Source organism: Cetorhinus maximus, chromosome 16 (genome assembly GCF_964194155.1).
Source record: "Cetorhinus maximus chromosome 16, sCetMax3.hap1.1, whole genome shotgun sequence".
Lineage (NCBI taxonomy): Eukaryota > Metazoa > Chordata > Chondrichthyes > Lamniformes > Cetorhinidae > Cetorhinus > Cetorhinus maximus.
The window spans coordinates 76,917,755-77,023,197 of record NC_135894.1 but is presented as its reverse complement, the minus strand read 5'-3'; the positions used below and the strand labels follow the sequence as shown (position 1 = coordinate 77,023,197).

Here is a 105,443-nt window from a genome sequence, read left to right as displayed (position 1 = left end):
CCTAACAGGGTCAGGGAGAGAAATCATGGGCCCTGCTGCTTCTCCTGTTTCCTGGCCACTTATTCTGCTTCCCCCCCGAACCCCCCCCATAGTCAGTGAGGTCAAATTCCTGAAACCCCCCAATAGTCACAGTGAGGTCGAACTATTTTATATAGGTTTAGCAAAACCTTTTGGTTTTTGTACTCTATTTATAAAGCCCATCAGAAGCTCAGGTTCCAGTATGATATACTTTACAACTGCAGCTTTGTCAGACAATTACACACAACTTGGTCATTCATATTACGCAATCAGCGCCTAGCCCTATGCAATATGAAGACAGCAACATCCAAAATACGTGTACCTCAAACACCACAAATATCAATCCCATGTACAAAGGAGAATATCTTGAACTAACAGTAACATAATCCATTGGTGCATGGTTTCTGGTTTCACTTCAAGTTTAAAAATGGCAAAACCTTCCAATAATTTAGCACCAACCAAGTCACCTGCAATAATGTGCTATTTCTATCTACACGAGTGGGCTTTGTTAGCGGAAAAATTAAACTTTGCATCAAGTGATAAACATTTCCTCACATTAAATTGAAACTAACCACACTTACAAATGCCTGGGATGGAGCAAAGTACTACAGGTATTTGAAATCTGAAATATAAACAGAAAATCCTGGAAATATTCAGCAGGCCAGGCAGTATCTGTGGGGAGAGAAACATAGCCAACACTTTGGGTCCATGATCTTCACTAGTTCTGATGAAGGGTTGTTTCTCTTAGCATAGATGCTGCCAGTCATGCTGAGCATTTCCAACACTTCCCGTTTCTATTGGAGCAAAAATGACCCCTTTTGCCAGCTCCCCAAAAAGCAATCAGACTTCTTGAGCCTTTCAATCCCCAGCAGCAGCTGAGATCTGCTTTGGCACAACACTATTAACATGAATTTCAAAAAAACTTTTAAGGTATGAAAAAAACAATGCAATAAATTGATGATTTTAAAAATGAGTAATTAATAATAATGATATCAAAAATGTACCAAGCAGCAGAGCTAACAACTGAAGCATTTTGCTTTTTCACTTAAGGAGTTGAGGGACAGACTAGGCCAAAGTCCTGGTCACCACAGGAGGGGGATTGGGGCCAAGTTAAGGAACTGGTTTTAACTAACACTGACCTGGCATTCAGAGTGGCGCACACTCTGAGCTAGTCTTGGCGGAGTTTATACGAAAGTGGTGGTCAGAAGCAGGCTGCCTTTCGGACTATGTTTTCCTATTCTTCCAGCCTAGTGTGTGGAATGGTTTTTAGGAGGGAGGTGGGGTCTGTGGTGTGTGTCTGGCTCACTCCCAGTCTCAGGGTCCACACATACACTCACTCGCTTTACACCATCGAGAGGCAGGAACTTGGGTCAGGAAGGACCCAGCCCAGAGCTGCACACCATCAAGAGGCAATTTATTTCTGATTTTGGTTTTATGATGTTTCGAAAAAGTGTGCATATGGACAATTCAAATGAAAAAGTAAATTAGAAAGGAGTTAGTACAGTGATTATTAACATGACTTATGGCTACCCTATCAGCAATAAAGTGATAGCAGGAGAGAAGTAAAAGAGTAATGGTGAAAAGGTAATGGTCACTAGTTATGTGTAAGTTGTTGTGCATGGAAAAAAAACTAGAATAATGCTAACACTTTTGTAATAAATCAGAGGAGATTGTACAGGAGGGAAATAGGAAACTTTAAAAACTCAGAAGAATTACCCACATCTTTACTCTGCCAAGCTCAGGGGAAGATATTTCAATTGTCCATGGGGAAGAGCAAGCACTGAAAACAGCATGTAGAGTCCATTAAGGGGCCAGCACCTGCACGGGAGAGCAAAAGCATAGCAAAGGGTGGACACAGACTACATCACCCAGAATGCACCCTAGCTGTCAAACCAAGTGGCCACATGGACTCGGGCTCTCACTCCAGGAAAATCAGATCTTGAGCGTTGGAACTGTGCCCAAGAGTGGAGCGCCCACCACACGTTTGCTTGCAAGCATGGAGGCGTGAGGGCAGGGCTGGGTGGTGCTGCCTGAGTCCAGGCCCGAGAGATTAGCACCATGTGCGCAACCTCTCCCAAGCTTTGTTTTCTAACAGCACTGTATGTGTACCTACACCACATGGGAGTGCAATGGTTCAAGGCAGCAGCTTCACACCGCTCTTTCAAGGGCAATTGGGGATGGGCAACAATTGCTGGCCTAGCTAACAACCCTCACTTCATCTACCCCATGAAAGAATTAAAAAAGTAGATAGGTGAAAAATTGTCATAATGACTGCATCTCAATATTTTTTGCTGACTGAATTTTTTTTAAAAAAGGGAAAAAGGTTATGCATTATACGATTAATAAATAACGAAGACAAAGAAAGAAAAAACACAATCCTAACCAACAAGGGAGAAAATTGACCAACACACTGTAATGTTCAATTGTTGTGTTTAATTATCTGAATTTGTTTACTATTAATGCTCAATGTGTTTGATTGTTAAGTCTGGGTGTGGACTCAAGGAAGTAAACAAACTGTAGAAATTGCTGTAAGCAAAGAGCTGTAAGCATGGAGCAGACATTTTAAAATATAACTTTTGTAAATAAAAAGTCCTATATGCACAGAATGATGTGTCATCTCTGCATAGCTCAAAAATACAACGAAGTGGCAATGAGCATGATGGAGAAAAGTTTAAACCAAATCCTGCATGGTTTCTTTCATTGCAGGGATATCCACCCATACTGTGATAGCAATGGATTTTGAGGTTTAAGAACTACTTTCTCACTAGGGGATGCGATTTAAAAATAAGGGGTCTCCCATTTAAGACAGAGATGAGAATATTTTTTATCTCTCTCGGGGGTTGTGAATCTTTGGAACTCTTCCCCAGAGAGCAGGAATATTTTTAAGGCAGAGGTAGTTAGATTCTTGACTAACAAGGGAGTCAAAGGTTAACGGGAATAGATGGAATGTGGAGTTGAGGCCACATTCAGATCAGCCATGATCGTATTGAATGGCAGACCAGGCTTGAGGGGCTGAATCGCCTACTCCTGCTCCATGTTCTTATGGTCGTGTATACAAGGATAGACAGTCTGGATGTAGCAGCAACTCTCAAGGTGGCAATACTAGTACATAGACATAGCAGGTCAGTGATTATACAAGCAGCTCACAGAAGACACATCTACGTTTGATATGGTGGTAAGTGCTCTTGAAAATTACATCCAGCCACTGAAAAATGTGATGATCAAACAATATACATTCTGCCAAGGAAATGGTGAGTCCATTAAACAATACATGACAGTGTTGCAGCAATTGGCTTCTACATGTAAATTTGGCACACTAACCAACGAACTAATTTGTGACCAATTAATTGAAGAGACTTCAATTCCACGAATTAAGGAACATCTTATGGAAGATGATGATTTAACTTTGGAAAAAGTCTTGATCTTGGCAGTCCAAATCAAATCTGCCATGTTTGATTTGAAGACATTGCGCAGAAACGCACCCTCAGACTTAGGCTTGCAGACACAGCCTGCCTAAACAGCTCAAGTGCAAGGGTTATGGACAAAAAGACCTCAGCTGTCTCATCATCACATGCCCCATCACAGTCAGATACCTTCAAAACGGTGCCTAAATTGCAGAAGTGCTCATTGATTCACAATGCCATTTTCAGCTCAAGGGGAAAAAGCGTAGCTCATGTTTAAAGTGGAGCCACTTCGCCAAGGTGTGTAGGTCAAAGCAGAGGACTTCATCGGCTCACACATGGAACAGCCTCTTCCACAGTGAGGTACAGCATGTATGTACCATTACAAACAGTGAAGCACCCAGTCATTTTGAGATTTCTCAGTTGAGATACAAACATGCGAATTAGTAGGAGTAGGTGGCCACTCTGCCCCTCAAGCCTGCCCTGCCATTCAATAGGATTGTGGCTGAACCGATTATGGCCTCAACTTCTTATTCCACCTACCCCCAATAATCTTTGGCTCCGTTGTTAGTTGAAGAATTTATCTACCTCTACCTTATAATTATTCAATGACCCTGCCTCCACTGCTTTCTGAGGAAGAAAGTTCCAAAGATTCACAACCCTCAGGAAGGAAAAAAATTATTTTCATCTTTGTCTTAAATGGGAGACCCCATATTTTTAAAATGTGTCCTCTAGTTCTAGTCTCTTCCACAAGGAGAAAAATAATTTCACATCCACCCTATAAAGTTCCCTCAGGATATGTTCCAATAAGATCACCTCTCAATCTTCTAAACTTCAATGGAAACAGAGCCAGCCTGTCCAACCTTTCCTTATTAGATAGCCACTCCTATCCCAGGTGTCAGCCGAGTGAACGACGTGAGCATCTCTCTGTCACTTCTTGATGTTGGCGTGAAAGTATCTATCTTGTCCAAGAAACTTTACCATCAGTATTTTTTTGCAACTTTGCCTCACTGCTGCTAACAGATGCTCTTCACGCTTAGTGACTCAATTATTCCACTTTTGGGGACGATCACAGTTCCAGTGTGCTATAAAAACATCACCCAAGACAGGTTAATATTCTATGTAGCTAAAGTCTTTTCAATCAGCTTGGATTCAAGGCATGGAGACCCCATCAGAGCACGCATTGTGATCAATGACGCAGACTGTACACGCCAGTATCTTTCCTTATTTACCAGATTTGGGAGATAAAGGGACACTGCCATGCTCCTCGCATTACCCATCAATTCCACCAGTTTTTCAAAATTTGAGATGGTTGCCATTTGCAATCCCACGAATGTATCTCAGGAGCTGGCAGACAGGAGCTAGAAGCAGACAGTATCATTGAGCAAATCGACTCATTGCCATGGATATCGAACCCAGTCATTGTGTGATGAGATAATGGCAAACTTAGATTATGCATTGACCTTGAGCATTCAACAAAGCAATCATTCCAGCTAAGTATCCCATTTCCTATGATCCAAGAACTATCAGCATCATTTCATAACTCCAGAATTTTCATGAAGCTCAACAGGTGGTGAGGCTACCTTTAGATACTCCTAGCAGAGCAAAGCCATCATCTTACAGCTCTTATTGCTCATGAAGGTTACTCAAGCACTGCAGATTACCTATGGGCTAAGTTCAGCACCTAGCAGAAGATAGTTTCATCAGTCTTGTCAGATGTTGAGGGGACGTTCAACCTATTTGGTGACATAGTCATCCATGGGAGGGACAAAGCAAAACATGATCAGCGGTTATTAACGTTGCTCACTCGACTGGCACAACACAATTTGGTGCTCAACAAGGACAAATGCACATTTGCAGCACCTCAGATCGACTTTCTAGGGTACAAAGTGACAGCAGTGGAGTAAAGCCTACATATGACAATGTCACAGCCATTCATTCGCTTTCAACCCTGTCTAACATGAAAGGGTTGAAATCATTCCTTGGTGTTACCAATTTTTATCACAAACTTATTTCTTATGTACATAGAGATCATAGAAACAACTGCGCCAAGATGTGCAATGAGAATGGACAATTGCACATAAAACAGCATTTGGTATGTTAAAGGCGATGATAGAATCTCCGCTAGTCCTTGCGCATTTCAAACCACAAGCGGAAATGTATGTCACAACAGATGCATCAAGAAGTGCGATTGGAGCTGTACCCTCAGACTACATTGAAGGAAGCAAATGACCAATCACTTATACACCACGTCCATTGTTGGAAACTGAGCACAAACACTCTACTGGAGAGTGGGGAACACTAAGCTGCATCTACACTTGTGAACATTGGCACATGTATCTCTATAGTAGAAAGTTCACTCTGCACGAAGCACCAAGTGCTGAACAGTGTCAGCCACATCAGGATCTTGTCATCGACCTCTACCCATCACAGATGGTCAAATCGTCTTCAACAGTATAACTTTGAGGTTGGGTATCTCACGGGTTCATGCAATTAAGTAGCTGATATGTTTAACTATACTACCACAGAGAGCATTAGCAATAGCAAAGCACCTTGCAACATTGAAGATTATTTCTGTACTTAGAGAAAACGGGCAAGTTGAACTCTAAGAAATGATTCAAATACATATTTTAAATTAAACCAGCCTGGACAACAAATGTAAAGCTAAAAACCTTATAAGGGGGAAAATATATTGTGTTGAATTGTTGTGTGTTAGTTTGAGTCTTTACTATTGATACTCACTGTGCTTGATTAGTTAAGCCTGGGTGTGGACTCAGAAAAGGAAACAAACAGTAGAAGTTCCTGAAAGCAAAGAGCTGTAAGCAAGGAGCAGACATTTAAAAAAACACTAGTAAATAAAGTTCCTATACACAGGAACTGGCGTGTCAATTCTGCATAGCTCCGAGATATAAAAATGTATAACACATAAAACAGTCATAACATGGATGCCAATTTTACCTTCCCTACAGGCAACAAATTTAACGTTTTAATAAAGTATCATTCTATCATAATTCTCAGGATGAGGAAAGAACTTGAACCTCCAGTAGTGTCAAACTCCAGAATTTATCAGTTGATAAGAAACCATTGAAAGAAGCAGATCAATCTGAGGTCACACAGCTTTAAGGACATTTGACTCACCCATTGAATGGATCTGCCAGAGTTTTAACTGGAGAAGTAGGTAACATAATGACAACTTCAGTGGAGCAGTTTCTCACATCACATCGTAACACCTACAAAGAAAGATTGGTGAACTTTTAATCACTAACATATACAGCGGAGCAAAAAGTAATAAGTAATCAGACGTCAATCACGACATGATGTAAAACAAATACTGCATTTTCATTGAGAGAGGTGCAGCGGGGAATCGTTAATGCCAGCAAGCGTCATGGTAGCAGGAATTGGGGAGGGGCATAAAGGCAACAAGAAAAGGAAACAGGTGCATCACTTCAACTTGGACACAGTTTGAAGGGCAGACACAGAATTGCTTTGTGCAGAATTAATAGGTGGTAACAGAGATAACTATTACTGGAAGTATGCTATAGACCTCCAGGCCAGGCTGAAAGCCTGGATCAGGAACTATGGGATGAATTAAGGTAGTCAATAACTAAGGGACAAAATACAGTAGACGCAGATTTCAATTTAACAGAAATTGACTTGGATAATAATGTTTTTGCTGGTAAAATAGAGAAGGGCTTTCCAGAATTAATAAAAAGACTTTTATGATTTACATATAAACATACGAATTAGGAGCAGGAGTAGGCCACTCGGCCCCTTGAGCCTGCTCTGCCATTCATTCAATAAGATCATGGCTGACCTGATAGTAACCACCATTCCACATACCTGCCTACACCTGATAACCTTTCACCCCCTTGTTAATCAAGAATCTATCTAGCTCTGCCTTAAAAATATTCAAAGACTCTACTTCCACTGCCTTTTGAGGAAGAGAGTTCCAAAGGCGACTTAAAAAAAAGTAAGGGGTTGCTCATTTAAGACAGAAATGAGGAGATATTTTTTTCTAAGGGTTGAGTCGCCTTTGGAACTCTCTTCCTCAAAAGGTAGTGGAAGTAGAGTCTTTGTATATTTTTAAGGCAGAGCTAGATAGATTCTTGATTAACAAGGGGGTGAAAGGTTATCAGGTGTAGGCAGGTATGTTGAGTAGTGGTTACAATCAGATCAGCCATGATCTTATTGAATGAATGGCAGAGCAGGCTCAAGGGGCCGAATGGCCTACTCCTGCTCCTAATTCATATGTTTATATGTAAATCATAAAACAGTCTTTATTTTAATTCTGGAAAGCCCTTTTCTCTTTTACCAGTAAAAGCATTATTATCCAAGTCAATTTCTGTTAATTTGAAATCTGCATCTACTGTATTTGGTCCCTTAGTTATTGACTACCTTAATTCATCCCATAGTTCCTGATCCAGGCTTTACTATTGGTCTAGTAAACCTTCTCTGAACTCTTTCTAACACATTTACATCCTTCCTGAAATAAGGAGACCAACATTACACACAATACTCCAGATGTGGTCTCACCAATGCCCTGTACAAATGAAACATAACCTCCCTACTTTTGTAATCAATTCCCTTCACAATAAATGATAACATTCTATTAGCTTTCACAATTATTTGCTGTGCCTGCATACTAGCTTAGTTTGTAAAAGAGCTAACAAGGGGAAAAACCACCTGGATTATAAATCAAAAACACATGACTAAATATAAGTTGCAAAAAAAATTGAATTGAACTTTGGAAATATTTATATTACTCAGTAAGCATCAAAATCAAGAGCATGCCAAAAATATTTACCTGTTGGCCTATGACAAAGTAAAGTTTGCTATATAGCCAGTCAACAGAGAGATCACTGATAAATCTGTCACTCCGATAAACCAGACGAGAATGGTTAGAGCTGCCAACTGATAGTGCCCAGATGTGTGGCCCCGCAGAAATGTAGAGCTCTTTTTTACGTATGTCACCAGATATTCCTAATCCATTAGAAGATGGGAATAGGGAGGACATAAATAAGGAAGTGTTTGGTTACTTGTCTGAATTATTAGGACTAGGAGTAGACTAAGTCAGGCCCTTGAGCCTGTTCTACCATTCAATCAAAATCATGGCTGATCTATACCTCAATCCGTTTGCCCATCTTTGATCCACATCCCGTGACATTCTTAGCTAATTAATCTATCAATCTTAGTCTTGGAGGTTTCAATGATCCAGAATTCTCAGGCCTTTGGAGTCAGGCATTTTTGCTACCCTTTGTGTGGAAAAAAGACGTCTCTCCATTACTCTAATTTTAAGATCCGGACACATTGTTCTGGAATCCCAAACTAAAGGAAATAGTTTCCCTGTATCTACCCTGTCAAATTATGTCATTATTTTGAACACCTTGATTAGGTCAGCTCCCTTCCAAACTCAAGGGAATTATTTTTCAGCTGGTTTGACAGGCCACATACACCAGCACAAAGTTCCTGCACCAGGAGGTGGCACCACCGACATGCATGCAATGAATTAAAAAATCTAAGGTTACACGTGGAAATGATTACCATGATTCATGCTCAGCCACGATATATTTTATTTCCAAGTTATGAAATAAAATTAATTCAACTATCACTAGCTCTGTAGGTTCTACAGCACAAGAAAATCTGTAGAATTCTTAGTGGCTTGTGATAGGAATATCAGTGATATTACAATTTCCCTATTTAAAAATATTGGTTAATTTGTCTGTTTCTTAAGGCGAGAGCTGTTTATACTAGAAAGTAAATTATTTCCCCACATTGGACATGCACCAACAGCATTAATCACTCCAGAGTAAAACTCCTTTTTAACTGCCCCAACAACATGCCTTCACCTAAATAAAAACAAAAAACTGCGGATGCTGGAAATCCAAAACAAAAAGAGAATTACCTGGAAAAACTCAGCAGGTCTGGCAGCATCGGCGGAGAAGAATAAAGTTGACGTTTTGAGTCCTCATGACCCTTCAACAGATCTGTTGAAGGGTCATGAGGACTCAAAACGTCAACTTTATTCTTCTCCGCCGATGCTGCCAGACCTGCTGAGTTTTTCCAGGTAATTCTCTTTTTGTTTTGCCTTCACCTAAAGTTTACCTATTGACACCAATGTACAAAAAGGAATAAAATGTTCTAACCTTGACATCCCTTGTTTATTTGTACACAAAAATAATACCAAATAGAGACTTAAAATACAATTGTACAGCTTTTATTGCATTAATATTACATACAGCTTTCACAAAATTAGAGAGACAGGAGGCCATCCAACCCATCATATCTGTGCCGGCTCTTTCAAACCAATCTAATTAGTCTGACTCCCCAACTCTTTCCCCATAGTCCGGCATGTTTTTCGTTTTCAAATACGCATCCAATTTTATTGCTGAATCTGCTTCAAGCACCTTTTCAGATAGTGCACTCCAGTTCATAACAGCTTGCTGTGTGGAAATAAAAAATTCTCATCTCCCCTTCGGTGCTTTGCCAATTATCTCAAATTCATTTTTGTTTTATTTAATGCAGAAAAAAATATATATAATAGTATTCAGTGAAAATTTCATTGTAGCTACACATCTCAAATTATCTGATTGAACCTACTGATTTGTAGATTACTCAGCCAGGAAGCTGGACAGCTTGTTTGTATCCACATGAAAAGAAGGAATTAACTGTACCAGTGATGCTGTGAGTAATCCAATCTGTTCTGGAACAGAACATCTCCTCCAAATCTCCAGGTTTACTTTCATATAGGGCATTTTGTCTCGACAGCCAGAGTGCTAGACTCCCAGATAGCTCTGCAAAAGTGAAATAATTTGCTTTCAGTTAATTTTTAGGAAAGCAGCATTTTATTATGATCTTTATACATATCACTTAGATTAACAAAATTTTCACTACTTCAATTTCCATATACACTACATTTCTTTACACAGTCTTTTTTCTCTAAGGTTTATAAGTTCTGAGTCACAAATTTCTTTTGCAACTGCCATCAGTAATGACTCATGGTCAACCAACAACAGACATGATTCAAATGCAATGAATTAAGCACTGATTTTCTTCCCCCGCTGAAATGTATATGCTCATTAATGATTCACAGCCAGACTGACAACTGGCCAAACACATCCAAATGAAGTCACGACTCTCCAGAAATTAGGCTGTCAATTTGTGAAACTACCAAGACATTTCAAAATTGGCTCCTATTTAGGAAATCCAAATAAGGGTTCTTCACACAGGTGTAAATAATGAAAATCAGGGTCATTTTTCCAGTCAATGTCATCACTGGGTAAGTGACGGAGCAGTGCAGTACCAGATTCCCTGCGGACGCTGGAAATCTGAAACAAAAGCAGAAAATGCTGGAAAAACTCAGCAGGTCGAGCAGCATCAGTGGAGAGAGAAACAGAGTTAACATTTCAAGTCCATATGACCCTTCTTCAGAGCATATTCCCTGGTGGTTGGCTGAAGTGAACAGGTTATTGCACGAGGAGTTTTGTACTCCAAAACACTTACAGAGAAGGACAGTATCAATGGCTGGCAAGAGATGGTAACAATGGACATACTATGTGCACAAAAACCTGGGACAAATGCAAAATGGAAAGCACATCTTAAAGAATGCTGCCAAGGTTAACAAACATTTATCAGGTACAAGGACCATGGATGCATGTTCATAAGCATGCATGTTACACAACTACTGTTAGCCCATTTCAAGATATCAGTCAAGTTTACAGCTCTTTCATTGCCATTACATGGAAAATACAGGCAGAAACAGGTCATCTGGACGAACTAGTCTGTGCTGGTATTTATATTCCAACAGGTCTTCATCCATTCCATCCACCTCATCTTAGCTTTTCCGCATGATTACTGTTCCTTTTTTTTTGTGTACTCATCTAGTTTCCTTTTGAAAGCATCCAAGTTATTTGCCACTACCACTTGTTGTGGTAGTAAGTTCTACATTCTAGCCACTCTGAGTATAGAAATTCTCTTTGTTTCCTTTTGACACTTGATTGCCTAGTCTACAAGTTTTATAATGTCTTCTTGTATTATGTTGCATTGTTCCTCAGTGTTGGCTATCGCTGCACCCTCCCCCAGTTTGGCATTATCTGTAAATTTTGATATTGGATTATTTGCTCCCAAGTCCAAATCATTCTATGTAAATTATGAACAAGTGTCTCAGCACTGATCCTCATGGAACAATGCTTCCTACTTTCTCTCAGTCTGAGTAATTATCCTTTACCCTTACTCTCCACTTGATATGTTTATCCAAGTTGCTATCCATTCAGCTATTTGTCATCTGATTCCATATGCCCTAACCTTTGAGAGCCTGTGTGTTACTTTATCAAAGAGCGCAAATTAGGGCTGTAAACTGTAATTCACAGCACACTTGAAATTTCAAAAAGACTTCAAAGAACAAAAAAACCTACATCTATATATTGCCTTTTACAACCTCAAGACACCCCAATTGCGTTACAGCCAATGAAGTACTTTTGAAATGAAGTCACTTTTGTAATGTAAAGAAAAGAGATGGCTGTTTTGCACACCACGAGGTCCCACAAACATTAATGAGATTAATGGTCAGACAATCTGTTTTAGCAATGCCGGTTAATAGATAAATGTTGACCAGGAGGAATTACCCTGTTCTTTTCTTTAAAATAATGACACAAGATCTGTAAATCAACCAAACACAGCAGATGGCCTCAATTAACATCTCATCTGAAAGATAGGACTTGCAGCAGTGCAGCATTATCTCAGTACTGCACTGAAGTGTCCACCTAGATAACTGGGATGGGGTGAATGGTCTGTTTCTGCACTGTTAACACTTTGTAACTGTGTGCTCAAGTCTCTGGAATTGAGTTTAAATGCATGACCTCCAGACTCGGAGGCAAGAGTGCCAACACTGAGCCAAGACTGACATCACAGCCGTAATGTAACGCAACCTAACAGCATATTATGTGGCTACTTAATGACACTTGGGTTAAGCTGCAGCTTAGGTACATTGATTGCTGTGCATGGGATCCTTCAATAAACATGTTAAAAAGTTTTGCTACCTTGCCACTGGGTACAAGATAGCACCCAATACAAAGGCGAAGATGCACACCAGAGGAGAGCATAGGGACTACAAGCACTGGATGCCTTTCAAGGAAGCCACCTTGAACAATGTGAGAGAGTAAAAGATAAAATGTCATGACTCCACCATCAGCTCTAGTATTCTGCCTCCCTTCGCACTCACACACAGACATGTACATGGCCACACAAACTGCAGTAACTATCTTGTAATATACACTGCTGTCTCCAACACAGTTTGCAACATTGATCCCTCACCCAATGCTTGCAAGCAACATCACGGGTACATGTGTCCAAGAGGAAACAATTAGCTTAACAATGTAGTGCAAGTGAAGAGGGAAAATGGCAGTGACAGAGCAACAGAAGGGGTAGAAGCTCGCTGGTTAACAAAGGCCCCTTGCATTTTAGAAAATGAAGCAAAGCAGTTTAGTTATATTGATCAACTGTGTATATGCATGGAATGGTCAGCGGGAATGGAGGCAGAAAAGCTGGTGAATCTGCCTGCCATTGACAGTACTGTTCTTATGTACATAAGGACACAAGAATTAGGAAGAAAAGTCAGCCATTTGGTACTTTGAGCCTCCTCTGCCATTTGATAAGATCATGAATGATCTAATTGTAGCCTCAACTCCACTCTCCTGTCTGCCCCTCCCATAACCCTTGACTCTATCTAGCTCAGCCTTGAACATATTCAATGACCCTGCCTCCACTGCTCTCTGAGGAAGAGAATTTCACAGACTAATGACCCTTTCAGAGAAAACAATTTCTCCATATCTCAGTCTTAAATGGCAGATCCCCAATTTTTAAACTGTGACCCCTGGGGAAATATCCTCTCAGCATCCAACTAGTCAAGTCCCCTCAGGATCTTATATATTTCAATAAGATCACCTCTCATTCTTCTAAACTCCAATGGATATAGGCCCAACCTGCTCAACCGTTCCTCATAACGTAACCCCTTCATCCCATGAACCAGTCGAGTGAACATTCTCTGAACTGACTAGGGACTCAGGTTGCCATGCAGTTTAAAAAGAACATTACTTGACACCCAACACAAATATACCATGACCTAACATCCAAATCTAACACATTGTATAGATATCTCCAGTAGGAATATTTACCCTATTAAGCCTTTCAACAAGAAACCCCATGCCCACTCCCACGTTATTGCTGTGAAAAAGATAATAATACATCAATACCCTTCAAGTGTGGTAGGCTGAGTATGGACTGGCTTTGGAAAAGAGATCTCATTGACTGGACCATGATGGAAAAGAATTACTTGGTTGAAGAATGAAATTATACAAGTAACAGATACATACCTCTAACAAACATGTAAATGTATAATGTATAATCCGCAAAGGGGCACCATTAATTGAAGTTAACTTATAATGGACTATTTACCTGGTTGAGGCAGTGTGCTAACATTCATAATAGCTACAGGTCCAATTCCTTCAGTATTCCTTGCAGCTATGGAAAACCTATATATTTGTCACACAAAAAAAAAACTGTAGTCAGCCCATATAGACTATTGACACAGCGGTAGAGAAAATTATTTAGATATAAAGTTATCTTTGCAATGTATATTTCCCTGTAAAATGTGCAGTTTATATAATTCAAATTACAATTTCATAAAAAACAATAAAAGTGAATTTCTGAAAAACAGGCTCCTAAAGATTTTCACCTACGTGCAACATTGGCTATCTAATTTTCGAAAAGGATTAAGAGTGATATTGGAGGGTATTTTGATATCTTCGTAGTTAACCACCCAGAAGTAATATCATCAAAGGCAGGACTTGTTCTGAACCTAAATATATCACTATACTCAACTAGAACATCCCATACCATATATTTGTTAAGGACATAGACAGACGCACAAGTATATAGTACCTGTATGTTGTGCCTGGTTTAGTAGGATAAATAGAATAACGTAGTTGTCCCTTATTTGCATCCCTGAGAAAATGTTCAGTACCACTCTGGAGCTCAATATGGTAACCAATTAATGGCCCATTAAGAAACATGGGTGGTTTCCACTCAGCAACCACTGAGGTAGGACTGGGACTTTCAGTCCTAATGATTAGAGGTGCAGATGATGGGACTAAAAAAAAACACACACAATATAAAGTTTAAAAAACATTTTCTTTCCAATATGACTCATTAGTTGGACAATTTGAAATGAATCTGTTCAAACCTGTATTACTTCCTAAAGTCCATAACTGCTTCTCAAGTTGCAAAAAGGATGGAATCACATTTCCCAAGGCTAAAAATGACAAAGTGAATCTTTAATAATGAATAACTGCTGAAAACTGCAAACCAACTTAAGAGCCAGGGCTTTATCCTCCCATTTCTGCCACCCTATAATTTTTAATAAGCATTATTCCCAACCACTTCCTCTTAGGTGCTTACCCCTGTAGAGCCACAAGGAAGTTTCTTTTCCCCAATGTGGTCAAGCCACTAATTTAAAATGTGAGAAGACAATTTCAACAATGGACCTGATACACAAATTCTAGAGCTCAATAAAGCAGCATTATCAAGCCACACTCTATCCCAAGATGCCCATCTCAATTTGTTAGCACATGGTTAATATCATTGTATTAACGTGTATGATGTTGATTTGATGCTGGGAATGCCCGGTTAGAATTCAGCTAGAATGGGCCGAGACACCATCATATTAGAAATAGGAGCTGAAGTAGGCAATTTGGCCCTTCCAGCCGGAACTGCCATTTGACAAGATAATGGCTGACTTTCTACCTCAACATTACTGCACTACCCCATATCCCTTAATGTCCTTAGTATTTAAAATCTATTGACCTCTAGCTTGAATATAGTCAACAACCGAGCAGCCACAGCTCTCCGGGGTAGAGAAATCCAAAGATTTACAACCCATTTAGTGACAAAATTTCTCCTCATCTCGGTCTTCAATGATCAACCTTTTATTCTGAGACTGTGACACTCTATTCTAGATTAGCCAGCCAGGGAAAACATTTTCTCAGCGTCCTTTATCAGCCCCTTAAGAATGTTATACATTTCAATTAGATCACCTCTCATTTCGCTGAACTTTAATGTCTACTCAATCTTTCCACAGAGGACAATCCTCTCGTCACTAGAACCAATCTGGTGAACCTTTGTAGTAGCCCTCTGGGGCAAGTATGTCTTTCCTTAAATAAGAGACCAAAACTGGACATAATATTCCAGGTATGGCCTCACCAATACCCTGTATAATTGTAATAAGACTTCTTTACTCTCATACTCCAACCCCTTTGTAATAAAATCTAGCACACCATTTGCCTTCCTAATTCCTTGCCGTGCATGTATATTATCTTTCTGTAATTCATGTGCATGGATCCCAAGGCAACTAAGGCAATCATTTCCCAGTCTCATCTTACAATTAAAATAAATTCTGCTTTTTATTTTTCCTACCAAAGTGCATAACTTCACACTTTGCCACTTTGTATTGCATTTGCCATGATCTTGCCCTTGTTCTAGATGAAAATCCAAGTGAGCCAAATTAGAGCCAAGGCAGATGCAGTGGGCCATAACTTCTGTGGAGTGGCAATCACAGTCAGATTGCCACTCCGCTCCTAGTTATTTACCCCGAAATGCAGCCACAGATTTCTCGCCCAAACACCTGACTCAAGCCAAGTGGGGAAGGTTCTTTGCAGCAGGTTCCCAAGGCCTTGTGTCAAGGGCAGCTGAGTCAGAGGTAAGGCAGCACTTGCTGCTGTAAAGCAGGTAAGTTTAAAGGTTCAGCCACCTGGAGAAGCCAGGGAGAAGGTAAGAGTATAAGGTAAGTTTGTAGGATCATGGGGGCAGGAAGGGTAGTCGGGTGAGGGTCAGTACTCTAGTTACCCAGGAGTTAGAAGTTTATTCTTTTAACTTTTTCTGGGTAACTCTTGCTGTAAGACAGGTCAGAACCATCTTTATTTTTCAATTTAAATCTTTGGCGCATCTTTGTGTACTCTCCATGTACAACACCCTGGAGCTCGGGAGTTATGGGCCATCCAGCCTATAGGTGGTCATGGCTTCTCATCAGTCCAAGCACAAGTCTATATATGGATATCTTTAAAAGTAGTATTGACTTGGATTGCTCATCCAAGTGTTTAAGAAACAAAAACGTAACCCTTCTAATGTGTGTCCACGGCCAAAAAAAGATCAAATACACAACTGAAGGTATTTGGTTAAGAACACCTTTCTTGATATTCTATAAGAACACATTTTAAAAACATTGCATCTTAGAAACAATGCAAAGGTACATCTTATTTATATCTATATATTATTCTTCTTTATAATAACATACCGCCATATGGTTTGGTTCTGTATGAGCGACTTTCAGATGAGTATTTATATAAGCTGTCTGTTATTATCCATATCACTCTAAAGACATATTCAGTATATGGGTGCAATTTTGTGACGTTGTACGTTGTATCTTCAACAACCTGTGTAGACAGTGTGTCATATACACAACAAATCAATAGTTTTACAAAGTTTCCAAGAACATTGTTAGCACCAGAAAGGCTATATTTTTATTGCCAATTCACTCCTATTTTACTTTTGAACATATTTTCCCTTTAAAGCAAAGAAGCAAAAACAAAATGAGATAAAATGAGCAGTCATAAAGACTTTAAGAAAATAAGTCCTGAAACTTAAATGAACAAACTGCATTTAAATATATTCCCAAACTTTCAGCTGTATTAAATATTTAGCAGCATTCACTTTCAGATACATATCCACAGTTTAACTGAATAGGTCAATATTGTGCACATTAGTCAATGCAAAATATTTGTTGCAGAGGGAAAAAGAGGATGGACAACTGGAATTCCATGCCCTGCAATGTTTGCGAGACATATTGCAAAATGAAATGAAAGATTCAGTTGTAAGCCTGAAAACTTGGTTATCAAAATTCAAATGGACATTCAAATTTCAACTATTCGCTCAACATCAATTTTCTACAACCCACAATGTTAAGCTGCTGCTGCTTCTGGGGATTGTGGAAACCGCAACGATTTTCAAACTTATATTCTGGTTTGCACTGCAAACTCTTAACACGCTGAGAAGTACTGGATTTGTTATGGCCTATCACAGAATACATACTTCAGTGTAAATCCATTGCCCAGGTAGTTCTCTGTACCTCCATTGAATAATGTATCTTACTGCCAATGTGTTTGCTAGTTCCCATTTTAAGAGAATGGATGCACTTTGTATTGCACTTGCCACAGGAGGATGAGGATCATTCAGTGATTCTAATGATATACAAAAACAAAGACAGTAATAATATTTGAAATGAGGAAAAAAATGAACTTATGGATCAATTATCTGTAAATCTGAAAAACACTGAATATTGATATACAAAAGCAGGGTTGACGCTGGCCACAGCATTTTACTGGAAAACAATCTTTTTACAACAGTTACTTTACCAATGGATTTGAAGCAAGCCAAATCAGAAAGACTCTCTCTTCCCTCTCTAAATAGGGGGAGAATTTTTTCTTAAACCAATATTCTGTGTGATTTCAGATAAACAAGACATCAGCTCAGGCACTTTTAAAAAGGAAAAAAAAAATAGCTAATGGCCAGAGTGTGAAAAATTCGCTAGGAGTTTATTTTCAACTGGCTGATTTTAACTATTAACATAGTAATTTCCCCGATCAGGTGTAGTGGAGGCCCTCTGTCACAAGAATTCAGCCAGCAGACCCCAAAGCTGTTTGTCATCAAAATGCACAAGGAGGCAATTTTCAACCATGTTTCATGCATTGAGGCCCATGCCAAGATGAATTAATTAAGCCTTTCAAATTTATCATAGTACATTTAAAGAAATCATTACTCCATATCATGTCTTTTTCCACCAGAGGTTTACTAAAGCTGCTAAACAAACTTTTAAATGGATGTTGCAGTGACAGCACTTAGTTATTTTGAAGATTTAATGCTTAAATTTGAATTCTGCTATTACTTCTACAGATTTGTTTTGCTGCAGTACTTACTTCTGATTTTTGATCGTAATTATTTTTATTGCATGGGCTGGGCTTAGCCTAGTTTTTGAACCTCCTTTAATTTATTTGTTGCCTTATATTTTTTCCTATCTCTGGGTTGTTTGATTTGCAAAATAAGTTGTTATAAATTACAATTCAGAATGATGAGAACCTCACTAGATACACTTGTTATCAGTTTGTTTTTGCAGGAGGGTCTGAAAAGGAATGAGAGGCAGGTCTGCTTACACCCAAAATGGACAGCCATAGAGATACCTAACCAAGGTGCAAAATAACTAAAAATGCAAAATTGAAAAATATCTTCTCTTGGCACCAGCTTCCCTCACATTGGTAAAGAATAAAAATTTAACCCAAGTCCATTCACCCTTCCAAAAAGAAAAAAAAGCCACAGTAGATGATGGGTTAAAATATACCCATAAATGTGAATCTAGAAAACCCACACCTATTCAAAAAACTTATGCATACACTTCAGACAAATTTAGTATGAGTTTTAGAAAGAGATTCAGAGGTCAAACTTGAAAATTTCATCTTTACCTGTTATGTGGAAACCATAAGATTCCTCAGCCTTCTTACAGCCAAATTGACAGATCTGTACCTGTAAAAATGAGAAAAATGCTAGGAACACAGTAATGCAAACAATAAAGCTCAGCAAATTAAGTAAAAATTGATTAAAGAGAGTACTTGCATTTACACAGTCCCTTACATGATCTCAGGACAACTAAAAGTAGTTTATCGCAATTGAAGCACTTTTGAAGTGCAGTCAAGTGCAGTTGTACAAAATGCAGCAAATTTTCATGCAATAAGTTCTGCAAACAGTAATGAGATAAATAACCAGATGGAATGTGCTCTTTGCTTAAACAGCAGGCTTAGGGGGGCTAAATCGGATAGTATCCAAAATGCATTATTAACCCACACCCATTGATTGCAATTAAGGCAGAATGCCAACTTAAGGGAGAAGCCAGCTCTTAAATGAGTTGTGCCCAACCAGCACTAGCCTCGCTGTTCATTGGCTGGACACCTATATCCCCTTTTCTACCTCCCAATCCTACTTCCTCTGTATCCACCCTCTAAAAAACTGTCCCACAATTCACTTACAACTGCATTTTCAAAATCCTATCCATCTAGCCTTTGGCTCTCCATTCACAGCATTTCTGCAGCTACAATTTGCTCAACCACACCCTCACATCCACCTTTGATGCCTAGGCCCCAATAAAAGGGTGTAAGGATAAGCCCAGCAACTACAGACCAGTCAGTTTAACATTGGTGGTGGGGAAATTTTTAAAAACAAAAATTTGGGACAAAATTAATTGTCTCATGGACAAATGCAGGTTAACTACAGAAAGTCAGCATGCATTTCGAAAGGGAAAATTATGTTTAACTAATTTGGAGTTTTTTTGAAGAGGTAACAGAGAGGCTTGACGAAGGCAATGCTGTTGATGTGGTGTACATGGACTTCCAAAAGGCGTTTGATACAGTGCTGAACAGACTTGTGAGCAAAGTTATAGCCCGTGGAATAAAAGGGACAGTAGCAACATGGATACGGAATTGGCTGAACGACAGGAAACAGAGCAGTGGATAATAGGCATTTTTCAAGTTGGAGGAAGATTTGTAGTGGAGATCCCCAGGGATTAGCATTGGGGCCCTTGCTTTCCTTGATATATATTACTGACCTAGAATTTGGGTGTACAGGGCACAATTTCAATGTTTGCGGATGATACAAAACTTGTAAGCATTGTGAATTGTGAGGAGATAGCTTAGAACTTCAAATGGGACATAAACAAGTTGGTAGAATGGCCGGATAAGTTCAATGCACAGAAATGTGAAGTGATTCATTTTGGTAGGAAGAACGTAGAGAGACAATATAAAATAATGGGCACAACTCTAAAGGGGGTGCAGCAGCAGAGGGACCTGGGTGTATACGTGCATTAATCATTGAAGGTGGCAGAGCATGTCGAGAAAGCAGTTAATAAAGTATTCAGTATCCTGGGCCTTATTAATAGGAGCATAGAGTACAACAGCAAGGAGGTTATGTTGAATTTGTATAAGTCACTAGTTTGGCCTCAGTTAGAGTATTTCGTCCAGTTCTCGGTGCCGCACTTTGGGAAGGATGTGAAGGCATTAGAGAGAGGGCAGAAAAGATTCATGGGAATTGTTCCAAAGATGAGGAACTTCAATTATGAAGATAGACTGGAGAAGTTAGGACTGTTCTCCTTATAGAAAAGAAGGTCACGGGGAGATTTGATAGAGGTATTCAAAATCATGAGGGATCTGGATAGAGGAAACTGTGCCTGCTCATGAGTGGATCGAGAACGAGAGGGCATAGATTTAAAGTAATTCGTAAAAGAAGCAAAAGTGATACGAGGAGAAGCTTTTTTATGCATCAAGTGGTTAAGATTTGGAATGCACTGCCTGAGAGTGTGGTGAAGGCAGGTTCAATCGAGGCATTCAAAAGGGAATTAGATTGTTATCTGGAAAGGAAGAATGTGAGGCATTACGGGGAGAAGGTGGGGGAATAGCATTTAGCGAGTTGTTCGTTCGAAGAGCCGATGCAAACACAATGGGCCAAATGGCCTCCTCCTGTGCTGTACAATTCTGTGATTCTGTGAACATGATTACTTGCTTTCACCTTGACCATTACAACGGTGAAACCCTTATCTCCTATCCCTTGTGTTCAAGGGGCACAGACTTGAATGGATCTGGTGGGCAACTGCTTTAGTCACTCACTGCCAGGTCTGGCTGCACCAGATAGAGCATCATCAGGTCCTGATACCGGCTACTAAAACTGATAATTCCAGGATCATCCTGGAATGCAAAGATAACAACCAGTTTCTTTTCTCTACTACAAGCTGCCTTCTTAAACTCATCTCCCGTCTCCTCCACCTTTCAAGTGTGAGGAGCTCGTGGACTTTTTCGTCACTGAGATTGAAATCATCCAATCAGCAGCCACCACTGCTTTCCTCCCTTCTGTTTGTTCACCAGGCCAACCCTCCTCTCAACTGCTCCCCTGCCCAAACCCTGAACTTGCATCTTTCTGTATTTTCTCCCCATCTCCCCTCATGCCCTCTCAGAGTTCAAAATGTCCATCAGACCCACCTCCTCTCCCTCAACTCTGGCGTCACTAAACTGTTGAATACCAACATCCCTTCCTGGTCCCCACATTGGCTGATATTGTTAACATTTTTCTCTTCAGGTGTTGTCCCTCTCTGTTTTAAATCTGCCATCACCACCCCTCTCCTCAAAAAGCCAACCTTTAATCCTACTGTCCTTGCAAGCTACCTTCAATCTCCAACCTCCCTTTCCTTTTCAAAGTCCTTGGAAGTGTCGTCACTTCCAAAAACTGCCCAGAACTCCATGTCTGAATCCCTCCAATGTGGTTTTCAACCCTGTCACAATACCAAAACAGCTCCTGTCAAAGTCACCAATGACATCATATGTGCCTGTGACAGAGATGAATTATCCCTCCTTGTCCTTCTCAACCTGAAAACAGCTTTTGAAACAGTTCACCACATCATCCTACTTCAACTTTTCTCCACTGACGTCCAGCGGGGTGGTACTGTTCTCACCTGGCTCTGTTATTACTTATCTAATCATAGCCACAGAATAAGTTGCAATGGCATCTCTTCTCACTCGTGCACTTGATGTCCCCTAATGATCGAATCTTGGCCCCCTCCTATTTCCCATCTACATCTGCCCCTCAGTGACATCCTAAGAAAGCACATCATTAGTTTTTGCATGTACGCTGATGACACACAGCTCCAACTCAGCACCACCTCTCTCTCTACTCCTCCACTGCTGCTAAATTATCAGACTGCTTAGCTGGTGTCTAGTACCAGACAAGCAGAAATTTCCTCTGATTAAATATTCAGAAAACTGAAGCCATTGTTTTTGGACCCACTCCAAACACCCCTCTCCCTGCCAGCAGTTCGAGACAAAACCAGACCGTTCACAAAATTGGCGTCATATTTGACGGCAAGATCAACTTCTGAACACATATTCGCGTCATCACTAAGACCGCCTCTTTCCACCTTTGGCAGGTCTGCCCTCCCATTGGGAAAGGACGCAACGAGAGATGGTGATGGAGGAATCTGAAACTGGCGGACGGTATAATTTTGTGACTACGATTATATCAGGATGTTGTTTCACTACTCTAGCAGCTCAACCACCACCTTCTCAAGGGAAATTAGGGATGGGCAATAAATGCCAACCTAGCCAATGACGCCCATATCCCATGAATGAATAAATTAAAAAATGACAGCTCCCACACTTGTGACACCAGTTTCACATATCAGTGAGTGGACTTTTCAGGGTTGACTGGGCTTGGTGTACCCTTGTCATGTCTGTCTAATTCAATATCCAAGTAATGAAATTTGGAGCACTACTGCAGGTTTTCTTTCTGAAAACAGGAATAAACGTTGGAATTTAAAGAGATACCAACTTTCCATTCTGCCGGTACAGTGAAAGTATTTTCACCCGAGTCAGAAGATTGTGGATTTAAGCGACACCAGAAATTTGAGCACATAAATTAGGCTGACACTTCTCTGCAATACCAAGGCTTTTTCAGCAGTGTTGCCCTTTTGATCAGTCAAAAGTGTTTTATTGGCTGTGAAGCTCACCAAGATGTACGGAGGACATGAAAGGTACTTAAGAATGCAAATATCCTGGAGTTTTTCCTTGTCTTGCTCGATAAAAGAATGAAATAAATGAAGGAAAATTGTGTTACACCTCACATTTCTTTCATTCACTTACTGGAACATTAGCGAACACAACAATTAAAATTATTGAGGTCACTGTCATGGATGAATACAGACTTCACCACTTATCCAAGGCCAATGGTATAGTGAGTCACAATGGGTAAATAGCACAGAAAGAACTGCTGTGTGGGATCAATGCAAAGTAGAATTGCTAAGCAGCCACATACTGAATCAGTCAAAAGCTATTCTGCAAAATGAATGCAACCAAACCTTCTAGTATTTGATGTGTTCAGGAACTTTGGTATAAGCCCAATTTATTCACCACATTTTCAAATCCTTTCAACTTTTCTTCAATGTACATAATCTAATTTACAACATTTCCCACATGTAAATGATCATCTAACCTCAAACCAAATCTCCATTTAAGTTATGCTAATTTCAATCGACCTTAAACAGAATAATGATAAGCAAAGTAAAGTTATCCAACTTTGCAAAGAAAAGCTATTACAAGAACATAGCCACCATTGTTAAAGATAATGGCCAGCATTTTGCAGTCAGTGGCAAAGGAATCGCATTTGCCATTCATCTCGTTGACTGCTGTCCACAAAACCTTTGGTGCCTTTAAAGTGGAGACTTGCTCTACTCCAATACCTGATCCAGCATAGTGCCCTCTACAGGGGATCTGTGGTGTGCAAGAGTAAGGGAGCTAATCAGGTTGAAGAGTTCTCACTGACACAGGCAGACTAAACCAGAGATTATAAAGCCGGAAATACAAATTAGATTTGAATCATGCACATAAAGTGGAATAAAGATTGGGAAAGATGGTTAGGATTAAGAAAGGGAGATAAGGGAAATAGAAAAAAAATTGGGAAAAAAAGTTGTTAAATCCCCAACACTAATTAACTTCTGAAGGAATAAGACTCCACATTTAACAGCAAGCACTGTTGTCTTCAATGTTGTTAATTAAAACCTTCACAAAAGGTTGTGAAACACATGGTAGTCATTGTTAAATGGTTTTGCAACTTTACTTTTATTGCTCCTTGTCTAAGTTTCCTGCCATGGACATTAGCAAAAGGAGCTGTATGAACTATACAGACTAGTAGTCCCAGCTTTGATTATTGGCCTTTTGCTGATTTTGACCAGGCAACAACTGGGGCACTACAGGCAGGAAGAGAGGTAAAGGGAAAAAAAAAATCAACCAGGTTCCCATCCCTGATCATTAAGTTATTCCCTGCTAGAAAATTTGCAGATGTGAATGTTAGATTAAGGTTCCACTGGGGTCAGTTATGATGGCTCTGGACAGAGTATCTTGGGTGAGATACTGGAAGGGTGCATGTGTAGAAAATTGGACAGAAATGCAACATTCAAACAAGCATCACAATTATCCATCAGGAAGTACTGCAGTCCAAAATTACTTCTCATGAAGGATTTACATACTAAGGTTTTTGAAATTTATAATGGCAATCGATGAATTGGGGAGGCGATGGCAAAAGTGGTATTTTCACTGGACTAGTATTCCAGAGACCCAGGGTAATGCTCTAGGGACCCAGGTTCGAATCCCACCGCGGCAGATGGTGAAATTTGAATTCAATAAAAAATTCTGGAATTAAAAGTCTGATGATGACCATGAAACCATTATCGATTGTTGCAAAAACCCATCTGGTTCACTAATGTCCTTTAGGGAAGGAATCTGCCGTCCCTACCTGGTCTGGCCTACATGTGACTCCAGACCCACAGCAATGTGGTTGACTTTTAAATGTCCTCTGAACAAGAGCAATTAGGAATAGGCAATAAATGCGCGGGCCTATCCAGAGATGCCCACATCCCATGAACGAATAAAAAAAAAATTCTTATTGATTATGGAAGCAGTGTAGGAAATTTTAAGCTGCAAAAATAAGAGCCATATAAAGGTTGGGTTTAATTTCTACACTTTGGATATCCACAAATATGAACTGCCGAGAGAGAGAACAAAATGCAAATCTAGAGCTTGACATAAATAAACCATTTTTTGCTCATTACTAATGCAGGTTACAGATTTTTGATGTTCCTTACCTCACATGTCTGATTGAATGTTGAATCCTGGAAAATAAGGAAAGGAATTTATACTTTTGCATCAATTAGCTACAGACAGCATGCAAGAATTTATGAATAAAAGAACAAAAGCATGGAACTGAATTTGTAATGCTGTGTGTTGTTTTATTTCTCCAAGCCCACTACAAACTTGAACAAAAACACCTGAACTTCTATTCTACCTTTCACACGAAACTGAAACTACTGAATACACTTGCCTTTTTAAAAAAAAAATTGTAATCACTATTCAGTTTTGATGAAAAAAGAAATATGCCCTTTGAGTGATAATGCTTCCAAATGACTGACTTGAGAAGATCCATGCATGTTGATCACATGTAAAACTTGACGTAAGCCAATTTTTAAAAAAGTATATATAAATACACTTTACAATGGAAGCAATTCAATAAACACATTCTAGATAGATGCATATTTTTTTGCCCAGTGTTAGCTAATACTCAGCAAAGACTTCAAGAAAACAAAACTGGTCTCCAAGGAGACTGGCAAGAACACAAAATAATTTGCCAGCTGAAGTAATAATGGTATATGTGTGCTCATCTTGTTACTTGAAATTGTTGAGAAACTTTACTGAAGACATTCTGTAAATGAAACAGTTACAAACCACAAAGAACCTCAAATGATACCTACCTAACTATAATGTTGCTGGCCTGTGAATGTTATGTTTCTCTAATATCAAATATGTAGACTAATTAAATTCAAATAATTTAAGCCAAATTCAATTAATTAATAAATCCTGTAATTAAAAATGTTAGCCTCTGTAATGATGATCATGAAACAACACAGCTGGTTCACTAATGTCCTTTAGGGAAGGAAGTCTGGCCTACCTGTAACTCCAGACCCACCACAATACGGTTGTCTCTTATCTGCTCTCTAGCAAGTCACTCAATTGAATCAAACCACTACAGAAAAGTCTAATAAGAATAAAATTGGAAAGACTATCTGCCATTGAACTAGGCACTGTATACGATAAAGGCACACCCTTCCTAACTGACCCTGCAAAGTCCTCCACACTAACATCTTTGGACTTGAGACCTCTCCCACAGGCTAGTCAAACCTGACATATTCATACTCACTGAATCATAGCTTCCAGCCAATGTCCCAGGCTCCTCCATCACCATCCCTAGCTATGTCCTGTGCCACTGGCAGGGTGGACCCAACAGACTGTGGTATACAGTAGGGAGTAGCCCTGGGAGCTCTCAACATCGACTCCGGACCCAATGAAGTCTCGTGGCATCAGGTCAAACATGGGCAAGGAGTTGCTGATGACCACTTACCACGCCCCTCAGCTAATGAATCAGTACTCCTCCATGTTGAACAGCACTTGGAAGAAGCATTAAGGGTAGCTAGGGTACAGAAGTGATGGACTTCAATGTCCATCATCAAACATAGCTCAGTGGTAACACTGCCGACTAAACTGGCCGAATCCTGAAGGACATGTCTGCCAGTAAAGACCTGTGGGAGGTTGTCAGAGAAGCAACGGAAAATACCTGACCTCACCCTCACTGATTTACTTGTCATGAATGCATCTGACCATGACAGTATTGGTAGGAATGACCACTGCACAGTCCCTGCGGAGACAAAATCCCCTTTTCACACTGAACACCATCATGTTTTATGGCACTACAATCGTGATAAATGGAATAAATTCATAACAGATCTAGCAGTTCAAATAAAACACTGAGTCATCAGCAGCAGCAGAATTCTGTAACGCCATGACCCAGCATATCCTTCGCTCTACATTACCATCAAGCAAGGGGACCAACCATAGTTCAATGAGGAGTGAAGGGGAGCATGCCAGAAGCAGCACCAGACAAACCTAAAAATAAGCTGCCAACCTGGTGAAATTGCAACACAGGACTACATGCACATTAAACAGAAGGAGCATGCTATAGACACTTAAGCTGCATCTCAACCAATAGATCAGATTAAAGTTTTTCAGTCCTGCCACATCCAGTCATGAATGGTGGTGGTCAATTAAGCAACTAACCAGAGGGGTAGGCACCACAAACATTCCCATCTTCAGTGATGACAGAGCCCAGTACACCAGTGCAAAACTCATGGCTAAACATTTGCAACTATCTTTCACCAGAAGTGTCAAGTATATGATCCATCTTAGCCTCCTCCTGAGATCCCCATCACAGATGTCAGTCTTCAGCCAAATTGATTCACGTGATGTGATATTAAGAAACAGCTGAAGGCACTGGATACATCAAAAAGCTATGGGCCCTGACAACGTCCCAACGGTAGTACTGAAGACTTGCACTCCAGAACTCTCCGCAATACTGGTATCTACCCAACTGTTGTGGTACGCCTTTAAGTCACAGAATTGTTACGGTGTAGGGGGCAGCCATCGGCCTATCTTGTCTGCACTGGCTGTCTGAGCATTTTAACTTAGTGCCAATCTCCTGCCTTTTCTCCATAATCCTGCACATTGTTTCTATTTAAATAATCACCCAATGCCCTCTTGAATGCCTCAATTAAACCTGCCTCCACCACACTTCCAGGCAGTGCATTCCAAACCCTAATTACTCACTGTACAGATGTGGCTATGATCTTTGTACATCACCAGATAGGAAATAATGTAAGGTACCACATGATATGTAACCTGTAGTGTATAGTCACCCAAGTAAGACATGTTAGCAAGAGTTCTCCAAGTTTGTACACTTGCTACTTAACCTTCATGAATAAAGAACCCACATTTGAATTTATCAATCCCATTTGAATGGTTGGTGAGTTTGGTGTTTAGCAGTGAGAAATGGAAACACAGCACAAACAATGTGTAAAATTGCTTAGGGATGTCCTGTGCATTAAAAGCACGACAAATGCAATCCAGTCAATTACTTCACCATCAGTTTATTCTGGCAAAGGTGTCATAGGAGAATAGAATGGCAGTCAGCATAAAAGCTAACCCAAAAATCTCTACCAGCATGTAAATAATAAGCGAGCAAAAAGAGGTGGCATGGGTCCTATTAGGGATAAAGGTGGTGATATATGCTTAGAGGTGCAGAACCAGGCTGGAATACTAAACGAACATCAGTGTTTACAAAGGAAGGGAATTCTAACAAAATACCAGTAGAAGTGGAGATGATAGGGGCAATGAACAGTGTGAAAATCAAGAGGGAGGTGATACTGGAAAGGCTGGCCATGCTTCAGGTAGTTAAGTACCAGGCTCCTAAAGGAAACGGGAGCGGCGATAGTAGTAGGATTTGCCATAATCTTCCAATCTTCCCTAGATACCAGGGAGGCGCCAGAGAAATAGAGTGGCAAACGTGACACCCTTATTCAAGAAAGGATGTGACAACTGTCCTAGCAACTACAGGTCAGTTCGTTTAACATCAAAAGTGGGTAAGGTTTCAGAAACAATAATCAGGGAAAAAAAGTATCAACAAGCACTTGAAGAGGTTTGAGTTAATTAAGTAATCCAGTACAGATTTGTAAAAGGCAGATTGTGTTTGACTAATCTAATTGAATTTTTGGATGAAGTAACATTAAAGGTTGATGAAGGGATTTGTCTGTACGGATTTTAAGAAAGCGTTCAGCAAAGTACCTCATAAAAGGCTAGTTAACAGAATTGAGGGTCATGGAATGTGTGTCAAATTGGATAAACATTGGTTTAAGGTCAGAAAACACTAAGTCGTAGTAAATAGTTATTTTTCATTCTGGAGGATAGAAATCAGAGTTGTTTCCCATCAGAATCAGTGATAGGAGCACTGCTTTTTTCTTGCTATATATTAATGACATGGATTTTGGATTACAGAGCAAAATTTCAAAATTTGCTGCTGATACAAAATTTGGAGGAGGGGTGGCAAACAGTGAGGATGACACGAATTTCCTGAAATAGGACAAAGATAAGCTTGCGAAAAGTGGCAGATAGAATTTAATAGAGAAGTGTGGGATGATGCATCTTGGTGGAAGGGATAAGGAGAGGCAATATAGACTTCATGGCACAATTCAAAAAGTGTTCAGAAACAGGAGGGACCAGTGGATTCACATGCATTGATCTTTGAAGGTGGCAGGGCACACACCGTAACTAGCAAAGCACGTGGGATCTTGGGCTTCATAAATAGAGGTATTGAGTACAAAAGCAGGGAAGTTATGCTGAACCTTTAGAAAGCTCTGGTTAGGCCTCAAGTAGGGTATTGCATCCAACTTTGGTCACCACACTTCAGGAAGGGTGCAAGGAACCTTGAGTGGATCCAGAAGGGATTTAGTAGAATAGGTTGGGGAGGACTTTAGTTAAAGCATTAGGTTGGAAGAGCTGGGGTGGTTCTCCTTAGAACAAAGGATATTGAGGGGAGATTAATAGAAGTGTACAAGATTATGACAGGTTTGGATAAAATAGACAAGTAAAAATTATTCCTATTAGCTGCTAGTACAAGGACTAAGGGGACACAGATTTAAGGTTTTGGGCAAGAGATGGAGGGTGCATGTGAGGAAGAACTTTTTACATGAGCGGTAATGACCTGAACTTGCTGCCAATGAAGGTGGTGAAAGTGCAAACAATCGATCATTCAAAAGGAAATTGGGAGAGCATTTGAAGGAAATAAACCTTCAGGGCTACAAGTAAGGGAGTGGGGCTTACTGGAATGCTCCACGGAGAGCTGGCATAGACTCGATGGGCTGAATGGCCTCCTTCTGTACTTTAAATGGCTTCAAATCTCTAAGTTGTGAGGAGGATTTTACAAAAAGGAGAGGAAGCTGGACAGCTGGTGGAGTTAAGGATGGAACTTTAGAGAATGGTGTCTAACAGCTGAAGGTACAGTCACCAATAATGAGCAACAGGGGAGATGCACAAAAGACCACAGTAATTGAAATAGGGTTTGGTGGGGGAAGCATAGGGATGGATAGTTTTGAGATGGAAGGTAGCAAGGCTGCTGCAGGATTTAAATACAATTTTAAATTGAGGGATAGAGCCAATAACAACAGTAACTTGTATTTATATGTTGCCTTTAATGTTGCAAAATATCCTAAGGCAGTTCACTGGAGCATTATCAGAAAACAAAATTGAAACAGCGCCAAAAAAAATCCATTAAGACAAGTAACCAAGAGCTCGGTCAAAGAGGTAGATTTTAAGGAGTGTCTTAAAAGGAGAGAAATGTGGCAGAGCAAAGTTTTACAGAGAAATTACAGAATTTAGGACTGAGGGAGCTGAAGGCATTGCTAATATAAGTCAGGGATGCATAAAAGGCCAGAATTGGAGGAACTCAGAGTTCTTGGAAGAATTTAAGGCTGGAGTAAGTTTCAAGGATAGGGAAAAGTAAGGTCATGGGCAGATTTGAAAACAAGAATGGGAATGCCAAATCTGAGGCATTGCTGGACTGGGGGTCAATGTAACTCAGCAGGCACAGGGTTAATGCATGAACAAGGCTTGGTGCCAACTTTGTTATAGCCAGAGTTTTGGATAAGCTCAAGGTTCTGGGAGGACAAAAGATGGAGTTCAGTCAGAAGAGCATTGAAATTACATAGGTCAGTGAGGACAGGGACTCTTATAACCATTGATCCTTTGACCTTCCAACACTGGGGTTTTTCCAACCACCCAAAGAGTCAATAAAGGAGAACAAATTTTAAAGAAGCTGCTCTACCAAAATACCTAGAGTATGTAGTGTTTCAGGGAGCTGGCACCATATTCATTGGAGAAAGAAACAAGATCTGCAAACAGTCAATGGTAGACCTTTCTTGAAAAGCAGTGCACATGCCAGTCATCAAGAGTCAATTGATTTGGCAAGATGATTCTTTGACTTGTATTTATATAGTACCTTTCATGACCTCAGGACATCCTAAAGTGCTTTACAGCCAATGAAATACTTTCATTATATAGTCACTATTGGAAGGTATGAATGATAAGGAGGAACAATTTACTGGCCCTGAGACTTTGCAGCAACAGCATCTCATTGTACTGCACTGTTTAGGCTTAAAAAATGGGAAGGATGCCAAGCACAGCTGTTCAAGCACCAGCTATCTGGAGAGTAATAAAATATGTATTTAGCAAAGCTAAATTTAAACAAAAATATAAAATTGAACAAAACTATGAAGTACTATATGCAAGACAGCAAAGCATTACGCTGAAGCAACACAATATGTTATTTAATGAATGATCAATACCTTCTTACCTAATTTCACAATTAATGCAAAAAAAATACCTTGAACACGTCTCCATGTCATGCTTCTTACTTTAAAAGAGCCAAAGGATTTCCTTCCTCCCATTTCTTTAACTTTAGTGACACTCTACTAGCAATCTTTATGTGAGAAAGTCATAAAACTCACTTTAAGCCTATAAATCATACAAGTAAAAAGAAAGCCCTCTGATATGCCCATTATGATGTAACATTACTGGTATCCAACTTACTGGCAGCAGTATGTCTAGTAGGTTCCAGCTGCCTTGCCACTTGGATGTGTTTAGACTGAAGGTTAAACACATTTTGAATATGAGCCAAAAGGCTGTACAACTACAAGTTAAAGTATTATTTCACAGTAAATTAGTACAGATTATGTCACTTGTTTATAATGTATTGCCATGTGTGAATATTTACTGTAGATATGCACACTGTAGTGCAGTACATACATATCAGCCCCTTCAATACAAGTTTGAATGTGATCTGTAAATTTGAATGCCTAGATTTGAAAGACAATACTTGCAATACCTTCCAGCTAAATTATTAGCATTTCAGATTGGTACCAAACCACTTACGCACACAAGACAATCTATGTAGCATATTTTATGGCAACACAATGGAACTACACTATATAGTGCTGGGACAATGACCTGTCCCTACAATTTCCACCTTTGTTTCATTTATTGAAGAGGAACTAGAGATGCCAGGTGCGTCCTCGCAAAAGCAGAATGAAGAAAAAAATCAAATTATCCAGATAGTTTCAACATGTTGCTGAGTAAGTACTGAGAAAGTTGTACTAACTGAGCTCTGAACAGTCTTAATCATATCTGTTTAACCAGAGAATGGATGTATTGTTAGAAAATTCTGGGAGGGGAACACATGAGACACAAAATATCAAGTAAGGAGAACAAAAAAATACATTGCTAGGGGTCAGGGAAGGTAAGCCATAGTTATAACATGTGTATAAAAAGATTGATTTACACGTTTTTTATATTTTGAAAGTGACTTCATTCATAGTGATATCAGTGATAAATTCTAAAACATGCCCAGTTCTTAATAAAAGGTTTGTAAAATTAGGGCAGAATTCTGTTTGTATGCACAAAGACCTGTTCATTTGCAAATTTTGCGACTCAGCAAATCAGCTCTATAGTTTGCTTATAAGCAGAAAATTTACTTACACATAGACTGAAACAACTGCGAAATACTGTGTAGTTCCAAAGGTTGCATGCTTCAGTACACTGTGTCAAGACAAAAACAACTTTATTACATTCCTGACAAATGTGCTTAACGTTCCAAAAATATAACAAATCTCAGTTGAAATAAAACAAACTTCCAAAATATCTTTAATGCAATTTTTAAAAACATTTTTATGTTTTTCCCAATCATCCCTTCCCAATCATCGGTTTACCCATAGCAGGACAATGCTTGTAGCTGGGAGTGTTGACAATTACTCCATTCCCCCGGCTCCATGAATGCCGCTGTTCAAGATTTGAGTGAGTGCTGTTAGACACATTCTGGTTAATTTCCCTCAGTCTCTGAAGGCAAGTATCCAGCCTCTACAGTCAACAAAACTGGAGGTATCAGGGAACTACAGGTATGAACGCATAACCAATCCTATCATCAGTATTATTCCAATCATACTACAGTTACAACTATTAAGAAAGGATAGAATTAATAGCCACATACAAAAATGTGGATTGATTCAGAAGAGTCAACATGAATTTGTTAAAGGAAATCGTGTCTAACTAACTCGGAGTTTTTTTGAAGCGGTAACAGAGATGGTTGATGAGGGCAAGTCCGTTGATGTGGTGTATATGGACTTCCAAAACGTGTTCAATACAGTGCCACACAACAGACTTGAGAAAAGTTATAGGTCATGGAATAAAAGGGGCAGTAGCAACATGGATACAAAACTGGCTGAGGAATAGGAAACAGAGATTAATGATTAATGGGTATTTTTCAGGTGTTCCCCAAGGGTTGGTATTGGGACCCTTGCTTTTCCTGATATACATAAGTGATCTAGATCTCGGTGTGCACATAATATTCATTTATTTGGATTCCCTGGTGTACCAATTTACATCTTTCATGTATGAGTTAAATTAATTAGTTTCACAGAATCGTTATAGCATAGAAGGAGGCCATTCGGCCCATCATGTCTGCACCGGCTCTCTGAGCATTTTAACTCAGTGCCAATCTTCTGCCTTTTCCCCGTAATCCTGCACATTGTTGCTATTTAAATAATCATCCAATGCCCTCTTGAATGCCTCAATTGAACCTGCCTCCACCATACTTCCAGGCAATGCATTTCAACCCCTAAAAGATTTTTCTCACCTCGCATTTGCTTCTTTTGCAAAGCAATTTAAAACTGTGCCTTCTGGTTCTTGATCCATTTCCGAGCGGGAACAGTTTCTCCCTGTCTACTCTGTCCAGGCCCCTCATGATTTTGAAAACTTCTATCAAGTCTCCTCTCAGCCTTCTCCACTCCAAGGAAAATGGTCCCAACTTCTCCAATCTTTCCTCATAACAGAAGTATCTAATCCCTGGAACCATTCTTGTAAACCTCTTCTGCAATTTCAAAGTTTGCTGACAACACAAAGCTTGGGAGAATTGTAAACTGCAAGGAGGACAGTGTAGAACTTCAAAAGGACATTGACACATTGGTCCGGTGGGCAGATAGGTGGCAGATGAAGTTCAATGCGGAGAAGTGGGAGGTGATACAGTTGGTACAAAGAACATGGAGAGACAGTATAAAATAAAGGGTACTATTCTAAAAGGTGTGCAGGAGCAGAGAGACCTGGGTGTACATGTACATAAGTCATTAAAGGTGGCAGGACAGGTAGAGAGAGCTGTTTCTAAAGCATACAGTATTCTAGACTTTATTAATAGGGGCATAGAGTACAAGAGCAGGGAGGTTATGATGAACGTATATAAGACACTGGTTAGGCCTCAGCTGGAGTGTTGTGCACAGTTCTTGGCACCACACTATAGGAAGTATGTGAACACATTGGAGAGAGTGCAGAAGAGGATTATGAGAATGGTTCCAGGGATGAGACACTTCTGTTATGAGGAAAGATTGGAGAAGTTGGGACCATTTTCCTTGGAGAGAAGGCTGAGAGGAGACTTGATAGAAGTTTTCAAAATTATGAGGGGCCTGGACAGAGTAGACAGGGAGAAACTGTTCCTGCTCGGAAATGGATCAAGAACCAGAAGGCAGAGTTTTAAACTGCTTTGCAAAAGAAGCAAATGCGAGGTGAGAAAAAACTTTTTCACACAGCGAGTAGTTAGGGTTCGAAATGCACTGCCTGGAAGAATGGTGTAGTTAGCTCAACTGAGGCATTCAAGAGGGCATTGGATGATTATTTAAATAGCAACAATGTTCAGGATTACGGGGAAAAGGCAGAAGATTGGCACTGAGTTAAAATGCTCAGAGGGCCAGTGCAGACGTGATGGGCTGAATGGCCTCCTTCTACACCATAACAATTCTGTAATTCTGTGAAGCTAGTTAATTTAACTCATACATGAAAGATGTAAATAGGTCCACCAGGAAATCCAAATAAATGAATAGTGCGTGCAGTTTGGACAGAGCTGATAAGTAACAGGCTAAAAACTTTCAAAGCAATTTTACTTGGAGAATGATTGACAGCATAATAAGAATTAATTCATAATTAGCATTATTACTATAATGTACAAGCACCTCCGGTGCCCCTCAACCCCCCCAAAGTTCCAGTAGCTTTCCTGGACTCCAGGATGCATGTTCCCCAGGTTTCTTCCCTCAATATATACAAATCCTTGGACCTCCTTCCAGTACTCCTTGGTCCCTCTGTTCAATGCTCTCAAATCCTGAGATTTTCCTCCCAGTGGTTCCAGGAATTCTCAACAGCGAGGAGACTCTCTTAGTGCTACAGGCCCCAGGACCTCCTTTGCATTGCAGCTAAATCTCAAGATTGCCCACAGTGCTGGTAAAGCAATGTCCCACATACCACTACTTGGGCTAACAGCTTCTTGTAAATCTTAACTGCGAACAACACGACAGAACAATAAATATATACAACAGATATGCAATTACTTACTAAGAAACAACTTACCCTCTTCATCACTTTTCCTTACTGTATAATGCAATACCTCAGACATAGGTTTAAATATAATCCCTATTTTAGGCAGGTTGATTTCAACTGGAAACACCTGAAGCTGTCAACTGGCTGCTTTCAGAAACATCCATAATTAAAACTTCCATTTAATGATCGCTTTATCCTGTTCTTGGAGTAGATGCAATAGGCAATTCCCATCTTTGATATTAGAGCCCTTAATATGTTTCTCTAATCCAAAAATTATTACCAATATTACAAGATATTTGCATCATTCCACAAGCATACATCCTGCCAAATAACAGACTTTAGCTGTTATCCTGCTATATTCAGGATCAGCAGCGTGGGAACTGGTTCCTTTTGGCCTTCCAGAGGGCAACAGGGCTCTGCAAAGCCATGTATCCCAAATTCTGAGGTAAAGAATTCAAAGTTTGATTTGGATTTACATTATTACCAGTGAACAATAGAGATTGGCAGGCAATTAATAGTTCCCAAATTTGCAAATCTTATACATACAGTACAATAATGTAATAACTAGGAATGAAGTACAATACCTTTAACATTAATTGAATTTGACCTCTCAGTTATGATATTAGCCCATATTAGATAGTAGAGTAGTATCCAGGATCTCAGGGTAATGGTCTGGTGACCTGGGTTCAAATCCTACCACGGCAGATGGATTCAATAAAATATCTGGAATTAAAAGTCTAGTGATGACCATGAAACCATGCCAATCATCGTAAAAACCCATCTGGTTCATTAATGTCCTTTAGGAAGGGAAATCTGCCATCCTTACCTGGTCTGGAGACTCCAAACCCACAGCAATGTGGTTGACTCTTAATTGCCCTCTGAAATGGCCCAGCAAGCCACTCAAGTTCTATCAAACCACTAAAAACAAGTCAATAAGGAATGAAACCAGGCAGATTATGCGGCATCAACCTAGGCACCAGAAATGACAATGGCAAACCTCAGACCGATCGACCCTGTAAAGTCCTCCTTATTAACATCTGGGGGCTTGTGCCAAAATTGGGAAAGCTGTTTCACAAACTAGTCAAGCAACAGCCTGACATAGTCATACTCACGGAATCATACCTTAGAGATAATGTCCCAGACACCAATATCACCATCCCTGGGTATGTCCGGCAGGACAGACCCAGCAGAGGTGGTGGCACAGTGGTATACAGTCAGGAGGGAATTGCCCTGGGAGTCCTCAACATTGACTCTGGACCCCATGAAGTCTCATGGCATTAGGTCAAACATGGGCAAGGAAACCTCCTATTGATTACCATGTACCGCCCTCCCTCAGCTGACGAATCAGTGTTCCTGCACGTTGAACACCACTTGGAGGAAGCACTGAGGGTGGCAAGGGTGCAGATTGCACTCTGGGTGGGGGACTTCAATGTCCATCACCAAGTCTGGCTTGCAGCACCACTACTGGCCGAGCCCTAAAGGACGTTCCTGCTAAACTAGGTCTGCGGCAGGTGGTAAAGGAACCAACAAGAGGGAAAAACATACTTGACCTCCTCCTCACCAACCTGCCTGCCGCAGATACATCTGTCATGACAGTATCAGTACGAGTGACCACCGTACAATCGTTGTGGAGATGAAGTCCCGCCTTCACATTGAGCATACCCTTCATTGTGTTGTGTGGCACTACCACCGTATTAAATGGGCTAGACTTCAAACAGATTTAGCAACTCAAGACTGTGGATCCATGAGGCGCTCTGGGCCATCAGCAGCAGCAGAATTTGACTCAAACATAATCTGGAACCTCATGGCCCAGCATATCCCCCAATCTACCATTACCACCAAGCCAGGGATCAACCCTGGTTCAAAGAAGAGTGCAGGAGGGTATGCCAGGAGCAGCATCAGGCATATCTAAAAAGGTGTCAACCTAGTGAAGCAACAACACAGGACTATTTGCATGCCAAACAGCATAAGCAGCAAATGTCAGATAGAGCTAAGTGATTCCACAACCAACGGATCAGATCTAAGCTCTGCAGTCCTGCCACATTTGGTCGTGAATAGTGGTGGACAACAGCTCACTGAAGGAGGCGGCTCCATAAATATCCCCACCCTCAATGATGGTGGAGCCCAGCGCATCAGTGCAAAACATAAGGCTGAAGCATTCGCAACAATCTTCGGCCAGGAGTGCCGAGAGGATGATCCATCTCGGCCTCTTCCAGAGGTTCCCAGCATTACAGAAGCCAGTCTGCAGCCAATTCGATTCACTCCACGCGATATCAAGAAACTGCTGAAGGTACTGGATAATGCAAAGACTATGAGCCCTGACAATTCTCTGGCAATTGTACTGAAGACTTGTGCTCCAGAAATTGCCGTGCCCCTGAACAATCTGTTCCAGTACAGCTACAACACTGGCATCTACCCAGCAATGTGGAAAATTGCCAGGTACATCCTGTGCACAGAAAGCAGGACAAATACAACCACCACCCCATCAGTCTACTCTCAATCATCAGTAAAGTGATGGAAGGGGTCATCAACAGTGCCATCAAGCGGCACTTGCTTAGCAATAACCTGCTCACTGATGCCCAGATTGTGTTCAGCCAGGGTCACTCAGCTCCTGAGCTCATTCCAGGCTTGGACTAAAGCATGAGCTAAAGAGCTGAATTCCAGAGGTGAGGTGAGAATGACTGCCTTTGACACAAGGCAGCATTTGACCAAGTGAGGCTTCAAGAAGTTCTACCAAAACTGATTGTGGTTGTTGGATGTCAATCATCTCAGTTCCAGGACATCACTGCAGGAGTTCCTCAGTGTAGTGTCCTAGGCCCAGCCATCTTCAGCTGCTTCATCAATGACCTTCCTTCCATCATAAGGTCAGAAGTGGCGATGTTCGCTGATGATTGCACAATGCTCAGCACCATTCGCACCTCCTCAGAAACTGAAGCAGTCCATATCCAAATGCAGAAAGACCTGAATAACATCCAGACTGGGCTGACAAATGGGAAGTAACATTTGTGCCACACAACTGCCAGGTAATGGCCATCTCCAAAAAGAGAGAATTTAACCATTGCCCCTTAATGTTCAATGGCATTCTGGGGGTTACTGTTGACCAGGAACTGAACTGGACTAGCCATATAAATACTATGGCTACAAGAGCAGGTCAGAGGCTATGAGTCTTGTGGAGAGTAACTCGCCTCCTGATTCCCCAAAGCCTGTCCACAATCTGCAAGGCACAAGTCAGGAGTGTGATGGAATACCCTGCACTTGGCTGGATGACTGCAGCTCCAACAACACTCAAGAAGCTTGGCAGCATCCAGGACAAAGCAGCCCACTTGATTGGCATTCCATCCATAAAAAACATTCACTCCCTCCACCACTGATGCACAGTGGCAGCAGTGTTTACCATCTACAAGATGCACTGCAGGAACTCAAAGCTCCTTAGATAGCACCTTCCAACCCCACAACTGCTACCATCTAGAAGGACAAGGGCAGCAGACACATGGGAACACCACCAGCTGGAAGTTCCCCTCCAAGCCACTCACCATCCTGACTAGGAAATACATCGCTGATCCTTCACTGTCGCTGGGTCAAAATCCTGGAACTCCCTCCCTAACAGCACTATGGGTATACCTACACCACATGGACTGCAGCGGTTCAAGAAGGCAGCTCATGACCACCTTCTCAAGGGCAATTAGGAATGGAAAATTAAAGCTGGCCAGTGACACCCACATCCCATGAATGAATATTTTAAAAAGTCGGTTGGTATTAGCAGGCTGTGTTCTGAAGCAATGATATAATATGTAAGGTTTTGTTATGTGGATATTCTGGGGGATAATTGGAGCATGGTTAATAGCTGCTCCATTATATAAAGAAATAATGCAAGAACAATTTAAATATTACTGTGCATTACAAGTTTTAAGTGACAGCTATCTTATTTATTGACTCGGTACCACATTTTTCAATTTAAGATAAATGGGGTGAGAAGCCTGATTTTACTAATGAACTTGAGCACTACATGAAACACCAGGCATTTTCCCTTCTTGCACCCACCTTATGTAAACCAAAGTTTCTTTATCTGCTTGATGTGGGTTAGGGGCAGGAGAGTGTGACTATGAGTGAGGCAGCTATGGGGATCAAGAAGGTAGCAATGAAAGAGCCTCAGCCCTTGGAATTGTCCAACAGGTTTGAGATTCTCCCAACTTGTGTGGACAGGAGCAGGGACTACAGGGAGGATGAGCATGGTGCAGGAGACCATTCAATTGAGGGGAGTAAAAAGGAATCTAGTTCTAACACAGGGCAGTACAGTCAAGGTCATAGATACTGTTCTCTGCAGCGAAGAGAGCTACTGTTCTCTGCAGTCAAGAGAGTGAGTCCCGAAGGCTATGTTCCTGCTCAGTGCCAGGGTTAAGGACATTTTCTCAGGGCTGGAGAGGAACTTGGATTGTGAGGGAAGAATCCAGTTGTTATGGTCCATGAGGGTACTAATGATAATAGGTGGGACTAAAAAAGGGATCCTGCTGAGGGAATATGGAGAGCTAGGGACTAAAAAGCAGAACCATAAAAGTAATAATCTCTGGATTGCTACCTGAGTCATAAGCAAATTGGCATAGAGTAAAGAAGATTAGATTGTTGAATGTGTGCCTTTTCATGAATCTCCTCCCCTGTTCTAATCAACGTAAACTCCATAAAATCCAGGCCTCTGCAACCCAAGTTCTCTCCTGCATCACATCCACCCTTACTCAACTGCATTGGCTCTATGATTCAGTGAATCAAGGTTGAAATTATCATTGTGGTTTTTAAATTCTTCCACAGACTCACTCCATCCTATCTGGGCAATATTCTTCAGCCAAACATTCTAGCCAATAGCTTAATCCTTCTGACTCAATGCTCCTAGTGTTCTAGTGCACTGCTAGATTAGGGCTGCATTGACGTGAGTGCCACCGTCTGAATTAGGTCTTCGGCTGAGGCCTCATTTGCCCACTTAGATGGACATAAAAGCTGCCCTGGCACTCTTTAAAGAATGAGCATCATTAAAACCAGATTGTCTGGCCTTTTGGCTGTTTCTGAGATCTTACTGCACCTAAGTCAGCTGTTGTGTTTCTTACTTTGCAACAGTGACTACACATCAAAAGGACTTAAAATTTGCTGTCAAGTGCTTTGGACCTCCTGAGGTTGTGAAGAGTATGATATAAATTATCCAGGGTAAGGGATTACAGTTACATGGGTAGACGGAGGAAACTGTTTTTTCCCTTTACAGCAAAGGCAGCTTAAGAGCAGGTTTAACAGGTGTTCAAATCATAAACCATTTTAAGAGTAAACAAAGAAAAACTGTTTCCAATGGCTGGAAGGTCGATCATCAGAGGGCACAGATTTAAGGTGGTTGGCAAAAAAACCAGAGAGCAACATGAGGAAAAGCTTTTTTCTTTAAATCTAATGAATGGTTAAGATTTGGAATGCACCATCTGGTGTATACAAATTCAATAGTAGTGTTCAAAAGGGAATTGGATAAACATTTAAAGAAGAAAAAATTACCAGGATATGGGGAAAGAGCACAGTTGTAGGAGTAATTTAATTACTCTTCGAAAGAACTAATGCAGACTCAATGAGCCAGATGGTCTCCTTCTGTGCTATTCTATGATACTGTTTGATGTTCACCCCATCATTTCGACATCATTTCGGCTAATGTATCCCTGGCCTATGGAATGCTCTTCCAAGACTCTTCTATCTTGCTACCTCTCTCCCGACCATAAATGTCTCCGAAAAACATATTCTCTCTCCAATTGTCCCTCTGTCTTCCTCCATTCCCCGCCCCAGTATCCACCTCTCTACAATGAAAAGAGCACATGAGATGTTCTTTGCACTTTAGGATATTACAACTTGTATTCATGAAGACTGAATAACATATATTAGTGTGTACTCGTGATTATACTGTGTTTTAGTTCTAATTGATACAATATTATTTCACACTTGGGTTAAAAAAAAACAGCATTCCATCCTGCAATAACATATTGGTCTCTCAACATGTGCTTAAGATTCCCTCAGGAAATTTGGTTAAAAATGGAATTTAACAAGTTAATCATTTATACTGCAGTGGTTACAAAGTGAACTGTATGACACGTTACCAACTGCAATTGCAGTTGCTTCAAAGAGACAGAAGCAGCCTGTTAGCAGGTTTCAGACATTCCAAGTATGCGCATCACTCCACTAGAAACAGGTCCAGTGTTCCATTCCTAACCTCATTCTATGACCATTTGTTGTACTGTCAGCCTCACATAAAGAATACCACTATTCTAGCTCCTACCTGATCTAACAAGATAGAAATGCTGAATGTTATCCAGACAATATAAAAACAATTGAGCAATATTTGGGATTTATAATCTCCAAGCTCCAGTATAATGAGGGCTTAATTTTTCCAATTAACAGTTACTCATAGTCACTCCACCCTTCACTGAAATCATTGAATGATTCCAGAAGTTCAGAAAACTATCCTGCTGCCCAAACAAAGGAGTAACATGAAAACCTCACAATTACCAGTGCTTTCGTGGTAATGCAGGTTGACTTTAGGAACAAAAAGAAAAACTGGGAAAGTCAAAAATTATGATCTAATTGAATAGCAGAACAAGCTCAAGAGACTGTATGGCCTACAAACGTTTCTATATTTCCGTATGCACATTTTTCACCAGGAGTCAGTGGACAGTGATGAACTGATTTTTTATCCCCTCTTTAGTGCATCAGGTCACTCATAGACAGGAGTCAAACGCAATCTTCTGTATGCATGACATGGAACTTCACCAATCAGAATTTTACCTATTGTACTAATCTAGGAGTCTGGCACAAGCTATTTTTAAAAGATATAAAAATGCACTAGATGATTATTTAAAATCAATAAATTATTTGGATTAAAAATGCAGCTCAATCCCAGGCTTGGTGTTAATCTGTCCCAAGTTTGCAGTAATTTCATACTGCTCCAAAGCCATTACAGTGGTCTTTAGAATTAGAGTTTAGTCTTTAGAAACAGTAAACTGGCAAAAAAAAAACGTCTTTATAGCTATATCCAAAACACAGGAAACAAAAGTGTAAGAAAAAGTTTGTCCATCTGAAGGTCAAATCTCATGCAGTAAAGTTTTGACTATAATAAGATTTTTCTCTTAGTGACTGGATTCAGTCTGGAGTATTTGGAATTTTATAATTGTTTTATTTTCATCAACTACTCAGAAGCTTTTAGTTGCAATTATAATTCTTGCATACATATTTCATCTTTAGTAAACACTATTCCTTCCGTGAGCAGTGAAAATAATCAGGGCAGGCTCCTCTTCAACCTACTGGATCCAGTAAAGCAGAAAGATGGTTCATAATTGCCCTTCCTGGGCCTCGATCTTATTAACTGCTCAGAGTGACAAGACCTTGTGTGACCCTTCCAAATTCAAACTACCTTTTACTAACTCACAAACTCAAACTCTGCAAGCAATATTCACACTCAGTCTGCCATAAAACTTAAATCAGCCACCCTCTATTGTAGGCACCTTGCATCTTCAAGATTTGTTGAGACTCAGAACTCCACGTATGGGCCCAGTGTTTGTGGTCAGCGATGAATGAACAGCGTTCACCACCCATTCTACTTAAAGCTGCCCAGAAATTTTTAGTGGGCTATTGTGCACCAACTTATCTGAAACCTGATACAGCACATCACCCTCTACAGGTGATACAGAGCCAGTGTGAACAGACTAGGGAATAGTGTGTCTCTTCAATCAGGTTGAAGGATCCTTACTGAGTTACACAGAGCCAGGAAGTAAGTTAGAATGTTTTAATTAATGTAAAATTATGTACAAAAAGGTGAGTGAGTAAGTGAGAGAGAAACAGAGAGAGGATTGAAGTAAAAGAAGCAAAGTTAAAAAAAAAAATCATTTTTTGTGGATCCCCAAAAGTAACTAAAATCTGAAAGAATGAGACTTCACTTTTGTAAAGGTGAATTTTCATGCCAAAGAGGTGGTTTGGTTGTGATTAAGACTTAGCATAGCATTAAAAACTTGCTGCACCTGAATATCAAGCCCCATCTTTTCCTGGCCTATTTAGTAGGTAAATACCACATCCTCACACCCTTCACTTAACTAAATACTAAGTTTCTCAATGAAGTACCGCTGTAGCAAACGTTATGGAACAGCAGGTCAAGTCAGATAGCAACTTCCTGACATCCATGTGCAGGCACTGGAAGTTTCTGTCCGATTTACTCCTTAATAACTGTGGCACTGATCATCGTTATTTTGACTACAAAATCTGGGGCCAAAGTCTACCTCCACAGCATAGTGGTGTTTTGTGTGAACACACTAGTCAACAGCATATTAATACAAAATGATATGCCAAACAAAGCTATTTTTGAGTTGTTAATTACAAAAATAAGCATCACTTTTAGAAGTATTCTTACATCGTAGCTAAGAAATGAATGTGTGCTCAAAATGGAAGGAAGGGTTAGTATGGGCAGCAAATATTGGGAAAGGTAACAGTCGGGGTCAGGAGGGCAGCACTGGCAATCGATCGGGACTTCAGCACATTATTTCAAACTAGCATTTTGGTCCAAAACTGAGGACGTGTTAAAATGTTAGAAAAACAGCTTTTCAGACATTAAAGCTAAGCTCCACCTGTCTGTCCAGGTTGAAGTGTTTGCCCTATTGCACTTTTTCAAAGAGAGGGACTCTCCAAGACTCCAAAATATTTACCAGTATTGAACCACAGTTATCTTGAAGGCCTGATATAGTATATAAAAAAGAAAATGGTTTATCTTTTCTTCCACATAACAGATTGAATGAGGTAAAGCCTTCAGAAATCTTAATACAGCCATTATTAATTTCTGTGAGCAGTAAACAACTAAGATCATATCACACTTTTTTCTATTCATTTATGGGATGTAGGCGTCGCTGGCTAGGCCAGCATTTATTGCCCATTCCTAATTGCCATTGAGAAGGTGGTGGTGAGCTGCCTTCTTGAACCACTGCAGTCCACAGTGCTGTTAGGGAGGGAGTTCCAGAATTTTGACCCAGCGACAGTGAAGGAACAGTGATATATTTCCAAGTCAGGATGGTGAATGGCTGGGAGGGGAACTTTCAGTTGGTGAGCTTCCCATGTGTCTGCTGCCCTTGTCCTTCTAGATGGTAGCAGTCGTGGGTTTGAAAGGTGCTGTCTAAGGAGCCTTGGTGAGTTCCTGCAGTGCATCTTGTAGATGGTTCACTCTGTTGCCACTGTGTGTCAGAGTTGGAGGGAGTGAATGTTTGTGGATGGGTGCCAATCAAGCAGGCTGCTTTGTCCTGGCTAGTGTCAAGCTTCTTGACTGTCGTTGGAGCTGCACTCATCCAGGCAAGTGGGGAGTATTCTATCACACTCCTGACCTGTGCCTTATAGATGGTGGACAGACTTTGGGGAGACAGGAGGTGAGTTACCCACCACAGGATTCCTAGCCTCTGACCTGCTCTTTTAGTCACAGTATTTATATGGCTAGTCCAGTTCAGTTTCTGGTCAATGATAACCCCCAGCATGTTGATAGTGTGATATTCAGCAATGGTAATGCCATTGAACATCAAGGGGCAATGGTTAGATTCTCTCTCTTGTTAGAGATGATCATCGCCAGGCACTTGTGTGGCACAAATGTTGCTTGCCACATGTCAGCCCAAGCCTGGTTATTGTCCAGGTCTTGCTGCGTTTGGACAAGTCATTTAGCTTCTATCATTTTAGGCATGAAAACACACCAACTAGAAAATATACCTCATTGTTTGAAAAGTTTAATTATGGCCTAATTATTCAAAATTCTCCCAATTTCATTTCTCTTCTTTTGCAAAAAAAAGAACCTAATTAACAGAAAACCTTTCATGGGACCATAAATGCCTGTTATTGTAGAGCAAGAAATTCCATGATAAACATCAAAACAATTTATTTTAGTGTATATATGCTGTTTCTCAGTTATTTAAATGATAATTAGCTTCAAATTTAATTGGCATTTGCATTCCTGAAAGATGAAACATTGAATGTTTTTCACAAATGAATCCTAAATCAATTACTTTATGCAGCAGGCTAGGCGCGGTATTTGTGTGACAATCTTAAAAGTACAGAAAAATCATTAACTATAAACAACAGAATTCTAATCAGTCAGATTTGTGCAAGGCAACTAACAAGAGAAAACAAGTTCCCTTTTCTGAACATGATTGTCAACAAAACTTGATATTTGCTTGAGCCACTGACGAGGTATAAAATGTTCAAAATAATCTATTTTTGCAATGTTGATTCTGGCTATTTTTCACTAATTTAAATAAAGGCAACTACAAAGGAATGAAGACAGAGTTGACTAAAACAGACTGGGAAAATAGGTTAAAAGCTAAAACAGTAGATAAGCAGTGGCAGACATTTAAGGGGATATCAAAGACTCTACAAGAAAGATAAATCATCCGTGGCTAACTAAGGAAGTCACTTAGACTTTTCCTGAGGCAGACAATACACATACTTTTTCCATGGCTAGTCTTTTTTCCTCTGAAACAGGTAGCCAGCTATAGCTTGAGGGGCTCCAATCCACATCAAGCATGGCTGACCAGGAGACTCTCCTGCTCTTACTGCCTGCCATTGGCATATTGGAGGAATTACAGGTTGATAACCAACCTGTTTGGCCACATTATGAATGCACCATCCATCCCACCAAGTCCTACAGTGGGACTCAAACCTGGAGCATCTAGCTCAGTGGTAGGGAGACTACCACTGTGCCGCAAGACCTCCAGAAGGAAGCTAAGGATGATATTAAATGAAATAAAAGCTGTAAAATGCTGTGAAGATTACTGGGAGGCCAGAAGTTTGGGAAGATTTTATAAACCAGCAAAGGATGCCAAAACAAAATTATCAAGAGGAAGAAATTAGAGTGTAAACTAGAAAGAAATATAAAACAAGCTTTGACAAGAATATAAAGAGAGTAGCTGAAGTAAATGTTGGTCCCTTCAAGGATGAGACTGGAGATTAATTATGGAAAACAAGTAAACAGCAGAGACTTTGAACAAGTGATTTTGTATCTGCCGTCACAGTAGAAGGCACTAAAACATAGAAACATAGAAAATAGGAGGAGTAGGCCATTCGGCCCTTCGAGCCTGCTCCACCATTCATTATCATGGCTGATCATCCAACTCAATAGCCTGCTCCCGCTTTCTCCCCTTATTCTTTGATCCCTTTCACCCCAAGAGCTAGATCTAACTCCTTCTTGAAAACATGCAATGTTTTGGCCTCAACAACTTTCTGTGGTAGCGAATTCCACAAACTCGCCACTCTCTGGGTGAAGATATTTCTCCTCATCTCAGTCCTAAATGGTCTACCCTGTATCCTCAGACTGTGACCCCTGGTTCTGGACTCCCCCACCATCGGGAACATCCTTCCCACTTCTACCCTATCTAGGCCTGTTAGAATTTTATACGATTCTATGAGATCCCCCTTCATTCTTCTGAACTCCAGCGAATATAATCCTAACCGACTCAATCTCTCCCCATATGTCAGCCTCGCCATCCCAGGAATCAGTCTGGTAAACCTTCGCTGCACTCCCTCTATAGCAAGAACATCCATCCCCAGATAAGGAGACCAAAATTGCACACAATATTCCAGGTGTGGTCTCACCAAAGCCCTGTATAATTGCAGCAAGACATCCCTGCTCCTGTACTCGAATCCTCTTGCTATGAAGGCCAAAATACCATCTGCCTTCTTTACCACCTGCTGCACCTGCATGCTTACCTTCAGCGACTGGTGTACAAGGACACCCAGGTCTCGTTGCACATTCCCCTCTCTCAATTTATAGCCATTCAGATAATAATCTGCCTTCCTGTTTTTGCTACCAAAGTGGATAACCTCACATTTATCCACATTATACTGCATCTGCCATGCATTTGCACACTCACTCAGCTTGTCCAAATCACACTGGAAGCAACTCTACATCCTCCTCACAGCTCACCCTCCCGCCCAGCTTTGTGTCATCTGCAAATTTGGAGATATTACATTTAGTTCCCTCATCTAAATCATTAATAAATATTGTGAATAGCTGGGGTCCCAGCACCGATCCCTGCGGTACCCCACTAGTCACTGCCTGCCATTCGGAAAAAGACTCGTTTATTCCTACTCTTTGTTCCTGTCTGCCAACCAGTTTTCTAACCATCTCAATACACTACCCCCAATCCCATGCCCTTTAATTTTACACGCCAATCTCTTGTGGGATTTTGTCAAAAGCCTTCTGAAAGTCCAAATAAACCACATCCACTGGCTCCCTCTCATCAACTCTACTGGTTACATTCTCAAAAAATTCCAGTAGATTTGTCAAGCATGATTTCCCTTTCATAAAACCATGCTGTCTCTGTCTGATTCTGCCACTGTTTTCCAAGTGCTCAGCTATTAAATCTTTTATAATGGACTCTAGAATTTTCCTCATTACGACATCAGGCTAACTGATCTATAATTCCCTGTTTTCTCTCTACCTCCCTTTCTAAATAGTGGGGTTACATTAGCTACCCTCCAATCTGTAGGAACTGTTCCAGAGTCTATAGAATCTCGGAAGATGACCACCAATGCATCCACTATTTCTAGGGCCACTTCCTTGAGTACACTGGGATGTGGATTATCAGGCCCTGGGGATTTATCGGCCTTCAATCCCATCAATTTCTCCAACATCATTTCCCTAATAATGCTGATTTCTTTCAGTTCCTCCCTCTCACTAAACCCTGTGATCCCCAACATTTCTGGTATGTTATGTGTGTCCTCCTTTGTGAAGGCAGAACCAAAGTACATATTTAGTTGGTCAGCCATTTCTTTGTTCCTCATTATAAATTCCGCTGTTTCTGACTGTAAGGGACCTACACTTGTCTTCACCAATCTTTTTCTCTTCACATACCTATAGAAACTTTTACAGTCAGTTTTTATGTTCCCTGCAAGCTTACCCTCATGCTTTATTTTCCCCTTCTTAATCAATCCCTTGGTCCTCCTTTGCTGAATTCTAAAGTACTCCCAATCCTCAGGTCTGTTGTTTTTACTGGCCAATTTGTATGCCTCTTCCTTAGATCTAATATTATCTCTAATTTCCCTGGTAAGCCATGGTTTGGCCACCTTTCCTATTTTACTTTTGCGCCAGCAGGAATAAACAATTGCTGCAGTTCACCCATGCGCTCTTTGAATGTTTGCCATTGCCTATGCACCATCATCTCTTTAAGTAACGTTTCCCAATCCATCATAGCCACTCGCGCCTCATACCATCGTAGTTCCCTTTATTAAGATTCAGGACCCTAATCTCATTTGATGAAGAATTCTATCATATTATGGTCGCTCATCCCCAAGGGGCCTCGCACAACTAGACTGCCAATTATTCCTTTCTCATTATACAATATCCAGTCTAGGATGGCCTGTTCTCTAGTTGGTTCCTCAACGTATTGGTCCAGAAAACCATCCCGTATGCACTCCAGGAATTCCTCCTCTATGGTATTGTTACTAATTTGATTTGCCCAATCTATATGCAAATTAAAGTCACTAAAAGCATCACAAGAGGAATAGTAGAAAATCAAAGGGCAAAAGGAAGGGATGAACATGAAACATTAGAGAAAAGGTACTAGAAAAACTAAATGGGACTAAAGGCTGACAGATTTTCTTGACCTGATGGTCTACATCCCATGGTCTTAAAAGAAGTGGCTGCAGAGTTAGTGGATGCATTGGTTGTAATCTTCCAAAATTCCCTAGATCCTGGAAGGGTCAAGCAGATAGGAAAACTGCAAATGTAACATCTCTTTTCAAGAAAGGAGGGAGACAAAAAGCAGGAATAGAGAGGCCAGTTAGCCTAAAATCTGTCATTGGGACCTATTATTAAGGAAGGCATAGCAGGACATTTAGAAAATCATGATAAAATCAAGCAGAGTCAGCATGTTTTAATGAAAGGGAAATTTTGTTTGATAAATTTATTAGAACTGGGGATGTAACATGCAGGATAGATAAAGGGAAACCAGTAGATAGTGTGTGTTTGGATTTCCAAAAGGTATTCAATAAGCTATCACATATAATGTTACTGCACAAGATAAGAGGTCTCAGTGTTGGGGATAATATATTAGCATGGACAGAGGATTGGCTAACTAAGAGAAAACAGGAGTCAGGATAAATTGGGTCATTTTCAGGTTGGCAAACTAACTAGTGGGATGTCACAGGGATCAGTGCTGGGGTCTCAGCTATTTACAAGCTTTTTTAATGACTTGGATGAAGGGACATGGTACTGTCACCAAATTTGCTGGTGATACAAAGATATGTAGGAAAGCAAATTGTGAGGATACAAAGAGTCTGCAAAAGGATATAGCAAAAGGTTAAGTGGGTGGGCAAAAATTTGGCAGATGGAGTATACTATGGGAAAATTTGAGGTTATCCATTTTAATAGGAGGAATAGAAAATCAGGATTTTTTTTAAATGAAGGAAGACTACAGAATTCTGTAGTACAGTAAGACCTGGGTGTCCTCATACGTGAATTACAAAAAGTTAGCATGCAGGTAAGCCAGTAAGTAGGAAGGCAAGGGAGGTGGAATAAAAAAGTAAGGAAGTCTTGCCACAACTCTACAGCATGTTATTGAGACCACACTTGGACAACTGTGTACAATTTGGGTCTCCTTAATCAAGGAGGGATTACTTGCATTGGACACAGCTCACAGAAGGTTCATTAGATTGAATCCTAGGATGCAAGGATTGTTTTATGAGGAAAGGCTAAGCAGGTTGGACCTATACTCATTGGAGTTTAGAAGAATGAGAGGTGATCTTATTGAAACATACAAGATTCTGAGGGGGCTTTGCAGAGTAGATGCTGAGAGGATGTTTCTGCTCATGGGGAATCTAGAACCAGGAGGCCCAGTTCCAGAATAAGGGGTCTCCCATTTAAGATGGAGAAGAGAAAGAATTTCTTTTCTCAGAGGGTCAGTAATCTTGGGAATTCTCTACCCCAGGGAGCAGTGGAGGCTGGGTCATTTAATTTATGAAGGCTGGGTTAGCCAGATTTTTGATCTATAAGAGAGTAAAGGGTTATGGGGGAAGGCAGGAAAAAGTGGAGCTCAGGCGACAATCAGATCAGCCATGATCTTGAATGGCAGAGCAGTCTCAAAGGTTCAAAAGGCCTATTCCACCTGCCATTTTGTATGTTAAGTTAAACTACATTGCACAGGTGAAAGGTACAAGAGCTACCAAATCCAGGGATCCTTGAATGACAAGGGAGATAGAGAATATGATGAAACAAAAAAAAAAGTGTATGTTACATGTCAGGCGAATTCTTCAAGTGAGAACCAGGTCAAATACAAAAAGGCTAAGCAGGGAGGTGAAGAGGAAAGTAAGACTGCCAAAGAGAGAATGAGAGAATACAATGGCATTCAACACAAAAGGGAACCTAAAAAATCTTCTTCCAGCATGCAAATGGTAAGAGGTGGACAAATTAGGGACAAAGAGGGCGATGTATATTTAGAAGCACAGGGCAAGACTAAAATACTTAATAAGTACTTTGCATCGGTGTTTACTAGGCAAGAGGATGCTGACATAATATCCGTAGAAGAGAAGATGGTAATAGTAATGAATGGGGTGAAAATCAATAGGCAGGAAGTACTGGAAAGGCTGACTATGCTTAGAGTTAATTAGTCACCTAGTGCAGATAGCTTGCATTGGAGGTTGCTAGAGGAAGTACGAGTGGAGATAGAAAGAATAAAGGAAGGGCTTTCCATTATCTTCCAATTTTCCCAAGATACAGGGGAGGAGTCAGAGGACTGAAGAGTGGCAAATATAACACCCTTCCAGAAAGGGTGTAGGACATTCCTAGTAACTACAGATGAGTCAGTTTGACATCAGTGGTGGGTAAGGTTTTAGAAACAATATATTGGGTGGGAGGGAGAAAATCAACAGGCACTTGGAGAGGTTTGAGTTAATTATGGTCAACCAGCACTGATTTGCAAAAGGCAGATCATGCTTGACTAATCTAATTAACTTTTTTGAAGAACTAGTAGAAAAGACCGATAAATAGAATGCTGTGCAAGTTATTTATACGGATGGATTTTAAGAAAGCATTTGACAAAGTATCACATAAAAGGCTAGTTAACAAAAATTGAGGCTCACAGGAATATGGAGGGTATGTGAACTTAAATATAAAAACTGGCTCAAGGACAGAAAACAGCAAGTCATGATAAATGGTTATTTTTCAGACTGGAGGATGGTAGACAGTGGCTTTGCATAATGGTCAGTGCTAGAACCACTGTCTTTTAAATATAAATGACTTGGCTATTGGAATACACAAAATTTCAAAATTTGCTGAAGATGCCAAACTTGGAGATCTGGCAAACAGTGAGGATGACTGCAGCCATCTGCAACAGGACATTACTTTAATTATGATTCCCATGGATATTGTAACAATTAAATTGACCAAACAACACCCCCTCTCCTCCCACCACCCCCAGGAAGAAGTTACCCGTAAAGATTTCACTTTTTGTAACTTTAACGTGAACACAAATCTGAATCAACGCAGATTAAACATGAATTATCAGACAAATGGTACTTCATGCGGAAAAAAAAAATTCACTTTAAATAGTTAATACAAAGATACATCTCATGAAATTACAGTCACGTCACTCCTCACACAAATGTGACACCTTGTGCAATCTCTCAGACTTTCTAACTTGGCCTCTGGGATGTAGGATCTCTCATTCAATGGATTTGATCCTCAAGTCACCTGCAACAGTAGTTCCACTCTATCCCAATTCCTCAGAGATGGTCATCATCCAAATGGCACACTCCTGTAGAACCTCCTTAGGTAGGTTCAGCATAGATTCCTCAGAGACTCCTTTACCCGATGCCTTTAAGAAACCCCTGTTCTCCCTGTCTCTCTCTCGCACGCGCACACACACTTCACTTGCAACACACTTATTATCCAAAATTTACAATTGATTCCTCTACAAGTGATACAAAATCTTAAGTCCTTTTCAAACTTTTTAAAAAAATTACAGGTTCCCCAAACATTTTAAAGTAATTACAAATTTCCCTTACTGTTACTGCTTCTGAGTCAAAGGTTATCACAACATAGGTAGTCTAGCAGAATGGGCAGATGGAATTCATACAGATACAAATGAAGTGATGCATTTTGGTAGAAGGGATAGGGAGACGCAACATAGACTTAAATAATATATTTCTAAAAAGTTCACAGAAGGACCTGGGAGTTCATGTGCATAGATCTTCAAAGCAGCAGGACACATCGCTAATTATTCTGTCAAAGCAAATGGAATCTTGGGCTTCATAAATAGAAGCATTGAATACAAAGGCAGGGAAGTTATGCTGAAACAAAAACAGAAAATGCTGGAAAAACTCAGGTCTGACAGCATCTGTGGAGAGAGAAACAGAGTTGACATTTCAAGTCCATTTGACCCTTCTTCAGAGCTCAACCTTTATAAAGCTATGGTTAGGTCCAAACTAGAGCCCAGTTCTGGTTACAGCATTTTAGGAAGGATGCGAGGGTCCCTGAGAGGGTACATAAGATATTTGACAGAATGGTTCCAGGGATAGAGGATTTTAGTTACAAGGTTAGGTTAGAGAAACTGGGGATTGTTCTCTTTGCAGCAAAGAAGGTTGAGGGGAGATTTGATAGAGCCATGTAAGATTATGACAGGTTTGGATAAGGTAGACAAAGAAAATCTCTTCCCATTAGCTGATTGTATAAGAGTAGGGGACACAGATTTTTGCGCAAAAGATGCAAGGGGTGGTGAGAAGAACTTTTTTGAAATCAGTGAGTGGTAATGACCTGGAACTCGCTACTTATGAGAATGGTGACAGCAGAGCTGAACAATAATTTCAAAAGGAAACTGGATGGGCACTTGAAGGAAATAATCTTGCAGGGCTACAGGATAGAGAGTGGGTGAATGGGACTGACTGAATTGCTCTACAGAGAGCCAGCAAGGACTCAAGCTGCCAAATGGCCTCTTTCTATATTGTATGACTAACAAAATTAGCACTGAAGTTCTAGAAAATGGTAATAAACACAGAAAAATATGCTTTTTGGGAGGACTTCTGAGGCAAATGTCTGGAACAGCAGCTACCCTCATCTACAAAAACTCAAAAAAGGAGCTGGAGAAAAAAATTGGGTCAATCACAAGCCCAGTGTTGTATCCCCAATCCTGAGGAAACAGTACCAAGATCACCCCAACTGCCTTTACTTATTTCCATCTGTATTCTTCCCCCCTCTTAAAGACATTAATTCCTTAGGTGGACTACAGGCCCACAAGCACTGGTCACCTTCCAGTACTCAACTGACCACTCTTTTTGAGAGTCTTAACAGTGAGCGTCAGCAGGTTATCCAACCACAGAGGGTACTTCAGGCCAAACCTAATCAATCTTTTCAAAGAACCCCACACCAGACACTTCAAGCAAGAGTTACTGAACAGCAATCAGGAGCAATAACCCAGCTAAATTTTTCCCTTTCTCATCTAGGGATACGATGACCAAACAACGCTACTGCCACCCCACCTGAGATCAGTGATCTCAACTCAAACAGGAGGCATAACCTAGGGTCTTCTTGAATTGCATGGTCAAGCTACACACTGGACAAACTTGATAAGCCATTTGGGGGCTTAGCTGACCACTTGTGATAAAATAAGTCCCATGAAGGCTGTATGGCTATATGTTCTAACAGGCTACATAAATACCACGCTATCCAGATATTTATGGTTTCCTAGAAAGGATCCAATTTCAAAGATTGGTTCTCATTTGAAGTTCATGCATCAACTAAACTATCAAGTTTTCATGGAACACTTTCAAATACTTCTTGAAGTCTCTATTGCTGGCCTTGCCAGCAACACAGAAATCCTGAAGATAAATAAACTTAAAATAAATCACTTTTGATTACTATCAGTTGCCTTAAAAAGCACAATGGAATGGCAGAACTTGATGCAAATACGTACCAAGATCAACAATTTATAAAAATAAATTTTTTTTTCCCCAAACAAAATTCTCCAATTTAGAGAAATAAATGCTAGTTGACAATTTCTTCAAATTAGTTCAAAATGATGATGAAATAAAACGATGGTCATGATGTTAAGTTTTTTTTAACTCCCTGCTCTTTAAATATAAAAATAGGTTTAGGCTGATGGTGAGGATTAAAAAAAAAATCTTCTGGACTCCTTTGGTTGACAGTAATTTTTTTTCTAAAGTACACCAGACGACCTATCAGTTCATGCAGTTTCAATAGAAGTCTTTGTTGACATTTCTGAAGGGCTATTATGCCACTGTGAATGTATGACGGAGTTTCAAAAGCTGCCTATTATTGTAGCAGGGTGTTCAGAATTTGATTGACAGTTAAAAGAGGTTATTAAAGCATTGGCTGTCTTTGATGTGGGGTCTGAATAGAAGTGTGTTTGTTTTTAAAAGAGTTAAGAAATTAGAACCAAGTGATCAATTTCAAGCCAGAAAAGGTATTCATTGTCCTACTAGGCAAGAAGTCATACAGTGCTCCCAAAAGGAAAAAACAAATTAGAGAATAGGCTGGCTGTTGCAATAAGGTCACTTAACTCTAATTAAGTTTAATGAAATACACCAGTTCCAGTCTTCATGCCTTAATTACTCACTTTTTTATCTGTTCAATAATTGCATATATTTCAATGTTTAATAAGATAAATTAGGAAACTTTTTAAAAATGGGACCGCCATTAAATGGAAGCATATTTACATCCACAAATACACAGTTTCCTGCAAACTCTTTTCTTAAAAAGGTATCACACCTGGTAATAGAGTCAACTTAAAATTCCAGGTTAAAGTTGCTGAGTTGTAGTTAACTGTTATGGGCTTGTAGATACAAGTCAGTACAGTTCCTTAGAGATCACTTTTTGCAAAAGAATCCCAGTTTCTGAGATACATTTGGCTAAAATGTAATGAAAACTAAATTTAAGTAACAAGCAACATCATAATGAAACTCTTGTTTCCTCTGGATGGAGCTGGAGATGAGGAAAGATATGTAAGAAACATTTTCAATACTCCATAGAGTTTGTGTGATAATGTTATGTCTTATATCTTAATGTAATAAGCTGTTGAGTCAGTGCTTATGAGGAAAGGTTTTGAAAGTAAAGGAGTGCCACTAGTGCAGACTTCAAACCAAGTCTTTATTCCACAAGCTGACCAAATGCTCACATTGCATAGGTTGCTCTTAGCAGATTGAAATGCTAAACATTGCTTAATACAACTCACCAGAGAGAGTTTTCTTTCAACATTGCATCCCCGGTGCAAGTCTATGGAATTAAGTACCTGAAAAAGGAAAAGGGCTCATCAGCTGATAAAATAATGAAGAATAATCCATATAATTATATTTTAAGGGTTTTTTTTCTTCTTTTTGAGAATAACTGGCTAACCTGTCCTATGTTTTACAACTTAACTATTCAATGTGAAAACACTAAGCTTATATAATTTTACTGCAGATGAACAGGAAAAAGCACACCTATAATAATACCCAGCATTCTTCTCAAAGGTGATACAAAAAGATGGGAAGCTGAGGATTTATGCCAACTACCAACTACCAGGCACTCAACCCAAAGACTCATAAGGATGCTTAGCCTCTGCCTAGGATTGAGGAGGCATTACAAGTCCTCAAAAGTTGCAAAGTATTTCTGCAGTCTTAATTTGACCCATGACTTTAACCAGCTACCACTGAGAAAGACATTGCATTCTGAACGGGAACCAAAGTACTTTATGAATACACAAGGCAGCAGCTGGGTTTTGTAATACCCCCTTTCCACCTTCATGTATATAATAGATAAGGTCTTTGGTGACCTCAATTGCCAGTCCCTCCTTATATATCTGGATGATATACTCATCTTCAGCTTGAATTTCAAGGAGACTCAAGTGACTGAACACCATCTTATCCCACTTGTCAATCTCAACTTTTAAGTCAAGCCAGGGAAGTGCTAATCTTTCCAGACAAAAGTATGGCACCTTGAACACATTGCCACCGGTGAAGGCACAACTCCTGAAGATGAGAAGATCTGTGCTATACAAGAGTGGCTCCAGCCTAACAAGCAAAGAGAACTGCGTGGATTTCTTGGTCTAGCTGGCTATTGTTGGAGTTTTGTACAAGGCTATGCACAAACTACTAAGGATACCAGAAAGTGTTGAAGGAGCTGGTGAGAAAAGACACACCATGCGTGATATTTCTCACAGTATCACAGGAGACTGGACTCAAACATGCAAAAACTCCTCTTGCACCCTCAAGCAGAGGCTCATTTCATCACCGGACCTTGGTTACCTGGATTTCCATCTCCCTTTCATACTGGAAACTGGTGCCAGTTTTCTTGGCCTAGGAGCTGTGCTGTTACAGGTTCAAGGGCAGAAAATGATGGTTATAAAGCCAATCAAGTGGAATATGCAGAATTATTTGAGCATGAAACTCAAACTGCAGGCTATTTCTCAAAAGTTCAGACAGTCTAATCAGTGAAAGAGTTTGAACATTTTACAGACCTGCTCAGCTATTTGCAGACATCCGCCAAGCTTGGAGCAACAGAGACCAGATGGGCAGCCAAACACTCTCAGTTCAGGCTCCAGGTCCAGAAAACGTGATGGAAATGCTGATGCCCTCATCCGGAAGACCAACCATGGAAGGGAACCCACATCTGATGTTTTAGAAGGGATCACAGCTGATGCTATGCACAGGCCTCAAGCAAGTGACAGCACTCACCCCTAATCCCCCATGAAATCTGGGCAGGGATTTGTTAAAGTGCCGACGTGAGAAATGAAATCCAAAAAGATAGAGCCACACACAGTCTAACCTTTGCCATTTATATCAGAGGTCCATCTTAGGCAGTTTCAACATGTTGATGAAGACATCAGTAGACTTTGCTTCTACTGGAGAACTAAAGCTCCACCTATCCAACACTACCTTACGAAGGAGTCCAAACAGACAAACTGTTGAGGGGCTGGGAAAGGATCAGGAGAAAGATGGTGTTCTCTATCAACTTGCCCATGACAAAAGGGAGGGAGGTGAAGCAGTCTCAAGCTTCAAGTATTGAAAGCAGTTCACGATCAGGCAGGGCACCAAGCATCAAAAAGACAACTGCGCTGGCAAGAAAGCAATGTTACTGGCCAGGGATGGCTGCCAATCTTGCCAATTAGTGTCAGAACTGTGAGAGGTGTACTGCTCCTGAAGCAGGGAAGCAGCTTCAACCCTGCATGGGATCCCGAACCCTAATAGGCCATTGGAAGTACTCACAATAGGTTTCACAATCTTCAACCCCAGCGGCAATAGGACTGAACACATTCTCATACTTACAGACATATTCAAGCTTACACAGTTAATTCCCACCTGTGATCAGAAGGCCTCAACTATAGCTCGAGTTCTAGCCTGTGATTGGTTCATTCATTTTGGTTTTCCATGCAGAATACACAGTGGCTGAGGGCACAACTTTGAGACACAAGTCATACAAGAGCTTTACAAGTGAATAATATTGTTAAGTGTCACACTATCCCCCATCATCTAGAGGGTAATGGGCAATGCGAACGATTCAACCATACCCTTCATAACAAATTGCGCACCCTACCTCCCGGGAGCAAACGAAGGCAGCCCAAGTACCTTCAGTAACTGGTTTATGCATATAACAGTACTCCACATTCCTCAACAGACTATTCTCTGCACTGCCTCTTCTTTGGGAGAGACCCAGTTCTTCCAAAAGACTATCTGCATGGGCTCAACACACATTCTGAAGGTGATGGCCACGTTGACAATTAGATAGCTCAGCATCATACAAGGCTAAACTGTGCTTTTGAGGTGGCATCCGAGAAAGAAACACTGAGAAGAAAAACATTACATGACCACAAGGCTGACAATGTCGAGTTGTTGCGTTGGTTTTAATTTTCCAAAATTCCCCATATTCGGGGAAGGTTCCATTAGGTTGGAAACTAGTGAATGTAGCTCCTTTATTCAAAGAGAGAGACAGACAGAAAACAGGAAACTACAGGTCAGTTAGCTTAACATCTGTCATAGGGAAAATGCTAGAAGCTATTGAAGACATTATGGCTGGGCACTTGAAAAAATTCAGGGTAATCAGGTAGAGTCAACATGGCTTTCTGAAAGGGAAATCATGTTTAACCAATCTACTGGAGTTCTTTGAAGAAGTAACATATTCTGTGGATACAGGGGGGACCAGTGGATGTGCTGTATTTAGATTTCCAGAAGGCATTTGATACGATGTAATTTCAAAGGTTATTGCAAAAAATCAAAGCTCAAGGTGTAGGTGGTAACATATTGGCATGGATAGAAGATTGGCTAGCTAACAGGAAACAGGGGGTAGGTATAAATGGTTCTTTTTCTGGTTAGCAAGATGTAACGAGCGGTGTGCCACAGGGGTCAGTGCTGGGGCCTCAACTTTTTACAATTTATATAAATGACTTGGATGAAGGGACCAAAGGTATGGTTGCTAAATTTGCTGATGGCACAAAGATAGTAAGATGTGAAGAGGACACAAGGAGGCTGCAATGGGATATAGATAGGTTAAATGAGTGGGTAGAGATCTGGCAAAAGGACCATAACGTGGGAAAGTGTGAAATTGTCCATTTCGGCAAGAAAAATAAAAAAAGCATATTGTCTAAATGTAGCGAGATTGCAGAGATCTGAAATGCCGCGGGATCTAGGTATCCTGGTGCATGAAATCACAAGACTAGTATGCAGATACAGCGAGTACTTAGGAAAGCTAATATAATGTTATAATTTATTGCAAGGGGAATTGAATACAAAAGTAGGGACGTTATGCTTCAGTTATACAGGGCATTGGTGAGGCCACATCTGCAGTACTGTGTACAGTATTTGTCTCCTTATTTAAGGAAGGATGCAAATGCATTGGAAGCAGTTCATAGAAGGTTTACTAGACTAATACCTGGAATGGGTGGGATGCTTAACGAGGAAAGGTTGGACAGGTTAGACTTGTATCCGCTGGAGTTTAGAAGGATAAGAGGCGACTTGATTGAAACATAAAATCCTGAGGGATCTTGACAGGGCTGATGTGGAGAGGATGTTTCCTCTTGTGGGATAATCTAGTACTCAGGGACACTGGTTAAAAGTAAAAGGTCACCCATTTAGGACAGAGATGAGGAGAAATCTTCTCTCAAAGGGTTGAGTGTTCTTGGAACTGTCTTCCTCAAAAGGCAGTGGAAGCAGAGTTTATGAATATTTTTAAGGCAGATGTAGATAGATTTTTGATAAGCAAGGGGGTGAAAGGTTATTCAGGGTAGGTGGGAATGTGGAGTTGAGGTTACAATCAGATCAGCCATGATGTTATTGACAGGTGGAGCACGGTGGTCCTATTGAAATACAATAAGTTAACAGTGTTCCTAACACCTCGAATGCTCCAACATCTATTGAAGGTATCCACACGGATGGTTGTCTAAGAAGGTCATCTCAGGTGAATGCTGGATATCATCCTAATCTTCACCATTTGCCCAGATCTGTGATTAATGAAGGAAATGCTGTTACTGATGTTGATTTAAATGCTTTAGCTTTCATAGCTCAATCAAACTTGCTAATTATGCAATTGCTTAGTAAATCTCAGATCTAGAGTGTACAACTTTGAACAAAATAATATGAGAGGAAGAATGAACTGTTGTACGTGGGCATATTGATGTAACAATGTTATAAAATACTGTTTCATCGAGTACAATATAAAACCAAAATTGGCCATTTATGTTCTTCCACTGGAGGTTTTACTGCAATTATAGAATTTCAGGGCAACAGTATTCATTATTCAACAACGAGGTCATCCTGTACAAGCAACTCAGCACAATTTTACAAATCATTTTTAAACAGGAGAAAAGTTTTTTTTTAAATATTCGGTTTTGGAACACGGGTGTCGCTAGCAAGGCCAAAATTTCCCATCTCTAATCGCAATCAAGTAGGTGATGGAGAGCAACTTTCTTAAACCTCTACAATCCATGTGGTGCAGGTGCACCCACAGTGCTGTAAGGGAGGGGGTACCAAGATTTAACCCAGAACGGCAATAAGTCAGGCTGGTGTGTGTCTTAGAGGAAAACTTGCAGGCGATATCTCCATGTGTATTCTGCCCATGTTCTTCTAGGTGAAGTACTGTCGAAGTAGGCTGACAAGTTGGTGTAGTGCATGTTGTATATGGTTCATGCTGCTGCCACTGTGGAGGGAGTGAACATTTAAAATGGTGTCAGCCAAGTGGACTGCTTTGTCCTGGACGGTGTTGAGCTTCTGGAGTGTTGTTGGTGCTGCATTCATCTAGGCAATTGGGGAGTATTCCATCACATTCCTTACTTGTGCCTTGTAGATGGTGGACAGGCTTTGGGGAGTCGGGAGGTGAGTTACTCACCACAGGATTCCTAGTCTCTGACCTGCTCTTGCAGACTTCTTAGACAATCATCTGTGTGGATACCTTCAACAGATGTTGTTGGAGCATCCAAGATGTTAGGAACACAACTTATTGTTTTTCGATAGGGCTAGGTGGTGGGTCAGCCATACTGTGGTCTATATCCTTCATGTCTTCAGGAGCTTCATGATCAGGAACACTTATTGTGGCTGGTCCAGTTCAGTTTCTGACCAACAGCAACCCCCAAGATGCTGATGGTGGGGTTCAGCGATATAGTGTTGCTGAATATCAAGGGGAGATGGTTAGATTCTCTCCCCATCTTCTCAAGGGTCAGTAGGGATGTGCAACTAATGCTGCCCTTGTCACTGATGCCCAAATCCCAAGAAGGAATAAAAAAAGACAGCCACTGCCTAGCACTTGTGTGGCACAAATGTCAGAGTTTTACTGACACTCACTCAATCATTGCCACAATTTCCTCATTTTAAGAAAAAAAATACAAAGACATATGGCCCTGCTTTTTCCATTACAAATAACACAAAATGCATGGAGCTGAAAAGGATTCTCACTCATTATTTTGTTTCAGGTCAAGTTTCAGCAGCTTTGCTTTGAATTTGGTGCAGTAAAGTCTGGTTAACTTCACTCACTCAGTCTGAAACCAACATGTTTCTGTACAGTGCAAAACAAAACAAAGACTGATTCGACTATTCAAAAGTTATTTTACCCACATACATCTTTTGGATCCTTTTCCATTTTGTTAATTTTCTTGACCATCTTTATCAGGATAAGCTAGCTTCAGGAATTACTGAGTCAGGTAGGGTGAGGAAGATAATCAACATCAGTTACACTTATGCCCCAGTTATGCTGGGAAATCGCACAGAATGTGCAGCCACATTCCAGAGATAGCTCCTGTTGGTAAAATCACTCTGTTTAGATTACAACGCTTATTCATCAAAATAAAGGAAAAATGAGCCACTGCCACTCTCCCACTCCTACCCGAGTCATAGAAGTAGGATAAAGGAGATTTACTGTACAGCATTTTGTCCTAATAAGTTTGAAATATATATTGTTTAAACTGGTTATAGTCCAGCAATGTTCTTTTGCACTTCATCATAGCACAGATTTGAACATTATGATGGAGCAAATCCTAGAAAGAAACAATTTTAGGCCCACTGTGTCTCTTTTTCTGGATGGTAAGGTATGATCATTTGATTTATGTGACCACATTTCACGCCTTGGCCCCCGGAATTTGTGGTTCAAGACACTAATGGTACTCTACCTAAGTACACAGATAAGACCATTCCAATGAAAGAATGTGAGGTAACTATTAGCTGGGATGTAGTGCCTGGGAATGGGATAGGGTCCTCAAAGAAAAGACAGAGAATGAAAAAGTACAGCTGAGTACAGGCAACATCCAATATTAATAATTGGTTAAAGGGCACAACTTAACATGGCAAGAGGACCCAAACAGATTTCTCTGTCCAGTCTAAGCAAGACTGTAAAGCTACCCCCCCCGCCCCGCTCCCAATAGATTTTTGTGTACATAACAACAACAAAAAAATATGCAGACCTACAAAAGCAAATCAAATGACTAATTTAAAAAGAATTAAAATGCTCGGAATTGTTGCTCGCCATCGATTTAAGCGTTGTAGACACCGCTTTAATGAACATCAATGCCTTCAGCGTATTTTAAAAGCCTCCCGTTGCTCAGATAATTAAAAGGAGGAGATCTGGTGCCAGCCCACGTACACTAGAAATAAATGTCTCTCAAAATTAAATTCTTCACTGAACTAATTTCATTACCACACAGATCCAGACCAAGCGCCTAACAAGATGAGTCACTGGGCTGTAGAGAAGGAGCTACACTTTACTCTAAACCTTGGCGTTCACATGGCTTTTATTCATTTGTCTTCGTTGGGAACGAGGATAAAAAGGTTAATGGAAAATAGACAGGAAAAATAACGTAGGTCAATTTGTCATATATTTTCATGTAAATTACTAAGGTAAAATACTGAGGTTCAACTTACCCATGGTTATTTGGTAAGAACAGGTGCGATATAGTTACATATGGAAATATATATATGCGTGGCTGACAGTGCAAACATCTCATGCCAACTGTCAACTAACTCAATGTGTAGTCAGTCCCGCAAGTGAATATTGTAGATCGTTACAATACACTTCTACCCTCTCCCTCAGACCATGTCTGTCCATCTCCCTGTCTCCAGTTGCCAACTACGGTCAGGTGCAAGTTCTGTGCACCGCGACTCCCTCCTAACAGTACAGTACTTACCACACTGTTATTGCAGCTTTCTACACAGGCATTCTTCAAGTCGCTACTCGTGCCCTGGCAAAAGCTCAAGAAGGTAACAGAGAGCAGGACTTTTCTCAAGTTTCCCTCAACTTGTTGCATCTTCCTCACCAGAAAGTTGCCCTGCCTCTCCCAGTTCTGCTGGGGCGGGGTGCCACCCCATGACGTCGGCAAAGGCACTTGTGATTGGTTGGGGCAAGCGAGGTGCCGCCCCTGCTCGATACTTCATTGGGTGTAGCTCCCGTCACTCAGATCTGAAGCCCGCCCCCAGCGTTCCGGGGCCGAGTTACTCCCTGAGCTCGAGATTCTCAGCGTTCCTGTTATTTTCATTTTCCCTTATTGATATTCCAGATCCTGAACCAAATGCACCGTTCCCCAGTCACAACAACGCTTCTTGTTGACCCTTGAGTGTTTTGTACAAATTGTTCTTCTGATTTTGATTTTAAAAAAACAGTATCCATTTCTAGCCATTTATGGAAGTGATAATATTTTGCATCATGTCCAAAATTTCAAGGTTTAAATTTACATCTATGTAGAGTCTACTTTAAAGAGATTGTTTCACTTGATAAATAATCTTTTAAACCCTGACATTCTAGAGAATCTGCACTGTACTCTGCCTAATGTCAATATACTTTTGTCAAGGAATGTACCTTTGGCTAAACTAGCGTCAGCTGCTCTGTCAAAAGTCGCGAGTGGGCTAACGCATTGGACAAAAGCATTCAGAAAACAGTTGGAAAATAAATGTTAGCGATCTTCATATCGTAAAATCACTTTTCGATGTTAACAGTAAACCGAGAAATTAAACACAAATTATAGAAAATCTAAATATACATAATAGTAAGGCATAGACACGCTGACACAAAGAACAAGAATGTATGTAGACCTCCAAAATGATAATCGTGGAAGACACGGTGATGAACGGGTACCACTGAAGGTGGTGGGGGTTGGGTTCAAGATGGTAATTACGACTAGATACAGGCATTAAGTTGTGCAAATATTACCAAACCTGAATGTTATCTAATTCATGTTGTAGGATGCTTTATTTTGGGAAGAGGAGCTGAACGTTGTGGAATCATCAGCCCCACTCCTGGCTTATGGCAGAGAAATATTATTGATCAAGTAGCTGAAGCTGATTTGCTTGCCGAAGATGGATTACAAGGAGTACAGTGCAGATTGATGTGATTACCATATTTATAAGGGTTAAAATGATGTCTGCTTACATTAGCTTGGTTGTATTTTGCTTGAGTTCAGATAGTTAAGGGATGAACTAGTTGAGGTGTGAAAAATTATATAAGGACTTGATCGAGTAGATACAGAGAAACTATTCTGACGGGAGAATCCAAAGCAAAAGGACATAATCTTAAAATTAGAGGTTCACTATTTCGAAGTTAAACTCAGAAGCACAAAGGATACTGGAAATTTATAACTCCAAACTGTGGATGTTGAGCGAATAGGAATGATCGCACCCGAGACTGAGATTTTTATTGGGTAAGGGTAGTAAGGGATATGGCACAAAATCAGGTAAATGGAGTTGAAGTACACATCAAGCATGATATAACTGAATAGTGCTACAGACTTGAAGGGTTGAGTGGCCTAATCCTATGAAACTCTGGCAGTGATGTCCGAGGGTTCAATGATTGGCCTCTGACATTCGCTATCTTCTCATTTTGTGTCAGATATAACTCCAGTTAATGTAAGGTTTTTCCTTTGACTACATTGGACTCCATTTTGTTTAGACCCGTTGGTGCTATACTCAGTTGAAAACTCATTTGGTACAGAAGGCGCCTACCCTCACTTCTTCTTGGCACTAGGCTCTTGCATCCATGGCCTGGAACAAGGCTTTGATGACCTATGAAGCAGAGTGGTTTTGGCAGAACCCAAACTAAGAATTAGTGACAACATCCATGCTTAGGTTAACAAGTGCCACATAAATGTCAGTAATGACTATCTCTAACAAAAGATAAGCCCAATTGTCTCCCTCAGGCCTTCAGGGACCCCAGCGATTCCTCCACCGAACATGTTGGGAGTTGCTATTCAATCAGATTTTAACTGGATCAATCCTAGCTACAAATCCAGTACCCTGCAGCCCAGTGGCTCACTTCCTGATCCTTCAATCTCTCCATAATCCGCAAGGTTCAAACAAGGAATGTGGTGGAATATTCACTATGGATGGGTGCAAATTCAACAACATTCAAGAAACTTGACATCATCTGTCGACAGAGATCCAATGGGCCAAATGGCTTCCCGCTGTGGAGTAATTTTTTCTATGTTCCTATGTTTGGACAGGAATCATAAGATCTTAACACTATGAGAAATAGGAGCAGGAGTAGGCCATTCAGACCCTCAAACCTTCTCTACCATTCAATAAGATAATGGCTGATCTAATTGTGGCCTCAACTCCACCTTCCTGCCTGCCCCCATAACCCTTGTAGATCAAGAATCTGCCTCACTCAGTCTTGAATATATTCAATGACTCCACTGCTCTCTGGGGAAGATAATTCCAAAGACTAACAAAACTCTGAGAAAACAAATTCCTCTAATCTCCACCTTAAATGGGAGACCTTGCATTCCTTGTCACTGTATGCATTATCCACCCCTCCATCAAAACAACAACTTGCATTTATAAGTTGCTTTTGGCATAGTAAAAACATCCTGAGATGCCTCACAGGAACATTATCAGACAAAATTTAACACCAAGACATATAAAGAGATATTAATACATATTACCAAAATCTTGGTAATAGAGGTATGTTTCAAGGAAAATTTTAAAGGAGTGGAGAGAGATAAAGAGCAGAGAGATTTAAGAAGGGAATTCCAGAGCTTCACACCTGAGCAGCTGAAAGTACTGAAAGCCAATGGTGAAGTGATGAAAAGCAGGGATGCACAAAGGTCCAGAACTGGAGGAGCTCAGTGAACTTGGATGCTTGTCGAGCTAGAGAAGGTTACAAAGATAGGGAGGATGTGAGGCCATGGAGGGATTTGAACACAAGGGTGAGAATTTTAAAATCAAGGCAGAAGCCAATGTAAGTCGGCTAGTACAGGGGTGATGAACAAACAGGGCTTGGTGAAAGTTAGGATTTGGGCAACAGAGTTTTGGATGAGCTCATTTTTACAAAGGGTGGAAGGTGGGATGGCAGCCAGAAGACCATTGGAATAATCCAGACTTTAAGTAACAAAGGCGTGGATGAGCGTTTCAACAGCAGATAGAGAATCATAGAATGATGTAGCATAGAAGGAAGCCATTTGGTCCATCTTGCTTGTGTAGGCGCTTTGAAGGAGTGATCCAATTAGTCCACACATCCCTGCTCTTTTGCTATAATGCTATAAAATTTAATAAGTATTTATCCAATTTACTCTTGAAGGTTATTATTGAATCTCCTTCCACTATCCTTTCAGGCATTGCATTCCAGATCATAACACCTCAGTGCATAAATTTTACTTTTCCTGATTTCACCCCTGGTTCTTTTGCTAATAACCTTAAATTCCTGTCCTCTGGTTGCTGATCATTCTGGAACTGAAAACAGCTTCTCTTTATTTATTCTATCAAAACCCTTAATGATTTTGAACACTGTCAAATTTCTCTTAATCCTATTTGCTCTAAAAAGAGGACAAACCCAGTTTCTCTAATGTCTCTGCGTAACCAAAGTCTTTCATCCCTAGGACCATTCTAGTAAATCTCTTCTGCACTCTCTCCAAGTCTTTGATATCATTCACAAATTATGGTTCTTTGAACTGGCCACAGCACTCCAGCTGGGCCTAAAAAGCATTTCATAAAAGTTAGCATAACTTCCTTACTTTTGTACTCTATACTTCTATTTTAAAGCCAAAGAACTCAAATGCATTTTTAACAACTTTCTCAATTTTTCCTTCGATCTTCACCCCCAGGTTTCCTCAGCTCCTCACGCCATTTAAAATGGTATTATTTAGTTTCTGTTGCCTCTCCTCTTTCTCCCTATACAAATCAATCACTTCACACTTTCTGTGTTAAATTCCATCTGATGTATGTCTACCGATTTAATCAGTCAATGTCCACATGATATCTGCTATTATCTTCCTCACTGTTTACTACAATGTTTACTAGCGTTTGCAACAATCTTCAGACAGAAGTGCCGAGTGGATGATTCATCTCAGCCTCCTCCGGAGCTCCCCGGCATCGTAGATGCCACATGATATCAAGAAGGGGCTGAAAGTACTGGATAATACAAAGGCTATGGGCCTGACAATATTTCAGCAATAGTACTGAAGACTTGTGCTCCAGAACTTGCCGCACCCCTAGCCAAGTGGTCCCAGTACAACACTACAACACTAGCATCTAGCCAGCAATGTGGAAAATTGCCCAGGCATGTCCTGTACACAAAAAGCAGGACGAATCCAATCCAGCCGATATCCACCCCATCAGTCTACTCTCGATCATCAGTAAAGTGATGGAAGGGGTCATCAACAGTGCCATCAAGCGGCACTTGCTTAGCGATAACCTGCTCACTGATGCCCAGATTGTGTTCAGCCAGGGTCACTCAGCTCCTGAGCTCATTACAGCCTTGGACTAAAGCATGGACTAAAGAGCTGAACTCCAGAGGTGAGGTGAGAATGACTGCCCTTGACATCAAGGCAGTTTTTGACCAAGTGAGGCTTCAAGAGGTCCTACCAAAACTGATTGTGGTTGTTGGATGTCAATCATCTCAGTTCCAGGACATCACTGCAGGAGTTCCTCAGTGTAGTGTCCTAGGCCCAGCCATCTTCAGCTGCTTCATCAATGACCTTCCTTCCATCATAAGGTCGGAAGTGGCGATGTTCACTGATGATTGCACAATGCTCAGCACCATTCGCAACTCCTCAGATGCTGAAGCAGTCCATGTCCAAATGCAGCAAGACCTGAACAGCATCCAGACTGGGCTGACAAATGGGAAGTAATATTTGTGCCACACAACTGCCAGGTAATGACCATCTCCAACATAAGAGAATCTAACCATCGCCCCTTGATGTTCAATGGCATTCTGGGGGTTACTGTTGACCAGGAACTGAACTGGACTAGCTATATAAATACTATGGCTACATGAGCAGGTCAGAGGCTAGGAATCCTATGGAGAATCATCTCCTGATTCCCCAAAGCCTGTCCACCATCTACAAGGCACAAGTCAGGAGTGTGATGGAATACCCTGCACTTGGCTGGATGAGTGCAGCTCCAACAACACTCAAGAAGCTTGGACAACAACAACAACAACAACCAGGACAAAGCAGCCCACTTGATTGGCATTCCATCCATAAAAAACATTCACTCCCTCCACCACCGATGCACAGTGGCAGCAGTATTTACCATCTACAAGATGCACTGCAGGAACTCAAAGCTCCTTAGACAGCACCTTCCAAACCCATGACCACTACCATCTAGAAGGACAAGGGCAGCAGACACATGGGAACATCACTACCTGGAAGTTCCCCTCCAAGCCACTCACCATCCTGACTTGGAAATATATCGATAAAAACAAAAAACTGCGGATGCTGGAAATCCAAAACAAAAAAAGAAATACCTGGAAAAACTCAGCAGGTCTGGCAGCATCGGCGGAGAAAAACAAAAGTTGACGTTTCGAGTCCTCATGACCCTTCAACAGAACAAAGTAGAAATAGGAAAGGGGTGAAATATAAGCTAGTTTATGGGGGAGGGGGGGTGAAGAAGTGTGGGGGGGGGTTTGTTTGTTGGGACAAGCAAGCAGTGATAGGAGCAGATAACCAAAAGATGTCACAGACGAAAGAACAAAGAGGTGTTGAAGGTGTTGATATTATCTAAAAGAATGTGCTAATTAAGATTGGAGAGCAGGACGAGCAAGGTAGCTCTAGTGGGGATGGGTGAAATAAACCATGGGTGGAATACATTTAAAAATAATGGAAATAGGTGGGAAAAGAAAAATCTATATAAATTATTGGAAAAAACAAAAGGGAGGGGGAAGAAACGGAAAGGGGGTGGAGATGGAGGAGGGAGTTCAAGATCTAAAGTTGTTGAACTCTATATTCAGTCTCCCCTCCCAGAAACATGATAGGGTCCCCCTTGTCCTCATTTATCACCCCACCAGCCTCCGCATTCAAAGGATCATCCTCCGCATTTCCGCCAACTCCAGCATGATGCCACCACCAAACACATCTTCCCTTCACCCCCCACGGCGGCATTCCGTAGGGATCGTTCCCTCCGTGACACCCTGGTCCGCTCCTCCATCACCCCCTACTCCTCAACCCCCATCTATGGTACCTCCCCATGCAAACGCAAAATATGCAACACCTGCCCCTTCACTTCCTCTCTCCTCACCGTCCAAGGGCCCAAACACTCCTTTCAAGTGAAGCGGCATTTCACATGCATTTCCCCCAACTTAGTCTACTGCATTCGTTGCTCCCAATGTGATTTCCTCTACATTAGAGAGACCAAACGCAGACTGGGCGACCGCTTTGCAGAACACCTTCGGTCTGTCCGCAAGAATGATCCAGACCTCCCTGTCGTTTGCCATTTTAACACTCCACCCTGCTCTCTTGCCCACATGTCTGTCCTTGGCTTGCTGCATTGTTCCAGTGAAGCTCAATGCAAACTGGAGGAACAGCACCTCATCTTCCGACTAGGCACTTTACAGCCTTCCGGACTGAATATAGAGTTCAACAACTTTAGATCTTGAACTCCCTCCTCCATCCCCACCCCCTTTCCGTTTCTTCCCCCTCCCTTTTGTTTTTTCCAATAATTTATATAGATTTTTCTTTTCCCACCTATTTCCATTATTTTTAAATGTATTCCACCCATGGTTTATTTCACCCCACCCCCACTAGAGCTACCTTGCTCGTCCTGCTCTCCAATCTTAATTAGCACATTCTTTTAGATAATATCACCACCTTCAACACCTCTTTGTTCTTTTGTCTGTGACATCTTGGTCAAAATCCTGGAACTCCCTCCCTAACAGCACTGTGGATGTACCTACACCACATGGACTGCAGCGGTTCAAGGAGGCAGATCACCACCACCTTCTCAAGAGCAATTAGGGATGGGCAATAAATGCTGGCCCAACCAGCGATGCCCACACCCCATGAATAAATAAAAAATCCGGGTCATCAAGAACAGCAGTGGTCCCAACACTGACCACTGGGGGTCACCACTGCACACTTCCCTCCAAGCTTTTCGGTCCTTCGTCAGTTTCATTACCACACCAGAGCCCTTTTAATTCCGCGAACTTTTATTTTGCTAACAAGTCTATTAAGTGGTACTTTATAAAGCAGTATTTAAATGAGCATTTGAAATGCCATAGCATTACAACGGGCCAAGTGCTGGAAAATGGGATTAGAATGGATAGGTGCTTGATGACCAGCACAGACAGGGTGGGTCGAAGGGCCTGTTTCTGTACCGTATAACTCTATGACTGACTCTGTGACCCTTTGAAAGTCCATATGCCCATCAACAACTGGATTACTCGCCTACTCTGTCTTACTCTGAACCTAACGATGATGTTTCGACACTGATTCCCAAATGGCCCTCGCAATGAAACATGATCCACTTGGCCTACTTCATTCCCCAGGACTAGATCCAGCACTGCTTCCTTCTTTATTGCTGATCAAGAAAGTTCTTCTGTACACATTTCAGGAATTCTCCCCTCTCTTTGCATTTTGTAATTTTATTTTTCCTGACCTATATTAGGATATTTGAAGTCCCACATTATCAATGCTCTAAAATTTTTGCGTCCTTCTGCAATTTTCCTACAAATTTGCTCCTCTGTCTCTTTCCCACTATCTGGTAGCCTATGTTATACACCCAGCAGTGTATTAGCTCCTCTATTGTTCCCTAATTTAAACCAAATACATCATCCCTTTCTAAGACTGTAGCAGTATATTTGATTGAAACTGTCGCACTTCCCTTCCTTTATTTCTTTCCCTTCCTGAACAATTGTCATCAGGAATATTAAACATTCATTCCGCTTCTTGTTTGAGCCAGGTCTCGGCTATTGCCACTATATTAAATTCCTGTGTGGCTATTTTGTGCCTACAGCTTACTAACTATATTTACCACCTTCAGCGCATTTGTAGAAGTGCACTCCAAACCCATCTTAATCTACCTCACATTCTCCTGCTGATCCTTCCTATTTATCAACTACTTTGCCTCTCCCAATGCTCTGTACATCCTACATCTCCTCCTTAATGCTTCATCATGGTGTTCCTCCCCCGCCAAATTAGGTCACACCCTTTCCCACAGCACCAGTTAACCTGCCCACAATCAGCTGAGGCATGCGGGAGACCAAAAATATCACGGAAGTGGAGAAGGCGGTTTTAGTGATGGCGAGGATATGTCATTGGATATGGGTCAGCTCAGCTCAGGGTTCAATAGGACACCAAGGTTGAGAATAGTCCAATTCAGTTTCAGAAAGTGGCCAGGTAAGGGAATAGAGCCACTGTCACACTTTGGTTGTAGTATGAACTATATACACAAGACCAACTACAGCACTTTACCAACTTTACTTTGGCAGCACCTCCCTCGATTATGGTTTTTTACCACCCAGAAGGACAAGAGCAGCAACGTTGCAGGAGCACCATCCAAGTTCCTCTTTATGTCACACATCCTGCTGACTCAGACATATATATCTGTTCCTTTATCATAGATGGGTCAATATCCTGTATTTCCTGGGAGTTACTTCACCATACAAACTGCAAGAGGGTGTTAATTCCAATATTGTTTGTTGAGGTAAAAGAGCCTAAAGCTAGCCTGTACCTTAAAACAAGTTTATTTCCAAGACAGCAAAGCAAAGACACAGACTCTGCCAGTTCCTCCCAGACACTCAATGAACTGGTTTATATACTCTTACAATGATTCCCTAATCTTTCCCCATCTTCCTTTGGGGACAGCTGTGCTTAATTACCAATTTAAAGCATGCATTTCATCACAACACAAATTCAACATTAACAGGTACACTTTTTTTTTTAAAAGTGCAAAAAAAAACACAACTGCATTTCCTTTTCAGAAAAATAAAAAACCTGAAGATAGAAAAATAAATCACCCATTTTCAAAAAAACTCAGGTTCTGAGTTGTCCTTCTTCTAATACCCTCAACAATTTTTCACTACAGACATTCCTTTTGGTGAAACAGTCTGATAATTGATGAATTGTATCAACCCATTGGAGCTTCGAGGTTTCCTTTTTCGACATTTGATTTAGATATCGATTCATAACCTTTTTTCACTTATTTGTGGGGTGTACATTATGCCAGAGGGATCAATTGTTGATATAACAATCTACTGGAACATTTTCTTCATCATTTCCCCCAATTAATATTTCCCCCTAGTGTTTTAGATAAAAAGAATGTCAACCGGTTCTACTAATGCGAGAATCTCTGCAGCCAGGTGCTTTTTACTACTAACCTTATTTTCTTGGCTTCCAAGCCAAGGGACAAGACTTTTCCCATTTTCACCCAAAAGAAACATTATAAAACCTGCTGCACTTGAAAACCCACCGACAAGGTTTGCATGAGAGGTGTCACTGAGGATCACCCAAAGATGGAAACTTGAGTACACATTTCTCTATCTTTAACTTTTTAGGATCTTTTGTCCATCATAAGATATCCTGGACCTTGGGATGTTTCATTATCGTACTCAGCTCAGGAACATCAAAACTCACACCCGGCCTCGTCCAAGTACCCAGACAGTTTCATTGCCCAACCAGATTTCGCAGCTGCTCTGTCTCATCCTTGGAAGCATCAGCAAAGACCTATTTGACTGCAATAGGACCAACGCTTTCTAAATACGATTGCTGATGCAAAGTAAACTCAGACTAATACTGTTTTATTTCTAATCCAATATATTTAAAGGCCCCATTAAACTGACTTCCAACCTTAAAATCTGTCCTAATCTTGTCAATAACTCTGTTTTGAAACTCCCTGGTGCCACCAACATGCATCATGAGGATGCCTGCCAGTTTCCCACCATGGTACCAGTAAAGCATGGCAGGATCTGCCTTCAGTTGGAGACAACCCAACTTTAACAACGCTGATCGAAAAGTGCCACTCTAGGAGCATTGATTAAGTACGTATATGGTTTAAACAATTTCCAAAGTTTATCCTCACCTCTGGTGCCTCCTTCTGGAGGTGATCCCCGCAGAAATGCAGCTTTTAATGCCTCACTCCCATGAAAACTTCGCTAAAGGGCCAAAATAAGTATTCAAAATTACCTTCCCTGCTGTGGGCAAGTCCACTCTGATTTCTTCATCTATTAAGCATTCTTCAAATCCCTGGGCCACCAACCTAGCCTTGGCCTTACAAGACCTTTTCCGTGTAGACCCACCTATGTGATAGCGTTGGCTGACCCCTATTTGGTGCTTGAATATACACCAAACTCCCTCCAACTGCCCAACTCCCTGTTTAGCCTCCTGAATAGCTTTATCCCCTAACTTGTTAGTATTACAAAAACCTCTTGGTCGTTGGGACGCCTGCTTCTGCTATTTTGTCGTAATGATTCAGTATTCTCCTTTGTACTATGTCATCTAGTTAGGCTGTGACCCTATTTGCCTGTTTAAGCCTTTCCAAGCTCGTATTGTTAGATCCCCTGCTTATCCCATTGAAGACCCTATCCACTGTACATGAATGCTTCCTCACACAGGATTCATCATCTGACCCATCACTGTAATTTGGGCTACACTTCCTTATTTTTCCTTTCGTGTTCTATGTATTCCCAGTCTATGGTCTTGACTGCTTGTCCATCATCCTGGACATTCAGCCAATATTTTTCTTATATTTTCCAGTAGATCTTCCTGCCCGCCACTATTGTTGTATCTCTCCAGCTATCTGATCCTTCTGGACAATACAAAACATGGGAACCACTTTGGGCAGCTGACCTCTGAACAAAATAGCTCTTTCCAGTTTATCACAATCCAATTTTCATCTGACATCCAACTCCTGATCAATTATATCTTATCCCTCTGGCACAAAATATATGAGTATGCGATGCATACGGTGCTTCATCATCTTCTATCACATTGTCAGTATTCGCAAATTCATAATCAATTCCGATGACCCATGAAGAATGGGCTTTTATTGTCTGATTAGGAGCAGGAGTGGGCCATTCGGCCCCTCAAGCCTGTCCTGCCATTCAAAAAGATCATGGCTGATCTGCCCCAGGCCTCAACTCCTCTTTCGTACCAGCTCCTCATAGCCTCCAATTCCCAGATATTTCAAAAATCTATCTACCTCCTCTTTAAATATTTTCAGTGATCTAGCCTCCACAACTCTCTGGGGAAGAGAATTCTGGACATTCACTACCCTCTTGAGAGAAGAAACGCCTTCGCATCTGTTTTAAATGAGTGTCCCCTTATTCTGTACCTATGTCCCCTAGTTCGAGATTCCCCCACTAGTGGAAACATCTTCTCAATATCTACCCTGTCAAGCCCCCTCAGAATCCTGTAAGTTTCAATAAGATCACCCCTCATTCTTCTAAATGCAAATGAATAAAGGCCTAACCTGTTTAGCCGTTCTTGGTAAGTCAACCTCTTCATCCCAGGAATCAGCCTAGTGAATCTCTTTTGAACTGCCTCCAAATCCAGTATATCCTTTCATAAATAAGAGGACCAAAACTGTATGCAGTACTCCTGGTGCGGCCTCACCAATACCCTGTACAGTTGTAACAAAACTATTTTTAAACTCCAACATCCTAGCAATACAGGCCAAAATTCCATTTGCCTTCTTAATTACTTGCTGCACCTGCACACTAATTTTTTGTGTTTCATGCACAAGAACACCCAGATCCCTCTGTGCTGCACTTTTTTGGAGTCTCTCTCCTTTAAATAATAGTCTGTTTTTTGATTCTTCCCATCAAAGTGCATGACCTCACACTTTCCTACATTAAACTGCATCTGCTAAGTTTTGCTCACTTACTCAACCTGTCTGTATCCTCTTGCAGATTCCTTATGTCCCCATCACAATATGCCCTCCCACCTATTTTTGTATCATCAGCAAATTTGAATAGATTACACTCTTCCCCCTCCTTCAAATCATTAATATAGATAGTAAATAATTGAGGCCCTAGGACTGATCCTTGTGGCATTCCTCTAGTTGCGTCTTTCCAACCTGAAAAGGACCCATTTATCCTGACTGTGTCTTCTGTGTGTTAACCAATCCTCAATCTATGTTAATACATTACCCCCAATACCGTGAGCTCCTATCTTGTGCAATAACCTTTTATGTGGCACCTTATCGAATGCCTTCTGGAAATCCAAATACACTACATCTACCGGTTCCCCTTTATCAACTCTGCTTGTTATATCCTCAAAGAACTCTAGCAAATTTGTCAACCATGATTTCCCTTTCACAAAACCATGTTGACTCTGTTTGATTGCGTTAAGTTTTCTAAATGTTCTGCTATTTCTTCCTTAATAATGGACTCTAGCATTTTCCCAACGACAGATGTTAGGCTGACTGACCTATAGTTTCCTGCTTTTTGTCTCCCTCCCTTCTTGAGCAGGGGCGTCACATTAGTGGTTTTCCAATCCGCTGGGACCCTTCCAGAAACCAGTGAGTCCTGGCATATTTTAACCAATGCCTCCACTATCTCTACAGCCACTTCCTTTATGTTGAATGATCACAGTTTTCCCTTCACACCTTATAACTTTCCCTGGGCCTTTCCATTCCTTTTACCCTCTCTCTTATACTAAAGCTGATCACCTGAAATTAAATTCTACCTCAGACAGTCTTATGTAATGTTGCAATTCTCTCCCAATTTTTTCCAAAACCTCCACCTTGATGAAAGCTTTCCTGCCTGTACGCAGAAAAATGTGGGCAGAAAAAAGAGACCTAATGGTAGTCCCTTCAAGAGCAGGGGGAGCATCCAATAGCTCTGAAGGCAACTTCAGATTCCACCTGTACACCAGTTGGCAAGGGCTATACTCTCCAACCATTTGTAAAGAATTCTTTGCATGCACTGCCCATGCCAATGGCGTTTGCAATCCGATTGATCAGCCAGTATTTTATACATGTCGTCTATCGCAGCATGATTCCTCTCGCATAAACCATTGCTGAATGGGCTCAGCCACAGTATTCAAATTTTCACACATCCCAAAATTCCTCATTCACAAATTCCTTTTCATTATCCGTCAGGAATTTTGTTGCTGTTCCTAATCCAGTACCCACCCATTTCTCCATGACCCTATCGACAATGGTCCGTTTGTTTTTATCGTCCATTACCGTAGATAGGCTAAATCTGGTTGCCATATCTACAAAGTGTCACAAAAAAAACCCCGATCCTTGTCCCATACTTTTAAGTCCATTGCTACTACATTAGTTTCCCTGGCCAGTGGTAGATTCACAGCAGGATATAGTGGTGTCCTTCGATATTTAACACAAATGTCGCATTGCGCCGTGACATGTTCAATAAGGTTTTCGTATTCTATCAACCACTCCAGCATCCCGCAGTAGAGCTTTCAGTTTTTGTGGTGCTGGATGTGCAAATTGTCTATGCAACCTCCAAATAATCTTTTTTATCCACCAAACGTTTATCCCCAGGAGTTAACAAGACTGCTTGAACTCTAACAAGAAATATCTAGCTTCCTTAATGGCAGGCAGTAATGGCCTGACAAAGTAAAATGTGGATCCTCAGCTTTCCTGAACACAATCACTCTGTCATTCTCATTATCTAGCCTCATCTGTGCTTTTGTCATCGAAGATCTGCTTAACAATACAAGTATCTCGCTAGAGATCACATTAGTACTGATGAAGAGACTGATCCCAGCTAACTTGCAAGGGAGGACTAACTCTTTTGGAAGATGTTAGTTTAATATCTACCCCAAACCTGAAGCAGGTGGAGCTTCCATGCTCCTTAACCTTCCATTGATCTGTTTCAGAGAGGTTTCAGGTAGCAATTAAGCCAATCCAACCCACACACTGTGGAAGTGCAACCACTATCTAAAACTGCTCAGCTGAATGAATCAGCCATCAAAATACTCATCACTGGACTCAAGCTCCCAGTGGCCAACACAATTCCTTCAAGACAGTTGCCTTCATCATTTTCAGCCTCGGAATTATCTGTTTCATGCGTTATTTCAAAAGCACGATTCTTTTGCTGCGGTCAATTCATTGTGTAATGAAATTTAGAATCACACCTATAACACCAATTAACCATTCCCTGTGCATTTCTCGAGTTCAAGTGTCTACAGTCACAATCCCAGATCCGCTTTTTGTCTCGATTCTCAAATTGGCTAAAAGTACGACCATCCTCAGACCGCCTATCAGCAACCCTGTCTTTGTATCGGAATTTGTGTTTAATATTTTGTCGTTCTCGAAATTTGGCCACCATCGAATCCTCCATCCTTTGCTTTACCAAAGAGTTGCCTATATTTGATAAGAAAGTGCTGGAAATGACTGTTTTCCCCCAGAGTTTTTTAGGGGAGCAGCCATTTTGTCTAGGAGAGAATCTTTCTCATGGAATTGAATCCCCGTCAATACCAAAAATCTATCAGCATGAGAAATGCATGCACAATCGAGTAACTTGAATGCCAGTACAGACTCCGGGATTCAAAGTTAAACTTTTTGGCATATATTATACCAAAGTCCATAATATATATTCCACCATGGGCTGATCATCTGTTTTCTTAAATCTATCAAAGGTCGACTATGCTTCATATGCTTCTAACAAATCATCGTTTTTTTTGTAAAACTTATCCAAAAACTGTAATAGAAGGGCCAATCCCTCTTCGGTGTCCAAGTAATCCATGTCCAATTCTGAAAATACTTTACTCATTTGGTAGTACAGAACTTGAGTATTACTGAAAAAAAAAGATATTTTGCCAAAGCTTTTCATCTTGCACTCATCAGGACAAACGCAAGAATATCAATGTCAGGGGAAGCAACAACTTTATACTGTATGAGAAGAGAATGCTGATTGGTTGGCAAGTGGGTTCTGATTGGTAGAGGTGTTCCCATGGAGAATGCACCAGTTAAGATTTAAGATTGTCAATCGGGCTCGCAGTGTGGCATATTTGCATATACTGAAGGCTATATATATATATTAGTACACAGGGCCCTGTTCTTTGCAGACAGAAAGAACATGTACATACAATGTGCCTGTTTCAGTTAACCAAAATAAGTGATAGCCATTTGTGGGTTCATTCCTCAGGGCAATGTCTTGACCATTCTGAGTCAAGCTGCCTGGTTTAAATTTCAAACAATGCTTGGCTGTTAACTGTCAGTCACCATTAACTAGTGCATTCTCCATGGCAACACGTCTACCAATCACAGTCCACTTGCCAACCAATCAGCACTCTCTTCTCATAAAGTAGAAAGTCACCTAGCCAGTGATGCCAACATCCCATGAATGAATTTTTAAAATTATATGGTAAGGCAATTTCTGTGGCTTTATCATCATTTAACCCAGCGTTCAAGTTTTTTTAAATAAAGCTTAGAATGTCTAAGTATCTTGATTTGACCATACATGTCATGAAGTCCTATTGACTTGCTCTGGGATCAATAAGTAAGCCAGAATTCAACAAGTGAGACAGAAGCAAACTAACCAAGATCAAAAATGTGCCCTTTGTATATTCTGATTTTACATGTTAGAAGTATTAAGGAATTAGTTTGTCATTTTGGGGATCTTTCTTACAGGCTATTCCAGGAGAAGTAAATTCTGGAAGCTGAGTGTTGCTGTATTCTGTGCTACAGAGGACTGCTTGAATTGGTCATTGTGGCCTAGAAATTACATCAAGTGATATTATGAGACAAACAATTTACATATTTTACTGCGTTCCTCCATTTTAACAGTGATGTAAATTCATTTTAAGATAAAAAAAACTGTTAAGGTAACAAACAGGTGAATATCATAACTTTGCATTTAGCCTTCATCCGCTATTATGAAGAAACATTATTTCTAACACTTTACCTGTGTAAACATTTAAACTATACATGAAAATAAAGTTGCTGGGGCTACCTTCTGCTGCAGATTTTTAGCTTTGGTGGAGACAAACATTCAGGTGTTTCACCCTATTTCATCATGTGCACGTAACATTGCACTGATACTGGCTACTGCACTCGCTACGTAAATGTGTTTACTTTTCTGATATACAATATTTATATAATACTACTGATATTGTATTTTTGTTTGGCTATGTATGCTTTTTTATTCATTTATCTATATTTTTTATGTGCTAAGTTCCTAAGCAAAAGGTGCTGCAAAGATTTCAACTATTGGTAATACAAAGATGTGACCTCGCCCAAGGTAGATATAGTATTCTCTACGAGTAAGTGTGGTAAATAGTCTTGCAAAACCCTCCATCATGACAACACTATCGCTTTATCAAAATTATATATGTAAATAATAAACATTTTCACCAGTCTGCCAGTAGGGGGAAACACTGGGGTATTGAATTACATATATGGCAAATCCTACAAATTGCTTCTAATTTGTGTGAACTGGGTTTTCATATGCGTATAATATCCATATTCTCTTGACCTCAGCAGCTACATTACAGGTAATACATCAGAGAAAAACACTGTAGAATGTATTTATCTTCTATTTCCAGCAATGGTGGGTTCATAAGGTCATTGTCATTTAAGAATAAATGTACCCTGCAAGTAGAACGTTACTTTCTGATATGATTTTTGTTTAGGTTGGTCAAAAATTGCAAGAAAATGTATTCAGCAGTAAGACCGTGGGCAGCTTTTTCTGGTCGGCGAGCGGGAGCGGTGCCCGCTTGCCAATGCGTAAAATGACATGGGGTGACGTCATATTAGATTGTCGGTTCGGCGGGTGCGCAACCGAGTCGGCTGCGTGCCCGCCGACCTGTCAACGGTCTATTAAGGCCATTGAAAAAGTAATTGGAGTGATTAATGGACCTGCCCGTCTAACCTTAATGTTGGTGGGCAGGCGAAGAGCCCAGGCGTCCGTCAGAAAAAGCATGAAACCTCATCCACGGGCGGGATGAGGTTTCATGAGGGATTTAAAATTTTCGGAATATTTTTCGGTAAAAGTAATGGACATGTCCCAGCTCATGTGACAGTTTCCCAGCCTTTAAAAAATGTTTATAACTTCAACAGAGCTCCCTGAGGCGGCACTTTGCCTCGGGGAGATCTGCGTGCTCCTTTGCGCGCATGCGCGAAAGAGCGCACACCCGATTCAGGCAATCCCCCCCACCCCCGCCCGCACAGGGAGTGCACAGTGCTTCCAAGTGGACGTCATGCTGGGCGGGCCTTAATTGGCCCGCCCACGCAAAATGGCAGCACGCCTCCGACCAGGGGCGCCGATCAGGAACCCGCCCACCCGTGCCCGCTCCCGCGCAACTCCCCCGACTGGGGGGAAAATGCTGCCCCATGGGTTAATTTCTTTCCCAACATGTGTGATATCAGTGTAGCACATCTTGGTACAAATGTTCCAATAAGTTCCAAATTAGATCTCTCTTGTTTCCTTCCCTCGAAGGAACTAAACAGAAGCAAAATAAACCATAGCTGAAACAAAAGAAAAAGGAGGTGTTCTGTTTTCTCCTTGGATAAATCAAAATTCCCCTATGTTTTCTTATTGCTGCTTAGATGTTGGGTCCCAAGTGGGTACATGGAAGAAAACCTTCCCTGCAGCTCAGATTTCCATGGTAGACTTCTACCATCCACACATTATAAAATGCTAATCCCTCCAGATTTGTGTTTTGAAGACCGCATTCATACAATAAGGATATACAGGTGCCTGCCTTGATCAAAACATCAGGGTAATACGTCTTTGAACTAACACAGTGCCAAAATAATCTTATCTGATCACAAATAAGCTCTAAATTCCAACAATGATCACAATGAACATGTTTCAGAATTTTCAATAGATGCCCAATTAACCTTGACTATGGCACTCATCTTGACAAAGGCTTCAGCCTTGGCTCAGTAACAGCACTCTTCCTCTGAGTCAAAAGATTGTGGTTCAAACATGTCAAAATTAATGGGCAGAATCTTCTGTTCGGCGTGCAGGGGTGGGGCCTGCATGCCGACGCGTAAAATGACGCGCGGTGATGTAGGGCGTGCATCCCGCCGAACTGTCAAAGGCCTGGTTAAGGACATTAATAAAACAATTAAGCAATTTGTCAGGGCTGCCCATCCAACCTTAAGGTTGGCAGGCAGGCAAAGAGCCCAGGCGGCCTTTGCATTTTTTATGAAAACTGCATGCATGCGCAAAAGAGTACAAGCCCCGACTCCCCCTACTCCCCCTAGCCGCAAAGGTAGCACTGTGCGCTACCAGGTACGCATCGTGCTGGGCGGGCCTTAATTGGCCCGTCCACGTAAAATGGCGGTGCGCAGCCAATCACAGGTGGTGATCGGCTCCTCACCCACCCGCACCTGCTCTCACTCCCGACTGGCCCGCCCAACATGGAGAAAATTCTCCCCAATGATTTGAGCATATTATCTAGGCTGTGTTATATTGTTATTTTAATTGTATAGAACTAACTGTAATGCAGATGCACATCCAGGGTGCCACATTTACCGCTGCACTGCAGTCAGGTACCCAGCAACAATGTATCAGTCCACCAGCCACATGGAGAGCTGGAAGAAAGGCACTCAATGAAGCTCCAGCATTTTGAGTCTAAATGTGTGATTATTTTGAACTTATGGGAACTAGAAGGTATAACAGTCTGACACTTCAGTGCAATACAAAGGGAACTTCTACAGTGTTAGACAGTGCTGTTCTTTGGTTGAGATCTTAACCTTGTATCTAGTGCATAAATTGTTTAGCCATCATCACCAGAGCAGGCTGGACCACAACAAATGCCAATGGACCAAAGGTGCTGACCACTGCAGGATCATCCTAGAGACGAAAGATAATCTATATTAAATATTGTAATTTTTTTTGACCAAAAGTTACTTTTATATACCTGCTTCTTCTATTTATCAGTGTGATTCTGAACAACATCTCACAACATATCTTTAGATCCTGTCTTTTCCCCATCAGGGCTGATTCAGTTGAATTAGGCAGTTATTCAAGAAACTAATCAATCCAATGGAACAAACCATCTGTAACTAGGTCCAAATTTTGCAATCTCTGAAACAAATGAAAGAAACTGCATTAACTCATTGTCCCTTTTCTTATTTGTCTTAAATGTTTTTCAACAACACTTTTGTCCCCTATACAGCATTGTGGATGTACCTACCCCACATGGACTGTAGTGGTTCAAAAAGGCGGCTCACCACCACCTGCTCAAGGGCAATTAGAGATGGGCAATGAATACTGGCCTTGCCAGGGACACCCACATCCCATGAACAAATTTTTAAAAAGTGATTCCTATGTCAAAAGGTTTGTGAAAAACACTAACTGATTTTCAATTGGAGAGGATTTTAGTGCAGCAATGAGCAGTGCAGTACCTCATCAAAGGGTGGGCCATAGTGTTATCCTGTTAAGAAGCTAAGAAAGATTTGAATTTATATAGTGCCTTGCATGCGCCAATGAATTATATTTTTTAAAGTGTAGTCACTGTTGCCACAGCAACAGCGCAGCCAATATGCACACAGCAAGGTTCCACGAACAGCGATGTGACAATGACTGGATCTATTTTGGTGCTGTTGGCTGAGGGATAAATACTGGTCAGAGCTGCAGGGAGAATCCAATGCTTTTCTTCAGGTTAGTGCCATGGAATCTTTTTCATTCACCTGAGAAGACAGCAGGGGCCTTTATTTAACAGTTAATCTGTAAGACAGCACCTTGTACAGAACAGCACCCCCTCGCTGCTGCGTGCTCTCAGTTATGCACAGAGAACCCAGGCAAAAATAATTGGTTTTCTGTCAATTAAATCTTTCAAAAAGGACTGTGTAAATATGTGTTCAGAAAATGGGGTAGAAACGGTGTAGGAACTAGAGGACCAGGTAGAAACTGAGACAATCATGAGAAATGCTCCTGAGTGTAGGTGTAGGGGATGATGGTGATTTCTTTGGTCGAAACCAAATAAGGGGGAGACAATGGATTGAGCAGAACTTAAACAAACTCTTCCTCTGGTGATTATTTTAATTAGAATTGATGGGTTAAAAGTCCACATTCTTCAATACCTTTTAAAAATTATTACCCGTGTCTCTTTCAAAACAAGATCAGTGGGGTGGCTTTTCAAAACAGAGACGCATAATGAGGTATGATATCACAGAATCACAGAATCACACAGTGCCGAAGAGGCCCTTCGGCCCATCAAGTCTGCACTGACACGTGAGAAACACCTGACCTACCTACCTAATCCCATTTACCAGCAATTGTCCCATAGCCTTGAATGTTATGATGTGCCAAGTGCTTATCCAGGTACTTTTTAAAGGATATGAGGCAACCCACCTCCACCACCCTCCCAGGCAGCACATTCCAGACCATCACCACCCTCTGCGTAAAAAAGTTTTTCCTCACACCCCCCCTAAACCTCCTGCCCCTCACCTTGAACTTATGTCCCCTGGTGACTGATCCTTCAACTAAGGGGAACAGCTGTTCCCTATCCACCCTGTCCGCGCCCCTCATAATCTTGTACACCTCGATCAGATCACCCCTCAGTCTTCTCTGCTCCAACGAAAACAACCCAAGTCTATCCAACCTCTCTACATAACTTAAATGTTTCATCCCAGGCAACATCCTGGTGAATCTCCTCTGCACCCACTCCAATGCAATCACATCCTTCCTATAATGTGGCGACCAGAACTGCACACAGTACTCCAGCTGTGGCCTCACCAAGGTTCTATACAACTCCAACATGACCTCCCTACTTTTGTAATCTATGCCTTGATTGATAAAAGCAAGTGTCCCATATGCCTTTTTCACCACCCCACTAACATGCCCCTCCGCCTTCAGAGATCTATGGACACACACGCCAAGGTCTCTTTGTTCCTCAGAACTTCCTAGTGCCATGTTGTTTGTTGAATACTTCCTTGTCAAATTACTCCTTCCAAAGTGTATCACCTCACACTTTTCAGGGTTAAATTCCATCTGCCACTTATCTGCCTATTTGACCATCCCATCTATATCTTCCTGTAGCCCAAGACACTCAAGCTCACTGTTAACCACCCAGCCAATCTTTGTGACATCCACAAACTTACTAATCCTACCCCTCACATAGTCATCTATGTCGTTTATATAAATGACGAATAATAGGGGACCCAGCACAGATCCCTGTGGTACGCCACTGGACACTGGCTTCCAGTCACTAAAGCATCCTTCTGTCATCATCCTCTGTCTCCTATAACTAAGCCAATTTTGAATCCAACATCAAATTACCCTGTATCCCAAGTGCATTTGCCTTCTTTATAAGTCTCCCATGTGGGACCTTGTCAAAGGCTTTGCTGAAATCCATATAAACTACATCAACTGCACTACCCTCATCTACAGACCTGGGGTAGAATTTTCTGCCTGTCGGGTGGGTGGGCCCGACCCAATCTCTGGCGGGTGGGGAGCCGATCCCCGCCAGCGAAGCGGGCTGCACTGCCATTTTACGTGGGCGGGCCAATTAAGGCCTGCCCAGCATGATGTCCAGCGGGAAGTGCTATGCACTTCCTGTGCGGGCGGAGGGGATTCCCTAAAAGCGAGAATGCACTCTTTCCTGCATGCACACGAAAGAGCGCACATCTCCCTGAGGCTAAGTGCAGCCTCAGGGAGATCGCTTCCATTTTGAAATATATTAAAAATAGGAAAAAAAAATCCCATAACATGTCCCCCTCATGTGACAATGTCGCATGAGATGCAACATGTTCATAATTTACAGAATAACTTTATTAAAATGTTTAAAATCCTGCATGAAACCTCATCCCGCTGCTGGATGAGGTTTTATGTTTTCTCTATTTGTCTCTGGGGCTTGTGGCCTGCCCGCCAACCTTAAGCGGTTATCCAGCATCATTTTACATGTCGGCGTGCGGGCCCGACCCCCCGCTCACCGACGGCAAAATTCTGCCCCTGGTCACCTCCTCAAAAAATTCAATCAAATTTGTTCGGCATGATCTCCCTCTGACAAAGCCATGCTGACTATCCCTGATCAAACCTTGTCTCTCCAAGTGGAGTTAGATTCTCTCCTTCAGAATTTTCTCCAATAGTTTCCCTACCACTGATGTGAGACTCACTGGCCTGTAGTTCCCTGGATTATCTCTACAACCCTTCTTAAATAGTGGAAACACATCAGCTGTTCTCCAGTCCTCTGGCACCTCCCCCGTGGCCAGAGAGGAATTAAAAATTTGGTTCAGAGACCCTACGATCTCTTCCCTTGCCTTCCTCAGCAGCCTGGGACACAAATCATCCGGACCTGGAGATTTGCCCACTTTTAAGCCTGTCAACACCTCCAATACCTTGTCACTCCCTATATCAATTTGCTCAAGAACCTCGCAGTCTCTCTCCCCGAGTTCCATACCTTCATCCTCATTCTCTTGGGTGAAGACAGATGAGAAGTATTCGCTCAACACTCTACCGATGTCCTCTAGCTTCACCCATAGATTGCCCCCTTGGTCCCTAATGGGCCGTACTCTTTCCCTGGTTATCCTCTTCCCATTGCTATACTTATAGAATATCTTAGGATTTTCCCTACTTTCACCAGCCAGAGCTTTCTCATATCCCCTCTTTGCTCTCCTAATTGCTTTCTTAAGCTCCACCCTGCACTTTCTATACTCCATTAATGCCTCCGCTGATTTGCTTCGCCTGTACCTGCTAAAAGTGTCTCTTTTCCTTCTCATCGTATTCTGAATATCTCTGGTCATCCATGGTTCTCTGGACTTGTTATTCCTTCCTATCACCATAGAGGGAACATGTTGAGCCTGTACCCTTTCCTTTTTGAACACCCCCCTTTGCTGCTCTGTAGATTTCCCCACAAGTAGCTGTTCCCAGTCTACCTTGGCCAGATCCTGCCTTATTTTACTAAAATCTGCTCTCCCTGAATCCAAAACATTTTCTTTGTCATGGGCTCCATTGCCCTCTTGTACAATTCCCACAAGGCAGCAATTGCAGATGGAAACCCAAGTCAGTTTTTCCCCCTCTAGTATCAGATTGCTGAGGAAAATTGTAGCCACTGTCCCACTGCTCTACGACGAGCCAACTCAATATAGACAATGAAATCTGGGACTTTCCTTGCTCAGTAAAACAGCATGCAATGTATTTACTCATCGATCTACCAGAGAAGTGTAATGCAGTATTAGTGGGTAACTCATTGAAAATAATTTGCAAAGCAGAACAACATGAAGCAAAAGTTGTCTGGTTAATAAGAGAAAGCATTGAATTTGACAATTCAGTGAGTAATTGGGATGTGGGAGATTGACCTGAACATGCCTTGATTGTGGGAAACGGAGGGAGGTACTATGCAAGATTCCCAGTCCTGATCACTATCAAGCACCCCCTCTTCTGGAAGGATATGTCTAGATACCGAAGGCATGACCAGGAATGAATAGCTCACTAACATTGTCTCACTCCCACTTGACAAATTGGACTCAAGTGAGGGAACCAGAGGGCTATCACTGCATGCCAGTTAGCATGTCAGATTGGGAAAGTGTGGGGGAAGGGATAAAACTACGGCCCTAAGTCTGTATTGCTTTTTTTCAAAATCTCTATCTGCTCAGTAGTGGAACATCCAACTGAAATTCAGGTGAAATAGATTTAGGTGAGCAGTTTCTCTTTTCCACGAATGATAAGGCAAGTAACTGCCATTTCCTGAAATCAGATGTTATCAGATTAAAATATTGGGTCACCTAGTATGTGGTAATGCAAAGTCCTACATCAACAATTTGATACACCCTTTCAGATAACAACTTAATCTTTTTAAAAGAGAAGGATCATTTGAGAGTTTCAGTTATGCATGAAACTAGCTGCATATATTTTAACACTTACTGATGACAATATGTGATCCAAACATTAGTTAAATATTGTATCATATTTTACAAACCAGTTGTTCACAGTTCAGTTTTTATTGTATTTGAATAAATTCAGTGGGAGGGTAAATTTCCTTGCTGTTTTTAGCATATTACATATAATTGGAACAAATAACGTATGTGGTATGTAACTGGAACAGAAGCCTGGCGTTCCACCATAAAATTACTCGGCAAGTTCCCTTGTGCATTTTGTCCCTTTCCACTGACTCCTGCGTGTACTCATTTAACTATATTATAATCGGGCTGGTGATGCTGCAACTACGGGTTTCTTGCTTTTACACAGGAACAGGAGTAGGCCATTTAATCCCCTGAACCAGTTCTGCCATTCAACAAGATATGACTAATCTACAAGCTGACTTCATATACCCACATTTTCCCCATAAGCCTTACTATGTTCTGTTAACAAAAATCTGTCAATCTCAGACTTAAAATTATCAATTGACCTAGCATAAATTGCCATTTGTGGAAGAGTGTTCCAAACTTCTATCACCATTTGTGTGCAGGAATGTTTCCTAATTTCATTGCTGAAAGGTCTGGTTCTAATTTTTAGACTATGCCCCCTAACACTGGACTCACCAAACAGCAGAAATAGTTTCTCTCCATTCACCCTATCAGTTCAATTTATTATAGAATCATAGAAAGATTACAGCACAGAAAGAGGTCACTTGGCCCATCGTGACTCTACGCTGGCCGAAAAACAAGCTACCCAGCGTAATCCCACTTTCCAGCATTTGGTCCACAGCCCTGCAGGTGCATATCCGGACACCTTTCAAATGAGTTGAGAGTTTCTGCCTCTACTGCCCTTTGAGGCTGTGAGTTTCAGACCCCTACAAACTTCTGGATGAAAAATCTTTTCCTCACCTCCACTCTAATCCTTCTACTAATCATTTTAAATCTATGCCCCCTAGTCACTGACCTCTCTGCTAAAGTAAAGAGGCCCTTCCCATCCACTCTATCCAGGCCCCTCACAATTTTGTACATCTCAATCAAATCTCTCCCCAGCCTCCTCTGTTTCAAGGTGAACAACCACAGCCCATCCAATCTTCCCTCATAGCTACAATTTCCAGTCCTGACAATCCTTGGAAATCTCCTCTGCACCCTCTCTAGTACAATCACAACCTTTCTGTAATGAGGTGACCAGAACTGCACATAGTACTCGAGTTGTGGCCTAACTAATGTTTTATATAGTGTTTTATAGACACATATCTATACATATATATAAAAAGTTTTATTTTGAAAACTTCCACCAAATCGCCCCTTAACCTTTTAAATTCCAGGGAATACAACCTTGGATTGCATAATTTCTCCTTATAGCTTAACCCTTGGAGACCAGATATCATACCATTATCATCTGGTAAATCTAGTTGTACGATTCCTCCAAGGCATATATACCATTCCTGAAGTGTAGTGCCTAGAGCTGCTCACCGTGCACCAGCTGTAGTCTACCCAGGTTTTTGTGAAGCTGAAATATAACCACTACCTTCTTGTATTCTTGTCCCCTAGATATAAAGGGATCAGCATTTCATTAGCCTTTTTGTTTATTTTCTGTACTTGTTCATGGTATGCTAAAGGTCTTCATACATGCACCTTAAGTCTCTTTGTACTTCCATTGTTTCTAGATTTTCACCATTTATAAAGTACCCTTTTCTATTCTTTTTAGGTCTAAAGTGGATGGCTCATTGAAATTCATTTGCCACTGTTTTTTCCCATTTGCTTAATCTACTAACATCAATGCCAACTATCTTTGTGTTATCTACAAATTTGAATAAGTGGCTTTCCATTCCTTCATCCAGGTCTTTATTAAATACAGTGAATATCAAAGCTCCAACACAGATTCTTGTGGGACAAGACTAGTCACTTTCTGCCAGTTAGAGAACCTGCCCATTATCCCTACATTCTGTCTCATGTCATTCAGCCAACTCCTTAGCCTGGCCAATAATTTACCTTCAATTCCATGAGCTTCTACTTTAGCTACAGTCTCCTTTGAGGAACTTTATCAAATGCCTTCTGGAAGTCTAGATAAATAACATCCACAGTCATTCCCCTGCCCACTACTCTAGTCACCCTTTCAAAAGATTCAGTAATCGCCAGGCATGACCTATCCTGCACAAATCCATGCCAGCTCTCTCTGATCAGCTGAAAATTTTCAAGGTGTTCAGTCACACTCTCTCTAATTATGGATTCTAGCAAATTCCCAACAACAGATGTTCGGTTAACAGGTCTATAATTCCCTGAAACAAAGACAAAAATTGCTGGAAAAACTCAGCAGGTCTGACAGCATCAGTGGAGAGGAAGACAGAGTTAACATTTTGAGTCCGTATGACTCTTCATCAGAACTAAAGAGCTATAATTCACTGGTTTCGCTCCCTCAGCTTTGTAGTATGGAAGACCTGCGTAGCTTCTGTTAATGGCTTTCCTGTTGCCATTTACAGCCTCCTGTAGATCCATCTTTTGTTTCTTTTCTTGTCCCATTACCACCCCACTTGCCTTGACCCATCATCTCTTATTTGACCCCATTTGATCACTTGTCCTTCCACCCCATCACAGACCTTCGCTTTTGCTCTTTCCTCCTCTCCTTGCCCTTTCTCTGCTTCTGTACTTGCTTAAAATCTATTATTGCTGTAACATTTTCCAGTTGTAATGAATGGTTACAGACCTGAAATGTTAACTCCCTTTCTCTCTCCATAGATTCTGCCTGACCTTTTGAGTGTTTTCAACATTTTATACCAATATTTCAGATTTCCAGCATCTGCAATACCTTGCCATTGTATCAATTATTATTTAATGAGGATGTGCGCCACCAGATATTTCTTTTTCTTGTTTCCCACCTTCCTCACAGGTTATACGAAGGTCTTCATCAACCAAAAGCATGTTTTGGCTGTTAAATTGACAAAGGTTGATGGCGTGGAACTTAATTTTTGACATCATGCCAGCATTAAGTATTTTCAAGTCACCCATTTCAATGAGCACTTCCTTCTTCTGACTAACCACATTGCAATACCACTCCTTACAATTTCTGTACATGTGATACACAAGGGGAAATCTTCCCTGAAACTGACGCATTACTTCCTTGATGTTGAACGCCAACCTCCTTGAGATAAAGACCAACATTTGTTTAGACTTTTAGATTACTTTTTGTAGGTGTGCATTAAGATTTTTGTGATTTATGTACATAGACACCCAATTTCCTTTGCTCTACCATAGTTCCTAGTCTTTCACCAGTAAGAAAATATTCGGAATTGACTTTATCAGGCTCAAAGTGGTTAATCCCCGCATTAAACTCCACCTGACATAAATTTGTCCAATCGCTTAATCCATATGTCACTTTGCAAGTTGGATTGGTTTGGATTAAACTTGCAGAGTATTCAAGATCCTGAGGTTAATTCTGCCATGCATTTCACTTAAGACAATGACAAGGAAGTTTTTATCACACCAACCACGAGATTGAAACACAGAGACGAAGATTTCTAACATGACCTTACAAAGCCCTCTCAATTAGATCATAGATATTGCAAGCTCAGAGATTTGTAACTCAATTTCCATGAAGGCCTTGTAGCAGGTATATTGAATGAAAATACTGCCAGGAAGACAACTTTCATTGCTTAGAAGAAGCAAAGTTGTAGGTGCCAAGAAAAACATCAGTAATAACTTAAAATATGGAATTTCATGCAATACATACAAAAAATAGTATGCATTTCTTTAAATGTAATTATATCAAAAATTAAGTTGAGAAAATGGTTTTAAAAATATTTATCCTACCAAACAGAGAGACAAAGTGAAAGAAATTGAGGACATTCTTTGTGCACAAATTCCAACCAACCAGCCAATGTGACAAGTGCTCAAGAACTAGTTGATACCATTAAGGAATGTATATCATAATCATGATAATTAGGCGTCACAGAAAATTTTCCACACCTTTTAGCCTGCACTGCATGTGCACAACTAATTTAGAAAATTTGTGTTGGCTTGATTTTTATCACACCACAGGGTCATTTCTTTTGGTTAGAAACAGACACGCATCTCAAGCATATTTAAATTTGGGTCCAATGACTTATTTAGAACAACAATGAAATGTTGGCCTTCCATTGGACAAATGAGTAAAATTGAACGTAGAGCGGCCTAAACAGTACTTTAATGGTTAACTGGGGACCACTTCAAAAATGTTTTTGAGAAGATTTGGCATTTACATAGCAGCTTTAACATAGAGTAAAATTGAAAGGAACTTCACAGAAGCACAATCAGACGAAAATGGATGCTGAGCCGAAGGGGGTGACTAAGGAAAAAACCTTAAAATCGTAGAATTACACAGTACAGGAGGTCATCCTGCTGATCGTACCTGTGCTGAGTCTTTGAAAATGGCCATTATAAGTAAAAACATCTGGAGGCAAAAACTACCAATTTTCATATAATCATTAACGTAATGTATTATTCTTTTGTGCAATATCACAGGGAGCTGCTCTCAATGAGTTTGAGGTTACAATGTTTCATGTGCAGACGGTGCAGAGTGAGTTCTGGAAAGAAGTTTTAAAGAACTGGTAAAGTTAACTGCTTAGTTCCTGGAAAATAATGTTATATGTTGGCATCCGTAAAATAAATAGGTAGATGATAAATCAACTTGTTCCTTCCTATTACAAGTGCACAAAGTAAATAAACCTATGCACAGAGTTCTCAAGGAGTCATAATCGACTCGAAACATTGGGCAGAATCTTTTGTTCTTGCTGGTGGCAAGCTTGGAGATGGGAAGGGCATTTACTTAGGGAGGTTGGTGATGTACTAGAATCACGCCATCTTCTCACCTCCACTAGAATTAAGTTCTGGGCAAGGAGTCCCAAAGTCGACCTTCCTGCTCCGCCACCAATTGAAGACCTTAAGTGGAGGAGATGTGTGAGAATGATTCCAGGGATAAAGAACTGTAGCTATGAGGATACATTGGAGAGGTTGGGACTCTTTTCCTTGGCGAAAAGAAGGCTGAGAGGAGAATTGATAGTGGTATTCAAGATCCTGAGGGGTATGGACAGGGTAAATAGCGAGAAACTTTTCCAACTCAGTGTACATCGAGAAGTAGAGGGCACAGTTTCAAAATAATTGGCAAAAGGATTAAATGTGATGTGAGGAAATTTTTTTCACCCAGAGGGTGGTTGGAGTCTGGAACAAACTTCCTGAAAGGGTGGTGGAGGCAGATTCGATCGAGGTATTCAATAGGGGATTGGATGGCTACCTGAAAAGAAAGAATGTGCAAGGTTACGGGAATAAGGCAGCGGAGTGGGACTAGGTGGAATGTTCTTTCAGAGAGCCAGTGCAGACTCGATGGGCCGAGTGGCCCCCTTTTGCACTGTAAAGATACTGTGAAACTGTGGCCAATTAATGACCACATAAGGGCCTCATCCCACTGCCGTTGGGATTAACAGTTGCAAATTGGCCTATTGCTATGTGGCGCTCGTGACAAATGAACCTGTGCAGGCCACTTGTCAGTTCAGGGTGGAGGAAGGCTCCATCAAAGGTAACCAGTGCCTGATTGAGGGGCTGGATATCGGGAATGGTGGGCCTGCTGAGAGCCACCCCTCTGCCCTTGCTTCCGACATCCATTTCCTCCTCTCCCCCCGACATTACTTACCTGTCGTCTGGGCCATGCGTGATCCTAGTTCTCCAGGGGGGTGCCCTTCCTGAAGTAGCCAGGGCCTCCTAATTGGCGCTGTAAAGCACAAGAGCCTGTGGCCTTTGATTGGCTGGCAGCTGTCGCTAGGCAGGATTTCCACTCCCAGCGTTTTGATTCCAGGGGAGGCCTGCTGCTGGCCTCACCACTGCCTGACTGGCCGGTGGTTCAGCAGAACTTCAAACTGCAAGAAGCCAAATAATTTTGCACATAAGTGTTTGGTTAGAAAGAAGCAAAACAAACCTATACAGATGGCCACTGGAGAGATATCAGCCGAAGATTAATCTGAGAGCCCAATGCAAAGGCAAGCATGAAGATCTGGAGTTCCAGATCATAGACGGTAAGCAAAAGCCACTCATCTCAGCCGGAGCAAGTCTAAAGCTTGGACTGGGAACACTAAATGTGCCAAAAGAGATTTACGACCTGTCGCAGCATGCTAAACCACTGACCGTTGAACAGATCCTAGAGGGGTACAAAGATGTGTTTATAGGGTTTGGATGTCTTCCTGGTGAATATCATCTTGAAGTAGATGAGAGTGTAAGACCGATTCAGCATCTGCCAAGAAAAGTTCCAGCTGCCCTCAAATCCAGCCTAAAAATCAAGATATCAGAGCTGGAAAAGAAGGGGCTAATCAAGAAAATAACAACTCCTACAAACTGAATTAGCAGCATGGTAGTAGTGAAACAACCATAAAACTGAGAGTGTGCATAGATGCAAACAGTCTAAAAAAACTTTCAAGAGATCTCACTACCCCATGCCAACCATCAAAGTCATTTTGCAACAACTTGCCAAGGCAAAAATTTTAACGATCCTAGATACAAAGGATGGTTACTGGCAAGTGAAGCTAGATGAAAGCAGTAGTTTTCTGAGTACATTCTGGATGCATTTCAGGAGATACAGATGGTTGTGCAGGCCATTTGGCATTTTCACGGCTCCAGAAGAGTATCAATGCAGACAGTCAGTGACCTTCCTGAAGTGGAAGCTATATTGGATGACCTGCGAGTCTATGACTGTGGAGACTCAATGGAAGAAGCCAATGCTGACCATGATCAGAATCTAGTGTGACTGCTAGGGCGAGCTCTTCAGATGAACCTGAAGTTCAACAAGAAAAAATTGCAATTGAAGATGCATGAAGTCAAGTACTTAGGTCATGTGTTGACCGCAAAAGGCCTTCGCCTGGATCCTGACAAGGTGGGAGCTGTAGCAGCGATGTAGCGACCAGCAGATATGAAAGCAGTGCAAAGAGTTGTTGGATTCGTGAACTATCTAGCAAAAGTTTTGCCTAATTTGTCGTCAAAGTGTGAACTATTACGCCAGCTCACCACCAAGGATGCACAGTGGTATTGGGGCACAGAATAAGAAGCAGTGTTCACTAAAATCAAACAACTAGTGATGACAGCACCAGTGCTCAAGTACTATGATGTCCAAGATAAAGTCACCATGCGGTGTGACACCAGCAAGACAGGTCTTGGAGCAACCCTAATGCAGCAAGGACAACCAGTTGCATTGCATCAAGGGCATTAACAAACTGAACGCCACTATGCTCAGATTGAGGAAGAGTGCCTGACTATTGTCTTTGCTTGTGAGCATTTTCACCATACCTGCTTGGGAGAGACAAAGTGACAGTGGAGTCCGACCACAAGCCACTTCAAAGCATTTTCCTCAAACCGCTACTATCTGCTCCAAAGCTTCTGCAAAGAATGTTACTTTGTTTACAGAGATATCATCTGGATGTGACATGCAAGCAAGCAAAACAGGTGTACATTGCTGACATGCTGTCGAGAGCAGCACTCCCCATAAAGAATGTTGAGGATGCAAAAACAGAAAGTGAAATCTTCCAGATTCAACATGAAGCAGAAGCTTGACACGCCCTGGAAGTCATTAACCCTGCGGAGACATTGAATCCGACAGAAAAGCTCCTTACTCAAATCAAGTGAACTACCCATCAAGATGCAACTCTCCAAGTGCTGCAACAAGTAGTGATGAAAGGATGGCCTGAGAGCATCAAGGACACACCTGTGGTCACAAGAGCATTTTGTGCATACAGAGATGAATTGATAGGCCACAATGGCATCCTTTACAAAAGAAATAGAGTCATTGGGTGGAATGTTCCCAGAATTGCACTCAGTGCGGTAGCGGGCGGGTAACATGGAGTCCTACCCACTGACAAAAATAACGGGTCTTCACGCTGTGTCTTCCTGAGCCTGCCTCACTATTTATGCACTCGAAGGAAACATGCCATTTCCATGGCGGGCGGGCTCTCATTCACCCGCTCGCCATCACCCCGCTGTTGCGTCACGCTGGCCACCATCTTTAAAAGGCAGCCGCCAGCAAAGTGCTCATCACCACCAGCTCACCACCACTGTCCGGGAGACATGGCCAGCAAAGGCAAAAAGACTGCAGCCCCCCGCTTCAACGACAGGTCCCTCGAGCAACTGCTGGATGCCATGGAGGCCCACCGGGATTTGGTCTACTCCCTCTCTGGCTGCAGGATGGGTAGCAATGTCACCAACTCAGTTTGGGAGGCAATGGCAGCAGTGGTCCGCATGAATGCCCTGCAGAGGAGGACAGCCACCCAGTGCCGCAAAAGCATGAATGATCTCCTCCGTTCCACCAGGGTAAGTCACTCTTTTCATCACTCCCAACTCATACACTCACAAACCAATCACACACCCACAGGGCCCTCACTCACTGCCAGTGCAAGGGACATCACCATTCACTCTTTCACACAATCTGTCATTGTCCTCATCCCATCCATGGGACCACTCACCACCCACACAGGCCAGGCATACTTATCATCTGGCCCGACAGGCGTCCTGATACACTCTCTCCATCTCTGTCCATGCAGGACAAACTAGCGCACAACAGGAGGGAAAGGTCGCAAACAGGTGGAGAGATGCTGGAGATCAAAGTTCTGACAGAATTTAAAAACAGAGCCATCCAGCTGGCCGGCGATGACCGGGACCGGTCCTGTGCTGATGGTGAGGTAGGTGCTGCTCTACCAAGTGAGGCTCCAGCAGTGCAACATCCATCAGACAACCATGCTGTGAGTGATGTGTCCTCTTTCACAGGCTACTGCCATGCACTAATTATCTCCTCTTGCTTTTACAGGCACATCTGCCAAACAGCCGAAAAAGTCCATGACCCATGGCCTCCAATCAAGCTTCGAAGAAACCTCTGAAGAGGGATCTGAAGGCATCCTCCCTGAAGTCCTGTCACAGTGCTCCACCCTCCACCAGCGTAGAGAGACACACACCTTGGTGGGACCTAGCTTTAGCCTTGGGATCACAATCTGGTGAGTACATCGCACTGTCTGATCCACAGCAGGTGGAGGCAGGGACTTCCCAGGTCCCCGGCACCCAGAGGACTGCTGGAGGCCAGAACGTGGCTGAGGCCGAGTCAGATGACGAGCCTCTGGACTCAGTCATGTCACAGTTGCTGGAATTGCAAAGGCAAGCTCGGGAATAACAGAAAGGGATGTCTGCTGCACTCCTCAGATTGCAAGGCACAATGGAGGAGTCTGTCCGTCTTCACTCTGAGGTGATAGCGCCAGTATTGCAATGCACCGAGGTCAATACTGGCAGGATGGTGGCAGCCATGGAGACCTTGGTCCAGGACGTCACTCCTGCACTGCTGCATGGGCTCAACTCCATCGCTGATGCCATAGTTGGCCTCCAACAGTGTGTATGCGAGAAGGTTGCTGGGAACTCAATCTCACTCCAGCTACCCCTTCCGCTCACAGAGTCAGTCAGGGGCCCTCGGGCACCCATAGGCAGGAAGATCAGCAGATGCATGCTCCAGGGCCATCTACCCAGGTGAACCTGGGAGTGACAGGCCGATCTGACTCTCCCCTTCCTGTGACCTCCGCAGCTCCAGCCTCACAGGCCGAGGAGGGTGCCACTGCCACACAGCAGGACCCCGAAAGCAGGCCAGGGCCCTCCAAGTCTTGGCCTTCCAGAGGATGCCTGCCAAAGACATCAGCAACAGTGCGTCACAGTCAGCAGGCTGACTCCACCTCTGCTGTGGATGTCCAGGGAGCACCAAGACGTAGCGGCAGGGTTGGGAAAGTTAGGTAAAAGTAGCTGCACAGCCTGGTTATGGCTATTGATCGCTTGTACATAATGTTGACTATTGTCAATTAACTCCTAAGAATGTCTCCCTGCCTGTGGCTCCTTGTTCTGATGAGCAGTGTTCATGTCACTCACATGCGAAACCTTTCTGCCCAAGATAAAAGACAGGTGTCTCTGTCCAGGGCCTCTTCCCTGTGCCCTGTGCAGCCTTCAGACCACAGTGATCGTCCAGCCTCACACTCCCTGGAAACATTACTGATGCCTGCACCTCGGCAGTGCTGGTCATTGCTGCCAGAATGCAGGCACCACAGAGTTATCGCAAACTCTCTGTGTGCTGTCAGCACCTTTAAGGTGGGGCTGGACCCCAACACACCTGCATCAGCACCAAGTGATGCTGTGTTCCAGCACCTGAAGGGCTGATGTGCTGAAGGTGGACACAGCATCAGATGCATCTAAAGTTTCATGGCTGCATCTCTGAGATGGCTCTGATCATGGAGCGCAAACGAACTACCCTCAACCATCAGGAGTCAGACATTCTCAGAGGTTATGTGAAGATCTATGGAGTGTCCTCATTGCATGTTGTCATCAACTTCCTGCAATCGAGCGACTATTAAGGCCTCCACTGTATCACCATGACAGGAGCATTCTCACAGAGGGTATTGGCACTGCAATAAGTCAGACTGGAGTCAAACATTCACAACTGCGAGGTGAGAATCTATGGGGACACCTCACTGTATGTTGTCATCATCCTCCACAAATCTGGCAGCTATGAGGGCCTCCCGAGTGTGCCTGCCTCATATAGCCAGTGCGACAGCCTCATCCTCATTGTCATCACCACCGAGGACCCCTTCACCCTCATTCCCGTCAGCATCATCATCGGAGGAGATGTGCAGCTCCTCCACCTCCTCCTCAGCCAGCTTCTCTCCCCGTTGCAGCGCCAGGTTGTAACGGGCGCAGTGGACGACATGATGCGTGATACTCTCTGTGGACTGTATTGCAGGCCGGTCCAGGCATCAGAACTGCATCTTCAGCATCCTGATGGTTTGCTCCACCAAGTTGCGAGCTGCTGCATGAGCCTCATTATAGCGTCGCTCTGCTGCAGCCTGAGGCCGCTGCGCGGGTGTCATCAGCCACCGCCTCTGCAGGTAGCCCTTGTCCCCAAGGAGCCAACCCTGCAGCCTTTGTGGACCCTGGAAGACTGCAGGGATCTACGAGTAATTCAGGGTGTAAGCATTGTGCACACTTCCTGGAAACCGTGCGCACACCTGCAGGATGTGTTTCTGATGGTCGCACACCAGCTGCACGTTCAGTGAGTGGAAGCCCTTGTGGGTGATGAAGTCCACCGAGTATAGCGACGGAGACCTGAGCACCACATGAGTGCAGTCAAACACACCCTGCACCTGTGGGGATCCCGAGACCAGGGCAAATCCAATGGCCCTTGCATCCTGGCTGTCCAGGTCCTGGGCGAAATGCACAAAGTTGTGTGCCATGGAGAAGATGGCATCCATGACCTCATGGATGCATTTGTGGGTGGCGGATTGTGAAATCCTACAGAGGTCACTTGTGGAGCCCTGAAAGGAGCGCCACAGTCACTTTCACAGCCACTGGCAGTGGATGCCCTCCATGTCTCCTTGGCGCCAAGTCCTGTAGTAAGTGGCAGATGTGAGCCACCAGGTCCCTAATCATGCGCAGTCATCAGTGACACTGGTCCTCAGTCAACTACAGGAATGATAGGTGGCATCTATAGACCCTGGGTGTCGCTAGGCGCTGACCAGCCACGGCTCACTGTCACTCCTGGGCAGTGTGTGCAGGAGCCTCTACTGCCCCTTCTTCATGAGTTTGCTGCTCCTGCCATTTGCACGGCCAAGTGCCTTAGTTGCTCTCTCTACCGTCTTCTATGGTCTCTGTAGGCCAACAGGCATACAGCTAGGTCACCAGGATCCATGATCCTGACATGGTCCTCCTGCAGCATGAAAGGGAGAGATGTGGTTATCGTGGCTGTACTTAGTACCTTTCCTGGCCCTGTGTGACCGCCCCTTAATGCTTCCCGGAGAGTTTTGGTCACCACTTGGATGACCAGAGATGAGTGCGCTGCATGGCTGCCCTGTCAACCTGCGACATGGGGGACACTGGTCCAAACCAGGATGCTGAGATTGCAAAGGGCTGTGAGCACCTCCAGCAGTGACTGCTACATGGCCAGTGTTGGCGAGGAGATTGTACAACATGTGCAGTCCAACCGCTCCACGGTCCAATAAAGCAGTGGCGGACTCAAAGTCTGTGCCAGAGGGGTGGGGCGTGCAGGGTGGGGTAAGTTATGGAGCGCTTGGTGGCCCTTTGGGTGCCTCCGTGATGCTTGTGTGGGTGGGCAGGCTAGGAACCCAGAGCCCAATCATATCACTGTGGCTGCGCCTAATCTGTCTTAGTTGCAGAGGCATGGTCAGTTTATACAGGTGTCCTTAATGCGTAGCCACTCCCCTCACTTACCCTGCCCTCCACCTTGATTGCCTGTGCGCGGGATGCAATGCCAGGGCAACACTTGACCGAGTCCCACAAGCAGTCACCTCCGAGGCTGGTCAGCACTTGCCCCCAGACACCATTCACCCCTTCCCTCAACAGTTGCTTCTGGGGCCAGGCCTCAGTTGCCCCAACCCCCTGGGTTCCTGAGGCCTGTAAACAACGGGTGAGCTGTGGAGAACGCTGCTGCTCATTCACCTCAGATCCCACCAAGGTGAAGGTCGCCAAGTGCACATCGCCTGTGTGCCATTGTGAAACACATCAGTGTGCATTCCCGCCAACGTGGATGGACGATACGGGGGAGGTTCCATGAGCCTGGTGGGATGGCCTTTTAATTATATGCTAATGTATTACAATTAGCTCCCTGCCAACCGATGGCAGGAAACATGGCCCACTGTTGGCGGGATAAGTGGACGATCGCGACCTGCTTTCACGCTGTTGTGATGCAGGTGGTGCCATATTTTCCACGCATGCCACCTATCATGCCCGCCACCAGCAGCCTTGGAAAATTCTGCCAATTATCCCTAAGGGGATGAGATGAGAGACGCTGAAGTGTATCCATGCAAGCCATCAACAAATTGATTCGAGTCTGAGAAAGGCAAGAGAAATGCTCTACTAGCCAAACATGAATAACAAAATTGAGGACCATAATGGTCAGTGAGGTGCTTGTAACGAGAATCAAACTAAGCAAGCTAGAGGGCCGCTGATGAGGCATGACATCCCAAGCAGATCATGGATGAAGCTGGGAGTAGCCCCTTCACTTTAGAGGAACTGATTATCTTGTCAGCATAGACTACTATCCTGATGAATGTGAGTTAGACCAGCTGACTTCAACAACTATTGATGAGATTGTAGAATGCCTGAAAGCACACTTCAGTCATTACGACCTTGCTGACATTGTGACGAGCAACAATGGCCTTCAGTTCATGAGTGGACGAATTCAGCCACTTCATAAAGGATTGGGAAATTCAGTACTATGCATCTTCTCTGCGCTATCCCCAGTTGAATGGAAAGGCTGAGGCGGCAGTGAAAATCATCAAAGGAATCATCATGAAGTCAAACAAATCTAGCACAGGTGTATACAAGGCAAATCCTTGAGAGGAGAAACACACCAACTGAAGGCACTGAAAGTAGACCAGTCCAAAAACCAATGTCACGCCGCACCCAAACTACTCTTCCAACAGCAAAAAGGCTACAGAAACCAGAAGTAGTAACAGGCATGAATGAAAAAAAATCGTGGTGAAATGGCAGAAAGCCAAATTTCTTTATGACAAAACTGCAAACCATTGCCAGAGTTGAGCATTGGAGAGCCAGTCAGGGTACAAACCTTCAATGCTCTTAACAGGAGTCAGCCCATGTGGCAAATTGGGACATGTGTAGAGTAGTTGTCACCTCGATCATATGCGGTGGATGTGAATGACCAAATATACTGGTGCAACTGCAGGCGTATGCGCACAACTAGAGAAACTGTTCCTTCACTGCAGATCAGGAAGATGGCATCTCACCAGCTGCACAGAGTACAGAACAACCATCAGTCCCAGAGGTCCACCGTCTCCAACAACAGAAATGGAACAATAGTTACCATAGTAACAACAAGTGCCACAGGAATGACACTCCCCGGAGACAGAACGTCACCCAGATCAACAGCCAATGGCATCGCACACGCATACCACTAAGAGACCTGCACGATTTAATGACTATGTATGCAATGCATGTGCAGAGACTGACTAGAATAATGAACAAGCTGGAAATGCATGAGCAGTTGTTGTAAGGGGATAACTCAGGTAACTCAGAGTTACACATGATATAGCACATGCAAATTTGTCTTTTGTTCCTTATGAAAAGGGGGATGTTTGGATTGAAATGGAATCATTTACTAAAGGTCTTGCCTGGCATGCTGTAGTCAGGTAACCTCTGCCATGAGGCACTGACTGGAAGCAGCCATGTTACATTAATTCCTATTAAAGGTAGAGTACAAGAAGCACTGTGCTCATTGAGCTCATAACACTGAGGACCTAGAATTTGGAATCCCTCCCTAAACCTTTCCACCTCTCTTTCCTTCTTCCAGACGCTCATTGAAATCTTCCACTTAGATTTTGGTCAAATGCACCAATATTTCCTCATGTGGCTCAGTGTCAAATTATGTTAAGGGTGTTATATAAATGCAAGTTGTTGTTGCTTGGGAAGAACAGGTGACTTTGGACCTATGGTTCCCAAAGCTAGGTGGGAATGCTAGCTGTGAGGAGGACACAAAGAGGCTGCAGAGAGATATAAAAAGGTTAGGTGATTGAACAACAATGTGGCAGATGGATTATAATACAGGAAACTATGAGGTTATTCACTTTGGTCATAAGAATAGAAAAACAAAATATTTTTTAAAAGGCATGAAACATCTAAATGTTGATGTTGAAGGACTTGGGTGTACTCGTTCAAGGAACACAAAGTTAACATGCAAGTACATAGCAAGCGATCAGGGAGGCAAATGGTGTGTTGGCCTTTATTGCAAAGGGATTGGAATAGAAGAATAAAATCTTGCAACAATTGTACAGGGCTTTGAGGAGTCCCCACCTGGTATATTGTGTATAGTTCTGCTCTCCATATTTAAGGAACCATATGTTTGCATTGGAGGCAGTATAGTGATGGTTTACTAGATAGGTCTCTGGGATGAAAGAGTTGTCCTTTGAGAGACTGGGTAAATTTGGTCTATATTCTCTGGAGTTTAGAAGAATATGGGGTAATCTCATTGAAGCATTCAAGATTTTGAAGGGGCTTGACATGGTAGACAGGTTACTTCCCCTAGCCGGGGAATCTAGAGCACAGGGGCTTAGCCTCAGGATAAGAGAACAATCATTTTAGACTGAAATGACAAGAAATTTCTTCATTCAAAGAAGGGTTGTGAATCTTTGGAATTTTCCACCTCAGAGGGTTATAGATGCACCATCACTGAATATATTTAAGACTGAAATAGACAATTCTTTGTTCTCAGGAAATAAAGGGATGTGGAGAATAGGTGCGAAAGTGGAGTTGAAGCCAAAGATCAGCCATGATCATGTTGAATGGCGGAGCAGGCTCAACAGGCCTTAAGGTCTCCTCCTGCTCCTATTTCTTATGTTTAAAAGCACCTCCCCAGCTCATACCTGGGCCTGTTGTAGATTAAGTGATAGAGATTAATTGTTATGATTCGTATACAATGCCTTAATTTATGCAACTACCATAATGGTAGATGAATGAGGTGGACCTTGGTCCTTTTTCATTCCACAGTTCCTATGTTAGCGCATTGTAAGCGTTTCTGCAGCCTACAGCACATGGTCACATCGACACATATTGGAAATTGTAATCTAACTTGTTGGAGGCACCTTTCAAAAGTAACTGTTCTGAAAAATGTCATGCACTTAGGCCTCTAACAGAAACCCTTATTCAATACATAAGTGCAATAATTTGTTTAAAGAAAGCTAAGTACACACATCAAAATGCCATATAGATTTTGCAGATAGGCAGCGACACATGGCAGTCTACTCCATTTTTATTCAAGATACCTCCCACCCACCTCCCCAGCTTTTGTACTGTCAGCCCTTCTAAACGTTCTAGGCTCCTCACTTCAGACCTGTCATTTTAAAAATAAATTGGGAGTCATCAGTCTCTCTACACCAGTTAGATTCACCATATTTAAATATTCTATAACTGAAACAACCAGTCAAAAGTTTTTTCCAATTTTGTCTTTTGTCAAATTCCCCAGTCTAAGTTAGAAAAATGAAGTTAATGGGGAACAAGGGGGACAACCCTCAAAAGGCTGGATTCATGCCTGCCATCCAAAGGAAGGTGGATGTGGGGGCCAATCATCTCAAACTAGGGCATCGCTTAATGAGTTCTCAGGACAGTATCATAGGCTATCTCCAGCTGCTTTATCAATGCGCTTCAGTGGGACTGTTCATTGATGATTGTAGTGTGAATCTGTAAGATTTTGATAGTCCTACTAACTTTTAGGGTTTGTTGTTAGTCTGTAACATCTATGGATTTTATTTTAACCACTTTTTAAACAGTCAGTTTGAATTTCTGAGAGTGAAACAATGAGCAGTCAACGCAAAAGCAAAATACTGCAGATGCTGGAAATCTGGGATAAAAACAGAAAATGCTGGATAAACTCAGCAGGTCTGACAGCATCTGTGGAGAGAGAAACAGAGTTAATGTTTCGAGTCCTTCGGAGCTAAATAGAAGTAGAAATGTGATGAAATTTATATTGTTTAAGGGGGTGTTGGGGCAGGTGAGGCCGGATAGAAGGCCAGTGATAGGTGGGAGCTAAGGGAAGATTGACAAAGCTGTCATGGACGAAAAGACAAAGGGAGTGTTAATGGCAGTGGTAAGGGCTAAAGGAGGTGCTGATGGGGGCATAAAGGTAAGAAAGCAGAATGTGTTAATAGCAGAACAAGGGTCAGCGCTCTGTGAAAGAACACGGAACAAATAACAGATGGCCCTTTTGTGGGTGGGGTGGGGTGGGGAGACGGGGCAGTGGTTGGGGAAAAAAGGATAGAAAAGAGGATAAAAAAGGGGGGATAAAAAGGGAATAAAACAATGAATAAATGAATAAAAATACAAATAAAAATAAGTGAATAAAAATAAAAATAAACTTTAAAAAAGGGATTAAAAAAGGGGTAAAGATAGAGGACAGAGTTCATGGTCTAACGTTGTTGAACTCAATGTTACGTTTGGAAGGCTGAAGTGCCTGATTGGAAGGTGAGGTGCTATTCCTCCAGTCTGCATTGCAGCAGGCCAAGGACAGACATGTGGGCATGAGAGCAGGATGGTGTGTTAAAATGGCAAACGACAGGAAGGTCTGGGTCATGCTTGCAGACAGACTGAAAGTATTCTGCAAAGCCATCGCCCAGTTTGCATTTGGTCTCCCCAATGTAGAGGGGACTGCACTGGGTGCAGCGAATGCGGTAGCCCAGATTAAAGGAGGTGCAAGTGAAGCGTTGCTTCACCTGAAAGGAGTGTGTGGGCCCTTGGATGTTGAGGAGGGAGGAGGTAAAGGGGCAGGTGTTGCATCTTCTGTGATTGCAAGGGAAGGTACCTTTGGAAGGGGATGAAATGTCAGGGATGATGGAGAAGTGGATCAGGGTGTCCTGGAGGGAACAGTCCCTAGGGGATACTGACAGGGGTGGGTGAGAGGAAGATGTGTTTGGTGATGACATCATGCTGGAGTTGACAAAGGATGATCCTTTGAATGAGGAGGCTGATGGGGTGAAAAGTGAGGACAAGGGGGACCCTATCATGGTTCTGGGAGGGAGGGGAAGGTGTGAGGGCAGAGGCACGGGAGATGGGTCGGACACGGTTGAGGGCCCTATCAACCACAGTGGGTGGGAAACCTCAGTTAAGGAAGAAGGAAGACATATCAGAAGCGTCATTTTGGAAAGTGGCATCATCAGAACAGATGTGACAAAGGCGAAGGAATTGAGAGGATGGGATGGAGTCCTTACGAGAAGCAGGGTGTGAGGAGCTGTAGTTGATGCAGCTGTGGGAGTTGGTGAGCTTGTAATGAATATTGGTTGGCAGTCTATCACCAGAAATGGAGACAGAGAAGTCAAGGAAGGGGAGGGAAGTGTCACAGATGGACCATGTGAAGGTGATGGAGGGATGAAAATTGGAAGCAAAATTGATACATTTTTCCAGGTCCAGACAAGAGCATGAAGTGGCAGTTAATGATGTACTGAAAAATAAGAGTTGTGGGAGGGGGCCTGAGTAGAACTGGAACAAGGAATGTTCCACATACTCCAAAAAGAGACAGGCATTACTGGGGTCCATGCGGATGCCCATAGCCACACCTTTTATTTGGAAGTAAGGCAAGTTTAGGGAGAAATTGTTCAGTGAGAAAACAAGTTCAGCCAGACGGAGGAGAGTGGTGGTGGATGGGGATTGCTCAGGCCTCTATTCAAGGAAGAAGCAGTGACCCCTCAAACCCTCCTGGTGGGGAATGGAGATGTAGAGGGATTGGACGTCCATGGTGAAGAGGTGGTGTATAGTGCGAGAAAACTGGAAATTGTTGATATGACGTAGATCATCAGAGGAATTGCGGATGTAGGTGGGAAGAGACTGGACAAGGGGCGAGAGAATGGAGTCAAGATACGAAGAAATTAGTTCTGTGGAACAGGAACAGGCTGACACGGGACAGTCCTGTTTGTGGATTTTGGGAAGGAGGTAGAAGCAGGCTGTCTGGGATTAGGAGACTATGAGGCCAGACCTAGATAACGTCCAAGAAGAGGCTAATGAATGGGAGGTAGCATTTACACTGCACACATAACAGGCAATAGCCATCTCCCTCACATCCCAATACCACCCTTTGATACACAATGGCATTTTC

At 41.9% G+C, this 105,443-nt stretch overlaps 1 protein-coding gene and 1 long non-coding RNA gene across 2 annotated transcripts; both read right to left on the bottom strand.

The window, feature by feature from the left end:
* Positions 1-6,553: 6,553 nt before the first annotated feature.
* Positions 6,554-13,896, bottom strand: LOC144691893 (proto-oncogene tyrosine-protein kinase ROS-like). Its single transcript, XM_078560467.1, has 4 exons — positions 13,869-13,896; positions 10,091-10,210; positions 8,224-8,399; positions 6,554-6,649 (listed from the first exon to the last, which is right to left on the bottom strand). The coding sequence occupies exons 1-4, from the start codon at positions 13,894-13,896 to the stop codon at positions 6,554-6,556; spliced, it is 420 nt and encodes a 139-aa protein (XP_078416593.1).
* A 2,907-nt stretch (positions 13,897-16,803) lies between these two features.
* Positions 16,804-63,137, bottom strand: LOC144691731 (uncharacterized). The gene is made up of 7 exons (XR_013579200.1): positions 63,013-63,137; positions 55,606-55,662; positions 32,516-32,575; positions 25,189-25,215; positions 18,980-19,040; positions 17,556-17,704; positions 16,804-16,900 (listed from the first exon to the last, which is right to left on the bottom strand). It is a non-coding gene; the product is annotated as an uncharacterized LOC144691731 (long non-coding RNA).
* Between the last annotated feature and the right edge of the window lie 42,306 nt (positions 63,138-105,443).

What these genes read in the sequence shown, in the direction of transcription:
- LOC144691893 (XM_078560467.1), bottom strand. Translation starts at nt 13,896, where the DNA reads ATGAATGTTAGCACACTGCCTCAACCAG. An exon ending in TAGCACACTGCCTCAACCAG is followed by an intron (nt 10,211 to 13,868) that starts GTAAATAGTCCA and finishes TCACTTTTGCAG; the next exon opens with AGCTATCTGGGAGTCTAGCA. An exon ending in ACTTTGTCATAGGCCAACAG is followed by an intron (nt 6,650 to 8,223) that starts GTAAATATTTTT and finishes CTTTCTTTGTAG; the next exon opens with GTGTTACGATGTGATGTGAG.